Below are 131,688 nucleotides of genomic sequence, written 5' to 3'. Positions count from 1 at the left end.
TTAAATGATTTTAACCATTCGAGTACACCCAACACTCAAACCGACGGGTGCCAGTAGTGTCACAGAACTGTTAATTGCAGGTAACAATAATAATATTTTATATTGTTACCTGTAGTCATTGTAACCTGCGAAATATATTCATATAGGAACTGATATAAAAAAATGTTTGACTTCAAAACAACTTATGTGACATTGATTTAAACCATAAAATAGTTGAACTTCCAAATGTATTGAACAAAAAGACATTCGCTTTTGCATTAGGGAGTGGTGGGTGGGTGGGTGGGTGGAAAACAACTGCACTACTCTTAAGTATATATAGGAGTGAGCAAAATGTCAATTTATGGTCAGTGAAAAATCTGTTCTAGAATAATTCGACAGTGTTTTAAAAGATGATTGTACATAGACGATTTTGGCATATTAAAAGTGAATTGATCATTATTTACACTTCATTTACCTTCTTATTTGTTATTGTGACAGTGCACTGACTCCTTTTTTTGTCATTGCAACATGTTTTGACCTTTCATTCAGTCATGGTGAACTCCATTGACTACATTTCTGTCGAGACAGTTCATTGACTACCTTTCTGTCACGGCAGTGCATTGACCTTCCTTTTCTGTCACGACAATGCATTGCATACCATTCTGTCACGACAGTGCATTCACTACCTTTCTGTCAATACATTACATTGACTACATTATTTTCATGACAGTGCATTGACTACTTTTCTGTCACAACAGTGTATCAACTACCTTTTTGTCACGACAGTGCATTTACTACCTTTCTGTCACGACAGTGCATTGACTACCTTTCTGTCACGACAGTGCTTTGATTACCCTTCTGTCACAACAGTGTATTGACTACCTTTCTGTCACGACAGTGCATTGATTACATTTCTTTCACGACAGTGCATTGCCTACCTTTCTGTCACGACAGTTCGTTGACTACCTTTCTGTTACGACAGTATTTTGATTACCCTTCTGTCACGACATTGTATTAACTACTTTTCTGTGACGAAAGTGCATTGACTACCTTTTTGTTATGACAGTTCTGTCAAGACAGTGCATTGACAACCTATCTGCCATGACAGTGCATTAACACCCTTTCTGTCACGACGATGCATTGACTGTCCATCTGTCACGACAGTGTATTGACTACCTTTCTGTCACGACATTGCATTGACTACCTTTCTGTCACGACTGTGCATTGACTACCTTTCTGTCATGGCAGTGCATTTACTACCTATCTGTCACGGCAGTGCATTAACTTCCTTTCTGTCATTTCGGTACTTGGCTACTTTTTGATATCACAGTGCACTGACCACCTTTCTATCTCTACAGTGCCCCGACTACCTTTCTGTCTGTCAGGACAGTGCATTGACTACCTTTCTGTCACGGCAGTGTATTGACTACCTTTCTTTCATGGCAGTGTATTGACTACATTTCTATAACGACAGTGCATTGATTACCGTTCTGTCACGACAATGCATCGACTTTCACGACAGTGCATTGGCTACCTTTCTGTCACGACAGTTCGTTGACTACCTTTCTGTCACGACAGTATTTTGATTACCTTTCTGTCACGTTATTGCATTGACTACCTTTCTGTCACGACTGTGCATTGACTACCTTTCTGTCATGGCAGTGCATTTACTACCTATCTGTCACGGCAGTGCATTAACTTCCTTTCTGTCATTTCGGTACTTGGCTACTTTTTGATATCACAGTGCACTGACCACCTTTCTGTCTCTACAGTGCCCCGACTACCTTTCTGTCTGTCAGGACAGTGCATTGACTACCTTTCTGTCACGGCAGTGTATTGACTACCTTTCTTTCATGGCAGTGTATTGACTACATTTCTATAACGACAGTGCATTGATTACCGTTCTGTCACGACAATGCATCGACTTTCACGACAGTGCATTGGCTACCTTTCTGTCACGACAGTTCGTTGACTACCTTTCTGTCACGACAGTATTTTGATTACCTTTCTGTCACGTTATTGCATTGACTACCTTTCTGTCACGACTGTGCATTGACTACCTTTCTGTCATGGCAGTGCATTTACTACCTATCTGTCACGGCAGTGCATTAACTTCCTTTCTGTCATTTCGGTACTTGGCTACTTTTTGATATCACAGTGCACTGACCACCTTTCTGTCTCTACAGTGCCCCGACTACCTTTCTGTCTGTCAGGACAGTGCATTGACTACCTTTCTGTCACGGCAGTGTATTGACTACCTTTCTTTCATGGCAGTGTATTGACTACATTTCTATAACGACAGTGCATTGATTACCGTTCTGTCACGACAATGCATCGACTTTCACGACAGTGCATTGGCTACCTTTCTGTCACGACAGTTCGTTGACTACCTTTCTGTCACGACAGTATTTTGATTACCCTTCTGTCACGACATTGTATTAACTACTTTTCTGTGACGAAAGTGCATTGACTACCTTTTTGTTATGACAGTTCTGTCAAGACAGTGCATTGACAACCTATCTGCCATGACAGTGCATTAACACCCTTTCTGTCACGACGATGCATTGACTGTCCATCTGTCACGACAGTGTATTGACTACCTTTCTGTCACGACATTGCATTGACTACCTTTCTGTCACGACTGTGCATTGACTACCTTTCTGTCATGGCAGTGCATTTACTACCTATCTGTCACGGCAGTGCATTAACTTCCTTTCTGTCATTTCGGTACTTGGCTACTTTTTGATATCACAGTGCACTGACCACCTTTCTGTCTCTACAGTGCCCCGACTACCTTTCTGTCTGTCAGGACAGTGCATTGACTACCTTTCTGTCACGGCAGTGTATTGACTACCTTTCTTTCATGGCAGTGTATTGACTACATTTCTATAACGACAGTGCATTGATTACCGTTCTGTCACGACAATGCATCGACTACCTTTCTGTCTGCCACGGTAGTACATTGACTATCTTTCTGTCACGACAGTGCATCGACTACTTTTCTGTCTTTCACGGTTATGTATTGACTATATTTCTGTCACGGCAGTGCATTGATTACCTTTCTGTCATGACAGTGCATTAACAACCTCTCTGTCATGACGATGCGTTGACTTTCTATCTGTCACGACGGTGCATTGACCTTCCTTTCTGTTATGATGACATGCTTTGACCTTCTGTCCTACCATGGCAGTACATTGACTCCCTTTTCTGTCAGTGTGAGTTTGTGACATGTGTTGACCTTTCTTTCGGTCATGGCGATACTGCATTGACCAATTATCTGTCACAACAGTGCTTTGGTTACTTTCTGTCATGGTAAAACGCTTTGACCGTTCTTTCTGTCATGGTAAAAAGTATTGACATTCTTTTCTGTCATGATAAGTGCATTTATCTACCTTTTCTTTTATGACAGTACACCGACTTTCCTTTCTGTTTAAGTGACATTCATTAACTTTCCTTTCTGGCATGGTGTCAATGCATTTACTATTTGTTTTGTCATTGTTACAATGGGACCTTTCTCTCTGTCAGGTAAACATTGTACTAATTTTCCTTTCTGTCATGGCAGTGCATTGACTTCATTTCTGTCATGATGACATGAATTGACCTTCCTTTCTGTCATGGTGACGTGCTTTGACTGTCCTTTCTGTCACGGTGACACACATTTGCTTCATATCTCTTGTGATGGCAGTGCCTCGACTTTTTTCCTGTCATGGTGATATACATAGACCTTCCAGTCTTTCATGGTGACAGTGCATTTATCTACCTTTCTATCATGATAGTACATTGACTTTCCTTTTTGTTTAAGTGACATGGATTGATAATAGTGCATTGACCTTTTATTCTATCATCAAGACATGCATTGACCTTCATTTCTGTCATGGTGAAATGCATTTACCTGTCTTTAGTCATGCTGGTTCACTGAGTCCATAATGTCATGGCGACATGCATTGACAAAAAGGACAATGTATTGACCTTCCCTTCTGTCTTGGTGAAAGTGTTTTGACCTTCCCTTTGTGATGGTGACAGTCTATTGACCTTCCTTTCTGTCATGGTGAAAGGGTTTTGACCTTCCCTTTGTTATGGTGACAGTGTATTGACCTTCCTTTCTGTCATGGTGAAAGTGTTTTGACCTTCCATTTTGTTATGGTGACAGTGTATTGACCTTCCTTTCTGTTATGATGAAAGTGTTTTTGACCTTCCCTTTGTTATGGTGACAGTGTATTGACCTTCCTTTCTGTTATGATGAAAGTGTTTTTGACCTTCCCTTTGTTATGGTGACATTGTATTGACCTTCCTTTCTGTCATGGTGAAAGTGTTTTGAACTTCCCTTTTATTATTGTGACAGTGTATTGACCTTCCTTTCTGTCATGGTGAAAGTGTTTTGACCTTCCCTTTTGTTATGGTGACAGTGTACTGACCTTCCTTTCTGTCATGAAGAAAGTGTTTTGACCTTCTCTTTTTTTATGGTGACAGTGTATTGACCTTCCTTTCTGTCATGGTGAAAGTGTTTTGACCTTCTCTTTTGTTATGGTGACAGTGTATTGACCTTCCTTTCTGTCATGGTGAAAGTGTTTTGACCTTCCCTTTTGTTATGGTGACAATGTATTGACCTTCCTTTCTGTCATGGTGAAAGTGTTTTGACCATCCTTTTTGTTATGGTGACAATGTATTGACCTTCCTCAATGTCATGGTGAAAGTGTTTTGACCTTCCCTTTTGTTATGATGACAGTGTATTGACCTTCCTTTCTGTCATGGTGAAAGTGTTTTGACTTTCCCTTTTGTTATGGTGACAATGTATTCACCTTCCTTTCTGTCATGGTGAAAGTGTTTTGACCTTCCTTTTTGTTATGGTGACAATGTATTGACTTTCCTTTCTGTCATGGTGAAAGTGTTGTGAACTTTCCTTTTATTATTGTGACAGTGTATTGACCCTCCTTTCTGTCATGGTGAAAGTGTTTTGACCTTCCCTTTTGTTATGGTGACAGTGTACTGACCTTCCTTTCTGTCATGAATAAAGTGTTTTGACCTTCTCTTTTTTTATGGTGACAGTGTATTGACTTTGCTTTCTGTCATGGTGAAAGTGTTTTGACCTTCTCTTTTGTTATGGTGACAGTGTATTGACCTTCCTTTCTGTCATGGTGAAAGTGTTTTGACCTTCCCTTTTGTTATGGTGACAATGTATTGACCTTCCTTTCTGTCATGGTGAAAGTGTTTTGACCTTCCTTTTTGTTATGGTGACAATGTATTGACCTTCCTCAATGTCATGGTGAAAGTGTTTTGACCTTCCCTTTTGTTATGATGATAGTGTATTGACCTTCCTTTCTGTCATGGTGAAAGTGTTTTAACCTTCCATTTAGTTATGGTGACAATATATTAACCTTGCTTTCTGTCATGGTGAAAGTGTTTTGACCTTCCCTTTTGTTGTGGTGACAATGTATTGACCTTCCTTTCTGTCATGGTGAAAGTGTTTTGACCTTCATTTTTGTTATGGTGACAATGTATTGACCTTCCTTTCTGTCATGGTGAAAGTGTTTTGGCCTTCCCTTTTGTTATAGTGACAGTGTTTTGACCTTCCTTTCTGTCATGGTGAAAGTGTTTTGACCTTTCCTTTTGTTATGGTGACAGTGTATTGACCTTCCTTTCTGTCATGGTGAAAGTGTATTGACCTCCCTTTTGTTATGGTGACAGTGTAATGACATTCCTTTCTGTCATGGTGAAAGTGTTTTGACCTTCCCTTTTGTTATGATGACAGTGTATTGACCTTGCTTTCTGTCATGGTGAAAGTGTTTTGACCTTCCTTTCTGTCATGGTGACAGTGTTTTGACCTTCCCTTTTGTTATGGTGAAAGTGTATTGACCTTCCCTTTTGTTATGGTGACAGTGTTTTTACCTTCCTTTCTGTCATGGTGAAAGTGTTTTGACCTTCCCTTTTGTTATGGTGACAATGTATTGACCTTCCTTTCTGTCATGGTGAAAGTGTTTTGACCTTCCTTTTTGTTATGGTGACAGTGTATTGACCTTCCTTTATGTCATGGTGAAAGTGTTTTGACCTTCCCTTTTGTTATGATGACAGTGTATTGACCTTCCTTTCTGTCATGGTGAAAGTGTTTTGACCTTCCCTTTAGTTATGGTGACAATATATTAACCTTGCTTTCTGTCATGGTGAAAGTGTTTTGACCTTCCCTTTTGTTGTGGTGACAATGTATTGACCTTCCTTTCTGTCATGGTGAAAGTGTTTTGAACTTCCCTTTTATTATTGTGACAGTGTATTGACCTTCCTTTCTGTCATGGTGAAAGTATTTTGACCTTCCCTTTTGTTATGGTGACAGTGTACTGACCTTCCTTTCTGTCATGAAGAAAGTGTTTTGACCTTTTCTTTTTTTATGGTGACAGTGTATTGACCTTCCTTTCTGTCATGGTGAAAGTGTTTTGACCTTCTCTTTTGTTATGGTGACAATGTATTGACCTTCCTTTCTGTCAGGGTGAAAGTGTTTTGACCTTCTCTTTTTTTATGGTGACAGTGTATTGACCTTCCTTTCTGTCATGGTGAAAGTGTTATGACCTTCTCTTTTGTTATGGTGACAGTGTATTGACCTTCCTTTCTGTCAGGGTGAAAGTGTTTTGACCTTCCCTTTTGTTATGGTGACAATGTATTGACCTTCCTTTCTGTCATGGTGAAAGTGTTTTGACCTTCCTTTTTGTTATGGTGACAATGTATTGACCTTCCTTTATGTCATGGTGAAAGTGTTTTGACCTTCCCTTTTGTTATGATGACAGTGTATTGACCTTTCTTTAAGTCATGGTGAAAGTGTTTTGACCTTCCCTTTAGTTATGGTGACAATATATAAACCTTGCTTTCTGTCATGGTGAAAGTGTTTAAAACTTCCTTTTTGTTATGGTGACAATGTATTGACCTTCCTTTCTGTCATGGTGAAAGTGTTTTGACCTTCATGTTTGTTATGGTGACAATGTATTGACCTTCCTTTCTGTCATGGTGAAAGTGTTTTGGTCTTCCCTTTTGTTATAGTGACAGTGTTTTGACCTTCCTTTCTGTCATGGTGAAAGTGTTTTGACCTTTCCTTTTGTTATGATGACAGTGTATTGACCTTCCTTTCTGTCATGGTGAAAGTGTATTGACCTCCCTTTTGTTATGGTGACAGTGTATTGACCTTCCTTTCTGTCATGGTGAAAGTGTTTTGACCTTCCCTTTTGTTATGATGACAGTGTATTGACCTTGCTTTCTGTCATGGTGACAGTGTTTTGACCTTCCTTTCTGTCATGGTGAAAGTGTTTTGACCTTCCCTTTTGTTATGGTGAAAGTGTATTGACCTTCCTTTCTGTCATGGTGAAAGTGTATTGACCTTCCTTTCTGTCATGGTGAAAGTGTTTTGACCTTCCCTTTTGTTATGGTGAAAGTGTTTTGACCTTCCTTTCTGTCAAGGTGAAAGTGTTTTGACCTTCCCTTTTGTTATGGTGACAGTGTATTGACCTTCCTTTCTGTCATGGTGAAAGTGTATTGACCTTCCTTTCTGTCATGGTGAAAGTGTATTGACCTTCCCTTTTGTTATGGTGACAGTGTATTGACCTTCCTTTCTGTCATGGTGAAAGTGTATTGACCTCCCTTTTGTTCTGGTGACAGTGTATTGACCTTCCTTTCTGTCATGGTGAAAGTGTTTTGACCTTCCCTTTTGTTATGGTGACAGTGTATTGACCTTCCTTTCTGTCATGGTGAAAGTGTATTGACCTTCCTTTCTGTCATGGTGAAAAAGTATTGACCTTCCCTTTTGTTATGGTGACAGTGTATTGACCTTCCTTTCTGTCATGGTGAAAGTGTATTGACCTCCCTTTTGTTATGGTGACAGTGTATTGACCTTCCTTTCTGTCATGGTGAAAGTGTTTTGAAATTCCCTTTTGTTATGATGACAGTGTTTTGACCTTGCTTTCTGTCATGGTGAAAGTGTTTTGACCTTCCTTTCTGTCATGGTGAAAGTGTTTTGACCTTCCCTTTTGTTATGATGACAGTGTATTGACCTTCCTTTCTGTCATGGTGAAAGTGTTTTGACCTTCCCTTTTGTTATGGTGACAGTGTACTGACCTTCCTTTCTGTCATGGTGAAAGTGTTTTGACCTTCCCTTTTGTTATGGTGACAATATATCAACCTTGCTTTCTGTCATGGTGAAAGTGTTTTTACCTTCCCTTTTGTTATGGTGACAATGTATTAACCTTGCTTTCTGTCATGGTGAAAGTGTTTTGACCTTCCCTTTTGTTATGGTGACAATGTATTAAGCTTCCTTTCTGTCATGGTGAAAGTGTTTTGACCTTCCATTTTGTTATGGTGACAGTGTATTGACCTTCAAGTAGCTGACCTTTTCAGAATGGTAACCTTCAATTATTCTCTTTCCTAATTGTGACATTGCATTGACCTTCCTTTCTGTCAGGGTGAAAGTGTTTTGACCTTCCCTTTTGTTATGGTGACAGTGTATTGACCTTCCTTTCTGTCATGGTGAAAGTGTATTGACCTCCCTTTTGTTATGGTGACAGTGTATTGACCTTCCTTTCTGTCATGGTGAAAGTGTTTTGACCTTCCCTTTTGTTATGATGACAGTGTATTGACCTTGCTTTCTGTCATGGTGAAAGTGTTTTGACCTTCCCTTTTGTTATGGTGAAAGTGTTTTGACCTTCCTTTCTGTCAAGGTGAAAGTGTTTTGACCTTCCCTTTTGTTATGGTGACAGTGTATTGACCTTCCTTTCTGTCATGGAGAAAGTGTATTGACCTTCCTTTCTGTCATGGTGAAAGTGTATTGACCTTCCCTTTTGTTATGGTGACAGTGTATTGACCTTCCTTTCTGTCATGGTGAAAGTGTATTGACCTCCCTTTTGTTCTGGTGACAGTGTATTGACCTTCCTTTCTGTCATGGTGAAAGTGTTTTGACCTTCCCTTTTGTTATGATGACAGTGTATTGACCTTGCTTTCTGTCATGGTGAAAGTGTATTGACCTTCCCTTTTGTTATGGTGACAGTGTATTGACCTTCCTTTCTGTCATGGTGAAAGTGTATTGACCTCCCTTTTGTTATGGTGACAGTGTATTGACCTTCCTTTCTGTCATGGTGAAAGTGTTTTGAAATTCCCTTTTGTTATGATGACAGTGTTTTGACCTTGCTTTCTGTCATGGTGAAAGTGTTTTGACCTTCCTTTCTGTCATGGTGAAAGTGTTTTGACCTTCCCTTTTGTTATGATGACAGTGTATTGACCTTCCCTTTTGTTATGATGACAGTGTATTGACCTTCCTTTCTGTCATGGTGAAAGTGTTTTGACCTTCATTTTTGTTATGGTGACAGTGTACTGACCTTCCTTTCTGTCATGGTGAAAGTGTTTTGACCTTCCCTTTTGTTATGGTGACAATATATCAACCTTGCTTTCTGTCATGGTGAAAGTGTTTTTACCTTCCCTTTTGTTATGGTGACAATGTATTAACCTTGCTTTCTGTCATGGTGAAAGTGTTTTGACCTTCCCTTTTGTTATGGTGACAATGTATTAAGCTTCCTTTCTGTCATGGTGAAAGTGTTTTGACCTTCCATTTTGTTATGGTGACAGTGTATTGATCTTCAAGTAGCTGACCTTTTCAGAATGGTAACCCCCAATTATTCTCTTTCCTAATTGTGACATTGCATTGACCTTCCTTTCTGTCAGGGTGAAAGTGTTTTGACCTTCCCTTTTGTTATGGTGACAATGTATTGACCTTCCTTTCTGTCATGGTGAAAGTGTTTTGACCTTCCTTTTTGTTATGGTGACAATGTATTGACCTTCCTTTATGTCATGGTGAAAGTGTTTTGACCTTCCCTTTTGTTATGATGACAGTGTATTGACCTTTCTTTAAGTCATGGTGAAAGTGTTTTGACCTTCCCTTTAGTCATGGTGACAATATATTAACCTTGCTTTCTGTCATGGTGAAAGTGTTTTGACCTTCCCTTTTGTTATGGTGACAATGTATTGACCTTCCTTTCTGTCATGGTGAAAGTGTTTTGACCTTCCCTTTTGTTATGGTGACAATATATCAACCTTGCTTTCTGTCATGGTGAAAGTGTTTTTACCTTCCCTTTTGTTATGGTGACAATGTATTAACCTTGCTTTCTGTCATGGTGAAAGTGTTTTGACCTTCCCTTTTGTTATGGTGACAATGTATTAAGCTTCCTTTCTGTCATGGTGAAAGTGTTTTGACCTTCCATTTTGTTATGGTGACAGTGTATTGACCTTCAAGTAGCTGACCTTTTCAGAATGGTAACCTTCAATTATTCTCTTTCCTAATTGTGACATTGCATTGACCTTCCTTTCTGTCAGGGTGAAAGTGTTTTGACCTTCCCTTTTGTTATGGTGACAGTGTATTGACCTTCCTTTCTGTCATGGTGAAAGTGTATTGACCTCCCTTTTGTTATGGTGACAGTGTATTGACCTTCCTTTCTGTCATGGTGAAAGTGTTTTGACCTTCCCTTTTGTTATGATGACAGTGTATTGACCTTGCTTTCTGTCATGGTGAAAGTGTTTTGACCTTCCCTTTTGTTATGGTGAAAGTGTTTTGACCTTCCTTTCTGTCAAGGTGAAAGTGTTTTGACCTTCCCTTTTGTTATGGTGACAGTGTATTGACCTTCCTTTCTGTCATGGAGAAAGTGTATTGACCTTCCTTTCTGTCATGGTGAAAGTGTATTGACCTTCCCTTTTGTTATGGTGACAGTGTATTGACCTTCCTTTCTGTCATGGTGAAAGTGTATTGACCTCCCTTTTGTTCTGGTGACAGTGTATTGACCTTCCTTTCTGTCATGGTGAAAGTGTTTTGACCTTCCCTTTTGTTATGGTGACAGTGTATTGACCTTGCTTTCTGTCATGGTGAAAGTGTATTGACCTTCCCTTTTGTTATGGTGACAGTGTATTGACCTTCCTTTCTGTCATGGTGAAAGTGTATTGACCTCCCTTTTGTTATGGTGACAGTGTATTGACCTTCCTTTCTGTCATGGTGAAAGTGTTTTGAAATTCCCTTTTGTTATGATGACAGTGTTTTGACCTTGCTTTCTGTCATGGTGAAAGTGTTTTGACCTTCCTTTCTGTCATGGTGAAAGTGTTTTGACCTTCCCTTTTGTTATGATGACAGTGTATTGACCTTCCCTTTTGTTATGATGACAGTGTATTGACCTTCCTTTCTGTCATGGTGAAAGTGTTTTGACCTTCATTTTTGTTATGGTGACAGTGTACTGACCTTCCTTTCTGTCATGGTGAAAGTGTTTTGACCTTCCCTTTTGTTATGGTGACAATATATCAACCTTGCTTTCTGTCATGGTGAAAGTGTTTTTACCTTCCCTTTTGTTATGGTGACAATGTATTAACCTTGCTTTCTGTCATGGTGAAAGTGTTTTGACCTTCCCTTTTGTTATGGTGACAATGTATTAAGCTTCCTTTCTGTCATGGTGAAAGTGTTTTGACCTTCCATTTTGTTATGGTGACAGTGTATTGATCTTCAAGTAGCTGACCTTTTCAGAATGGTAACCCCCAATTATTCTCTTTCCTAATTGTGACATTGCATTGACCTTCCTTTCTGTCAGGGTGAAAGTGTTTTGACCTTCCCTTTTGTTATGGTGACAATGTATTGACCTTCCTTTCTGTCATGGTGAAAGTGTTTTGACCTTCCTTTTTGTTATGGTGACAATGTATTGACCTTCCTTTATGTCATGGTGAAAGTGTTTTGACCTTCCCTTTTGTTATGATGACAGTGTATTGACCTTTCTTTAAGTCATGGTGAAAGTGTTTTGACCTTCCCTTTAGTCATGGTGACAATATATTAACCTTGCTTTCTGTCATGGTGAAAGTGTTTTGACCTTCCCTTTTGTTATGGTGACAATGTATTGACCTTCCTTTCTGTCATGGTGAAAGTGTTTTGACCTTCATGTTTGTTATGGTGACAATGTATTGACCTTCCTTTCTGTCATGGTGAAAGTGTTTTGGTCTTCCCTTTTGTTATAGTGACAGTGTTTTGACCTTCCTTTCTGTCATGGTGAAAGTGTTTTGACCATTCCTTTTGTTATGGCGACAGTGTATTGACCTTCCTTTCTGTCATGGTGAAAGTGTATTGACCTCCCTTTTGTTATGGTGACAGTGTATTGACCTTCCTTTCTGTCATGGTGAAAGTGTTTTGACCTTCCCTTTTGTTATGATGACAGTGTATTGACCTTGCTTTCTGTCATGGTGAAAGTGTTTTGACCTTCCTTTCTGTCATGGTGAAAGTGTTTTGACCTTCCCTTTTGTTATGGTGAAAGTGTATTGACCTTCCTTTCTGTCATGGTGAAAGTGTATTGACCTTCCTTTCTGTCATGGTGAAAGTGTTTTGACCTTCCCTTTTGTTATGGTGACAATGTATTAACCTTGCTTTCTGTCATGGTGAAAGTGTTTTGACCTTCCCTTTTGTTATGGTGACAATGTATTAAGCTTCCTTTCTGTCATGGTGAAAGTGTTTTGACCTTCCATTTTGTTATGGTGACAGTGTATTGACCTTCAAGTAGCTGACCTTTTCAGAATGGTAACCCCCAATTATTCTCTTTCCTAATTGTGACATTGCATTGATCAATCTGAATGTTGAGGTGATTTGTGTATTGATAGAACCTGTGTGTGCATACCCTTTAATGAGTCTTATACAAACATGTTAATCATGTTTCAGTCTAGGATAAATTTTAAGGACTTTTAAAGATTTTTTTTCATCAGAGTTCTGTGTAATTCTATGCAAAGAAACCACCATTGCTCTGACCAGAACTTTTAACATTGTATTCCATCCACCAAAATATAACTTTAACATGGATTTTGTAAATTTCCAAATATCACTAACATCCATACAGTGATATGATTGGTTCTAACTATGTCAGTCACTTTTACAATGTTTTTTTTTAATTGGACTGTTCAGAAATTTAGAGCATAGAAATGAAAATTATCTGCAACAAATAACAAAATACCAGTTGTGAAAACATAATTTATTGTAAGAGTTTTATGCTTTTTCAAAGATATCACAGATGAAATAAAACAAAATACCACATTACATCTTACAGTTGGATTTCTGTTTTCTAAATAATACATCACTACTTAATGTGATTATGCAATAATTGCATTCATAAGTACTTATGTCTAATTCTATTTGTTCTTCTTTATAGAAAAATAAATTTCTCTAAAACTTATCTTTTCATATGATCATTACTACTTTGTGGTCATCAAAAATACATGGAATGTGAAATTTAAAGACAACATCTGGTTAACACACAATGTAAAAATAAACTTTGGACGGTTAGGTATTCTTTGTAAAATACAAATATAAATAAATAAAAACAATAATAAATATGTGTTGTATATTTGTTTCAGTTTTATATGGTTAAATCAGCATTGGACGGAATGTCTAAATCAGCATTGGACGGAATGTCTAAATCATAAACGGGTGTATAAAAATATTTACATATGATATATTCATTTTGGAAACAATAAAAAGATAACTAGATTAGAGCAAGGTTCTGTCAAGTTATCACAGTCCTGATTAAAAAGTGTGATCTTATGACAAAAACTTCACTGCAACACTGAGAGAAAAAAATCTATAAAATAAAGGCCAGAACACTTTAAACTGACAAATATCATGTATTGTGGTCTCAAAAAATAAAATTACTTTGTCTTGAAGAAGTCCATCTCACAGCATATCCAACAAATTAAGTAATTTAATAAATATATAAACAATTTTTCAATAAAAACTTCAAAATAAATAAAACAAATTTATGATAATTTTTCATTCTGACGAGAGATAACTGGTTTAAATTCATATGCATAGCTCATCACAGTTAGTCAATAAAAATATTGTATGAAATAAATTCCTCAAGAGCACTAAGATAATTAATCGTCCAGTTGACAAAGTAATGCCAATCCACGTTTTATCCAGTGTTCTATAGGTCTATCTGTAGGTAGTAGCATTGCCAACACAAAGTTTGTTGAATGGCCAGTGGTTGACAAAACTCCTTTTCGTTCACTAGTTTTGTAGACTGGGATTTCATAACGCTTGTCTGATCTATCAATATCAGCTTTCTTAGCAGGTCTGGCCCATACAGCTGGGAGTGGATCGAATAAAATCTTAGGTAGCTGTTCTGTCAAATTTCCCCTGCAAAATAAACAATCAGCAGTTAATTAAATTATTTCTTATGCTTCAGGAGACATTGGTAGCATGATGCTTAACATAGTATGCCCTATTGTGACAATTTTCTTAATTAATTGTGTTACAATTAAAGAGCATTTAGTAAGCAAGCACACATTCCACGCACCTCCATATAAAAGGAAACACATTATAGTGACTTGCTTTTGTAGCTTTTTCTGATAACTTTTAGGAATGATTCTTTTCAGGTATGGTTTTGGACAGAAATGCTGTCTAAATATATATATATATATATATTATTGGTAACTATGACCTTGACCTTTAAACTTTTAACTATGTAATGAAAAGGGATGTTCCTCTGGTTGTAAATAACCACTCATTCAATTAAGGTTGTGATTTGTTAAGAAGTATTTGATCAAGCATCCAGAAACCACTTTCCTGTACACATTTAGATCTATTTTTAGTAACTGTGACCTTCATCTTAGATATAGTTACTTAAAATCCAATAGTCTTCTTGTTTATATGTGGCCATATATCCATGTATGGTTGAAAACCAATTAAAATATTTGATGACTAACAAATGTATGGGTATAAACAATAAACCCCAATAACTTTATGTCTAGCGGTGCAAGATAAGATTCTCATTGAAGGCATTTACAATTCAATGTGAATCTTAACTACATCTTTTTTTGTTAACCATGAACAATTTTGTTTAAATCAAATATCACTTATCTAATCCTTTAAATGACATTGGTTAAGATATGCAAACTAATGTATCACAAATGAGAGATATAATATGATAAAAAAAAAAGATACCAATTTACTTTGTTCAAGGAAACTGTGTCATCTGACATTAGCACTTTATTTGAATGTACAAATTTCATGATTTTTTTCTTCTCATAGCTTTGTACTTACTTGTGCTTGTCCCAGCGTCCACCATCTAAGAATAGACCATAGACATAGCAACCGTCCTCTGGGTGTTCATTCATAATGTCAACCTTTAATACCTGAAAATAAAAAGTACAAATGTTATAATATCCTTTTATTGAATATTGAAAGCAAACTTTTTTCAAATGGTGGAGAAAATTTGAATACCAGTTAAAGTCTTCATTTAATTCATCCCTGGTCATACCTGTCAACCTGTGATGATGAAAATGCAGGTCATGACCTGCATTGAAGAATCAAATCTCAGGTCATAACGCGTACGAACTTTTTTAAGCAGAATTTCAGTATTAATGGTACATTTTCTTAAAATGTTAATCAAAGATACCAAAACATCACTGCATGTTCACTTGGTTAAAGCACTTTAAATTCTATTCATTATTATTTTATTGCACTTTTAAAGATTTTTTTTATAAATTTGAGTAACACAGTCTTATGTTATTTGCTAAACTATCTATAGTGGTGAAAAGAGCAAAGTGAACGTATTAAAGAAATTATCTACTATTCAAATGTAATTTTAAAAGGTTTGACACTACTGGCTATGTAGCTTTTAAACATACCATACTTCATTTATAAGGAAATTAGATTTTGATAAAAATATAGTATTACAGTTAAAGGGAGTATAAATGTAAAATATAATTTTCAACTATTTTTTAAAAATTGTATAAAGGTATAAATATAATGATAAGTTATTTTGCAATATGTATTTGAATTTTATATTTTTAACTTAATTTGACAGTTTACATAGCTAGATGAACTTTCTGTTCATTGAAGAATTACGAATTTGCCGGTATTTCAATTGAATATTACTTATCAAATCAATCTCAAGGCTAAGAAATACGGGTGAAATCGGCATTTTCGGAATTCCCGGGTTATTTCAATGACCCGGCGGGTGATCCGGGTGATCCCTCAGAATTGTGAAAATCTCGGGTCACACCCGCAGAATACGGGTCAGTTGACAGCTATGCCTGGTTTTATTGTAAATAAATATTGTAAATTCAAAGAATATATCAATTTTTATTGATATGAAATATACTATAAACTAACCTCAAAATCGTAACCTAATGTATCAATAGGTATTGTGTACTTCCTGGCAAAATTCTGCATGACACCAGTCAAGAATGCTTGTGTAAAGAAAAATCCAGATATCCAGAATGATGTTGGCTTTCCTTCATCATACCATTTCTGTTTACAAAAAAATATAATAATTAGTATATATAATAATCATATTAACTGCTGGAATATATTGGTAGTAATTCATTATGTTTGTTGTCAGGTAATAGAGGAAAACACATTTGTACATGTCAAAAAGTAATTAATTTCAAATTTGACTTTGCTTTTTGAAGTCCCCAGTTCTGACAAAAGAGTCGGGAATCACAGAGTATTTTGCAATATATGTCAGGGGAAATATGCAGTTGAATCTATGACATTTCAACAGTGTGACTGGAGAATTGCAATAATTCTATTTCAATAGTAGCAAGTATAGGTCCTCAATACTATAGATTTCTCCCAAAAGCAGATATTGAAGAAAAAAATATGAAAAAAAAGATTTTAGATTCAGACATCTTTAATTAGAAGTGCAAATTTGAAAAATCAAATCATCAAATATTTTAAACTATCAAAAAAATACCTTTTTAGGTTATAGTCATTGATTTTAGAGAAAAATCATTGATAAGAGTTAGCTGGGTTGTTTTATCTTTACATGTGAACATATTTGTGTCCCTATAATTTACCTGTAAAAATTTAAGTCTTTCTAAGAAGTCATTGATGTAACTTCCAAGTGGTTTAAGTGATGGGTATGACCTCTTGGCCCACATAGCAGGTAACTGACCAATCATCAAACTGCCAGCTAATTTTTCTAAATCTGTTGACATGACCACAAGACCTTTGATGGCTTTCTGTATGTTTACAAGACTACTTCTGATGATGGACAGCAAACTGTAAGTACAAATAAATTCAAATATTATATGGCTGTATTCAAGTGGCAACAACATTTTGTAAATAGGATAACCTACTAAAAAGTGTTTCTAACGACATTTGTCTAGTTAAAATAATCAACTGTGTAACTATGTTGTGCTTTGCTTCTGCCATATTTGTTTAAAAGTTAAATCAGGCTTTTAATTTTCTATTTGGATTTGTATTATATTTTGTGAAGTGATGGTCTTTATTGTTATCTGTAAGGTATAGGTATTGCTAAATTAAAAAGGCTCTATGGTGACCTATACTATTTACATCCTTGTTCATTAGAACATTAGTGGAAAAATTAACAAAACTTTAGTGGTTACACCTTTGATTCTAATCTCAGGACTATCAGTCAAACATACTACACATAAGCACATAAGAATTGTTTTTGCATTGTAGAGCTTTACCATATTGTCTATATTGGTATACTTACGTATTAAATCTCTCCATTTCTTGTACCAACACTGTATTCATACTCTCACTGTACAACACAGGGTACTTTTTAGTGGCTGTCTCAATATCAAAATTTTTAGGAAGCTGAAAATATACACAAATCTGTCAATAAAGTCTGAATCAAATGCAACATACAAAAACCTACACAAAAAAGGTTCATGTTTTAAATACGATCTTTATCCACTTTGACTTAGATATAACCTATCCTTGAATGTAACACACATGAACAAACATTCAACTATTACTTAAACATAATTCTTTATTATGATCATTATATAACATCTAAAAAGGGAAAACACAAACCTTAGCAAGGATATCCCCAGCTATAGTATACAGTGAATCATCAGCCTGACCTCCACCTCCTGATCCTTGACCTTCTGTCAGCAAGACAGATGAAAATAATAATTTGGTGTCCTGCATGTCCTTTGATATATCCACATTTTCATGCATTCCAAATATTTCTGGGTTCTGATTTGTGGGCAAATTCTGCAAATAACAAAAAAGGTAAATTTAAATAACAGAACAGAATTGAAGGTTTCTCTCAGAGCTTGTGTACAAGTTTTTAAAGGACACAACATCTTTTTTATTTGAAACATTTTTCTTTGAACTAGCTACTGTCACTGAAAATCTTTTAGAATAAAAGATTAAGAAATATAATTAAGAACTTATATATCCAAGTGACTGATATTGTATAAAACATAACATCCTTCAGTAGCAAACATACTTCAGCTTTTATATCTTGGCATAATAACATGTATTGATATGGAATATTCATTCAGGGAGAAAATTTAACACCCTTATTACACTGAATATGATATTTACTTTCCCTTTCAATAAGCTCTAAAACTTACCCTAATAAATTCAATATAATCTTCATATGACATCTTAGGTGGAGAATAGTAGTTTCCACTTGGAGAGAACTTGTACCGAGCTTCATTTATCATGGTAGGAGTGTAGTAATCCTGAAGTATAGCTCTGAGACATCGTCTGTCCCAGTCATCAGTGACACGACCACCGTAGTTACACTCTCCTGTCATGTAGGTGATAGCATCAAATGGTACCTCTTCATACTCATTAATGAACATCTGGAATAGAACAAATAATAACAGAATTTAGTTTGTGCACTTTATTAAAATACAGATATTTGTAATGTACATGACATTATAGTTTTAATACTTTCAATTTAAAAGATAATTATAACAGAACATTCAGTATACAGTGGACTGTGTTCATAGGACACAGATGATGTCCCTAGTTGCATATCATATTGAGTTATAAAGGGGCATAACTGACGAACAATAAAAGTGATCCTAACCAAGTTTGTACTTGATTTGAGTTTTGTGGTAATATGTATTATGCATAAGTTTCATAATATATGGTTCAGGGAAAGTTAAATGACGGAAATGAAAAATTCAGCAATTTTGCCATTTGTAAACGGGCATAACTCTGCAATGGTTAAAGTGACACTACCAAAATTTCAATCTGTGGTAATAAGCATCGTGTGTTAGTTTCATAACATTAGGTTGAAGCAAACTAAAGTTAGAGAACGGAAACAAAAAACTCATCAATTTACCCATTTGGTAAAGGGGCATAATTCTAGCATTGTGTTTTGTGGTAATAAACGTTGTGTATAAGTTTCATAACATTTGGTGGAGGCAAACTTAAGAGAGAGAACAGAAACCCAACTTCAGGACAAAGGTTCAAATGAACAAGGGTTAAAGTTAATTCCTCCTCCATTATGACCGGGGCATAAAAATTAAATTATACATAGAGTGATAAATCAGCTTGTTAAATCTCTTGAAAAAACATTGTCAACTTGGCATCATACAGAGAAATAGTGTTAAAATCCTACCTGTAACTGTCTGATGGAGATTCTAAGATCAGATTCATTGAATCCATAAGCAATATTCCATCCCAGAGGACCAAATTTACGTCTCTCTTGTATAATGGCATGGAAGAAACATAAGCCATACAACAACTTTTCAAAATTCTGAAAAAAAACCAATATTATCAAATATAATTAAAGACAACATGTAAAAAAAGCTAAAACAGATATTTTTTATATTTCATATAACTGTTAACTTGTGTAGGGCATGTCATGTAAGTGTTGAGAAGGTAAGAAAATTAACTTATAATTGATTAAAATACACAAAGAAAGATCAACAGTCTACAAAATATATACTAACTTGTTCTTTTCCTGGACATCCTGCATAGAATTCAGCATCACTGATTGGATCATTAAGGTATGACTGTAACAGGTTCTGTCTCAAACCAGTCGGTGGTTCATTGGTCATCTTTACTCCATTCTGTAATACTGTTACAGGGAACTGCAAATGTAAAAGTATATTAATTAGATATACATTTTCCAAAAATTTAATGAATATATGTGCTTCATACAGTTCAATTTACAAAGGCAGCTGTACTGCAGTTTAAATGACATGTAAGATCTCAGACATATTTTCTTATACCCAAAATTCAAACCAGTCTTTGGATTTTTTTCTGACTACATGTATTATCACTTTAGTCTACTGTCCCTTCAAAAGCATGTTTATGCTATGTGTCATTTAATCTGAAACATTAAATAATTCACCTTATCTGATGGATAACTGGTAAGCCACAGTCTGAATTCTGAGTGTGTATTTTCTGGTGTAAGTTCTTCACATAACTTCTCCAGTGGTGTCATCCATGACACAGCCAAGTGACAGTTCTGTAACATTACCCAGCTACCTTCTTCTCTGGCCTTTGTTATCATTCTACTGGCAATTGGTCCCTATGTAAGAACAGAAGTCATTAGTATATAATAGTTTTCACTGAAAATGCTTGATTTAAAATTTGCTGTAAATAGGAATTATCAATGAAAGCTGAGAAGAAAATTCAATATATCTTATTCAATCACACTTGATCATTTAATAAACTCAAAATTCTGTTGCCTAGCATTCTGTTAAAAAGGGTAATAACAAATGTAGTTGTCCTACCTGTCCCTGACCCAGAGATATAGAGTTGAATTTATTTCCTCCAAATCCTTTGTCTTCTGCAAACTTCAGCAATGCCATGGTTGGATCAGCTCCAGGTGATAGGACAAAAATCAATGGAGCACAGCAGTTGGAGTCAGCATAACTCTTGGCTAAATCAAATGGTGGAGGTTCAACAAACTTCTTACCAAGCTTCTCCATCACAAAGTTTGTTATAGCTGGAATGATCTAAAAAATAAACCACACATTGTTAGAGACGTTCACAATAATGTACAAGTGAAAAGTGGCAAGTACAAAAGAACATCATAAATACATGTAGAGATTGTACATTGGAGAATCAATATAGATTTCAATATACCTTCATTGGCATTGCACCATTAGTAGAATGAATTTGTCATTTAGATATCGTTCTAACATATGTATTTTATCATTTACTTGATGATCCTCGATGCATGAAAAGTGCCCCTGCACATGTATTTCCATCTTTAATATTGCCTTACATAATAATTGATGTCTTCTCTTTAAAATATTTTTCTAGTACTTTCCATGTTTTGTCAAATTCAAATAAAACATATACTTTGGATTCATTTATTTTCATGGGTTTTGTGGGTACCGATTTTTCGTGGTTTGAGGTAAACTTGCATGTTCATGGATATTTAATTTCATGTTTTTGGCAAAGTTTGCATACATTCCTTTAGAAAAATTGCAATTCGTTGAACATTAAAATTTGTATCCAATGAATATTATTGAATCCACAGTTCTCCTACATCTTCTGTTCAGAGCAATGAAAAATAAAAATATGGATACAGGTTAGTTGTGTTTAAATAAAAAAAATCATTGTAGAGTTAGAAGACAGGGAATCCCTAAAAAAGAATCTATTTTTCATTATTATGGTCATGTTTCATTTTCTGACATCAATAATTGCTTAATTGGAGAAATTTGAAGAGTTGTATCTTACTTTATCTGGCCGAATAGATCTAAGTATCAACATTCTTTGGAATTCATTTAATTCTGTTTGGAAAGGAGCAGGTAACTCTTCATTGTGTGGTTCTCTGTAGTTGTAATATTTATTCCAAGAATCCAAATTCTTCATAAAATGTTCTCTGTAAAAATAACATTTAATAAACGTTAAATTCTTTTTAACAATGTCTAATGTTTTTGTGTTTGTGAAAGAAGAGAGCACCAAAACCATCAAATAATCAAGGAATGTGTAGTATTATAATTCACAATTTATCTTTCTTTGAAAAGGTATTAAAGTGTTGTCTACAATAAAACATTTCTGAGATAACATGATCAAATGAAATTTAACACAAATTGGATTATGAGAGTCAATCTTAATATAAAACTTTTTTGTGTAAATTAGGTCATAAAAGTTTATGTCTGATAGCAGACAAGTCAAATAATTAAATCCAATAGTTGATAAAAAAAAAAGTTCAACATCAGCAAATTTGTATATAGTCATTAGTTTTAATAAAGTAACACTAAATAGAACTGTCAAATGCTTAATATAAAATACAAATTCTCCAGATCTAGAACGAGTAGGTGCAATAAAGGCATTGTTTCATCGGAAATTGTTTTTAAGTCTTAAAATATTTATCTTTATTGGTAATTCGTATATTTTCCCTTTGATCTTACTGCCTAATATTTTCGAGTATCAACGTACTGGCTGTATCACTGAAAATATTAAGCAATACATTGCGTGACGTCATAATTACCGATAAACAGAATAATAGGTAGTTTGGATTTTGATACTGACTATATCATGTGGATATCTTAACTTGCCCTAACGACTCGTCTAGATATTCCACATGATATAGTCAGTATCAAAACCTCAACTACCTATTATTCTATATGTATGTCTGTATCATATGTCATGATAATAAAATAATAAAAGATAAAAAACCCAGATACATGAGAGTCATCAGATCATTAACTTTTGATGCTGCAGAAAAAACAACCAAGAAGTCTTTGTAAAAAGAAATATTTGATTCATGACTGAGCACCATGCAGAAGTGGTAAATTTACATTTCATAGAATTTTAAGTTCACTCATAAAGTTTGCAAAACATTGGTCCGAATTAAAAGTTACATGAAAAATTTGAAATTCAAAAAGTTTAAAAATGAATAACTCTATCTGAAAACAAAACAAGCAATGAATAACAATGACAAACAGATACATACCCATTTCTAAAAAGTGTACGTTTTATCTATTACATATGTATTGATTGGTTACATAATTATAAACAAGTGCATTTGTATAGACATAAATCAAGCCCTTCAGATTTTCAGGTTTTCATTCAATATAAGAACTAAATTTTGGCAATTTTCAGTCCTTTTTCTCAACATGTATGATCTGAGCAAGCTGTAGGGTATGTATAAGCAGAGAGAATTGGTATTAGAAACAACAAACATATTATTCTTCAAAACAGGGGCGTTTCCAGGATATTTGAAAGAGAATAAAATCTTTGCGGAGCAAGGCGGAAAAAATTTTGGACCTTTTTTGGGCCAAAAAACATAAACTAATTGTGAAATTATATGCACTATTGTAACAGTTCCTGACTTGGATCATGTACATTTTATAGTTAAAGTTTCAGGGCTTGTCATTCTTTTTTATCATGTGTGAAATTCAGAACCAAAATGTTTATGTAATTGATAAAATGTGCCAGCCATAATTTTGAAATCATCATCATAATAATAGCTTACTGTTGAAAGTATGGAATATCATGGTGACAAAAAGTTGAGGACCAAATCTAGATATATCTTGGCTCAACATGGGGAGGATTATAAATTAAATCTTTAAGATCTTAATCAATTTTTATATTCACTTTTTTCTATTTTATCACAGGGTTCTAGTTTTCAAAATTATCTATTCATCCGTGATTTGCACTTTTAATTTTTCATGTAGAATTTTTTCAAAAGCCACATTCAGAATATTTCAGTTTATATTTTACATTTTGTTATTGTCTGTAACTAAGTGTTAAGCAAAAGAAACAAGCATTTAGAAAATCTTGTTAAATTTTACCTTAATTTTTTATATTTTTTAAGTTCAGCAAGACGACACAATTCATCCCAGCTCTTGTCCGTCAGCCATGTTGGTGCAGGGTTAGCAAGTTTGTTCTCCAGACCAACACCTCCAGTCAGGAAAAACATATACTCATCATGATCTAGTTCATTCTTGGATCTACAAAGACAAAACGTTTGTGAGTCAATGTTGTTGTCGTGTCATAGTACAGTGAAACCTGTTTAAACCGACCCTCTTCAGGACTTCATATTTTGTTCGGTTTTGGCTGATGTTTGGTTTTATCAGGTTAAAAACACATAAAATTTAATATGATGGTGCTTAAGAACATGTTTGGTTTATACAGTTTTTCGGTTTATAAATGCAGGATTCGGTTTAGTCAGGTTTCACTGTATATATCAATACATCAGAAGATAGTTGTATGTATCTCAGATTAGATGATTTGAATTAAAATCTTTATCAATTAACCGGTTTTACCTCTTCGATAAAAATGCAGTTACTTTTGATATAAGGCATTATCAAAATTCATCTTCCATTAAAATACAAAATGATTGATTCACTGCAAGGAAGACTGTTTACAAATTAATTTCCATTTAAAGTTATCAATAATTCAAACCAGAAAATTGGAAGACTTTTCAAAAGTTAAATTCTATTTCAATTATTTATATTTTTTAATTAGAAAGCATAGACATCAAATTTAATAGTTTACTCACACAATAGAAATAAAACATGCCACATACATATTACAGTAAACACACAAAATTGTAGACATAAATAATGTGCAAAAATAGACAACAAACAAATTCAGTGATAGCATTTTTAGAAAGACTGGATAACAATTGGGTAGAAACAAAAAAAAGATTTTTGAGGATATATTCAAAACAATTGTTCTATACGTTGGATATGAATGGCATTATGCATTGGTTGACTTCTATGTTTAATGTTTCTCAATATAAATTGGGAATTCTAATATGACGTCCTTATTAGGCTTTGTAAACAAAGCCGTGTTCTAATGAGCATAAAATATGTTTGACACATGCGCACGAACTTACTGATTATATTAGCTTTATTTCCATCGTTATCCTTTTAAATATATACATTTAAGCAGCTAACATAAACTTTTATCATATATTTTTATGAACCAACATATATTTACTCTGCTCGTAGTTTTCAAACTTATCAAATATGAACTGCAATGCACAGACTCCTTGAGGAGGAAACGGGAACAGCCAAACATTTTACGGTAATTTCACACGCTTCAACCTATAAAAATACTGTATTTGTCCTTTTAGAATCGTAATAATTCCTTCATGTCATGCTCTATGCTCATTTTAACATGGTTAGGCATTATATTTGACCACATTTTACACCTCGCTAACGCTCAGTGTAAAATATCGACAAATATAATGCCTACCCATGTTAAAATGAGCATAGAGCATAACATGAAGGAATTATTTCTTAAATATGAATTTTTTACTTGGATTAATTTTATTATCACTAAGTTTTGCAAGTGATAACACAAAATGGATTTTTTTAATTTAAATTACAGTAATAGGAAATCTTGGAGGGAAATTGATAAGTAAGAATTAAACAAGTTTCACTATTTGTAAATGTTCCCTTGGTTCGGATCAGTGTTTTGTCAACATTTTCTCCTCTAAAACTATCCTGACTTTTAAATCAACATTTTGAATATACAAAGGAATATGAAACATCATTCATATTCATAAATTATCATAAGGATTTAAGCCGAATTAAATTTTTGTATACTTAGCACTGAGAACTGGATAGTCATAATATATGCATTTTTTCAGCTTACCTATAACCTATCCCAAAAAAAGAAAAGTGAAGATTGGGAAAACTATAAATAATATAGAAAAGCTTTTTCGCAAGCACAGGCAAAATCATATGAAAATAAGATTCATGCAAAAAAGCTTAATTAATACAAACCAACAGGGTTAAATAATTAAAGGGTTCATACTGGTTAATTTTGTAAAACAAACCAACAGGGTTAAATAATGGGTTTATACTGGTTATAGTCAAACCATTAACTAAATCAATTGTTATAATAAACACACACCAGGAGAACATAACTCCAAATGAATAAAAATCACACATTACGATCTGAGCAGACCAGCATTTACTTACGACATTATATTAGTATTGAGAATAAAAGAAAATAGAAGTTTGTCTTTCTCAAAGAGTGACCGACAAACATTACAGTATAAACTGTACGTAAAGTGGTCAGAAAGATATCGCAAACGTCTCTCCAGGATCTTGGATTTGTTGCTGAAAATGAAGAATCACAACAAGATATAGAAAATATCTATTAATTACAAGAGTTGTCTACCCTATACAACATACACACTGCTGCAGAATATTCTACCCTAAACAACATACACATGCAATAGTTAGTGCTAGAAGTAGTTTTATCACTAGACCTCTTAGGGTGACAAGCCTGTCACAGCTAAAACATCTGTCAAAGCCATAACAAATATTATTTCAATTGTTTGAACGAAAAGTTCATTATTCCAAAAATAATAGACAAATGTTTTAGCTGTAACAAACACCAAATCCTCCTGATTATATAAGAGAACTGTAGTGCTATAAAATGTGTCATCAATGGAAGGAATACTTCAGTTCAATCATATTATAAAGAGTAAATATTCTGTCTTGTTTTCTGAAGATTCTTTTTTAAATCTTAAAATTAAAGTATAAAAAAGTAAATCTTTTCATGAAAACTGAAAAATTTTCTTCCATTTATGACCATTACAACTATTTCTGGTGTAGATATTTACTGACAATATATATACGTTCTACCAAGTGGCTCTGAGTATATTTCTACTCATTCATACTCACAACAAAAGGTTTGCACAGAGCAAGAATGAAAACACCAGCTTATGGTTAGCGAATAATGAACGACATATGTTATCGTATAACTGATACTGGAAGTGGTCATTCAAGTAACGTAAACGTCGCTCCAATATCTTGGATTTATTGCTGTAAACAAAACCAAGCTTTTTGCTGAATTAATGCTCATAATAGATAATTTGTTAAACGCATATTTGTTCCAATTAACTCTGACATCTGTTTTTTAAGATAATTTGTGAAATACATAAAGACAGACATAAGGAATGGAATAGGATGATTGTGTATATGTTTTGATTGATAAATAATTACAACAGCAAATGAAAGTCAGTGGTTCCTTATAAAAAAAATTCGTAAGGGTTCCGCGGAACCCAGTGTCTCGCCTACTTTTGCTGTTAATCACAGGCTCAACAAAAATGAGGAAAAAAATAAATAAAATTATTCCTGTTGATACTATCTTTTGATCGTAAAAAGCTTCTGTCCAGGTTTGGTAAAAATCCAAGATAATTTATGAATCTAAGAAATGTTTTAAAACTTTAACTGCAGACTGTATGTAATGTTAACTGGAAGAAAAACTAAGTCCATTTATAAGTAAAATACAGATACACAGGTACAAAATTTTAACAAAATTTCCTTCTCGATACTAGCTTTTGATCATAAAAAAGCTTCTGTCCAAGTTTGGTACAATTCCAAAATGGTATAGGAAAGAAGAAAGTTATTAAAAAAATTCAAACTTTAACTACAAAGTGCATGTGTTGTTTCCTGGCAGAAAATCTAAGTCCATTTAAAAGTAAAATACTGAAAAAATTGAAATTTATTTTTAAAAAATTTACTTCTGGATACTATCTTATGATCATAAACAAGCTTCTGTCCAAGTTTGGTAGAAATCAAGTATAGTTTAAGAAAGTTATTAAAATTTCAAAAACTTTAACCACAGAGTGAATGTAATGTTTCCCGTCAGAAAAACTAAGTCCATTTATAAGTAAAATACGGAAAAAATGGAAATTTATTTAAAAAAAATTTACTTCTTGATACTATCTTATGATCATAAACAAGCTTCTGTCCAAGTTTGGTACAAACCCAGGATAGTTTACGAAAGTAATTCAAATTTTAAAAACTTTAACCACAGAGTGAATGTAATGTTTCCAGGCAGAAAAACTAAGTCCATTTATAAGTAAAATACTGAAAAAATGGAATTTTATTTTTACAAAATTCACTTCTGGATACTATCTTATGATCATAAACAAGCTTCTGTCCAAGTTTGGTAGAAATCAAGTATAGTTTAAGAAAGTTATTAAAATTTTAAAAACTTTAACCACAGAGTGAATATTTGTGGACGCCACCGACGACGACGCCGACGGAAAGTAGGATCGCTATGTCTCGCTTTTTCGACTAAAGTCGAAGGCTCGACAAAAAAATGAATATAATTATGCTCCTTGTGTCTACTGGACTGACTATTTTTTGTTTGTTTTCATTCCCGATTTGATAGCACAAACATACATCCTAACAAATATACTGAAATATAAGCATATATATGTAAAAACACATATCTTCTGGGATTCCATCTTGAATATTGGATGAGCACCAAAAATTACACTCATTCTGATCATTTTTCATGTATTATACAGAACCACTTACAAGAACCTGGTTTGGAAGTATTTTTCTAAGTGTCTTGTGTAAAACATTTTTTCCCGACAATTGATATATTAGCTTACAGTTAAACAACATAATTACAAATATAATATTATCAGGAAACATCTTTATTGACTTTCTCCCTTTAGTATTTTAAAATAAAATGAGGAACCATTGAAATCTATAATGCTCATTTTGCATGAATAAAAACATAGTTACAATGTGATAACAAATTTGCATGGAACATATTCCTCAATGGTTGTATATGTTTTTGTTGCATTAGTATTGATTATTTGAAAAGAAATGCCATCATAACGCAATTTTATGATTAATGTGATATGTATGAGAATGGTGTATATTTCAATATATTTTTTTTAATAAAACCCCTAATAATCATCAACCCATATAAAGGAAAATTAAATATTGAAATCTTTAATGCAGCCTGATGCAGCCCAAACCCTAACTGGTGATGAAATGTGATTTCCTAGCAAAAATCGTAGATGAATGAATAATGTACAGAACTGATATAAAAGGCTTCCATTTGGAAAATCAATTATAAAGTTACAGCCCAGTAAGTTTTCATTTATTTCAGGATTTGATCTTATTTAAATTAAAAGTAATATAGTCTTACCTGTCATGAATAGACATAACATAAAGGTTGACAAACCAAGTCAATGAATACTGGTACATAGGGTCAATATTAGGTAAATCAGCAATTGAGAAAAACAGAATAGACGAATGTTTAGCAATTGGACGATATCCCATTCTAGAGGCATCAATTTTCTGTTCAGTTTCCTCTGCAATCTGAAATAATAAAACACAATTTGCGCTATTGTTGACCATTTACATATAAATACTGTAATGAAACTGGTAATCAACCAAGATGTCAAATTAAGTATCAGAAGTCTGAAATACTGTATCAAGCAGTTTTGAAGAATAAAATCATGTAATGATTTGAAAGACAAAATAAATCTAAAATATAATACTTGAAAATCTGAACAAAATGCAAAACCTCTGTGGCTCAGACACTAAAACTCAGAATGTGACCCTGTCAAATACAAACAATTTTGGTCCATATATCGCAGACCGTTGAACCTTTGCATTCAATAGTAAAAACAATTTTACATGGTCCGAGAGCAAAAATGATAACAAATATTTCTAAATGTTCACCATTAATTATCCAGATAATTTCTGCATTTAGACCTCCACCCCAACCTTTTACTCATATTATAAAAAAACTGGCTGATAACTATACCTTCTGTTTCTTAGAGATTTCATCAGAAAGTATCTTAGATGAGTCCAAAATCTGAATAGCTGTTTCATCTTCCAGAATGTTTCCTTCAGAAGCTGATAGAGTATGTAGAATTTTATCTTCAATTTCCTTTAGTTGTTTTTTGTTAGCAGCACTCTGAACAATCAATGCTTGTCTCTCTTCCTCTAATTCTGGCCTGTAATGCAATGTATCAATAATTAGACAAACAGTAAAGATAAAAACAAACTTCTGTTCACTGACAATTACTTAAAAAATAATCATTAATGTAACAACCAAAAATGTGTTTAGAAAAAACACCTGTGAAGAAATTTTGGTAGTCACAATATTTTTTAAATAGAAAAACTCAATAAATAATAATAAAAACAAAATGGTTCCTACCTTTCTTTAGCGACCACTATTCCCAGGAGCTGATCTTCCAAACCTTCAGGTGTGATCATAAAGTTAAGTAACGAGACCTTGACAGCTACCTCAGGTAGATAATGAGGATTTCTCAGTTTAGTTGTGATGTAGAAACGGAAATCTTTACTGTATTCAATTACATTCTCTCCAAGTTTGATCATATCAACACCAGCTGAAATATTAAGTATATTCTTAGTAACTCATAATACATTCATACTCATTCTATCTTTATGATAAGTATTTGAACTCAAAATTCTTTCTCAATGTCAGGTTGCTGCTTTTTGTATGTTTTTTAATTCATTTTTAAATCTGATATGAAAGTCAGATCTTTGTAGTCTGTCAAACCAACCTGTAACTTGTCTTGTGCATATAGCAAGTAGCCAATTAGAGCTTAGTATATTGTATTGATACTTGTCTATCATAAAAAATCTTTAAATGACTTTTTTGTTCTGCTTGTGTTGTTGGGTTGCTGTATAACTTTTACCCTAGATCTCCCTTCATCCAAATAAAATCATATAACTTTTAAGCCTTCAGTTTAAGAAGTGAAAAGTAACACATGAATAGGCTACAACATACCAATAATGGCTGACAGTGATTAGATGTGCTCACCTTGTTTGTAAATCTGTTTCAGCAAGAGAGGTTCCAGAGAGGGATCTAATTCTTCAGCAACATTTTCCAGAAGAGCAGGATTACCAAAGGTGATACAATTCTCTAGTGTTCTCATGTAATCTGCATCTGTCAGTTTGATGACTGAAAGTTTGAAATCTTTCTCCATATTCTTCACCCATTTGTTGGCTTGACCCTGGGGATCAATCATAAGAGGCCTGGAAAAGACCACACATATAAGTCAGGATACCAATATCATGCTTAGTAAATACAAAATTTTCGAAGCATACCTTGTAAGAAACATCTGTTTTTCATCTCACATTTGTATAATTTTGATTCTTAAACCAATTTCTAAAGGGAAAATTTTTTGTGTGCACATAAATTCTATCCATTTCCCCCCCCCCCTCCCATTGAGCTCCAATAAATTTTGATTTTAACCCAGTGATATCCATTTGTATGAAAGCATCAAAATGTTTAATCATAAATCCACAGAACCAAGTTGAATTGAAATTGAAGCAATGCAAAAGACTAAGAAAATTAACTAAAATACAGCATTAGTAACAACACTTTTGAAAATCTTCTGAAATAAATCAATGTTTACCATCTTCTGGAGTTAGCTACAATGACACCATTGTCAATGGAGAAACTGTCTCGTGGTAGTCCAAAGATATTCCAGGCCTGTATTTTAATTGGCTCTCCTAAAGTCTTACTTAAAGAGAATTCCTGGGAGCATGGAATCTTCTTTTCCTGTAAAGTAGTAAACATAATTACAATTTTATCAATTCTAAAGAACTTAAAATTAACAAACGTGTTCAGAGATGAACTGATTGGTAAAAAAGTTGATAAAACTTAACTTTAAAGAATGATTTTCAGGAAATAATCGAATACAAGATATACTATACTATTTTTCAATGATAACAATAATAATTAAAATAAAAACAAGAATGTGTCCACAGTACACGGATGCCCCACTCGCACTATCATTTTCTATGTTTAGTGGACAGTGAAATTGGAATAAATTCTCTAATTTGGCATTAAAATTAGAATGATTTAATCAAAGGGAACATGTATACTAAGTTTCAAGTTGATTGGACTTCTACTTTATCAAAAACTACATTGACCAAAAACTTCAACCTGAAATTTGCACTATCATTTTCTATGTTCAGTGAACTGTAAAATTGGGGTCAAAACTCTAATTTGGCATTAAAATTAGAAAGATCATATCATAGGGCGCATGTATACTAAGTTTCAAGTTGATTGGACTTCAACTTCATCAAAAACTACCTTGACCAAAAACTTTAACCTGAAGCAGGACAGACGGACGAACGAACGGACGCACAGACCAGAAAACATAATGCCCCTCTACTATCATAGGTGGGGCATAAAAAATATGTATCAGTATAGTGCTTATGTCCTGGATTTTTTCAGTATAAGTATGATTCCATTCTATTATTGGTTATTTTAAGCTGCACAAAAAGCAGCATAAAAATTTATAATCTCATCTTATGATATGAGTATAAATATAAAGTCTGCATTAACAAACTAACAGTTCATGCTACAATTTATTTCTAAAAAGGGGGAGGGGGACAAAATGGTGTTCTAAGAGGTATAATCACTTTCCTAAAAGCAAATGACTTGTGACAAAATTCACAACAAAAAACTCTTTTTGAGCTACCTATCAACTATTGCTCAAATTATTATTTTATATAACAACAACAAAATGAAACTGAAAGAATGAATACCGAAAAATATAAAAATGTATTAATTAAAAAGAATTTCAACATTTTATGGTGTGAGTCTTATATCTACAGGTTTCATTAAGAGCAAGAATTGAACATCGCTCGATACAAACTTCAAGTTTTCTAATTACAATACAAAAATAACAATAGGCATAATCATAATAATCCTTTACCTAAAAAAGTCATAGGCTGGGTGTGAAGATGAAGACAGATCAGAATAAGGGGAATGTTTTCAAGAAATAAAAATATAACACTTTAAACACTATTGCTTTGCAATATAAAAATTTCATATCAAAATCATGTAGGCTAATTAATATTTTACCAAAATTAAGACTCACACCAGCTATGGGACAACTAAAATATTCATGAAATATTAAAAAAAACTAAAGTTCTGAGTCAATACAACACTAATTAATTGATACATACCCTTTCCTATGAAGAATATGAATAAATACAATTACATCACATTATAATTTAAAAATGTTTAAATTTTTTTTAGACCTAAAATAAAATGTCATGAAAATCCTCCTTCATCAGACGAGTAATTTTATAGTTTCATTTTGGAAAATTGTATAATCAGTTACAGAATATTGAATGTAGGTTGGTCATAAGTAAAAACAAACTGTTCACATGGAGAATATGGATACCCCATTCTATTATTAAAAAAAAATCCCCTATGTTAAACATAAAGAACTAATCCTCAAAAAATTTACAAAATATTAGCAAAACAATCCAAACATTAGTTAATTCATCAATAAGTATAAATATTATAAAAAAAGAAATTTAAAATCCAAATTTGTTACAAATAAAACCTACTGTGCAGACTTTGACCCATTCTTTAGTGCATTCGTCTCTGAAAGCCATGGTGAAAGGACCAAGATAGGCAATAACTCCTGCAGCTATCAACACATCACCAACTAAATTGTCAAAAATATTCTGTAAGTTTGTGGCAGCAACAGTCCACCTATCTTTCTCTCCTCCTAATCCACCAATAAGCTTTTCAGCTCTTTTTAGTTTCTTGGCACAAAGATCCACCTGAAATTCCAATCTTTCTTTCTTCTCTGTCATTTCTTGGAAAGTAGCACGTAAATCTGCAAGACGTTTTTCAACAGCTGCAAGCTCAGCACGTTTGGCATTCAGTAGTGTCATTGTACTATTAAGTTCTTCTTCTGCTTCTTTTAGTTTTTCTTTCTTTGGTGCCACAACTTTAGCCACTCTATCATATATTTCCATGGCTAAGACCCATTTACACAGACCCTCAGCAGCAGATGAGGCATTAGCTACTTTGGCGGGATCAAAATCTGGGTTTGTTATGAATTCCTTACGAATCTGCTTCATACAATGTACCTGTAGACAAAAGTTATATCATATCAGTAATTTTAATCAACAATTGAAAATATTTTCAAATCAGACAGAATCTAAAATAAGAAAACAATCACTGACAGTTTCTTAAAACTTTCTTGAAAATTTAAACTGCTTCAAGATTCTGACCTATTATCTTCCATATTCTTACAGATAAAGATACAAATTACTATGATATATTCATTTTATAAGCTATTCCAAGATCACAAACTTGTAAAAAACAAGAATATGTCCATGGTACATGGATAGGGCTCACACTATCATTTTCTATGTTCAGTGGACCGTGAAATTGGGAAAACTCTAATTTGCCATTAAAATTAGAAAGATCATATCATAGGGACTAAGTTTCAAGTAGATTGGACTTCAACTTCATCAAAAATTACCTTGACCAAAAACTTTAACCTGAAGCCGGACAGACAAAGAACCCACAAACCAAAAAACATAATGCCCATAAATGGGGCATAAATATGTGTATCAAGAAGTTAATAAACAACTGCTGCAAATTTCTGACCCTGCAGTTTTCCACATTCTAAACAAATATTTATATCAGTTATATGATCAATTTCAAGACCTATGTGACATTACTTACTGGAATATTATCTCTATCATAGGCTTTGAGATTGTTCAAGAAACTCATGTCTCCCAGAACTTTCTTTGAGGGTCCCCAGTAATCAAGGATCTTTTGTCCTGGTTTATCTGGGTCATTGACTTTATCTGGTTTGATGTCCTTCATGACACACACAGCAGACATGACAAGTTTGACACCAGAAGGTGGATTCTTCATGGACTTCACAATAACAATATCAGCAGGCTATTGGCAAAGAAAACATAATTAGCACATGTCATATTGTATTCATAGGACAAAGTACCATTTTCCACAAATTTTTTGAAAATGTTCATGGAATACACCTTAATTTCTTACACAGAGTTCATGCAACAGTTAAAGAAGACTATATTTTACCTAAAAATTGATATCAGATGAATTTTGAGTTAATATAATTGAAAAGCATCATGCTTTTACAAAAAATGTTTTTTTTCTTTACCGGTAAACATACTTTTCAATGATTTTTTTTTATATGCAAATAAAAATAGGTGATACAATAATGGACACTGTGATAAGTTAAGATACTTGAAATTAAATTTTCCAAACCATGCATTTTCTGATTTCAAAAGAAGCACCATAATGACACAAAAGATTTATAGCGAACCCTATTGAACCTTTCTATAGATTCACCTGCAAGTTACCTGTCCATTTAAACTTTTGGCAGTTCTATTGTCCCATCTAACAAATACAACAGGTATTGTAAACTGTATAGTTTATTCACCAGGACCTTTAAATTTCTTCTAAGAGAAATATATCACTCATTGATTAATCTACCTCAGTAGAAAATTTATCTGCTAAATTGATAGAAATTACATGTTTCACATAAAAAAAAAATGCCTGTGATTTCATGTTTATTAAACATTTATAATATTTTTTTCAATATTTTCAAAATAAATAATAACTTAATCATAAACAGTTTGTTTTTAAAATAAAAAGTATTGTTCGTATGAAAATTTGCATTTTTTAGTTTTTTGTTTAGTAATAGATTACTTTTAAGAAGGCCTTAATATGTAAACATCAACATTTTTAGGTTTTTTTTATCAATTTTTTTTTGGAAATAGGAATAATGTTAATTTTTTTTAGGAATCAACTTTTATTAATGTTTGAATCAGTGTTTACATTCAACAGATTGAAAATATAATACATTCAAACTCATATACAGTTTTTTTATAAATAGTAAACATGTTATTTCCATCTAATTTAGCAGATAAATTTTTTACTCAGGTAAATTAATCAATGAGTGATATATTTCTCTTAGAAGAAATTTAAAGGTCCTGGTGAATAAACTATACAGTTTACAATACCTGTTGTATTTGTTAGATGGGACAATAGAACTGCCAAAAGTTTAAATGGACAGGTAACTTGCAGGTGAGTCTATAGAAAGGTTCAATAGGGTTCACTATAATACCTTTAAGGTATCCAGTGCAGCAAGAGCAGCCTCTAGAGCAGGAATAGCCTCTGCAAGTTCTGCCTCACATTCATCTTTCAGAGCCTGAGCCTCTGCAGCCTGTACATTAGCTACAGCTTCATCAGCTTTGACTATTTTACTTGTAGCCTCTACTTCACCGGACTCCTTCTCTATAATGACCATCATCTTAGAGTTTTCCTCTGCTGAGATGACCAGCTGTGGCTGGAGTTCTTCCAGTTCTTTTTGCATGTCTGCCACCTAGTAATGACCAAACAAAAATAGTATCAGAACAGCTGTTAATTAAAAAATTTGGGTCCTCCCAAAAAGGGGGGTCGTTTTGACAATAATCTGATACCAGAGTCAAACTTAAGAACAATAACTAATGATTAATTAAGTATGTATGATATCAAAATACAGCTTCGGGAATAGATAAAAATATTTTAAAAAATCTCCATCTCAAACAAACAAAATTTCATGTGAAAGATTTTCTATTTGCAAAAAAAAAATTACCTGTGAAGCAGCAAAGGCCAATTTCTCTAGACCAACCACATATCTACGTTTGGCTTTAGATATCTCATCCTGTTTACTTTGTAGTAAGTTTTTGAATGAGTTGATCAACTCTAAGTACGATGTTGGTGTAACATAATTATGTCTGCCTAACTGATTTAAGAACTTTGTTGACAGATTAATGGTGCTCTGATGGAAGTGCTTGACAATCATGACAGATTCTTTCCTGTCATGGTCAGAAAGTTCTGTATTCTCCAAGAATTTATTGGCTACTCTCTCTAATGCATCATCTGGCCAAGTCTGTTGAAAGATAAGCATAGAAAAATGGCATCAATATGGATATGCATGAAGTAATGTGAATTATTGAATAACATAGACAACTTATACTTCAGATATTTAAAATGATACAGATCTATCGTATTTTTAACATTACTGAAACAAAAAAAAGTGGCATGTTTTTTACATTTTAGGGCTGCAGGACTAAAGAAAATATCCTAGGATATAAGAAGCTTTGTAAAAACTGACCGTTACTTAGAGCCTAAGATATTGTATAGAAACTTGACTATTGTTAAAGACCATCATTGTTTAGGTTGCTATCTCATTGACATATACAATATATCTCCTCTTATTTACATTTACCTCGATCTATCATTTACACAGCAGTTAGGGACTGGAAGTTTGTTATGGATATTTCCAATGAAACTATCAGTAATATTACAGAATAACAGAATTGACTTACCTGGAACCAATCAATAGTACAGCAGTTAATCAAAGATGGAAACTGCCTTAGTCTGTTACGGAAAGCATCTCCTATCGGACTGAAGGCTATGATAATATGTAAATTCTCTCTGATACGATTGACAAAGAAGGCAAATAATGCCAGTGGACTGAAGTCGGCCATCTTGTCTCCAGCTTGTGCTACTGGTCTAACAGTCTGGAAGAAATTAAATTACACATTCATAAATACAGCTGTTTTGACCTCTTGAACATTATTTAATAAAACAAGTTTTCTTTAAAATGACAAAAAACAAATTATTTGTGAAAATATTCTAATTAGAAAGTGTGGCTTACCTCCATAATTTCTGCCTTCTCATCAGCAGGGAACAGATTAGGGACCTCTCCTGTGTTTAATAAGTTATCAATGTCCTCCAGGAATGATTCCTCTTTAATTTGGGTGTCTGTGACTAAGAATACAGTTGTCTTTCCACTTGCTCCACATCCTTTCAGTACTGACTGTAAAATACATTTATTGTCATGTTTACTCAATTGTACAGAATAATGAGAATAAATTATTTTTTTAAAGTGTCACATATTGATTAACATCTGAACAATATACAGTAAAACATATACAATATTTAAAATAATCAACACCCAGCCAAACAAATTGACTTATGAGACATTAGAGGTATACAATCTACAGTTCAGCTTATTCATACAAAAATTGTAATTAATCTGTTAATTTAAAAGTGAATACATGTCATATATATAAATGTTTCTTGGTTTTATGTTATTAGAACAATAAAATGTTGATGTCATATCATTGTGTTTTCAAACATTTCTTCAAAACTTGTTAACTTCAAAGTGATTAAGAGTTTGAAATTTATTTCAGATATCTATATATTGTTGAAATCTGCATGTTGACCTTTAGATGTCATTATGTTGACCGTTGTTTTTATTATTTAGTTGCTGTAACATTGATGTGTACTCAACAGTTAAAACAATAATTGTCTAAACGCGGGCAATTTAAAACTCTATGGCAGTTGTCAATTTTTGAAGGTCATATGGTGAACTCTAGATGTGTATTTCAGTAACATTCTGATGTTGTGTTTATGTCCAACTGATTTTAACCAACAGCTACTTTATTATTCTTACCTTAATATCCTCTCTCCATTCTACTTTTCCATAGTTCTTTGAGATTTCTGGTTGGAAGAGATCATATCCTGCCATGGCTGTTGCTAATCTAGTTAAGGATTGACGACCACTTCCTCCTACGCCTACTAACAAGGCATTACCTCCTGGGATTCTCAGAACACGACAGATACGAGACAAATGTTCTAACACATATCTGAAATGGATCATTTCTACTTTGAAATTCAGGAAAATGTATAAAAATTATTTTGATATGAATTACTCAATTTTAAACATTTAAAACACATAGTTTTTTTGTTAAAATATTTCAAAACTATATCTTTATTTTTCTAATAAGATCATAGTTACATATTAAATTTTGGCATCTACCTTTCTGCAATAAAAAAAATATATTTTGAAATCTTTAACAACATCTTATTTCTGAATGAATGACCAATTCTTTATACTGTACAACAATTTCAAACTTTATGAACATAACATTATATGGTGCTGACCTGAAGATGACAAGATTCATTCTATTTTTATGTGTATTATTGTACTCTTCTAAACATTGCTCTACAATGGTGTACATAGAGTCAACAGATTTCACTTCATCATAAACTCTCTCCTCAGCCTCGGCATCAGGGTTCATGTAATCACCAAACATTAAACTTCTTAAATCATCTTCTTTAACCTGTAGAAAACAAATAGTCTTGCTACATTTTGGTATCAAACAAGACTTTTTTTATCCTCAGCTTCAACTATCCTCAAATTACCGGTAATATAAATATAAATGTACTAAGCTGAGATAATTTATTCCATTGATATACAAGTAAAGGGAAGTATCTTTATATCCTTTGAATTCACTGCTTATCTGAAATTTCTTATATATTGACAATCCAGTGATTTATGTCAAATGCCTGGTTCACAGAACTTCTACTTTATATCTACTGTAAACCAACTTATTTCCTCGGATACTTTATTTCGCATTTTACCTTTTTCTAGACCACTTCGCGGCTATATAATTTCACGATTTTCTAATTCACTTGAAGGTACGGTCCAAGTTTAACAAATTTGCGATTTACATTTGCGTTATTTATCTTCTTGCCAAAGTCACGAAAATAAATCACTCGCGAAAATAAGTTGGTTTACAGTATACTATTTTTAATCTATACTTAGACTGATGTGATAATGCATGCAAACAAAGTAAATCATCATTTGTGATTAAAGTAAGAGGTATGCTAATTAGGTAATCCCTGGGATATTAATTAAACTAAAGTGGGTGGAACTGTATCTGATATAGATATACAAAGATGTGGTATGAGTACCAATAAAAATTCCCCATCCAAGTGACAATATATAAAAGTAAACCATTATAGGTCAAAGTAAGATCTTCAACACAGACCTTGGCTCAGACCGAACAGCAATATTAAATTCATACATTTACTCCACTTTTTAACAACTTTAAATCAATTTTATCTAAGCAAATATAAAAGTTTGAATATATTTGAATAATTAGATACAGTTCCACATGTTCTAGTTCAGGAATAATTTCCTAGAAATCCCAATGATCGCTGATTTACCTACATGTACCTCTACCTTTAAATATATACTCTTCAATAAATAAAAAATAAAAATAACTGTAACAAATAATTTGCAATTTAAATATGTGACAAAACAAAATGAAATTATATAAAAACAAATACATCAAAAGATTAAAGAGTGCACAAGTGAAATGTCTCATCTACCTTACTGAATTACTACACAAACTCAACTTTATCAATGAACATATATATGAGGTCCAGTTATGATGATAATGTCATCATTACTCATTACTCTATTCCATACACAAAATAAAGTTGACCTTTGCTTATAATATCTGAGAAACCAACCTTATAAAAAAAACCTTAACATTGACCAATGAACCATGAAAATAGGTCAAGTTAAGATGAACCCTACCAGACAAATATGTACACTTTTATTTGTTCTATTCACAAAATATAGTTTACCAACTTCTTATAGCATCTGAAAAACAGACTCAACACTTATCATGGTAAGATGAACAGACATGTATACAGCCCAAATAATCTTGATACTAAATAAGTTGTCTTATTACTTATAATAACTGAAATTTCATGTGATATGGAGTTTATCATGCATTCATTGAACTAAGAAAATGAGATAAAAAAAAATCATAAATATGTCAGACGGAAACTTCACTTCAAATGGTATCATTTTAAGAATGAAATCTACAGGTTTTGATAAAATAAGTTATTCCAGAACTCTGTTGAAGTAGGATTAACATCCCTATGTCAAGCATTCTGCAGTAATCATTGCAGGTGAAACAAAATCATCAGGCATTGAACTCTCACCTCTGTATCAGAACGCTGTTAACAAATAATATACTAACTAGATAAAACACAAGAATCTAGCTAACTACTTAATTTGAATTTCATATCTACAAATAATACTGTTAATATACCCTGGTTTATTTGTAAGTTAAGCAAGAACTTATTTCAGTTTTAAAACTTCCAGAAATTTAATATATAGTTATAAATACTTGACTAATTCAAGAATTGTATATCGTACACTTGCATCATCTTACTAGAATTCAAAACATATAGAAAGAAAAGCCAAACATTTATTTTCAGAATCTAGAACAGCTATTAGCAGAGTGAAAGAGAATAGAGTTTATGACAAAAAATGTCAATGCTTTTTTATATGTCTCTGACAAAAAGTTAACATGACAAAGACTTGAAAATTATTACATTAGATTGTAAATCTTAAGAAATATATCAAATCATAGATCGAAAGATTACTGACACTTAATAACAATACTTTCAATAGGTCAGTTTCATTACAATAAAGTTCAAGAAAGAAAAGATTTTTTAAAAAGTTCTTGAACAAAGTAAACACACTCCTAGACAACATGATCTAGCAAGAAATATCTATATTTCACACATTTAAATTGATACCTTTGATGGAGGTCCCTGTTACAGATAAATAAATACTACATTATAACAACATAAAAAGTCAATATCAGTGATCTTGCCATTTGATTAAGGACTTTCCGTTTGGAATTTTCCTCAGAATTCGGTAGTTATATTATTTTACTTTTTATTTATTTAAATAATATATCTCAAGAAAAACCTAAAAAAAAACCACCTTATATTTAAATGTTTGTTTGATGTCCAGGATTATTATTAATCCAGAATAAGGCAAATTCTAATATGTTACCATTAGGGGCTGTAATATGACAGTCTCTATCCAAAAAGGGCTCCAATGGCTTTTCATACTTTAAAGGTTAGCTGTTTGAAACTAATTTCGAAATGCAGGCATGTTCATTTAACCTTTCAGACAATTTACTTCAATGTTCTCCAGATTTTAATAGCACTTTTACAGCCATTTTCAAACTTAATCTGAGAAAAACTACTTCTAAGGGGTTTCTGTTTTAGTTGTATTATTAATCCTGACAATGAAGACATTTATCAGAAAATGTACCTTTCCTTCTCCGCTGCCACCACCGGCCAGATGTTCAAATAAACTGTCAAAACTCTCTTTAAAGTAGTCCTTCACAGCATTCTGTGTGGTTCTATAAGATAAAATACATTCTTAATCAATAACACTCATTTTGTAGATTCTCCATAAAAATTTACCACTTTTCATAGGTGAATAACTTTCAACTAGACAACAGTATCTGAATAAATGAAAGTCGAGTATGAAACTAAATAATCAACTTTTCATTAAAACATTAACATCAATTCATATATTGTTTAGAATGGTTCAATTGTTCTAAAGATTCGTAAAAAGTATTTCATATATAGTCCAATGTAAAACAACTTTTAAAGGCCTATATGATACATGTTGGGGATTATCATCATTACAAATCAATATGTCTCAGTAAGTGTAAAAGAATGAATAGGCCTTAAATTTAAACCAAAAAAACAACCAACCATAACATGACTTACTTGAATAACCATGATCTGTCTGCATCATCTGTGAGCCGATCGTAGAATACTCTCATCACTTCATGGACCCATAATCTGTAATAAGTCATTTTTTCATGCAATTTTTTTCTTCTGATCTTTATAGAGGATACCATAATTTTTCGATATTTTTTTTTATTATTAACCAAAAGAAAAGCTAAATCTTGAAAGGGATAGTTTTCCAGAACAGTGACTTTGTCTTTACAATAAACAGCAAATGCAAACGTTTTTTTTTTTTTTACATATTTGACTTTGAGTAAACAATTATTAACACCTTGAATGTTACTAAAGCTAAAAGAAACATATACAGCAGTTTATCTAATTCTTGTAATTTGTTATTTAGCAAAAACATCAATGATAACTGTAGTGTATGTCTATGGGTTTTAATGCTTTTATCTATATTGTGTGCCTATAGGCAGTTGTTATCTACCTCATCATCACACGTTTGTTTTCCACCTCATTCTTCTTGATCAGACACACTCCAAGGATGACTCTGGAGAAATCTCGTAAATTAAACACGTAATGTGATTTAGCTGGTGTTGGTAACAGGTTGGCAATAGCTTGTTTATACATGTCATTTGTGGCACTAACAATCATGTTACCAAGGGCCAGGAAATCTCCTGAAAACTCAGCACCCTAAAAAAACATATAAACAATCATAATTTATTAGGTTCACAAATCTCCTGAAAACTCAATACACAGAACATATATTAATATTAAATAGTTTGTAGGACCAGAAAACCCTCTGATAAATACAAATTTACAATCATGATTCCAAGAGCCAAGACAATCTAGGCGACAATCTAGGCTGTACCTTGACCAATAATGGTTTACTTTTATAAATTGTTATTTGGATGGAGAGTTGTCTCATTGGCACTCATACCACATCTTCCTATATCTAGATAAGCAAGTTTGCTGTTTAAATTGCAAACAGCTGCTGAGCTAATTATTTTAGGCAATATGCCTTTTTCATACAAGTTTTTTTTTATCTTTAGTATACTTACTCTCATGTAGGTAGATATCATTATGGAGAATATTTTGATCATAGTGTCTTCACTGAAGGAGTTTATTCCAATCATGTTAAAATGTCTCATAAATCTGAGAGTCACATCATTTCTACCTCCTCCTGGGGGTCCCATGGCACAAATCAACTGGACATCTTGTAGTAGAAGTTTAGACGTTTCCTTCAAGTCATACCTTTAAGCAAACAAAGCATTTTAAAATCAATATAATCAATTCTTATGAATATGGAACCAAAGGTACATTGTGTCTGCCATATTTACTTCTAATGCTATCCCCAAAAAGTTTATATGAGCATAAATGATGAAGAGTTTACTGTGTTTTTATCTGATCTCATTGAAAAGGATTTGAACAAACATGATGCATTATCTACATGTTGTAACTGAATACTGTCATCACAAACATTTCTATGAATTTTACAGTCTAAAGTAAAATGTTCAGTTCTTGGTTAAGTGTTGATTAGTCTTTAATTTGCTGTGTATTGTTTTAAAGATCTGTTTGTTTTTTTGTTTTATCTTGAAGTACATGGAATTTCTGTTTTCTTTTGACTTATGGGTTAGGATAGGCTCTGTGGTATTTTCTGCCTCTTTTAAAAAAAATTCACCATAGGCAATACCACCTTTTTTTCTGGGATTCCAATAATGCATCTGGTCTATTGCCATAACAGGATATTTAAACATTTTCTTAAATAGTTCCACATTCTCTGTTATAAAGTACAACAAAAATCTGTCACTCACCAATAACCATGATCCTGGAACTGTCTCAGAAGTTCAATAGGAGGTTGGGCACCATATACTTCTTTAGCTGGCATGTTCAAATCATCAACAAAAATAACAGCCTTTTTACCCATCTGTGGTCCAAACACACCTTTCCTACGTTTGTCTAATCTTGACATTATAATGTTCTAAAAAAAGAAAATTTCATTGAAGTTATTGATGCTTAGGAAAACAGATACAGTTTTTCCCACTTATAAGATAAATTGGGACATGAAATTCCCCAAAAGACTCAGATAAAAATAAAAAGGGGTTGATTTACCTAATTTTCTTAAGAATTATACATCATTGCAATTTTGTGGAAATCTTTTAAGCAGTTTTTAAGATGTTTTGGATTAACAAACTGATATAGAATACCATACCAATCTAATGGTCATTCTTCAAGAGTAAATTTCAATCTTTTGTCGCACAAAATTGGTGGTTGTCACTTGTTCTAGATATTCAATTTACATTAACATAAATTATTACATAATCTTTTTTTATGTCCTTGTAACTTGTGGTCATTATTTAGGGAATAGTTAAAGGTGATTTCTGTATGTTAGGACATCTTGTTTTTAGTAAAATTTGGTCAATAGAATAAAATGGTCTGCAACTTATTGATTTTATTTGTATAATGTAACCCTAAAGTTTTATCAAACCATACCTAAACATTTTAAATAGGACAGTTTTTATTTACCTGTGTTTGATTAGCACTGGTCTGTGCTGAGAAGTTGACAAAAGCTGGAAGATATTTATCCTTAGAAAGACCATTCATCAGTTTGTCTTGTACATACACTGACTTGCCTGTACCAGTTGGTCCAACAAACAGAATAGGTCTAAAATATAAATAACATAATTTTATAACAGATGACCAAATTTGGTATAAAATACTTCTGTGGCTCTGCATGGATACACAAAAGCAATTTATGTACCTTGCAAGTTTGGGAACTGCCTTAACTGCTAGAAAGTTGCATTGGATGTGAGATTTTAGAATTTCATAAAATATATCATTAAACAACAATTGTGTCTATCAAAGCTGATTCCTTTTATCAATATCATGTCCTTCTTAGTTAATCATAATATCATCCTTAAGGGGGCTCGCGGGTGTAAATCATTTTTTTTTATTTAATATAGGATTTCGCTAATTTTTTCTATAAATGAACTTTATCTTATACCTAATAGAAAAATGAAATAAAAAAATAGGGTCACCATTCATTTACGCTCACAATCTGCCTTCGAAAGAAGCATGCATTTTTGTTAATGTCCATTTTTTCTGTTGAACTAATAGGAGAAATAGCGGTATTATCGAAATAAAAAAAGAACTAAATTACAGAAATCGCTTAAATTTTAAAATCATTTAGTTTATGTACAGCTGATTCGAAAACAATAATAAAAAATATAGGTCACCGATGAGTTAAAAAAGATATTTCAATTTTCATGCCAAAAATGGCATTTTTGCACCAAAGGGAGATAATTTGGAGCTTTTCCAATGCTATCTACATTTTAAAAGTCACCTGGGGCCAACCAGTATTGATTTTTTTGGAATGATTTTGTACCATATGACAAAGTAACAACTACTTAAGGTAATTAATAAACTTTGTAAAGAAAAATAAATGTTTGATTTTTTTCTAAAATTTCAATACCCGCGAGCCTCCTCAAATCACTTAAAATCTTATTCTGATAAATAAAAGAAATATGAATAAAAAAAAATTTTTGTCAACAGATGGGGCATAATTGGTTTCAACCATACTTCTCTGACATCACATAAATCAACAAGACTTATTCATATATCTTATAATAGTAATTAAAGGATAACAAACCCCAGAATGTCAGAAGATTGAAATGAAACATTTACATACCTAGAATGCTCAATACACAGCTCCATTAAGAATGAATATCTGGCTGTATCCATGGTTGGTACCAACATTTCTCTGATTTTTTTGGCCTTTATTTCAAGATTTTTTATCAAATCATTCCAGTGTTTCCAAGCTCCACGATTTTTAAACTACAAATATAATGAGGTCATTTTTACTACAATAAATTCTATACAAAAATTCCTGACATGGAATGAAACTATTTTTGTAACTCTATTTCAGTATGTGCTATTTTTGAAAAACACAAAACTTAAAGGATGAAAAAAATAACAAAAAACCTTAAAGTAACAGGAGCTTGAATTGTGAGCTTTTACCCGTCTGAATTAATTAAATGCCTAAAAGACTGAGAACATCAGTGTTTTATTAACTTACTTCATAAAATATTTCATAAACATGCATATTATCAGGAATGGGTACATCCAACTTAGCTCCTACAGCCTTAGGCATGGGGAATTCTTCCTGCTTTCCAGAAATCAGCTCTTTGAAGAAAACATCAAACTTGTTGCGTCCATCAGCATCCACACATGCACCAATACTCCAAGGTATGGAAAACAATATGGCTGACTATAAAAAAAATAATAAATACCATATTGCTGCTCTGTTACTAGATTTATAAAAATCAGAATTAAGGTGTTGAGTATGGAGGTATGTAAGATAGCCAGATAAAAATTAAAACCAATCTTTTTTTGTGTGACATGTGTATGACATTTAACTTTCTTCTCTTGTAGAAATTTTTAAGTTTAGAAAATCCAATTTTAAAACTGATATATAATTTCTATTAGTAATAAAACCGAATTTTAACATTCTTTGAGACATGTCTTAACCTTTAATGCAATTGGTGGATAGCAACACTAACAGTCAAGTCACTGTAACTAATGTATATATGTATATATAAAAGGATCATTATCTATGAACTATGATAAGAATTGTAAAAAGCATTATTTGTCTTGTTTTCATATGCATAAATTTAATTTCATTCAGTAAAAACTTCAAATCTAATGAAGATTCATTTTGTTACTGTTCTTATTTTGTATAAAGTACCTTGCCACGTCCACTTTATTTTTGTCCATCTGATGAGTAAAGCCTTTTTCAACTGATTTTTATAGTTCGTTCTTATGTTGTACTGTTATACCACTGTCCCAGGTTAGGGGGAGGGTTGGGATCCCGCTTACATGTTTAACCCCGCCACATTATTTATGTATGTGCCTGTCCCAAGTCAGGAGCCTGTAAATTCAGTGGTTGTCGTTTGTTTCTGTGTTCCATATTTGTTTTTCTTTCATTTTTTTTACATAAATAAGGCAGTTAGTTTCTCGTTTGAATTGTTTTACATTGTCTTATCGGGGCCTTTTATAGCTGACTATGCAGTATGGGCTTTGCTCATTGTTGAAGGCCGTATGGTGACCTATAATTGTTAATGTCTGTGTCATTTTGGTCTTTTGTGGATAGTTGTCTCATTGGCCATCATACCACATCTTCTTTTTCATATTAAATTCAATCTTTCTAACGTAAACACAAACAACAAAAACATACTGACAACACAATGATTAAATGTTTATTCATCCTATTGTTACTTACCACAGCATAAACTTTGAGGTTTTTGTTGTCATGGGCATCTTCAGCATTTACATGCTCATGCATAAGCATGTCAAACAAGTACATTAATGACCTCACTTGGTTGGCATAACGACCAGCGACATATTCCTTAAAAATGAAATTCTCACAATAAACATAATTGATGGTTTTATTAATTTTGGTTCTAAATGCTCTTTAACTTCATACTTTATTTGTCCTTTTTAACTTTTTTGGATTCAAGCATCACTGATGAGTCTTTTGTAGACGAAATGCCCGTCTGGCGTATAGACAAAATTTAGTCCTGGTATCTATGATGAGTTTATTTTTACCATGATTTCTTTTTCATTTATTCATTTATAGACTGCTGGACTTATATAAAAAAAAAATTGTATTTCATGAAAAATAACAATATGACAAAATTTAAAAAAAATGTAAACGAAAAATATATAGTGCTCACTTGGAATATAATGGTTTTCTGATCATCAAAGCCCATTATCGCACCACAGTAAATTATCACATTGTGATTGGTTTAACGCCGTCACGTGGTGACCCCCTATGAGACCGTAGGGGGTTAGTAAGTTTCATAGGGGGTTCGTGACGCGGTAATGGTGACGTCATATATTAATGTTGTTATGTTTCGTTGATTATTTTACAACAAAACGCAGCAGAAAAAGACTGGCGTGCGATAAATTCGTTATACGGTTAACTATTGACCCCTTACGGATCCAAAGAGGGTGAATAAAATCCATAGGGGACTCGGCCTCCGGCCTCACCCCCTATGGATTTTACTAACCCTCTATGGATCCGTAGCAAACCATATAACTTATAAAAGTATGATAGTAAAGGGTTATTGCATGAATATTGTCCAGAGTAGAATTTTATATTGCACAAGCTTGCGAGTGCAATATATGTTCTTCGAGGGACAATATTCCCCAATATTCATGCAATAACCCTTTTATTGTATAGCAATATAATATTTGAAAGTAAAAATTGGTTTAAATTAAGACTGTCGTTGATGACGTCATGAATTTTGAAGATTTATTGCACTAGTGCAATGTTGGAATTATTGCATGCTAATGTTTGGTTACTTTCTATGGGAAATATTATATTGCTATGCAATAATAAAAATTATTTTTGAAAATATCTGCATAATATTAAAAAAATGACAATACTCATTTCAAATATCTGCATTTTCCTCCACTTTAATGTTATCAAAATGTTCCTTTGATTAAACGATAGCTATCATTAAATATTTTCTTTTTCCCATATCAAAATGAAATAAATAAAACTTTCTTCAACTTGAAAAACAACAAATTGTATGGTTTCTTTCTGGGGGTTGGTGGTGTGAGAAGGTGAGGAGGAGCAATAATTAAATACATATGGAATATTCAAAGCATTATCAACATAACACTTGTGTAATTTATTTTTCAGGGATAAAATACTAAGATACCAAAAAAATCTATGCATTTATTTTTTTGGGGACAATTATGGCAGCAATATACACTTCGAATGAGTAAAACTTTTGAAGCTACATTTTTTAAGTGGTTCAAAAAGTGTGTGAAAATAAATTTATAATATCAAGCAACATTTACAGCTCATGGTTAAAAATTAAAAAAAAATCTACAGCAATAAATCAACTGTATTTTGTTCTGATTCAACCATATATAAATTCATCTGTCAGTGTCATGTCCAATTCTAAATCAATAAAGAGAATTATTTTTCATTTTCAAAAGGTCAAAACAATACTTTATATGGACCTTGTTGTTCAAAGCAGACTTTAATGACCAATTCTAAAGGCTGACATTTAGATTTGAGGAAATAAAACATTCTTGAACAAAGGAATGTTTTACAATTTTTTAAAAAGTGAAAACTACAAATTGGCTTATTCAGATGTTTTTTTTAAATTTCATGTCATTCATCTCCATTTTGATCTCAAGGTCATTAAAAAGAAATTGTGAAGTCATGCATGTAAACTATGTTTCATTGGAATTAGAACATTGATTTGTTTACAAAACTAAAGAAGTGTGCCATATTCGAATGCAAATGAATTTGATCTTTGTTTCTTCTCGTGTAAAAACTGAATGAGGAATAAAACATTTGAGGAATATGCAGTGTTATCAACGTGGACGATCCTGTGAAATATCTTTAATACTTACTTCCTTTTAAGGGTTATTTGTTCAAAGTACATTGCTCATTATATCATACAGAAAGATTTGTAAATTGTTTAGCAGTAGATTCTACAATTCTACAATTGATCTGATTTTACATATGACATACACATAATGTATTTTGATGAAGATTCTTAGTCAAACCATTTTCCTCACTGACATTTAAAATTAATCATACCCAAAATGGATAGCAAATATTGATTGCTAACCCAAGTGTGTAATTTTCTTACATTTTGGGGGTGTTTAACTGTTCTATCTTTCATTAACAGTAAATTCCAAGATTTATCCTCATAATTTTTTGTCACAGTAATCTTTCATTGTAGCTATTAAAATGGTATTAACACTCAATAAGCTTGATGTAAGAGGTTATAATTTTCTGAGCAATTTTGAACATACCTTGGTGTTCTTTCTGATAAATTCTAAACATGGATCTACCAGCCATTCAAATGTGGCTTCCACCACATCAAGTGCTTCCTTGGCAAGGACTTCTGGGAAGACATTCAGCCATGACTTAAAGAATGGTCTCCAACCAAGGGAGGAGGGTTCCAAGTATATCATACCACACCTACTGACTGTGGCTGGCTGGAAGAAGAAGAAGAAATCTTATTTCAACATAGGTTAAGTATGTCGTCAATAAAAGGATTTCTGTGACGATGGAAAATAAGCTAGGTAATAATGCTGGAAAAGATATATTTGTAAAGATTTCAAATAAAATAACCAGTAAAACGCTGTTAATCTTTTCCTGTATATAATTTAAATTTAGGAATTATTTAAAAAACAACTTTATGACGGTTCCCTTTTTTTGTATAATAAGTTCTGTTTACTTTATCAGATTTTTTTATACATATTTAATGAATGGCTATCATTTATTTTGATTTTATTGAACCATAAAACTAATTTTTGACTCTTCACATTGAATAATCCGCGAAGCGGATTATGTAAAATGTGAAGAGTCAAAAATTAGTTTTATGGTTCAATAAAATCAAAATAAATTATTGCCATTCATTATAAATAAATTTCTATCAAAAATAAGGTTCAAAGACCTTTTATATTATTTATATCAACCTAATAACAACGTACACACATGTTGGCGTATGAATACTCAACGTCAGAGTGGGCGTGTCGCCATCAAAATTGACAACATTGAAAATAAAACTAATAATTTTAACCAATCAGAAGACAGTAAAAACACCAAATTTATTTATATTGTATAAAAAGAGATTATGTATTCTTACTGAAGCTTGTGAGAGATCCATTGTCTCAAAGATTAAACTCATAGGTGGTGACAACTGTATAATTTCTCCACTCATCAAACAAAGCTTCTTGTTATCATCTAATACTGTGTTCATGTTCTCAATCCACAGGGCATCAATAGGTCCATCAAATATTACCCATTTACGATCAGGTGTGTCATTGGAAGCAAACTCTCTGAATGTATTGGCAACAACACCATCGGTCCATTCATGAGAAACTGGGTCAAACATACCAAACAGTTGTCCCATAGTAATCGATTTAGGATTGATAATTTTGTACATGACCCTTTCAAAGTCCTCATGGCCTTGTTCATTTAGTAAGGTCATTCCCTCACACAATGTCTTTAAGGTCACTGTTTTCCCACCAAAAGGTTCTCCAACCAACATAAAACTGAAAAGCAAAAACTTGAGTATTTCAAATGTTAATCAAAAGCTTTGGTATAAACTTTATGAAGGTTTAATAAAATCTTCATAGCAGCTAATTATTGGAAGTAAATTTTGGTTTTTCATGAAAAAAAAAAACAATAAAAAAATTATCTTTTACATTTAAATATTAAGATTGCAACGTTGTTTTTCTCAGTTTTATAAGATCCTTTAAACTGCATAGAAAGATATGATCATACTTTTATTAGTAATCAATCAATAAATAGTAGAAGATCAAGAAATCAAACTTCAGAGACTTTCAATAGAAATGTAAAACAGAGAAAATTAAAAACTTAATACACCTTACTCACAAACCAATGCTAATCATATTCACAATTAACAAAGAAACATATAGTAACTTCTCCTTTGGATGTAATTATAGGTGTGATTTTTTGGTGGATAACATGTAGGTTTTATGAATGAACATCAACTTCATATCAAATCAAAAGTAACCTATAGTTATTAATTTCTGTGTCGTTTGTTCTTTTGTGGAAAGTTGTCTCATTGGCAATCATATCACATTTTCTTTTTTATATTCATTACTTTTTAATTCATAATACTCCAATCTTTATGATACAGTAAATAAATTTTGTCTACCTGAACATGAAAAATTTCATTATATCTATAAAAACCTACCCGTGTCTCACGATCATCATTTCATATGTCTGGATTATCTTTTCTCGGAAGAAATCAACAAACTGTAGGTTATTTTTAGCACAGATTGTTTCCATGGCTTCCAAGAAGACTTTGTAGTCTGCTTCAGGAAGGGTAACTCCAGGGAACAAGTCAGATGTGATACCGTTGAACAGAGGAATGTCATGTGACAAGAACTTGGGAAGATTGACATCAATGATGGATCTTAATAACTGAAAATAGAATAACAAAAAGAGCATTATTTATGTCTTTGAAGACTAATAATTTTCTATTCCTATGCTGTGATTTCATTATCTATTTTTAACATACAGGTATGATGCAAACAGGAAGTAAATTAGATACAGATAGAAAAAATGTATAAAAAATGTAAAAACAAGTAAAACTGACTTACTGCTGACTGATAGTGTAAAAATATATAAGTGTTCGGTAAACAGAAATTTGTTGAACGATGAATCTGAAAAGGCATCACATGGTATAGCTGACTTACATAAACCCTAAAACCAAATTTCAGAAATCCTTATGATGTAGTTCCTGACAAAGATGTGACAAAAAGTATTCATGGGAAGGATGGGCAAACAGACATACAGAGGTCAAACAGTATATGCCCACTTTTTTTTTAAAGCAGGGATATTACACTTTTTTTTTTAAAGCATGAGTATAACTAACAGTATGAAGACTTGCAACACATTTCAAGAAGATCTGATTTGTATTTGTTGAGAAATGGTTGTAACAGATGAGCAGACGGCAGTAAATCAGTATACCCCTCCTATGTGAATGCTTAGTACATCTTGCATTAATCCTAAAAATCTAATTTTATTTCAGTGCTGCACATATGCTTTAACATCAACACTTCAAATGCATGTCAAGAACTTATCTTCAAGAAAAAGACCTAATGTTATTAAAGAACTAACTTCCATTTTGAATATTTGCTCTCCTTGAGCACCTTATATTTTGCTCTTTATTTTTCTACTTCAATTATTCATCAGATCATACAAAATAGTAGTAAATTTAAAATAAGAATTTATTCACCAGAATATCTTCATCCTCATCTGGAAATTTCAGTTTCAAGTTTCCAGCGGCAGATAATACAGCCTTGACAGCCCTCATTCCATAATCGTAGTGAAACTGGGATGACAACTGTTCTGAACAAAGTCTGTATACAGTCACAATCTTCACAGACAATGGTCTGGCATTCTGGAAACCAAATGAGTACAGGGAGATTTCAGCAATCATGGCGTAGTCTGGTACCATCATAGCTACTGTACGGAAGAGAACCTTTAGATTGTCAGGGAGTTCAGATCTTCCAGCATAACCCGGGTTCATTGTAATACAGACATAACAGTTAGGATTAAGATCCAATTCTGTTCCTTCAAAGTTAAATGAGGTCGCATGGCCCTGAACTGCCCTGATAATACATAAAATCTGAAAAATATAACAATGTTTAAATTCATTCACTAAATTTATAAGTAATCAAAACTAATAGGTTGTCAGTATAATTTCATTTTTTACTCGGACAAATAACATTAACGACTTGACTGTGGCTCTTGTAGTTTCTGACCAGCTGAACAGTTTGATTTAATGAATTATATACAATTGTGTAAGAATTTTGAATGAACTGCAATAGGTGGAGAGAATCACAGTCAAGTCACAGTGAGACCCTTCAAGGTTAAATATCTCATAGTTGAATTCTAATATTTTCATATATTTGTTTAGGTAAGCTGTAAAAGATTGAAAATCAAACACATGATTGATTGTCTCTTTGTAAAAATGTTTTACCTGCTGTGCAATGACAGACAATACTTCTAAATCTATTCTGTTGAATTCATCAAAGCATGCCCAGGCTCCAGCTGAAGCCAATCCTTTAAAGAACTGAAAAGAGAAAGAAAATAATAAGTCAAGATACTTTTCCCATGGTCTTATATAAACATAAGATGAACATTCATCAGGTAATATTTCATTCATATTCAAAGTAGATTGATGACCATTGGTCTGATTATCTTTCAATATCAAAGTGTCTTTAAAACAAGTGTGTCAAGATGAATTTAAAATCAAACACTTAATTGACAGTGATAGTGTCTTATGACTTACTTTTCCCATAGCCAAGTAATCCAGACCATCAGAACAGTTAAACACAACACACTGTACAGCTAGAGCTTTGGCCAGATCTTTGACCGTTTCTGTTTTACCGGTTCCAGCAGGACCTTCAGGGGCCCCATTCAAGTTCAGATGAAAAGCTCCAATCAGTGTACGATAGCATCTGTCAGTCAGTGGTGTTATAACCAATCTAGCTGTGTTTCCAAGATACTCATAGGCATACTTGACAGTGGCGTTTGTCATTCTGACTCTCATGTTTTCATCCTCCCAGTAGTATCTCAGTTGGGCTAGCCAGTTGAAATCATTCTCAGATGACACACCTATAACACAACATAATAATAAGTCTTTTTTAAAGCATTACTGCATACAATTTCATCACCATTCAAGTTGTTTTAGAACAGTTTTTTAAAACTGTATAACGAAATTCATTATGTTAAAATTATTAACAAAAAAGCTATAGATTTCATTTCAACAATTTTTTTTTAATTTTTTTTATAAAATGTATGGAATAAACAGACAAATAATGTTTCATTGCAGTAATTTCATTGACTTTATTTCTAAAATGAGCCAAATTTGCTAGTTTTTGGTTCTAACTTCTATTGCAATTCTTAAGCATAAAAACGTTTTTAAAGACACATACCTTTTTCTGCCATATCCAAGACGCAGTCACGAGCATGTACATCTAGTACCACTAAAGCTCCAAGAGAAGTCCTAATTTGTTTTGACAGTTTTCCTCTCACCAGAATAACAATTTCCTGGAGTTGTGCCTGTAATTTGTCCCAATAATCTCTGAGTCCCTGTGGTCCAATTCTGATGGCTTCATGGACCTCCCTGGTCCAATACGCCTGTGATACACACAATACAACTTGTCCTGGCCATTCTCTCACCCAATCAATACGTGGATCAATTGCATAAGCCTATAAAGTCATAATTATAACAAATTTAATTATTATATTTCAGCAGTAGAATAATGTTGAATATAAGGATTTCTTAAATAAATAAACTCTGCATTTCACTAAGTAAAAAAACAACAAACTCTGTCTCAATGAGACTATACCAGATTATCATTCTTAAGTTATTATACAATGTGAGACAACGAATACACACTCTAACCTAGTTTGTATAAATCATTCATGTTACAACATTATCTTTTAAAACAAATAACTGTCCTGTTCAGTTTTGCACAAGTTGCATAAGTTTACAAAAACTCTGACAAGACAGTGGGTGACATAGTTGCACAATTTCCAAAATTGATTTGGTACATATATCGGTAACGTGTACATTGATGTTCTTTTATACTCACTCTTGGTTTCTCCTTCTTTGCTTGCTTTTTTTATATATATTTTGAGAGTAAATATACAACTTCTATACATGGAATTCTTCAGCAGAAACAAATAGGTGTTGCAAAGGTTTATGAAACACTAACTACATTTCATTGCTAATAAAACTTTAAAGTAAAAAACACTTTTGAACAAATTTTGATTTTGTTAAAAAAACCTGACTGAATTTTCTTTAAAATTGAATATTTTTCAATCCAAACAACTTATTCAATGAATATTTACCTCCATTGCTTTAGCACAGACATCTTTGATGGACATCAACATAACATCCTGTACTTGTAACAGCCACTTCTCCACAGCTCCTCTAGCGTCTGAAGTCGATATCACCTGTGAGAATGTAATTTTCTCTCCTTCACTGGAGAACATAGCATGAATGTCAAGTTTAGCATCAAATTCAAGTTTGGCAATACCTTCAAAACATTTCTTCAAATGTGGTTGTACTCTCATTGGGTCTTTTGTCTCAGACAAAATTTCCAACATTTCATCATTGGAAAGGAAGAAGAATCGAGGGAAATATAAACGTTTCTTCTCAAGGTAGGCATTCAATCCTTTCATGATTTTGTCTAGAAGTCCATTACTGTCCTGTAGTTTTTCCAGTAATCCTTGTAAGCTTGTGGCTGCTAAAACCTAAAACAAAAAGTCAAACATTATATATCAGTGGAATATGGATGTCCCTCCCTACGATAAACTTTTTAAAGCCTACTAATTTGACCTAAATTCAAATGTCAATCAACTTAATATATAGGTCATGATGATCGCAATATTCTAGAACTGTCTTTAAAGCACAATATCAATAACATGACGTGTATGCAATAAAAAACCATTAATGCTTCAAGTAACTTTAAAACTTATGCATACAAAAGATACATAGCTTCTGATAAAAGGAAGACTTAATCGCAGTAAGCCTATACTTTGTTGATTGAAATAACATCAAACCTTAGGATCTCTAGTGGTATGTTTCATCACATCTTTCCAGTTTCTATCCACAACCAAAAACAATCTGCCTTCCTCAGGCATCTGTTGCATGATATCTTCTGAGGAGAAGATAGGTTCCAAATATAGCCACTGTGCTTGTACTTTTAACCATTCATCTATTGTATCCTGGATTCTGAGGAGACGCTCCTCCCATTCCTACAAAATATGTATGGATCCATGTCATTTTGAGCATATTGTAAGCTGTATTTTCTCATCTTGAGTGTAGGTTTGTTTTCAGATGTTTTTTCACATAGAAGGAATACTGCAGGATAGTGAAATCTATGCATTGAAATATATGCATATTTTGATCCCAGCCAAATTTATTTACACATTAAAAAAATTATGGGATACTGTACAATACAACTTGAAGCTGCTTCACTCATGCACACTCATGACATGGTACCATAAATACTAGTACATTAATTCTTATTTCTTATGCATTAATTTGCAATCAACATTACTATTGGACAACATTACATATTTTAAGAAGTAAATTCAGTTTGACTGTCTGAAACGAATGAAAGATGTAAATTCAAATTGACTGTCTGAAATGAAAAAAGTAAATTCAGTTTGACTGTCTAAAATGAAAGAAGAAAATTCAGTTTGACTGTCTGAAACGAAAAAAAGATTATATCTCCAATCCAAGACTTTATCCATGTTTTCTTCAGTAAAAAAATAAAATAAGCTGACATCCTATCCAAAATATCCTTTTAGTCAAAGTTTTATTTGCTTTCTGAAGCATGTCTTCTGTTTATGGTTGACATCAGCCTGAAAACGTTTCAAAAAACGAGAAACAATGTTAGTGGTATTTTTGAAGTGCTTAACTCGAAATATGTAAAAGATATGTTTATGATTAAACCTACCCTGATTTCTTTATCAAAAGGTTTAATGAATGGTGAACCTCTCATGGTCTGTGTTTTGACGATCTGATCGTCCAGTGTGGTCTGTATATCATCAACAGCTGACAGAATATTAACACCAGAGTCTCGGTATGGTGACAGATTGAAGGTGATGTTTTCCCAGTCTTCCTTCATCTTAATCATAGCCTTCTCCAGAGAGAATTCCTGTAACAAATTATTACAGGTAATTTTTGAACTAAAATCAAAGTTAACTAAAGTTTTCTGTGCAGCCTGGCTTTAGGTTTATGCTTTTATAATATACTAGATAATGTAGTGTGAGTCAGAGCAAGAACTGCTCTATGTTTGCTCTTTGGTTGGGTTGTTGTCTCTTCGACACATTCCTAATTTCCATTTTCAATTTTATTTACCAGTATATATTGAAAACATGTTATGCAATATTGCCATCATTCATATAGACTGGTATGTCAGAAGATTTTGTTTGGTATAAAACATTGCATCAGTTTATCTATGGATTGATATTTATGACCAGGAACAAAAATACTATAAAATTTATTCCTTTTATCTAAAAATAGATATATTGAAGGTGATGTTCTCTCAGTCTCCCTTCAAAGTGGGCAAAACACACCTTATTCTGTACATATTTTACATGCTAAAATTGGATAAAAAGGACATTAAAATAAACATATGTACATGATTTCTTAAAATCAAGTCCCAGAAAGTAATAATATTATTAACTGACAATACCTTTGAAGCACCAGCGCTGATTCCTTCAAACTGCTCCATGTGTGGTCCAAGTTCTAACTTGAGGACTTTTCTGAGTGTTGAACCTGAATCTGGTGTCATATCAAAGCCAGCAATGCTTGACATACCCGTCCAATGACGTTCCCTCATACCTTTGTTACACATTATTGCAATCACTGGCACATTATCCTATAATAGAACAGAACTCATTAAAACTATTTTACTTTTTATCAACAGACGGTTTATCTTTGAAAGTACTAAGAAGAATATCTACAACACTGACAAACCAAATCATAAGTGCTTTCTTTTTATCTACAGTGGTTCAAATTAAAGAAGAACCTGGAGTTTTTTTAACATTCAAACAACTTTTAACTGACATAAATATAACTTAGTTAGACACAAAACAAAATCTGATCATACTTTTTTAATATTTAGCCTCTTCTATTTGATTCATTTATTCATACAAGTTTAATCATAAGTGTTTCTCTTTTTTTCATATAGATTAGAGCATTGGTTTTCCCATTTGAATGGTTTTACACTAGTAATTTTGGGGTCCCTTTAAAGCTTGCTGTTTGGTGTGAGCCAAGGCTCTGTGTTGACGACAGTACTTTGACCTATAATGGTTTATTTTAACAAATGGTGACTTGGATGGAGAGTTGTCTCATTGGCACTCATACCATATCTTCCTATATCTAATTAATAAAAAAACAAGAATGTGTCCATAGTACACAGATGCCCAACTCACACTATCATTTTCTATGTTTAGTGGACCTTGAAATAGGGTTAAAAACTCTAATTTGGCATTAAAATTAGAAAGATCATATCATGGGGAACATGTATACTAAGGTTCAAGTTGATTGGACTTCAACTTCATCAAAAACTACCTTGACCAAAAACTCTAACCAAAACTTTAACCTGAAACTTGCACTATCATTTTCTGTGTTCAATAAACCGTGAAATTGGGGTCAAAACTCTAATTGGCCATCAAATTTAGAAAGATCATTTCATAGGGAACTTGTGTACTAAGTTTCAAGTTGATTGGGCTTCAACTTCATCAAAAACTACCTTGACCGAAAACTTAAACCTGAAACGGGACAAACGGACAAACAGACAGACAAACAGACCAGAAATCATAATGCCCCTCTACTATCGTAGGTGGAGAATAAAAATGAAAATTGGACTTAAAAAGGTGGGTTTCATGGTCCAAGGACACAGTCATCGTGCTTTGGTTTTTGTTGTCTACGAATATAGTCCCTAGTGTAAACAGTGTATAACTTGCATGTTTTATTTGATACACTTTCCCAATTTATTTCTTGATATTAAATGCATGAAATATTAAGTAGGGGGATGTAATCACATGTTAAAAAAATTTGGGTGCTGAATCTTTATGTTAAGTTGTGATTTGGTCCAGTTCAAAAAGGTAAATTTTTTATCACGTCTGAAGCTGTCAAACTGAATTTTACACACCCTTAACACAGAAGCTGGTAAAAGTTTCTATAATTTTGATATTATTTGTCTCACTGGTAGTACACTACACTGTAAAAATCTTTCTGAGAAAGAACAGGTGTGATTTTTTTTAATTTGAATTTATTGTCTAAAAGAAATGCACTACGAAATAACTGTTCTCGGGCCACATTGTTCCAAAGTCTAAACCCTGTTATGTTTTTTTTACCATAATATCCACTGTGGAAAATGATCTACCTTGAAATCTTTAGTTTGATCCATAACATTGTTACAGATATTAAAACCCTCTGGTATCTTCAGTTTTACATCCTGGTCCTCAGGATTCACTTCCCCATCATTATCTTCTGCTAGTCGTCTCTTCTTCTTTTTATCCCTGTTGACTTCATCAATTTCCATCTGCATTTTCTTCACTTTCTGGTTAAATACTTTCTGGATTTTGTAAATTTCTCTAGAAAATTCATCAACCTCTCCATCTACTTGTTCAGCATCAAGGTCCAAAAATGCTCCATCCATCCATCTAAGCAATGGAAAGAAAATATGTACTATTAAAGTAAAAGTAGTTTTTATCTTTTTTTGTAAATTTATCCAATATCATATGAAAGTGTTAAGGAACATGAATTATTTGAAGAGATTAAATTATATACCTTCTTTTTTTGTCCTCAAAGTTTGATTTCACATATAAATTAATCTTTTGTAGTTTTTTGTGTTCCCCATCCTTGATATTTCAAATTATTAGACAAATATTTATAAATAAATTAAAACTACTGAAATGAAGTTCATCACATAATACTTTTATTGCCTAATATTGTTTTGATCTCGGTCTGCGTTACTGCTTTAACTTTAATGTTAACATGTACAAGAAACAACATTGCTGTTTTGTTTTTTGTACTCATGGTCTGCTATTAAACTTTATCGGTAATTCATATATTTTCCCTTTGATCTTACTGCCTAATATTTTCGAGTATCAATATACTGGCTGTATCACTGAAAATATTAGGCAATACATTGCGTGACGTCATAATTACCGATAAACAGAATAATAGGTAGTTTTGTTTTTGATATTGACTATATCATGAATGTGGAATATCTCAACTCGCCCTAACGGGCTTGTCTAGATATTCCACATGATAGTCAGTATCAAAAACTCAACTACCTATTATTCTATATGTATTGAATAACTTGATATTTTGTGACTTTGGATAATAAATTTAAAAAAATCAAACTTTCTATTTAAATGCATCTGATGACCAAGAAAGTTTAATTTCCCTAGAAAGCAACTATAAAATCTACTCACTTTTTCTCAGCTTTCTGCCATCTAAGAACAACATTAAACAACCTCTGGAATGGATCAACAGCAACTGTGATGTCATTTACATCTGGATAGGTAGAGATGGGATATTTGTAAAGGGCCTCTTCCTGTTTAAATAAAAAATAATAGAACTTAGAATGTCATAATAACAAATAAGAACATGTTTTAGAGCATCCATTAACCTGAATGTTTGATACATTTTGGTATCATCTCTCATCTTCAGGTAAAAACATTGCTGTTTATTTGCTTGTCTCACTTTGTGTCTGTATGGTTTATTGCTATGATTTATTTTGTACCACTAATCATACACATGTTTAATGGTGAAGTCTCAGTTCATTAGGGAGAAAATAGATGCAGCATGTCTTTCTGTGAAAAGGTGACAAGTCATTTTTTTTTTAAACCAATAGTATAGTTACTAGTTAAATAATTTTTCTCATTCTTTCCTTCATACCTTATTAATCCATGTAATCTGTTCTTGAACATCTTGTAATCTTTTCTGTACAACTCTGACATCACCAACATACTGTTGCATCATGTCCATTTCTCCATAATCATTGAACTCGTCTACTCTGGCACGTAATTTCTCCAGTTCTAATATAACCTTCTCTCTCTTTTCTAGGAGTTGCTTCTCACCACCTTGTTTAGATTTCTCTACCAGCTAGAACACAAATCAAATATAAATAAACTGATTTCTCTACCAGCTAGAACACAAATCAAATATAAATAAACTCATTATCAGGCATTTATAAACATTGTAATTGACCTCTTGAAAAGTAGAAATAACAGAAAGTATTTTAGATTCTAAAATGGCAAATTCAAGTTAAATACCAATAAACATAGAAATTTTTCATTATTTCAGGTACAATTTTTTTCACTGTATAGTATAACATATGTCCTGAATGTAGGCTAAGAGACTTAAGGTCGTTATCTTATGGAATTGTTTCCCGTAATTTCGTGCACACCATTGTTAATGTAAGGTAACGTTATTGTTATGTATCTATTTTATCTTACAATCATAAAGCATCTCAACTAGTAAGTTGTTATTTTCTTCCACAACAAAGTGAATAACCCTCAAGATAACATATATTCTATCATCAGTGTAGAATTGTTTTTTAAGCTTTTTTTTTTTAAAAGAACACAATGAAAACAGTAATAAAAATAGTGTACTGTGATAATCTTAACTTTCACAGTATACTTGTCTGATATTCTTACATCATCATTGGCATCAAACACTGGATTTATTCTCTGTGGCCATGTCAGTGTTTCACAGTTCAGTTCAATGTCTTCTGGTGGGAACATAAACACATCAATCAAATATTTCAATCTATTTTTGGATTCCGCTATCCTATCGTTGAGTTTGACCATACCCATATTTCTAGAATTTGTAATGAAGGTCATCATTTCCATCAGATCTTCACTGGTTTCTGGTGTTTTCAAAGCTCTGTCTCGAATAACTTTGAACTCATTGCAGACCCTGCATTCAAAGAAAATATTTATCAAAAACAAGTCTATTCACATATTTTTTTTAAATAAGAGGGAATCCAACAAAAAGAAATTGAAGAAAAAAATGAAAAGGGAATCAGAAATATTTTACATTTAGTATAATTTTCAGATCTCTCGGATTATCATGTTTACTCTATAAGAAATCCCCCCTCTTTTATAAAAAAAAACCATTTCAAGAAATAAAATTGAAAAATTGGTTGCAGTTGACTGAGGCTTACATAACATGTTGCAAACTGGCAAATTATCAAACATTATTTTCATTACTACTGTTGAGAATATAATGCAAACGTTAACGTTATGTTTCCCGTATTTACATCTTATGTTTATGACATTACTTTGTACCTTTGTATGGGCGCCTTCGATATAGATTTTGAGCATAAAAGTAACACAAAGCAAAGTATCGAGTTTTAGTCGTTTATTACAATACAACTACAGTATTGGAAGCTGAACACTTACGCTTGATTTTCAGTTCTGTGATCATTGGACACCTTTCTGAGGAGCTCATTAGCTAATTCTCTAGATGCTTCAGCCAATCCTCTCTTCAAATCTTCACAGTCAAGACGAATCATGTCAAAATGTTCAATACTAGGCAAACCCATAATTTCAGAGGCTAAATTTCTGTATTTGTCAATTTGCTGTAAAAGAGAGAAGTATTTCGTATACAAACATAGGTGTACAATATATGTGATAATCACATGGTATAAAATTATTGTCTCCTGGAATCAAGCTTCAAAAGTCAGCAGATATGTATATTTAAATTACTGTTTATATCATAGTCCAAAATTCAAAAAGGAACAAATTTTAAATTTGAGGATAAAAAAATCCAATAATTTATTTTCTTTCCTCAAAGTTTCACCCAAATCCATTCAATGGCTTAAGATAAATTTCAAATGCAACGGACAGACAGTCAAAATTTACACAAACTATTACTATAAAATGTCATTTTAACTAGGAACAGATAAAACAAACTATTTCAGGAGATGAAGAGTCTCATTAAATTATAGAACAAGGACTATGAACTTACTATTTGGTATTCAGCAAATGAATGTTCTTCCTTTACATATTCTCTGATCTCGGCCAAAGCCTCTCCATTCACAATATAATCATATCTCTTTACTGTAAGAAAGAAAAAAAAAAATTACCTATTGGATAAAAAGAAACTATCAAATCAAGACACTGTTAGTTATATATTAAAAAACTTTTCACTAATAATTTATTTAACAACACTAATTACCAAGAAAAAGGTTAAAAAAAAATGTGCTTTCTGCTCTTTGGTCAGGTTGTTATCTCTTTGACACATTTCCTGTTCCTGTACTCAATTCTATTATTAGATATCATAATATTTTAATCATTATTTACCAAATGATTCTAGATGATCTTCTGGATCCTTGAAGTATCTCTTTACAGCTTCCTTTAGTCTATCAGTAGATTTCTTCAGAATATGATCAGCAACAGAGATCTCCATCATGTTGATAGCACTAGCTCCAGACAGCCATTGTTGAATGTTAGGTAACTGTTGCATAGATTTACAGATCTGTTCTACAACATATAGCACTGTCTCCTCTAGATCCTCCTTCAATGGATAAAACTGCATCTTCTCATCATCAAAAGTCAGCTCCATCTTCAGGATAGGTAGGTATCTATGGTCAGCTTCATCAAATAAATCTACATAGGTGTTGATTGATCGGACTATCAGGTCCTTCAGCTGTAATGATACAATGACAATGAAGAAATACAAGAAAAAATAGAATTAGGTGATCTAATGATCATAGATACTGCAGCCAGCAGAATAAATAATGAGCAGTATATGGTTGCTGTAAAGATAAAACTTGACCAGTTTATTTGTGCCCAAGAAATTGTGTTTAAATTAAAAAAAAATTATTCAGTTATCAATCAAATGGCAACCAAAAATCCATTAAAATCCCACTGGACCTAAATTGTATGTCAAAATTGAAGAAAAAAAATATTGTGTAAAGTGCTACTTAAGATATCATCAGGAAACGAAACAACAAAGCAAATACAAAATGCATGATCTTTTTTGATGCAAAATGGAATGACTAATTCACTTGAAGAAAAGACAAGGAGGTTAAAATACAATTCCCTACACAACTTGACAGAGCTTACAAGGGGTATAATATATGTAATGCATTTCACGTGATAATGCTGAATCTATAAATAGCATTTGTATGTCATATCTGTGTTAACAATGATTTTTTTCCCATTATTACTGTCACATACCTGATTTGTGATAAGTGTAGTTACACTGTTATAGAAAGAATCTATTTTATCTGGTTTTAATCCTGCTATACATGTTTTGTCTGTGAAAATTTGGATAATATCCTGCCACCAGCTACAAAGAAAACACAATACATCTGATAAATATTGAGCAAAAAATACAGCATAAATAGTACCATCTAAAACTTTTCATCTGTTTACTAAAATGACATTGTCTCTCTTGGTCTATAATATAACTTACTTTAAAAAAAAATATGATGTAGTGAACAAATCAGGGCGTTTGAATTATTAAAAAATTAAATGAAGACCTGCTAAAAATATATTCAAGTGCAATTATAACAAATAATTAAGATTTCTGTATGATATTCTAAGTTATGTTGAAGCTTGTTCAAGCCCACAACACATTAATGTGTCTGTTGAAGGGCATAAACCCTTTTAGTCACTTTGTACCATCTGTAACCCCTGATTCCCATACTTGAAAGAAGACTTTCTCCTAAGATCTGTTTCTAGTGTGAAGGTCACAATATTGGACTTTAGTTTGTTTGACTGCTGCTCACTAAAGTTGCTTTTAACTCAAGTTCTACATGGCTCTTTTGACCAAAATTTACTAATGATTGTTCATTGACTTAAGGTATACACAGAGTATAATCATTGGTTATTTGCATAGGGCAGCAATATGACTATAGCAAATCTGTGGTTAACATGTACATATACAAACCTATTCATCAATTTTTCTTCTGTCTTTTCTATTTCTAATGTAACATTATTTCTGAAGGATTCAAATTCTATTGGTCCTTGTCCTCTACAATTACATAAAACAATATGACAATTGATATAACATTTATATTTACAATTTTGTTATTTTTTTGCAGCTGAAACCTTTTGCAGATGATTGTACTATAATTTGCTATCAAATAATAATTTTGCCTTGGTTAATATTTTGACAGACTGGTTAAGAACAAAAATTGAAGTAATATCTGTTGGGGTTTACCTAAACTGAGAACAGTCAGCAAGGAGCATATTTCCCAGTGTTGTCTGGCACATGTTGTTATTTACCTGAACAGAGAACAGTCAGCAAGGAGCATTTTTTCCAGTGTTGTCTGGCACATGTTGTTATTTACCTGAACTGAGAACAGTCAGCAAGGAGCATATTTCCACGTGTTGTCTGACACATGTTGTTATTTACCTGAACTGAGAACAGTCAGCAAGGAGCATATTTCCCACTGTTGTCTGGCACATGTTGTTATTTACCTGAACTGAGAACAGTCAGCAAGGAGCATATTTCCCAGTGTTGTCTGACACATGTTATAGTTTACCTGAACTGAGAACAGTCAGCAATGAGCATTTCCCAGTGTTGTCTGGCACATGTTGTTATATACCTAAACTGAGAACAGTCAGCAAGGAGCATATTTTCCAGTGTTGTCTGGCACATGTTGTTATTAACCTGAACTGAGAACAGTCAGCAAGGAGCATTTCCCAGTGTTGTCTGGCACATGTTATAGTTTACCTGAACTGATAACAGTCAGCAATGAGCATTTCCCAGTGTTGTCTGGCACATGTTGTTATTTACCTGAACTGAGAACAGTCAGCAATGAGCATTTCCCAGTGTTGTCTGGCACATGTTGTTATTTACATGAACTGAGAACAGTCAGCAAGGATCATATTTCCCAGTGTTGTCTGGCACATGTTGTTATTCACCTGAACTGATAACAGTCAGCAATGAGCATATTTCCCAGTGTTGTCTGGCACATGTTGTTATTTACCTGAACTGAGAACAGTCAGCAAGGAGCATATTTCCCACTGTTGTCTGGCACATGTTGTTATTTACCTGAACTGAGAACAGTCAGCAAGGAGCATATTTCCAAGTGTTGTCTGGCACATGTTGTTATTTACATGAACTGAGAACAGTCAGCAAGGAGCATATTTCCCACTGTTGTCTGGCACATGTTGTTATTTACCTGAACTGAGAACAGTCAGCAAGGAGCATATTTCCCAGTGTTGTCTGACACATGTTATAGTTTACCTGAACTGAGAACAGTCAGCAATGAGCATTTCCCAGTGTTGTCTGGCACATGTTGTTATTTACCTGAACTGAGAACAGTCAGCAATGAGCATTTCCAAGTGTTGTCTGGCACATGTTGTTATTTACATGAACTGAGAACAGTCAGCAATGAGCATTTCCCAGTCATGTCTGGCACATGTTGTTATTTACCTGAACTGAGAACAGCCAGAAAGGAGCATATTTCCCAGTGTTGTCTGACACATGTTATAGTTTACCTGAACTGAGAACAGTCAGCAAGGAGCATATTTTCCAGTGTTGTCTGGCACATGTTGTTATTTACCTGAACTGAGAACAGTCAGCAAGGAGCATATTTCCCACTGTTGTCTGGCACATGTTGTTATTTACCTGAACTGAGAACAGTCAGCAAGGAGCATATTTCCCACTGTTGTCTGGCACATGTTGTTATTTACCTGAACTGAGAACAGTCAGCAAGGAGCATATTTCCCACTGTTGTCTGGCACATGTTGTTATTTACCTGAACTGAGAACAGTTAGCCAGGAGCATATTTCCCACTGTTGTCTGGCACATGTTGTTATTCACCTGAACTGATAACAGTCAGCAAGGAGCATATTTCCCAGTGTTGTCTGACACATGTTATAGTTTACCTGAACTGAGAACAGTCAGCAAGGAGCATATTTTCCAGTGGTGTCTGGCACATGTTGTTATTTACCTGAACTGAGAACAGTCAGCAAGGAGCATATTTCCCAGTGTTGTCTGGCACATGTTGAGGACTTTCATCATAGCAGGGTGTAAAATGTGAAGATTTTCTCTGATGACTTCTCTGGCTTCCACAAAGTCACCATGCCATGGTCTAGAGTAGTCTAATCCCCTGCAAAATAAATAAAGAAAGTAATGCAGAAAAGATAATCCACACATTCCAACCCTTAACAAGTAGATGTTTTTCCCCACCAGTTTCTCTTCATTTCTATTTGTCTTTGTTTCTATTGTAAGAATATTATTACATACATCCAGTATTAAGCTAGAGTTCTCTGTACCACACTTTTCCTCAGCTGTTACACAGCAAACATGCACATATGAATTATATCTTGTGAGAGCTTGCAATAATAAAACAAACATTGCATGTATTGTCACCTGTTGTACGAAAACAGCATGCGTCTTGGAAGTGTAATTTATTTGAAAAGCTGAGGAAAAATTGGGTATAAACTCATTTGTTTAAAAAAGTTCAAATAATTGAAATAAAACTTTCAAAATCTGTTTCTTAAAAACTTAAAAAAAATACTTTTCATTCTTTATAGAAAAAAAACAAGGATGTTGTTGATTTGGTTTGTCTAGACATGAGTAAACAACATATGATTCACATTAAATGCTGCACATTTCACTAAATTAGTACCTTGAATAATGATTAAGTTAAACATAAGCAAAATGTATTGAATATATAAAAATGTCAAGCATACATTTATAACATCTAGAAAATGACAATGATATATAAAAAAAAAAAAAGAAAAGTAAAAGGCTTGAATATATACTCAAAAGACCTACATATTGACCCTCAGGCCGTTGGGAGGCTGACATTTTTTGAGTGAACATGGTCCTTATCAACCAAAGGAAGTCATTATGTTGCCCTAATCTTGAGACTCAGGCATATTTCTGCGGGTTTGGAATCTCTTTTGAACCTTAACTGTCCTTTTATGGGACTCACATAGTATTGGTTTATAAATTTGATTTTCTTCAATACCAAATAATTTAAGATCAAAAGATTCAAAAATACTTCAGAAAATAAACATGTTGCTTTCTACAACATATTTGCATAGTATATGCTTTCTGAAGAGAACCAGATAGGATTTACTTTCACAACAATAAAAATAGCTGGGAAGAACTTGAAACAAATACTTACATGAAACTATATCTATAACATATGTATATATGTAATTCAAAATAATGGCAATAAAAAATAAAGGATATAACCTGTATCCCAACAGACAGCAAATTGGAACATTTTTCATAAGCATGCAACAGATTGATTCGTTTACGGAAATAAAAAATCAATTTTATGATTCAATAATATTTGAGTAAAAAGAAATTATTATAAGAAAAGTTTATTGTAAACATTAAAAGGTTATGTGATTATATCAGTCAATCAGATTAGATGAATGAAATGTTATGGATATCTTCTATGAAATCTAAAAAGATGTGTATGTTTAAGAATGATCATAACTAGCTGAGATTTGACTATATGCTACTAAGTCTACCTATATTTATTTTTTACCTCTACAACTATACAAGGTGAACTATGACATTTGATCTCTAATCCTATACTTACTCTGGTTCTGCTGGGGGTGGTCCTGCTACATCACCATCAAGTCCTTTTACCTCTGGTTTCACTAATACATGTTGAACTGAAAATAAATTCAATAATCAAATACAAGATGCTTGATGGTTTTTTTTTACTTTGAAATCGAAGTGATCATTTTTAACCTTAAAAAGTGTGCAGAAACTTTCACTTTTGTTTTTCAAAGTCATTGTATGTAATATATATATATGATTATGATGATTAAAAAGTTTAAGTCCTGTGATTAGAAACAGTTACTACGAAGTCACCATTAACAAAAAAAACCCAGCACAATGAGCATTATTATTGTTTAGAAAGTTATCTCCCCTAAAACTGTATTAAGTCCTAGTAAAATTGATACTTAATCCTGACCAAGACAAATGGATCATACAGAATTGGAGCATACCAAAACACCATGTTCCCAGCTTGTTGCATAAAAATAAAGGTTTACCCATGGATTTTTTCATGCTTCCAGTGTAATCTTGTTTAATTTCCTCAAACAATTCACTGATAACTTCTTTCAGAGGAACAGTCATTTGTAACTTCTCTGGAATCATGGTCAATATATGTTCTGACCATTCTTTCTGCATAGGTGTAATAGGACCACTTTCCACACATTTCTTCAGGTACTGGTAATTCAGCTGTAGTAAATTATGCAAAAAGTATGAGTATCAATGTATTTCATTTTGTACAGCTTTTACATGGTACACTTTCAAGGGGAACCAAAAAAACATTACTTATTCTGGAAACATTGCTTTGTATCATTTGGATTTTCTGAAGGTCCTGCAACTCACAAAAAGCTATGTGATGACTTGTTTCTTTTTTTGGTAAGAAATAGGTTGTTTTATCAATGATTTTCATTTTACTGGAACTGCATTGTCTGTGCAATCAAAGGATGTGTATTCAGTCATTTAAAATGATAAATCTTGTGATAGATGACTGCATTTTTTTTTCTAAAAAGGATAAGATTTAGAACTCTTATATATAAATAGCAAAAACTTCAAACATTATTTATTCAACTAATACATATAATGTATTCCTAGCAGAATTATTATGAATAGACTATTATAACTATGAAAAGCATTCCATTGTGCTGATCTATGGATTAAATTCATGATTCTTTTCAGTAAGGTAGGTTTTTTTTACTGAAAAATAAATATCTTTTTTAATACAAACAATTGCAGTGTCTATTTCTTAAGTTTTTGAAAAAGAATGAAATGTATTTTTGTACATAAATATTGGTAATGTGTATTTCAGAAGAAAAAAATTGACATTTTTTTTGACACATCTTATGTGATTTTTCTGTAAATAAACAGTAAGACCATGTAAAATAAAAAATAATTCTTTTCAAACACATGTGCCAAAGTTTAGTTTTAAAATGTCTTTTATGAAAATAAAAATCTGTTAATATTTGGAAAACTTCCAAGTGTAGGTTCAATATAAAATCTTTAAAAAATGTTTAATCAAAATAATCAATAGTTTGTTGTAGTCTATTAAACTTCAATGTAGATAGACATTCTGCTTGAAAACAGAGGTCAATTGTGTTAGCCAAAACAGCTGATCATTAAAGAAATTCTTAAAGTAAATAATGATAATGTTTGGAAATGTATCAAATCATGGGGAAAATTGATAAAAAAAATAAAAATTGTTTTACACCTGAGGTAAATGTAATTCAATCCCATAATAAACTTCCAACTTACAAAATTGACTGTTATGAAAAAGTCAAGAAAGAGTTTAATACATTTTGTATATGAATAAAGTTTGATTGGGAGTATAATGTATATGTCAATGGGACAGTATATCCAGTATCCCAATTACCAGAAAATCAAAATACATCTAAAGGTTCACATACAGTTATCAACAAGAAATAGGTCTCTGAAATGTTTGCATCTCCTTCCATGTCGTATTCAGGACTGGATTTTCATATTTACTTTCTGTATTAAATTTTATAATGTTTCTAATGTAAAAAAAAATCTTATTTTAAATTTTTGTTTGTATATACTTGCATAAAGTTGTATCATTGCATGTAAAATTTGTGATTCATATTTAAATGAATACACAATAAACCTCAAACTCATATTATACTGTTCTATAATCACTTTGTACTAGCTATAGTCTTGTTTTGGACATATTAAAATCACAACACATTTGAGGTATTACAGAAAGAAGCAGGTATGTTAGACTAAAAGACTATAAGACTAAGGGTTAAGTATAAAGACATGTTTCATTATTTATATATCTTATATAACTTGTTCAGTAGGTATGGTCAGCCTGTATTTCTATACAGTAAAAGTTAATAACAAAAGGGTATGCAACACCATACAAGTTTATAAATATTTGAGTTTCTTTAATTTAAAAAAAAAGTCTACATATAAACAAAAACTTGTTTAAGGATTTTATCAATAATTTAATGGATAAACCATGGAGAATCATGGTGCAACTTTATTTATTTTTTACTTTTCTCAAGTAATTTATATTTGTATGGATGAATCTAAGCTGTTTATGTCCAAAGATTTATTATTTTCTTTTGTTCACATTTTGGGTCTGGTGCCTTTCAAACATGAAATGATAAAACAGCTTTTGTTATATTTTCTTTAATTGATATTGATTTGTCTGGAAACAAACATTTCTGGTCAAAAAGTGTGTAAATTACTTTGGGTTTAATTACAAATTAATATTAATATTTTTCATAAGTCAACAATGGATGATACAACAATTCAAATTGAGATAGAGATCTAAAATGTAAATAACTTAACCCTCCTGCTGCCGGAGGAACACATGTGTCCACACTGACTGTGCCGGAGGGACACATATGTCCATGTTTTAATTTATGCAAGCTTCTAATCATTGCTGTACCTCTCTCAAATAAAAGACCAAAACCTAAACGGTATAATATTTTTCTACAATGGCTCCCAAATGTAACGGTAATTTAGGCATGATGTCATATATCTAATGACGTTATTGTTTGGCATGTGACATCACAAACGTCAAGCAGTCCTATGACTGGCACATAAGATGCTACCTTGAAAAACAACTGGCAGCAAGAGGGTTAAAAGTCACCTAAGAATATGCTAGGACTTCCAAAGATCACTAATAGCTAATTTTTTAAACTAAGAACATGCAAAATTTATGTAGAAATATGATTTTTATTGGGACATTTGAAACATGTCTTTGAAGAGCTGAAACTGAAACTTTTCTAAATATGGCTAAATACACACAAGTGGGCTTCATAGACAGATTTGTAATTTCACCTCAGGAATTAAAGGGAACCATGGAATTACATATTTTATACTTTTGATTCTTGTCGTATTCAATTGTCTTATTCAATGAAAAAAAAAATGGAATTAAAATAATAATGTCAAATAGGTTCAGAAAATTAAAAATCCAGTCAGTAGAATATCTGAGGTGTTCGGTAGTATCATACTGACATTCTTAGATATTAGCCAATTTAGAAAAGTTTCCTAAGACACACAGGATCTATTAGTAAGCTACCACCATCCTATACATACCCTGATTCTACGATCCTTTCCCATCATCTAATGTAAACATAATACAATATACAGTGTGCATCTACTACTAATATACCCTAATACTGAGGTGCAGACTAATATACCCTAATACTGAAGTGCAGGGTGTTACAATGTGCAATGTTCTATTACATCTTACATACATACCCTAATTTTACGATCATTGCTCATCATCTAGTGAATACAGCATGCATTGTTACAATGGCGACATTAATGTGTTTTCATCCTTGTGCATGTGGTTGAACTAAACTTGTTCCAAGTTGTGTAAAATGTAAAACTAATACAACATTGATTCCCTCCGAACAATAATCAATTAGAAGTCATAATTTGTTCAGATTTACCAGGAAATTTAAAGGATACAGTATATGGGAATACGAAATATTCAGTCTCAACATATAAAAGATTCCAAACAGAGATCTGAGTAAAACTAGAGAGCTTCATTTGCTCCCATTTATGAACATATTAACATTTCAGAAACATTGTAGAGGGTCAATTAAGACATCTACATGTACAATTCTATTTCATAGACATCAGTTACTTCAAATTTTCTCATCCAGGTCATGATTAGATCAACCTATATTTACAGTTTTGTGATAAAAAAAAAATTGTTTAAATTTCATAGTAAAATTTATGGGCCAAATAAATAGTATTGGATGATTGCATATATTTCCATATTGTTTAACCATTTCTTATAAACTTAAAAACATGCAGTCTCATCATGACAACAGATAACTAAAAACAAAGCTAGCATATAAAGCTTGTACCTCTGGGGGATAGTCTGGACTCGGTGGTTTATCTGGGGCAATGCTGTTTAATTCTTGGGTCTCTTCATAATCCTGCATGGACTTTTCAGTTCTATAAAATAAATATAAAACAAATTCAGTTAATTTTTTCTAATCTTTGTTTTCATTTGGAATCAGCAGTCACTTGATCATTTACTTTTTTTGATATCATTGTTTGTACTTTTGTATCATGAAAATTATTGATGTTGTAATATTTATGCCCATTTGGGGCCCATAATTGGAAATAAAATACATCTTCTTTACTGACTCTATGATGAGACCATTTGTTTTTCTATTTTGAAGTTTAAAACTTAAAGTATGACACAATGTATGACTGCATATATATTAAAACAATAGAATGAACTCGGAGTGATATATTAATCTACAAATAAATAGCACTTCTATTCAAATTAAAAATCCAGATATGATATATTCAGTCAAACAAAATTAAAAAATATGGTACATGTACATCTACATGACAAATATAATATACATGTAAAGTCTTTACTCTTGAACATCTAACAAACATATTTAGAATTTTAAATGTTTAAAGATTATAATCATGATAATTTAAGATAAATTTGTGACAAACTTACAAAATATTCATCAGCATGGCTTGTTTGGCATTTGCCAATCTGTAAGTCATCAGTTTACTGTTTGCATAGGGATCATCACCTCTCTTCTGTGGCTTACTGATTGGGGGAAGTCTTGGATATCCATTAGGTCCAATACTTCCAAGTTTAGTCCTCTGAGGTCCATTAGAATTGCCATTAGGTAATCCATTAACACCGTTGGACGCTCCATTTGTGGAGGCTTTTCCACTCATAGATGTCATCTGTATAAATATAACAATTCCTTGAATATTGGTAAATATCATATGATAATAATATTATTGCTTTCAGGGTTGGCAAAGTATTAACCGCCCCGGGAATTCCCGGGTGGGAAAACCCGGGTTTTCCCGGGATGGGCAATACTCCCAGAAATACATGTAGGTAATAGTGGGCAATACTGGGCTATATGATTTTCTATGCTTATTTTAACACTAAATAGTAAAGACTTGGTACAGTTTCATAGTATAACAGCTAAATATATACTTTTTATACAGATAACCATTGACAGTCATTTCTAGAAGATTGAAATATCAATTTAATTCTCTTCTCTATTAATTCTATATGTAGGCAGAACAGAAGATTTGTTCATTTAAAGATACCTTTTTAATTACCAAACATTATTTTAATAATCCAAACTTTGAAACATGCATTTTATTACAGTGTTTAAGTGACTTGTAAAATTTATTTGTTATACATTCATATTGCTAAATAAACACCCTAAGGGGTCATGCCAATAAAACTTATAGAATTATAAGGGCTGATTATTGTTACATAAACAAATCTGTGTTCTAATCTGAATAATTAAAAATTAATTAGTGACATTATTTAAATGTAATTTTTCTTACAATTAAGTAATTGTTATTTATTAAATTAAGAGTTATATTTATTTGAAATAAAAAAATGTTTTGCTTTATATTTAGTTTGCCAATCTAGACAAATGCTAGACAAACAAAATAGGGTATAAATATCTTATTAAATGTATTACATTCGTGTTTATCACTGAATCCTCTTTAAGATTCAGACAAGTATTTTATATTACCCAGTATTGCCCAGTATTACCCACTAAAACCCAGTAAAACCCGGGTTTTCCCAGTATTTCCCACTGGGCTGGGCAATACTCATAAAACCCGGGTTTTTGCCAACCCTGATTGCTTTGTGTCAAATCTGAATACAATTTTATTGTAACCTAGTCCTACAAGAACCATTACATGCATGTGTAAATTTGCCCTCAGTGAAGATGAATCAGTTTTCACTACATTCTGGTGTACATTCATGACTTTCAAAATAAATAGGAAAATTATATTCCCAGCTTAGAAGGTTTTATTCATTAATCTGGGTTTTGACAAGCTATTCAGGCAGTCAAAATGTAAATCTGTGAATAGTATAAAAACCAAAACTAAAAAGTTGGTTTAATTTATATAAGCTTCAAGAGAATCTAGCCTCAGGATAAAGGATTCTTCTGACTATCCAATAGAAGTTAAGTTCAACATATTCTAAATTCATACATTTTCCCTAACTAAAAAATTAGATGATCCAAAATTGAGGTATGAATTTGTGTCTATACACATTAACTGCATGAAGTATATATAAAAGTCTGGCTGTCAGCATACACCTATTTAAAAATCTGCACCAGTTGATCCTCAAGAATCTGCGCCCCTTTTGACGTCTTACAAAAATTACTTTTGCATTGAGGCGTCAGAGATTTTAAAGTGACATCAAATTTTTAGCAGAACCTTTGCGATGAAAAGTAATTGCGGACAAATAGCGATAAGGTGTATTTTGACTTTATAGGAAATCGTCACAGCAAAAATATAACGATTCTGGTTCGCCCTAGTTTCTGTTCACCCTAGGCTAATACCTGTTTGATCCTAGTCCGTTCGCCCTGATTTTATTTTTTTAGTATAGTGTTGCGCTGTGTGTATATAATTGAATGTGTTGACTTTAGTCTACAATTTCGCCGAATATTTACAATGTTTCATGTTTTAAACTTGTCTAAAGCTAGCTGCTATACTAGGTTAGCAGTTTCAGTACATTTCAGGACTACAAGATGTTGTGACTTCAAGGTATTCAGGACTTTTAAAGTTTGTATCTGTATGTAATTACGTTACTAGGAAATATAAGTTTCTGTGAATTTCAGCACTACATTGTATTTTTTAATGTAAAACAACTGAAGACTAAATTATTTATATGTAATAATTGAATATGTTTTATTTTTCATATTTCAAACTGAATTTTACCCATCCAAGCTGACTATTTTATTTGAGGAAAATGTTATTCTCATTATTAATCCATCAAAGACAATTTATATAACAATCAGTGATATCAAAGGTTTCAAATGACACCTAATCAGCAATCAAAATTCAATCAACAGTAATTAAAAGTAATTATAAACTTAAATGTAACAATGCAGCCAAGAATTTTATTTAATTAATAAAAATTTGGCAAATATTCTGAATTAAACTTTTAATAGATAATGTGACGGTACCCAAATTGCACCTATTTTGACAGTTTTTTCACCTACGTTTTTTATGATCAAGATACCCTTATGATGTACATCAATTTTAATATATATAATATAATTATATTTCGTTCATTGATGTAACATATATACATATCATAAATAATAAAGGGCGAACAAACTCAGTGCGAACGAACCAAGGGCGAACATGTAATCAGGGCGATTGTTCCTGATACCAAATATAACATAGCCAAGCTTTCCTAGACAACATATACATGTAATTATTTGAACTACAGCTTTATATAATTTATAATTTCTAACTATTCTAAATAAAATTGAGAATGGAAATAGGGAATGTGTCAAAGAGACAACAACCCGACCAAATAAAAACTACAGCAGAAGGTCACCAACAGGTCTTCAATGTAGCGAGAAATTCCCGCACCTGGAGGTGTCCTTCAGCTGGCCCCTAAACAAATATATACTAGTCCAGTGATAATGAATGCATGTATTCAAGGCCGTAACTAGGCATCTTATTTTAGTGAGGCAAGATAATGGAGCCTGGCGAAGCGAGGCGAAATTTTTTTTTGGAGGGTATGAAATGAATGGTGCAAAATCCTGCATTTTAGGCATTTTTAGAGAGTTTGATAATGTTTTAAATTTGGACACCTTTTATATAAATTTTCATATTCTAAGACTTTTACTAACACCAAAATTTTAACAACTTTATTTAAATTTATATGTAAGATAATCATCCAAATATCACTGATTTTAGTTTGATGACAGAACATAAAACAAACATCGATTCAGTACAGTTTGCCAATTTTTTCTATTGCTGGTTCAGTCAAATCGTTTAAGAATCATAATGTGGTCTGCTGATATCCTTATCGCGAGCGATGAACATGGAGCATGGCAAGACCGCACAATCTCTCGCCACTCATGCATGCTCTTTTCCAAGTTGTCAGTCGTTTCAGGGCAGTCTGTGTTTTTAAAGGTAGCACATTATTATCAACACAATGATCAATATCTTCTTCAAATTCCTTCTCCATCAGCAATTCGGTAGCAGCATCGGTAGTAACAGTTTTGTTTGCAAAAGGGAATTAAGATTTCCCGTAAGCACCATCATACAGTCGCAGTTACAAACTATTAAACTCGTTGTTTTTATGCTGACAAAGAGTAGACAAACTAGGGATAGAATGAGATAAGATACAGGTATATGATTCTATATATAGAGTAAGTATATTTGATATGGATACAGGGGAAATTGGAATGGAGTTTTTGGCGTTTACAGGTAGGTCCGTAATTTCCAATTATTTCTGGAAATAGTTGGTGATATTTTAGTTCTAGAATCTATAAATTTAGGGGTTACGGGTTGGGGTGTCCGATTCCGAAACCCCGAATATAAAGAAACGAAATTCCGAAGTCCAGAATAAGTAAAGACAAAATCTTGTGTTAATAGTTTTACCATTCCTCAATAATATCAAATTGGAATATGGGATATTCTTTCAATTTTTAAGGTTAAAGAAAAATGGATAAAAACTAATCCATGCATGTTTCATATTATTTATATTTCATTTATCTGTAAAGAGAAAGATTAAAGTTCGTGAAATGAATTCGCAGACAGGACTGCCCCCTTGCGATGCCCAGTACTTGATTTGTCAGTCTACTTGTCATTTTTGGATTGTACTAATGAATTTATATGCAATGCTCAGACTATGTTCACCAAAAAAACTAGTTTACTAGAACTATTCCTTCTTTACCTTCAGTGTCGCTTTTCCTTTTTCTGCACGAGCCTGTTTTTAACTAGAGATCCATGATGATTATCGTTACTAGGTTAATGTAATTGAGAAACATCACACGTTTAGATGATGAGTTATATCCAGGAAGAATAGTTTAAAAGGAATGATAAGATATAGAAATCAAATTTGAGACAGAACAACAAATGACTATTATATTTATATATATATGCATAAAAAAAATAATCAGTGTGGAAATTTTAGTGAGGCAATTGCCTCACTTGCCTCAAGGGTAGTTACGGCCTTGGTATTATGCAAATTATCACATTATATATAACAATAATTCATATTTACTTTCTTACTGTTGTAAAATGTAATCACAAATTGTCTTCTTTCGCTGTTGGCAGGTGCTTGCCCCAACTGTTACATTTAAATTCCCCCTGCATAACATGCACAAGTGGTTGTTAGTTTTTTAATGCAATAAACATGGACCTTACATTGTGTATAAAACGATTCGAGACAATGCTTCAGACGGCACAATGCCATAAACGAATGTCAATGCCAAATCCAACAAATGATTACAAAACCAATACAAATGGCAAATGCATTGACCATATTCACACTTTTCTCGGGTTTTTCAACATTGTAATACTTACCGTTGGCTTAAAACTTTAAATAAACACACCTTAAGTTTGATTAGTAATTCCTTTCGTGATTACATTGTCATAACTTTGACCAAAAAATAAAAAAGTTCAAAAAAAGTTCCAATATTCGCACTGCCTGTGTTGTTATGGCGCAAGCCACCCCGATGATTTTTATTACGACTATTTTGATTGGTTGCCGGTTAACGTTGAACCAATTAGATACGGCTTTACAAAACCAACTCGGCTTCCATTTGGTTACCTAGACGTCATGAAAACAACCTTTAATGGCGGCATTCTGTACATGAAAGTTTAGGTAGATTTTTTTTATTTACATATTTACAAGGATATATATACATTTATTAATGGGGATTTCACTTTTCCATAAAAATTAGATGATCAGTTAAGCTGCACAGTCAGTATACATTTTGTCTATCAGAAGAATTTAAATAAGTAAGAGCTAGAAAACCAACAGGCAACACTGGCAACAGCCTTATCCTGAACAGGTTCAGTACCACACACACTACAGTAGGTAATGATTATCAGGTTGCCTGCATGTTGATTATATATAGAATAACCATACATTGTCTCGAAATATCAATGTTATTTGTACAAGGCTTAGAAACAGGTAAAAAGCGAGGCTGTGCCGAGCATTTCTACCTGTTTCGAGCCGAGTACAAATAACAAATTGATATTTCGAGACAATGTATGGTTATTCTTTATATACTGCAACTCTAAAAATGTTCTGAATGAAGTATTTTGGGTAAAAAATGTCATTTCTTAATTTGAAGCGGACAACATTAAATTTCCGCGAACCTGTATGTTTTATTGACGTCATAAATAAAACTCTACTGAAACCCATTGTCAACGTCATAAACAAGGTGATATATGATCATGGACTGTATATGACATATGAATATACAGTCAATGCAATTTGACTACTCAAATAGCACAGCTGCAGTATATATATAAAAATCAGCTACCAGTCACAATATGAATCTTTTTGTTGAGTGAGAGCATCGAACGAGATCAAATACCCTTCATATTGTGTTGAGCAGCCAATATTTTACAATATCAATATGCAGATAACCTGATAAACGATTTATCAGGCTGTATTTGCGTTTTTTTTAAAACTATTTTCTTTAGCCTCAACAGCAACCAGATAGATGTTTACTTAATGTTTGGGTCAAACTTATCAACATTGGTCAACATCAAAGTTATTAAGGCCGGGTCATAGTTATTGACTTCACAAAGCCTGGATACAGAATACACCTTATCGCTATTTGTCCGCCATTACTGGATATCATACAGGTTCCCTCAAAATAATGCAATCACAAAACAAAATATCTGACGCTACAATGGAAAGTGATTGTTGTATGCGTCAAAAGTTCAGGGTGGCATCGTCGTTTTGTCAATCCATTGTCTAAAGGCTAATATATGCATCCTTTACAATGTTGTCATTTAATTTTGTGATTAATTTTACATTAACAATGTGCTAGATTGGAGAGTCAAGTCTATGATGTTTTTGTTGATGTTATTAAAAAATAAACAATCCAATAATATACTTTACAAAGAGTACTGTGGTCGATTTATTGGCCATGGTTGTTTTCAGTTTAATACACTAGTTATGTGGAATTTAAAAAAATATTCATTGAAATATTAACATTTCCCCCAATTGAACGTAAACGTTGCATAGAATATAGCTTGAATGATGTGTTATAGTCACACTTTTTTCATCAACAATGTATACTATTAAAATAACCAGGTCCAATCTGTTAGCCAGCACCATGCAAAAACAACAAATAAAACAATTCAATTTTAAATATAACTAATAGAGGACAACAGTGTTGATTAAAAATAAGACCATTCCAGGAACTTTTGTCTTCCTCAAAATTAATATTACCAATAATTACAAGTTCATAGTTGAATTTGATACTGCTTGCAGCTTCAAAATGTAACATGTAGTTTCCAGTTATTAAAGATGTAAATTTATTTTTGTTTCAAATTACAGAAAATGGCAGATCAGGAGGGAAGTGCTCCCACAGACCAAGTTCAGGAAGAAAAGACTGAAGAAACTGTACAACAGGAAGTTCCAACAGGGGATGCCGTGAAAACAGAAGAACCAGTGGCAGAACAAACTGAACCAGTAACACAGACTACCACTGAAGGACCACAAAAAGAAGGTGGGTTACAGCAATAATACATGATTTTCATATAAGTAATGGTGTTATACCATAACCAACCATAGCGGTGCCCTTCTATTTTGGGCTAACACTGTTTAAAATATCAAAGATACATATCAAAATATTTTTTTAATCTACATTCAATTAATTGATATGTTACCATCATTATTTGCAAATTCACATATTGTTATTCAGAAGAAAAGAAGGAAGAACCAACAGAACAAAAACAGGAGGAACAAACTCAAGAGGAAATAGTAAAACAGGAGGAACAAACAGAAGAGAAAAAAGAAGAACCTGCTGTGGGACAAACTGAAGAAAAAGCAGAAGATGGAGGACAAAAACAAGATGATGAAAAAGTTGAGGAACAGACAGAGGCAAAAACTGAGGGACAAACAGAAGAAAAAGTAGAGGAAAAAACAGAGGAACAGACTGAGGCAAAACCTGATGCACCAGAAAAGGACAAAACCAAAGAAAGTACAGATATACCAGCCCCTCCAGGCACACCTCAACCCACACAACAAAGTATGGGTACAGAGACAGAACCAACAAAAGATGACCATGAAGTAGATCCTCATGCCACATCTCCTAGAACCAATTTAGAAGCTACTGCAACAGGTAAGAACTTAATGTTTACCAAAGATTCTTGAATCTAGTAATTCATTCCCCAAACCTTTACCTTCTTAAGCCAGAAAAGCCATGATACATTGGTATGTAGATTGGTATTAAAAAAAAGAACCAGACAATAGTTGAATTAAAAAACTAAACAAACAAAACAAAAGTAGATTTTAATAATGTATTCCATCGATACTTATATCAATTAGCAACTTTCAACTTGAACTTGTGTAATGGATTCAGTTATAAAAATCTGAGATTAAATGTATTATATTCAGAAATACATGTAAGCTACCCATTGAATGAGATCAAAGATTTGATCTACATGCATATGTACTATAGTAATATAGTTTAATTTGAAAATCTCAGTATTTGTGACTAGTTTTTATAATTCAAATAATTTGTGCAATATTGATAGTTTTATATTATGTAAACTCACAAACACATATTTTTTTCAGTGAAAATTGTCTTGATGCCAAGTGGTCAGGTGGTTACACTAGCCTGTACATTAGGACAATCATTAAGAGAACTGAAAGATCACTTTGCTTCAGAACTTAAAATGCAATTCAACATGATCTACTTGATGTTTGATGGTAAGAAATAGATAAAAAAAATAGAGAAGACATTCAAAGTTTTTGTCTTCAAATAAAATTATGTCACTGATAATTTATTGTAAATTAAGAATGAGATGTGAAAATTGTTGTAACTTCTGTTTTGTGCAAATCCTGGCATGTTATTGTAAAATATTTCATGAAATTTTGAGGCAAATATTCATCATTGCCATTGGGATGTAATTTGATATAAAAAAATGCACAAATTTGTAACAAAGCTGAAAAGTCAAAGCACAAAAATAAACTATAAATTGTGTTGGAAAAACAAGTTTGTTTTGCAATTTTTAAGAACTCATAAGTTTATGTTCATTTCTTTGAAACAATATTTTATTCTTATTTTAGGGAAACAAGCAAATGATAGTTTGACACTAGCTGATTTAGGAGTAGGACCTAATGGTACTATTCAGTTAGAGCTCCAGTCCACAGATCCAGTTAATACACCAATAAAAACATATCGTCCTAAACAAGAATATCATATGCCTGATGTCATCACTGTTAGAATTCAAGGCAGTGAAGGTATTTTAGATTAGAGTTTACTTAAAATTGAAGAAAAACAATTTGATATAGAAAATTAGAAGTACTTGTTACACAAGTAGTACAGTACCATTGGTTTTATTGTTAATGCCATAATGTTATTATATCTGGTTCTAAGATAAATTGTAGTTGGGAATATTGCTATTTGTCTCAATTTATAGATGATGATAAATAAAAATTATGTTTGGATTGCAATAAAGGGAGATAATTTGAAATGTTTAATTCTAAAAAATATTAATTTTGAATGTCTATATTATTATGATGTATTCTATTTTATAGTTAAGATTTAGAGTTTTAAATCTATTTTCTTAACAGTTTTACTGAATGTCAGTCACAGATATACATGACTGTCAATTGATGTATATTCACATTAATACGATGGACAATTTGATTGTTTTAATGTCTTGATAAGGTGAAACATACTGTTATATTTCTTCTAATTCTTTGAGTCTTTTATAGACTAAAGACTTTTTGGCATACCAAGTTATATTTGGTGAGTTTATTTTAATACTGATTAATTCTTTTATAATCCCAAATCCATGTATCTTTATTCTATAGATGGTGAGGGAGCCAGAGATGTTGTTGTTGAGATAGAGAGAGCCACTCGTAAGAAGCCATTTATTGGTGGTTACAGACATAAAACAAGTGGTATAGAATTTCATCATGCCTCAGCACAAACAATGAAAAAACAGCCACCCCCATCCACTGTTCCAAAATACTGTAGAGATACACAGACGGTAGAACAGAAACATATAGTACAACAGACCACCAATGATATGTCAACACAGATGTCAAAAATAGGTGTATTTGTGTCAAATGTTCCGGACAAATTGTTGACACCTGGAAGTTACACAACAGCAGACGATCATCATAATATGATACTACAAAAGGTATGATGCATTATTTGAAATACATATTACAAAATTTGATTTTAATCCACACAATCTGCTAAATGAAATCTATTATTGATTGAAATGTAGTTACAAATGCGAGGTGAAGTTTGCAATTGATTTATACCAGTCAAAATTTTCTGTCTAAATAAAATCTACTCACGTTATGTTTGTTGCTCATTGTATTTTAATTTTATTTTCAGATTATACTAATTCAAAAATATTACAGAAGATGGTTAGCAAAGAGATATGTGACAAAATTAAAGGACGACAAAAAAGACAGAGAGGAATTTGAAAAACAAGAAGAAATTAGAAAGAAAAAAGAAAAAGAGGATAGAATTAGAAAAGAATTTGAAAGAAGAATGAATCCCAAGTCAAAAGAAGACTTTGATTTGTTGTATCATGCATTAGAGAGTAAGTTGTTGTCGGAAATTTCATTCATGTATGATTACCAATTCTTCATTGAAACACTGTGACAACAAAGTTTCAATTTTACAAAACAAGTAGTTTTTCTGACTGAATATCTTCACCATTTCTCAACAACACTAAGTGTACTCTACTTAGTTCCTACTACATGTACTAGTATGTGAAATTGTTTGAGATTTTTTTTTAAATTTTGTGTTCAATATTAAATATATTATTTTTTTTCCCTCTTTCAAATGAAAAAAATAAATTCCATTTCTGCATCAAAGGAGTAGGTCCGGTAAGGACTGATTTTGGCCTAAAATTTCAGGTTCATCTGACAAAAGATTTTGACAACTTTTTAAACACTTAAGTTTCTATTTCATTTGAATCAATTAGTTTATGTGAAAGATTTGAACTGATTTAGTCATTAAAAGCGATCCGATTCAAGCTCAAAATCAAATATGAAAAATCAACCAAATATGCTGAAAAATGTCACTTATCGGATGTTTTTTGTCAAAAATGAAAGTGGCGGCATCTGTGTTCATCCTCAAACTTTATATATGTTATGTATTATCATAAAATACAACTTCCATTTCAATATTAAGGATGAACACGAATGTGGCCACTTTCGTTTTACACGAAAACCGTCTAAAATTTAACTAAAATGCTATAATTTTAAAGAATTCAGTAATTTAGCATGACTTTAAGGTGCCAGTACCCGATATATGTTTATTGTATAGTCAAAAATAGCCCATATTTATGTAGCAGAAGCACTCTACTTTTCAATAAATAACTAAAAGTTTACATTTTATCAATTTTGTAAAACTGCTATATTTTTAGGCCAAAAAGGGCTCTTACCGAACCTACTCCTTTGCAATATTCAGTAAAATCTAGATTGATCCGTTGAATTTTCAATCAAAAATTAATTTTGACTTTTTGAAAGAACTTCACAAGTCCACTGAACTTGATTGAAATATCATTCAAATAAATATATTTACCTGACACTTGTCTGCTATTTATAGAATGGCGTGTTGAGGAAATGGAAAGAATAAACCAGACAGCTGATGGTGCTGAACGTAAAGCGGCTCTCTGTATGTTATTAGACCAAGAAACCCAATTAATATCTGCAATTGGTCGACATAAAATAGAGGCTGATACTGAAAATAAAGATAAAAGAATACAGCAATTTCTTAGCAAAGTAAGTTATTATTTATAGTATAACTAATACCCGTATTTAAATATTCAAAATAAGACAACGCGTGACTGAACGACGCATGGATTAAACGAGTGCGCAGCACGAGTTTCATCTATACCGGCGTTCGGTCACAAGTTGTCTTATTTTTTATATTCAAATACGGCGATTAGTTATACTTTTTATTACATTGGCTAAAGGCTTTTTTTTATGAAATTAATGCAGAAAATTTAAGGAACTATATTATTTTCCTACGCATTCACAATTTGTTTTGATCCGACGTTATCGACGTCTTGACAACGCCTATTGTTGTATGACGTCAGAGAGTGAAATAACCACGTTTATTTCACATGTGAAATTATCGGTTTTTATTCAACTGGGAAATCAATGTAATTTATTGCAACCAATGTAATAAATGTGATTATTAACATGTCACTTAGTTACATGCAAATCTAACACAGGAGAGAAAAAGTATGAAAATATTCAGAATATGAATATCAAAGAATTTTATCAGAATTAAAATACAGTACACCTTTAACTTTGGGTTAATGTATAAAAACAAATGGACATAGCAAAGAAATGGCCAGTTGTAAAAAATTATATTAATTATCAATTAAAGTTATTAACATACAGGTTTTTTTTAGATACAATGTTAACTTATTATTAGCTACTTATTATCAAATTATAGGCAGCTGCACCAAAGAAATGGAAGGGATTTGATGGTAAAAGTACAGAAATGGACACACCTTATACGATACGAGCCAAAGAATTACAGGATATATACAACAGTATCAATATGAAATATCTGACACAAGATGAAAGATTAGATGTTTTATTAACTCTCAAACATACTGTCAAGGTAAAATATAGTCTGATTATGTGAAAAAAATGGTTTTCAAATTCATTGTATAACGAAGTGTATAGCTTGTGAAGTAATCCATTATAAATGTGTACAACACAGTTATAATTAGAAGAAGCGAGTGCAGCTATGTATGACTAGTAATTAAAACGGAAATAAGCTCATGTTGTAACATTTTCTTGTATTAAAACTTTTAAAATGATGCCTTTTAGATGGCAATGTTCATATTATAGGCAATTCTCAAGTGTATTCCCATCATTTTTATCATGTCACTAGAGGTCAAATACTTAATATTTTCAATGATAATAGGTGTTATTCACAGAAACAATAATATTTTGGAAATTCACAATACTTGCTGAGCTTTAAAAAAAAAGTGGCAAAAAATCTCAAGTTATGTCCCATTTTTGTAAAAAAAAAAAAAGCAACCACATTTCATCTGAGCACATTAGACCTAAATAACCTATATGAACTTTATAAAAATCCAAGATGTCAAATATAAAATGTTAATCTAATACACCCAAAACTATTTTTCTTGTTGGAAATGACTGATTAGCAGAAAAGTTTTAAACTTTGCTGCAATTTACAATAAAATAATGCTAGTGTAGTGATTTCTTTTTTACTTCAAGAGAATAATATACATATTTTTGCTTTCAGGAACATGACTGTAAGTTAACTCAGGAAATAATAGAATTAATAGACAGAGAAGCAGATTTGTTAATGAGAGGAGTTCGAGAAAACAACTTAGATGGACTGAGGAAAAGAATTTCTACACTCTTCCTCCAATATATCAAAACACCAACCTTCAATCCAGAAGCTGCTAAACTTCTTAAAGTAAGTCTAACAAAAAAATACATATCCCTTTTTTATAGAACTACCAATTTATTTTTCTTTCAATTCTTCAAACAGCTTTTTACTACTATTGAATATTATTATCACCAAAATCAAAACAAAAATTTTAATGAAAAAAATGTAAAAAGTTAAGATATTGATTAAGTACTGAGCATCTTTAAAATGAGAATTTTTAATGCTTTCAGGTTCCACAAGATCCATCAGTGCTACGAAAGAACATTTACTTCTGTCCAAGTTGTAACCAGTATCTGCCCTCCACTGACTTTGCCTTGTCATCCAATTCCCGAACTGTTGGTAAATGTAGGAGATGTACCAAGATTGACAATGATGCTAGAACTAGACAAGACTTCAGTACATTCCAACATATGCTCAAATCTCTACGTAAATCTGAAGAAGGCTTCAAAGATGGTTCAAAGATTGCTTTCTTGCTACAGGTAATAGAAGTTAAATCAGTGTACATTTATTATTATCTCCCCTTAACTGAACAATGTAAGACTGATCATGTCACAAGAAAGATGGGTTAAAACTGGCTGGAAATTACCAAGAAATCCACCTGGCAATTATATAAATGTCAACAGAAAATATGCCCAAAAACAACTGATAAATTAAAAATGAACAAGTGTTTCCACATTGCACATTTAAATGACACATAGTTTACAAGTGTGAACAAAACTTATGTACAGGTAGCTAAACAAGGTCTATGGATGTGAACAAATGTACATCATTTTTTATTGTGCAATTCAATAAAATTGCAACTTGATTCTGATAACTCTAACACTGGAGAACTTTGGTCACAAACATGAATCTACATTTTTTTTTTTTATTGCTCATTTGGACCTCTCTGTGACAGTTATTTTCTTTGTTCTAATTTGGTTGTCAGTGTTTTGCAAAAGGAAGTAGACCTCTAAATGTACAAAAGCAGAAAACCTGTTGAACATTTAGAACACTCGTGATGCTCTTGAAATGGTCTAAGGCAAACCATAAATAGATGTTGATCTATTTTAATGTTTTTTTTGGTTTTACAGGAGCAAGATTTACGTTATTTGGTGGAGAAGATTTGGAGCGGTCAAAGTATACTCAGTGCATGGGAAGATCTGTATGATTTGACATTTGTCCGCTGGGACAAACACCAAGAATGGTCACCATGGAACTGTATCTTACTGACCAAGGATGAAGCTGCATCACATGTTAAACTTGTTGATCTGGAAGAGGTAAACATATTATTAATTCTGTTTATGTTCTAAATCCATAATCATTAATACAAATATTTGGTTTGACTTTTGGAAATATGTTCATATATTTTTGAAAACAAAAATATCTACATGGACCTGATTTTTGCACGATAAGCTTACTTTGGTCATTTAAAAACTTGACTGAATCATAAACTGTCCATTAGAAATTACATCCATGCAGGAATAGTTTTAGGTTAATATGTAAACTTCATTTAGGTATTATTTAATGACCAAAGATTGTCCCTATTCTCATAACTCTGGTTTTCTGTAAATATCATTGCCATGAATATTGTAAGTATGGCCATGACAATCTACATTTAAGGCATTGCATGATATATGTTTTCTTTCAAACACTTTAAATAGGATTGGTTAAAAAGTGTTGTATCAAATTATAAGATTTCAAAATTCGATTTTTGTTGTTTTGTTTTTAACACAATAATTTATCCTTACAGGGTTACGGTCAAGTTTTCATGCAGAAGGTTAAACAGAAACACACACTGGCCAGGAACTACTTCTCCCGACTGCCTGGTATGGCAGAACATGTCAGAGAAAAAGCTAATGAAAAATCAATGATATCAGGTCCTTCAGTAGCAGGCCAACCAGTTCCCGTACAATCAAGGGCTTAAGAACCTGATCCCAATGAAAATAGCCTTGAGAGAACAATGGAGATTTAATGTACGAAATCAGACAAATAACATCACAGAAAAAGTTGTCAAATACTATAGCAACTAGTTTGACCCTTTGTATGAAGAATGTGTCTGTAGGCATGAATGCATTTATTTATAAAATTAACTTGAAATGAACTGTGCTATTTATTAATCTGTGATACTCTTGAGATAATTCTTAAAACGTATGGTGATATTGTAATCACCTGACAATAGTGGAAGTGTAATGCAGAAATATTGTCTCCAGAAGATATTTTAAACGTGATACATTGAGTCAGAATGACTTTTAAAAATAGAAATTTGAAGTATAATAATGAATTCTTATTGTAAATTTTTATCTAAAAGAGATTTTATAATAGATTTTTAACCAAAAGAGAGGGTGGATGAAAATGACTGTGATATTAAGTTTTAGCTGTACAAGTATATACAATTAAATGAATTATGATAAATATATTTACTGTTTTTGTTTGTTCTTGAATAAACTAAAGACGAGAATTAGATGTTGGTTTTCAGGCTGAATCAAAGGCAGTGATTTGGAAAGAAAGGATATTACATTATATGATTATGTGAGCTTTGAAACAAACAAAAAATGGTTTTCAGAAGGGGAATAGTCCTTCTATTGGACTTATCTAGTAACCATTAGTTTTAGAATGGCAATAAGTTGTGCCCTAATATAATATAGGATTCTGGACATATATCCTTAAAGATAGGTGTTATGCATCTGTGACAATTTTTTTGTTGACCCTGTGACTTATAAACTCTCTTATAATAAGTAACAAGATAACTTTAAGTGCACACCTTAAAATGTCTTCATGTCTGTCAGACAGTTTTCACTTGACATGAATCTGTGAACAAGGTTTAGTTTTCATGGTAAAGTCCATATCTCATTCTCAGATATTATAAGCAAAATGTCTACTTTATTTGGTGTAGGGAATGATTGTAAGATACATGTCTCTGGCAGGGTTCATATGAGCTTGACCTCATTTTCATGGTTCATTGATCATGGTTAAGTTTGATTTTAGAATACAATTAAACGACATTAAAGACAACAACACCCATCAATTACCGCATGGTGATTAATTTATTGTGGTCGACACGTGGCGTCTTCAGGACAATATTATACATGAAATCAAACAGTGAAGTACAAATTTGGCGGTTGTGTGGTTCGCCGAACAATAGAGGTTGTTATGACGACGTTATAGATATAAATAGAATGTGAAAGTGAAAGTAAAATAAGAATCTAGTATAGTTAAAAGTGAAAGATAGTCGACAAACTGGTACATCCAGAAAAGTTTTAAGGCATGGCAGGAGCTAGATATATAAAAGTTATACGAAGTCTACGTTTCAGAAAATTAAAAACTCAACTGGATTTTCATGTCCATTTTTTTTTCAGTCTGCAGAAGATAGCAAAATAAACTAACACCCGAGTTTTATTTGATACGGTCCACTCAGTTACACAGTTTAAATCACCTTTTGTTTACAGGTGTCTATTGTCCATCCATTGTCCATTTAAATCAATACTACTCACAACATTGATTAAATGAGAGGAGCTTCTCAATCGTTTTCACTACTTAGTTAATTTTTGCACCTTCTGCAGGAACGAAAAAAACTGGAAGACAAAATCTAGAAAAGTTTATAATTTTCTAAAACATAAAATGCATTTAAAATTTATATATCTAGTTCCTGCCATCCCTTAAAACTGTTGCAGGTGCATAGGTTAGTCTGTACTCGAGTAAAATTTGGGGTGTAAATAAGGCCATATAAGCCAAAAGGTTATGATGAACCTTAATCTTCAGTGATGGACTGCTTCTTCTTTGTATGTTTCTGTGGTTGCTTCTGTTTCCAAATTCCAATTTAAAATACAATGTACAAAAGGTAAACTATTTTTGACACATTTGGTGTGTGGAATGATTGTATGATGTACATGTATTTCCAGTTTGGTTTATCTGACCTTGACCTCATTTTCTTGGATCATGTTAAGTGATAGCTGTTTAAGGACTATCAATAAACAAGAGTGCACACACTGAAATGTCTCGCCTTCTTTACTAATCATTGATATGATGTTTAGAGTCCTAAGTATAAAGCTTTATTAAAAACTGTCACATAAACTTAACATTAACCAAGGCCGTGTTCACATTGACCTAAATTCGGTGTTGTGTTAGTGTAACTCACACGTAAACTAAACACAATTGCGTTCCCATTGATAAAACTCAATGTTTACATGTAGTTTAAATCATGTTTTATCTACACACAGTTGATAGTCAATGTAGGCCTTGTGTAGGTTAAGTGTACACAAAACTAGGCATTTAGGACATTAGTTTTACCGTGTATATATTTAAGGATGAAACTATTTTTGAGTAAAATTGATATTTTTGATAATTATTAGTATAGTTCTTTACAGAAATTGTTGTCTAAATTTTACAGATTATTTTTTGTTAAAAAAATTTAACGTACTGTATTAACCCCTGATTAAGACTCAAAGCAGCATCATTGCCGAACCCATAAGGCAGCAACCAATTGATTTTCGGGGGGGGGGGGCTATTATAGTTGAGTATAAAACATAAAAGCAAGGGGGTGGGGAGGTTAGCTATGGATTTTGTTTTGGAAACAAAACATGTTTCCAGTTTCTTTGCCCTGAAAAAAAAATTTGTTTGTTTCACCCTCAGCTGCCACTATATATAATGCTAAAATTGATTTCGAGTAGTCATCAACATTGGTCCTAAATAAAATCAATAGCCCACGCCCCCTACCTCCGCTCCTCCTCCCCCTTCAACTTATTAATTGAAGTTAATAGTTGCTGCCTAATTCATTTGAAAAGGTCTTCCCGAATCGACTTGACGTACACAGAAATATTCGCCACTGGTCTTTACTCAAACAACGATTCACGCATAAATGAATGACTAAAAAAAGTGTGAGGTAAATGCTATGTTTGTCTTGTATCTCAGATCCGTTAAATAACACTTGAAATAGATAAAAAAAAAAACGTTACCCTATTCCTTTACCAAATACTCCTTGGAGAGGAAATGCCATTTGAAACGAACAGAAAAGATAAAAATGTAGTGATCCCTAATATCTCAATCCATTTTCTCGGCTGCAAGCACGCTGCTGCAGCTAACGTTTTCTAATGTGCAATCGAGACATCTCTAGTAAATTCAAACTTATGCAAATTATAAAAATGGCTTTCATAAAGTACCAACCACTTAACTTAAAAAGGGAAGGGTTATTTTTTTTATCTGAGTTAGATTTTTTTTCGCACGTACGTTTTTATTCCTTTTTTTTCGATGCTGGTGATCAAATACTTTTTTTTCAAGATTTAACACTATAATGTTTGGGGAAACTCTTGATTCAGAATATTTTTTTTATCATCTGTATGACCATTTTTTTTTTTTATCAAATTGGGGATCAGATTATTTCCATCCCCACCCTCTTTTGAAGACAAATTGTTGATCCCTTACCGCTAGAAAAATTGTCCAAAAATTTTGAATTCAGTTCTACGTAATGAACATTTAAATGACATATTGTTTACAAGTGGGAACAAATCTTATGTACAGGTAGCTAAACAAGGTGTATAGATGTGAACAAATGTAATGTGAAACCAGTGTACACTACACTAAACGAATTGTAAACATGTTAACTCTACACGGCGTTTGGTGTGAACACGGCCCAAGATAACTAAACAAAGACCAATGAACCATGAAAATGAGGTCACGGTTAGCTAACCCATGCCAGGCAGACATGTACAGCTAACAATGCTTACATACAACAAATAAAGTAGACCTTTTACTTATAGGTTTAAGAAAAATAGACCAAAACACAAAAACTTAACACTGAGCAATGCGACTGGCATATAGATCATAAAATATTTCCATACACCAAATATAGTTGAGCTATAGCATATAGTATTAGATAAAAAGACTAAAACTCAAAAACTTAACTTTGACCACTCAACCATGAAAATGAGGTCATGGTCAGATGACATCTACCCGCTAGACTTGTACACCTTACCATCATTCCATACACCAAATATAGTTGACCTATTGCATAAAGTATGAGAAAAACAGACCAAAACACAAAAACTTAACACTGAGCAATGCGACTGGCATATAGATCATAAAATATTTCCATACACCAAATATAGTTGAGCTATAGCATATAGTATTAGATAAAAAGACTAAAACTCAAAAACTTAACTTGACCACTCAACCATGAAAATGAGGTCATGGTCAGATGACATCTACCCGCTAGACTTGTACATCTTACCATCATTCCATACACCAAATATAGTTGACCTATTGCATAAAGTATGAGAAAAACAGACAAAAACACAAAAACTTAACTATATAACCACTGAACCTTGAAAATGAGGTCAAGGTCAGATGACACCTGCCAGTTGGACATGTACACCTTACAGTCCTTCCATACACATAATATACTAGCCCTATTGCTTATAGTATCTGAGATATGGAGTTGACCACCAAAACTTAAACGTGTTCACTGATCCATTAAATGAGGTCGAGGTCAAGTGAAAACTGTCTGACGGGCATGAGAACCTTGCAAGCTACGCAAATACAAAATATAGCTATCCTATTACTTATAATAAGAGAGAATTCAACATTACAAAAATTCTGAACTTTTTTTTCAAGTGGTCACTGAACCATGAAAATGAGGCCAAGGACATTGGACATGTGACTGATGGAAACTTCGTAACATGAGGCATCTATATACAAAGTATGAAGCATCCAGGTCTTTCACCTTCTAAAATATAAACCTTTTAATAAGTTAGCTAACACCGCCGCCGGATCACTATCCCTATGTCGAGCTTTCTGCAACAAAAGTTGCAGACTCGACAAAAATGTGATAAATTGACAATAATCTTTAAGATAAAAAAATTGAAAATAGAAATGGGGAATGTTTCATAGACAACAACCAGACCATAGAAAACAGTCAAATACCACCAATGAGTCTTTAACACAGTGAGGAAATGCCACATCTGGAGGCCAATTCACCGGTTCCCCCGAACCAAAAATGTGTTCTAGTTCAGTGAAAATGGGTGTTACAATAAACAGAGAAACAAATGAATGATTTTTTTTTACATAAATAAGGCTGTTAGTTTTCTCGTTTGAATTGTTTTACATGGTCTTATTGTGGCCTTTATTAGCTGACTATGCGGTATGGGGTTTGCTCATTCTTGAAGGCCGTACGGTCACTTTATAGTTGTCAATGTATGTCCTTTTGGTCTTTTGTGGATAGTTGTCTTGTTGGATATCATACCACATCTTCTTTTTTATATTTAATTAAAAAATATACAGAATACTAGAGGCCCAGAGGCTTCTGACTTGCGACAGGCAGACTATTCATCTCATAAAAGAAACAGGCATGGGATAGTCTTCTTAACGTACAAAAAAATAATAACAACAATTTAGAATTGTTTTTTTTTTTAATCGACAAGAATGTAGTAACAACAAAAACTAATGAATGTGATTCTTGATTCAGTCATGTTGACCTTCATATGAAAACATAATCTACACTATTAACACTTTTATACAATGATTACATATATCTATGGACTATTTACAAAGTTGTGATCATTATGGTGTTGGCATACATTATAAACAATGAATATTGCAGTAGTTTTATGAAATTATCAATTCTAGTCTTTGCATTTAAAATTAAAACCTTAGAATTTTTCAGAGAAATTCATTTACAAGATTAAAAGAAAACAGGCACAGTGCGCTTTACAATACAAGAAAATATATATTTCCAATTTAAATTATAAATATACAGCTTTAATAAAGCAAAAACTTGCTTCTTTCAGATATCTTTTGAAGAAAAAAATTAATTTAATACATGTTTTTAGAACTTTAAAATCCAGTTGTGTTCATGTGATTTCACCGTTGTGGTTTGTTTGGACTGTCTGTATCTTCTTGTCTCTCAGGATAAGTGGTCAGATCTAAGGTTAACACATTACTGATAATACAATCTCCAGGCTGAAAACAAAAGTTAAATTTATTATTCATTTTGTGCAAGCTTCCAGACTTCTTAATATCCAAGACATTAAAAAGTGTAACAATATCTACATACATATTCTAGAATCTAGACGTTCTTTAGTTCTTAAATATATTATTGCATAAACTATGCTCCATGTTTGTCGTACTTTGACCTAAAATGGTAATTAAAAATGTTTATATAATTCAAGCTTTCCTTTTCTTTTCTTTTTATTTTCTCTATCTCAAAATAATCAGCAGTTAACCATAGTGACTCTTAGCCTATACTTTTTCATAAATACTTTTGGTAATGGTTTTGAAACATTTCTGTTAATGTTGGCATAAACTTAAATTTGAACATGGAAATCCAAAAAGAATTGAAATGTATTCTTCTGTCAAGAACATAGCTCTTTTTATTATTCCTGCAATAGCAGAACCCAAACAAGCACAATACAACTAAAGTATTTTGTTAGTGGTATAAAAATAAATATTTTCTGGTCAATTTTAAATCATCGAATCAATTACTGTTTTCTATTCCATTCCCCTGTCCAAAAAAACCCAACATCCTTATATACTCAACCTTGAACCTTGAAAAACTATCTCCTAGGGTAACAGATTTCCTGTCTATTCCAGAAAAAAAGAATCCTTCATGTATATAATTCAAATATCAAGGCATTCTGAATACATGTTCCCTAGCAAAAGAGTCCTTGAAATAATTACCACTGAAATCAACTTGATCTTTTCAATTATCTGTATTGTCAAAATGAACATGTATTGCTCATTGTTGAAGGGCGCAAAGTGACCTATAGGTTAATTTCTGTGTCATTTGGTCTCTTGTGGAGAGTTGTCTCATTGGCAATCATACCACATCTTCTTTTTCATATGCTTTTTTATATATTACAAAAACTCATGATTTGTAGATAAGAACAAGTGCCTATGCTTCTAGTATCTTTGTTTAACCCTTCTGTAAAACGAATGGCTTACCTCAGGATAAATTCCTATAAGTGAATCTGCTCTGTTAAAGAATTCTTCCTTCAGAGAAATGACTATACACTGAAAGGAAGCTCTTGATTGTTCTGTGATGTAAGCTGCAACCTGATTTAAAACAATATCATTAATATTAGCAACCCATGATATCAAAATGAATACAAAGTAAAATCACAAAAATACTGAACTCCAAGGAAAATTCAAAACAGAAAGTCCCTAATCAAATGCAATTTCAAATGCAAAATCGATGACAAAACACATCAAACAAATTGACAACAACTTCCATATTCCTGATTTGGTACAGGCATTTTCAAATGTAGAAAATGGTGGATTGAAATTGTTTGTGTGCTCAGCATATCCCCTATTGTAAACCACATAAAACATATGTCACTATAATAAATAATTTGGTATTGGTATTGTAAATCAAAAGGATTGGGAAACAGCAAGTGTGTGACAAATCTGAAATGGTTATACATGTTACAAGTATCACTTTCAAGCTGATAACCAAACATGAGTAGCTTATGAGAAAAGTGTGGACAAACAAACAAGGTGATTGCAATATTGCCTACAATATATAGTTAACAACTGTCATGTTGGGAAACAACTTTTTTTCAAAATTTAGTAATTATAGACAGTTTTGGGCTATTTTCTGATTATTGAAATAAATTGTCAGATCATTTTATGAAATGTATCTACACATTTCTATATAAAAACACTAATTTCTCTTTAATATCATATAGTTTTACATTCATATATCACTCAAATATCAAAACTACTAGGAAAGCAGATCTGTAGATTGTATTACTATCTATGTATTGGAAATTTTTGTTATGACTAGTGTTGTCAACGATTAATCGGTTAACCAGTTAACCGGTCGAACGACCGAATACCGAATACCAAAAACGCTAACCGGTTAACCGGACTTTTTTTTAAAGTTTTGAAAGATTTGATATTAATGTGTATTAAAATCAATAAATAGTTGTTTTATTTGAAATATGTTGTCGTGGTAATTAATTTGACAGATCAATTGTTCAGTATATTGAATGCTTTTGTTAATTCTAAAAGCTTAAAATTAATTAGAGCTCGAGCAGGATCTTAAAGAAACATAATTAGTATACATGTTTTTTTAACAGTAACTCTAAATCAGTGATGTGATTGAAATTTACTAATTACTTCATTATTTCGTTTTTGATCTAATATTGTGTAAACATACATCTAAATGTATAACCTCCGTAGTGCTAGGCTTAGTCTTTTTTTTAAACGAAATGCTTTCTCAAAAATTGTGAAATGCAACCAATGTGAATGTACTCAATGTATACGTGATAGTATGAGTAACATGACTTAAAGAGACAAGCAAACAAAGTAAAGAAACAGGTCGTAGGTTGACCTATAGTTGTTCATTTCTGTGTCATTTTGGTCTCTTGTTGGGAATTGTCTCATTGGTAATCGTACCACATCTTCTTTTATTTAATAATTAATCATTTCTAATTGAGACACTCTACATTATTTTCAGAGACAGCAAGAGAAAATGAAAGAATAATCGGTTTCAGACATATTCATATTCCTCGAGATCAAGAAGTTTTTTTTTACTTTTCAATCTGAAGTTGGTACAATCGTTATATATATAGTTGATACGGTGTATTCGAAAATTAAAAGTCAAATTGCGCCAGAAATCATATCATACACGTAAATTTTTGACTTGGATGAAAGGTTGTCAAATTAAAACCTATACATATCTATGTGTAGGGTACTATTGATAAGGCTTTCAAACACCAACGTAAACTACCAGTTAACCGGTTAATCGGTCGAACGATTATCCGAGTAACCGGTTAGGAAAAAGTGTACGATTTGACAACACTAGTTATGACACACAATCAAAATAATAAATAAACGATAAGATAGTAATAAAGCTTACTTTGCCAATATTTGTGTTATCTAAAGCAGCATCTATCTCATCTAATACAAAGAATGGAGCTGGTTGGAAACTGAAATAGATTGTGTAATACAAAATTTATAACTGTCATACATTGTTTTATTAACATTCATTTCTTATATACAATAATTCATTTGCAATAACAACAACAATAATATCAAATTAGTTGATACTTGATTGATTTTTATATGTCTGGTCATTCCAAATGTCAAATTAAGGAATCTTATATATTTGCTTATGCTGATTTCACCAATAATTAATTCAAATTCACTTCAGCTTTTTTTAAGAATAACACTTGGAAGGATTGGAACTGTGGCATTTTCGTTTTGTTGGTTATATACTTTCATCAAAAAGTGAATCAGAGCTTCTGCTCACTAATGAGACCCTGTCCGCTAAAAGTATAAGGTAAACAGGAAGTTGTTGAGTGATGAATCTGAACACATATCATATGGTACAGCTGACTCATACATGTAAAAACCCTGAAACAAAATATCAGAAATCCTGGTAATGGAGTTCCTGAAAAAGATGAGACGAAAAATATTCATGGGACAGACAGACAAGAGGTAAAACAGTATAACCCAACTGTTCTAAGTGTTGTATAATAATCAAAAGTTATGTAGATAATATTCTGTCAGTGTGCTTTACATCAATTGAGATTTTAATATTTTACCTGTGTATTGAAAATAACAAAGCTAAAGCTGCCACTGTTTTCTCTCCTCCAGACAAATTATCCATAGGTCTAAATCTCTTTCCTGGTGCCACACAATTATAGTTAACTCCATCTAAGTAGGGCTCCTCTGGGTTTTCTGGACCTAGGAAAGCCTGAGCTCCCTGGTTTCTTGATAAAGCCTAAAACATAAAACCAATAAAATACTAATATTCCCATAATTACAATGTTTTTAAATATGTATAAGCTGTCAAATTCATGTTCACTGATAGGATTCAAATACTCATATTTGACTTAAAACATTATAAAATGTATATCCAAATTACAAAAATTACAATGTTAACAATTAACAATGAATGGACTTGATAATATGTATCAAAATTTTGTGAATATTTAAGTCTAGACATTATCTAACTAACCATTCAGATGACCTCCAATGACTGCAGACATTTTATATAAACCAAAATAAATATAAATTGATGTCGACAGCATGCAATTGGATTTTTTCTAGGTCTGTTTGATTTCATATTGTTGGTTTATCATTGTTTTAATCTGTATAAGAATGTTTTTTTGTGTGGATTGGATCAATCAACTTAATTGATAATTCTTGTTACAAATCAATATTAACATTCTTAATTTTTGACAAACTAGTCAAAACATTTTCTAAATTTTATCATCGGTATAAGGACATCATTCGTAAATATAGCTCAACATGCAGACTTCTTATACGTTCCGGTATTTCACACCCAATTTTTTATGGAAATATTCTTTATAAAGCACAGAGGTGTCAGTATTCACCTCAGAAACTAACAAAACCTTTGAATACACTTATTAAGAAGGGATATAATTACGATACGATACTGTTGTCAAGTCATTAAAGATTGCATATTTTGGCGTTAATATTGAGTCACTGAAAAGGTCTTTGCATTGGAACTAAACAAATTTATTCTAAAAACAGTTGTTGGCATGACACAGGTTATGTTCTTCTCATATATGTTATAATGGTATGATACTAAACCCCTTGTTCTTCTCATATATGTTATAATGGTATGATACTAAACCCCTAAGGCCAGGATTTTTTAATTTGTTGGTTTACGGATCCGCCGACCCGAATTTTCCGATTTCGAGAATAAAAATAAAATCGAATTTTCAGGTTTTTTTTTATTCTCACCGACCCTAACAAATGCATTATCCCTGAAAAATAATTAAAATATCCTTTTTTTATGAAATGAAATGCATTAATCACTAACAGAAGTGATGACACTTTCTATTGTGAAAAAATGAAACTTCCAGTTTACGTTTCTAAAAATAGACAAATCAATTATTAATGACCTTGAAATGTAGTTTGTGCAAATAATTTTGCGGAACGAAACCTGTGTTTAAACCAATTACACAATAAGTTCGTTTCCCTTATTTGTCACCAGTCCGTAAGATGCATGTTCTCATAGAAATAGACTTGTCCAAATGTGGAAAGGTGGAAGTTCAAGACATCAAGTTAAAGTACTGAATTTTAACAAAGCATTTGATATTTTCTTGTGTCATGAATATTAAAAAAATATCGCCCATTTGGATAAAAAACGGGAATGCATGACAACAGATTATTTAATCTGATATTCTCGTTTTTCCAGTGGACGAGTCTATTACGTTTTTTCCACGTGTGTTGAAACATTTGTACGACGTTTTTACTTTTTTTTTTCTTCATCAGTTTTCGTGCTTATTATTTTTCACCAAGTTTTGATTAAAAGCTAAGTCAAATAACTGACGTGAATCTGTTTTTCTTGTTTGTGCAATGACGATTTAATTTCGTCTTTGTCCGTGTACCCCCCTTTTTTTAACGGGAAATTACGGGAAATTATTAGACAATGGCATGCAATGTTTACAGCTGAGCAATAATATTTATCAAACTAAAATTCAAGAACGATGACAAAATAGTATGACAAACATATTATTAGAAAGATGAAATATATTTTTATTTTGCATATCAGTTTTCTGTCTTGAAAGATCTTTTTTTTTCTTTTTTTTCCGACCGACCGACCCGACTTTTTCATGTAGAAAATCCGTAAACCAACAAATTAAAAAACCGTGGCCTAACGGGAAGGATTGTGCCTAATGTTCATATGACGAAATCATAATCTTTCAGTCAGTTTAATTGAAGTCTGGAGCTGGCATGTCAGTTAACTGCTAGAAGTTGTTATTTATGTATTATTGTCATTTTGTTTATTTTCTTTGGTTACATCTTCTGACATCAGACTCAGACTTCTCTTGAACTGAATTTTAATGTGCGTATTGTTATGCGTTTACTTTTCTACATTGGTTAGAGGTATAGGGGGAGGGTTGAGATCTCACAAACATGTTTAACCCCGCAGCATTTTTGCGCCTGTCCCAAGTCAGGAGCCTCTGGCCTTTGTTAGTCTAGTATTATCTTAATTTTAGTTTCTTGTGTACAATTTGGAAATTAGTATGGCGTTCATTATGACTCAACTAGTATATATTTGTTTAGGGGCCAGCTGAAGGACGCCTCTGGGTGCAGGAACTTCTCGCTACATTGAAGACCTGTTGGTGACCTTCTGCTGTTGTTTTTTATTTGGTCGGGTTGTTGTCTCTTTGACACATTCCCGATTTCCATTCTCAATTTTATTCACCTTTTGAACAAATTACAATCAGAAGATATATTAAGGCTTTATAAAAATTACATTGTACCTTGTCTTTAAATAATGGAAACTCAATAGGTCATGCTGATACCTATTATCATTTTAAAAAGCTATTAAGTATGTTACAGCAACTTACCTTGTAAATTTCATCTATTCTTGTGGCTACATGTTCAAAACATGACATAAATCTGTCATATCTCTCTTTCCGTACTTTTTCAAATGCTTGCTTTGCTTTCTTGGCTCTTTTCCTGGCATTTTCAAATTCATCAGAGGTCTCTTGAAATCTTTCTCTTACACCATCCAATCTTAAATCAACAAAAATATATAATCAACTAAGAGTCATCGTAAAAAAAAATCTAGACCATTCCACAGGGGATGAAATTAGCACTGGTCCGGTGGTCCGAGACCAGTAGAATTCACGTCAGACCAGTAGATTTTGTTAGCTGGTTGTCCGATGGACCAGTAGAAATTGTTGATAAAAATCACTGATTGCAACACAATCTAAGTTTATTAACAAACAAACAAGAATGTGTCCATAGTACACGGATGCCCCACTAGCACTATATTTTCTGTGTTCCGTGGACCGTAAAAATTGGGGTCAGAACTTTAAATTGGAATTAAAATTAGAAAAATCATGTCATAGGGAACATGTGTACTAAGTCTCAAGTTGATGTAACTTTAACTTCATCAAAAACTACCTTGACCAAAAACTTTAACCTGAACTTCGCACTATCATTTTCTATGTTCAGTGGACCACGTAATTGGGGTCAAAACTATAATTTGGCATTAAAATTAGAAAGATCATATCATGGGGAACATGTGTACTAAGTTTCAAATTGATTGGACTTCAACTTCATCAAAAACTACCTCGACCAAAAACTTTAACATAAAGCGGGACGAACGGACGCACAGACGAACGAATGGAGGCACAGACCAGAAAACATAATGCCCCTCTACTATCGTAGGTGGGGCATAAAAATACCTGCGAAACAAATTTCACTGTACAGGGTATGTTATTATTCATATTAGTGTTTGTGGAATGAATGCCATTATTTAGGACCAGTAGATTTGGTGCCGGACCAGTAGATTTACGGTTCACTGGTCCAGCTGGTCATAACACAAAAAAGCTTAAATTCGACTTCTGCCATTCCATAATGCAGGAATGCAACATCAACATGCTTTATCTATCTAATTAATTTAATCAGATCATATACAGTTAAATAACTTGTTACAGTTGCTTCATATAGACAAGAACCAAAATTTAATCTACCTAGGAATTATTTCTGTTTGCAAAAGATTTTGAATCAAAAGTGGGTCTTTCCATTTCATAGTAAAAATATAACCTACTTTTCCATGGCTTTCATGTTAGGAGCATTAATTCTCTGTAAAGTTGACGTCATGTCTGTCACATTCTTTGTTAACTGTGTCATTGTCTTCTTGATTTCTTCAGCACTATCCAACTGCAATAGTTCATATTAAATCACATTAACTATAAGACCACTTGTAAAAGAATATTTGAGATACAGTAAAGAATAATAGGCATATGTTCATTTAAAAAACATAATTTTGGAATCTTTTTTTACTTAGATAGATCATTATTGTTGCAATCTCTTTATAACACTAGTAAATGAATATGGCTGTTCTTTGTAACATTTTCATTACTGTGTCCGTCCTTTGTGACTTTCTACTACCAATGTTTTAGAGAAATCATTTGATTGAGTATTTGGAATTTGATGTTTCTTTGTACATAACAAACACTGGAAAATTTGTGTTTCCTTGGATTTTGATGATTGATAACTTCATATAATAAGCATGATTATATTATCCTCAAATTTTTATTCTCTTCAAAACCTTACATCCTTCAAATCATCATCGACTGAACTATAATCAATAGTAATCTGTGCTTCTTTAGCATATATTGTTTTAGCTCCTTGACTGCTCATACTGTCAGCTGGTGTACTTTCTGATGGGGGATCAACAGCACTAGATGGTTCATCCTCTCTGCTGATATCATCCATTGTACCCTTTGACAGAGGTAACTTTATATCATCAATCTGAAATATAAACCATTGACCTTGCGAAATTTAAATACTGTACAAACTACTGTTGAGTACAACCAATTTAAATACTGTACAAACTAATGTTGAGTACAACCTTCATCACTTTGGTTTGTTGTTGCTTCAACTTAAATATAACCTGTTTAAATGAAGGCATGCTAAATACATTTATTCATGTTGCTTTAAAACTTAACATTTCAACAATAGTCAATCACTTCTCCTTGTGGGTTAATGAAATTCCCTACCTTCCCTTGAAAGACATTTCTAAATGGAAAAGCCCTGGCGAAGATCATTTTCTGCAATTTATTCCTCAAATTCACTAAATAAATAATGACCTATTGAGGAACTATTTGTAGCACACATCATATGTAGATTACACACCTTACAAGCTTTTAAAAGACTATGTCTTTCTGCTCGTTTCTGTTCTAACTTGGTTTCTACTGAAGAGATCTGTTTCTGTGCAGCTGATACCTCTTTCTGTTGAGATGACAGTCGTTTCTTTATTTCATTTACTTCTGATTCAAAATCATCAACTTGTGACTTAAGAGTAAGTTTCTGTGACTTGAATCTTTCTTGATTACTCATTTCTTCTTCTATAATCTACAATATCAAGCAATATAGTGTACTCTAACTACAACTAAAAAAATATGTGCCAGCAATATAATGTACTTTAACTAGAGCTTCATAACATATATGAAAGCAATAAAGTGTACACCAACAAGAGTTACAAAACATACTCAATTTTGGTTTTAAAACTCAAGTTCAAAACAATGGAAATATAATACATGCAACTTTAATTCATGCATATAGAATGATAAACTATAAATCAAAATGTAATTGAAAGTTTTCTTAGATATACTTTAGTTCACTTTATACAATCTTCTTGGGTTAAAGTCATATGCAACGAGTGAGTGGTGAAAAATAATGTTTGTCCAATTCTTGAACCAATGCATGTATACATCATAAACTTAGTCCTCTGTGCACGATTTATCTTTATTTTCACAAATATATCCTATAATCGTCAATTTATTCTCTCTCTGTTTGTTATGATTTAACAAATATGGCTGCTCATTAAATGCCATGTTTTGAAGCCGAGTTTTGCCGATTGTCACCTTATAGTAAACAAATCACAAAAAGCATGGATATTGAGCAAGTGTTAAACATGTATAATCAGATATTTGTTTATTTCAATGACAGATCCATGCTTATTGTAGTCACCGGATTTTTACGAGGAGGGGTCACTATGCATACGGAAAATATGTCAGCGAATTGCTTCCTGGAAGCAAGCAATAAACATTAAGTAAACTTCCTTCTAAATGTGGACAAATTAAAGAATTTTCCTCAGAAAAAAGTATATGTACATAAGTTGTATAATGGAAACTATCCATTTAGTTATAAAAAACATATGCAAATTTTTTTTTAATTTGAGGTTTCTTATGACTTTAAATTCAAGAATTTCCAAATGAACTTTTTGTTTAAATACAAAAAGTAATAATGGAAACACAATCTGTACACTGTATGCTTACTTTATATAAGATAGTGCTTTTATTTTGTAAACTTTTATGGATAAAACAATACAAACCTTCATGTGTCGTGATTCATCATTTTTTACTTTATCTAATTCTTTTTCATCATTTTGTACAGCCTTTTCCCATTTTTTTACATTCACTGAAAAATTCATATTATAATCAATATCTCAACTGGAACATTCCTAGTGCATAATCAATTCTTTGAGGGAAACAATCAGCTATATACCGTTATAATAAATTTATTCGTAAGATTATATGCATTAAACAAATATACACAACATAGTATCATCAATGGCCAAACAACGGCTGAGAATATACAATACAGTCAACAATAACAGATCTTTTCAGTTTTAAAGATTTCCCTAAATTATTCAATTCTTTTACATTATGGACAGACAATACTTATTAAAGTTTCACACTGGATGGTCTTCTAGAATTATAAGTTTAAATATACATTTTTTAAGTTGCATATTTTTCACAAACAAAAATAAAATGATAACTCTTCTTCAATGATATGTTTGTCACACATGTAACATAAAGGCATATTTTCATCAATGTTGTAAAATCTATTATCTATCCTAAGAAGGCCTTAATTGTGTATTAGTAATATTGATGGGAAAATGTATTAAAAGTTTAAACACCACATAAATATGTTTTTTTCTGTGGGCAGGAGTTTGCAGCAAATACAATTCAGTTACAAATGAAAATAAAATTAAGGAGGGGGTAGTACAAAAAAAAATATTCTAAGCCCCCTCCCCTTATTTTTTTTTTTGAATAGCCCTTAGAAGATTCCCACTTTGAGCTTGCTTTCAGTGACCATAAGCCTTCTTAAATGAATAGCATCTAGTTTTTCTTTTATTTGTATCATCATATTTTTGATACATTTGTAAGTTGAAAAAATTATGTAAAAATAATACCTATTGTATCTCTTGATCTTTCAAATTCTATTTGATTTTGAAGTCTAAACTTCTGGTTTTCAAATTCCAGTCTTTTCTTTGCCCTTTCTTGCTGTATCTGTAATTCTCTTTCTTCGTATTGTCTAATATGTAAAAAAATATTCATATAAAATTGAAATAAACTGATTTTGCAGGTCTCAATTGATAAAAATTTCACAAGCATGCAGATACTGTTTATATTGAGGATGAAGTCATCATAATGAATTGAAACAGCATTGTAAGAATAAGTGTTTCTTATGTTAAGGCGTAATTCTAAAAGTCACAAACTGGTACTAGTCCCTGAATTGAGGATTTGTGAAAACTAGGTATAGTTCTAATTAGTTTTTAAGTGAAAAACAGTTTATTCTCCATGCCCCTTGATGTATCAATATCTCTAATGCACTAAATGTATTCAATAACAGAAACAGGGATGTGTCCGTGGTACATGTATGCCCCATTCACACAATCAGTGAACCTTTAAATTGGTGTAAAAACTACCTTCACCAACGAACGAACATTATGCCTGACCCAAAAGAACTAATGATTGAAACTCTTACATTTTCATTAATACATGTTATACATAGAGAAGTTTTACTACCACTCACCGTATGTTTTCAACTCCAATTTGAGAACAAAACTCAGAAAATACTTCATCTTCCACTCTGTTCATTTTATCTTTTATAATTTTCATGGCATCCCCTCGTTCTTTCATTTTTCTTTCCAGTTCTGCCATTCTTGGCTGAAATATATAAACACAGAATATAAACATTGTAATAAACCACTTGACAGGTTCAAAATGACCATTAAATGAAGATGACCTTGAATTTGATGTAACTTTTAGGACAGGTTTGACTTTATATTTATGTTTACTATGATAGTTTTATTTAATAGATTTCTATGTCTGTTAAAGTATAACCAGATGCTCCTCAGGGCGCAGCTATATACGACCGCAGAGGTTGAACCCTGAACGGTTGGGGCAAGTATGGACACAACATTCAAGCTGGATACAGCTCTAAATTTGGATTGTGATTAAATAGTTGACACAGCATAGGTTTCTGACACAGAATGAATGTGGTCTAATGAACTTAAAATTTTTGTTTTGCCTTTGAGCAATTCACTTTGCTGTTGAATATTAATCTTCTCAAAAATATGTTTGAAGGAATTTCTTATTATTTATGAAATTCAAATGAGAAAAATTGATATAATAATTTTAGATCCTGATTTGGACCAACTTGAAAACTGGGCCCATAATAAAAAATCCAAGTACATGTTTGGATTCAGCATATCAAAGAACCCCAAGAATTCAATTTTTGTCAAAATCAAACTAAGTTTAATTTTGGATCCGTTGGACTTTAATGTAGACCAATTTGAAAACAGGACAAAATTTAGAATCTACATACACAGTTAAATTTGGCATATCAAAGAACCCCATTTATTCAATTTTTGATGAAATCAAACAAAGTTTGATTTTGGACCCTAATTTGGACCAACTTGAAAACTGGGCCAATAATAAAAAATCTAAGTACATTTTTAGATTCAGCATATCAAAGAACCCCAAGGATTCAATTTTTGTCAAAATCAAACTAAGTTTAATTTTGGACCCTTTGGACCTTAATGTAGACCAATTTGAAAACGAGACCAAAAATTAAGAATCTCCAAACACAGTTAGATTCGGCATATCAAAGAACCCCAATTATTCAATTTTTGATGAAATCAAACAAAGTTTAATTTTCGGTACTTTTGGGCCCCTTATTCCTAAACTGTTAGGACCAAAGCTCCCAAAATCAATACCAACCTTCCTTTTATGGTCATAAACCTTGTGCTTAAATTTCATAGATTTCTATTTACTTATACTAAAGTTTATGGTGCGAAAACCAAAAAAAATGCTTATTTGGACCCCTTTTTGGCCCCTAATTCCTAAAATGTTGGGATCAAAACTCCCAAAATCAATAACCAATCTTCCTTTTGAGGTCATACACCTTCTGATTGAATTTCAAAGATTTCCATTCACTTATACTAAATGGGGCAAAAAAGTTGATTCAACTACTATTCTATACGAGAAAGATAAATCCAATTGATTTCTATTTACTTAAAAACCAAGAAAAATGCTTATTTGGACCTCTTTTTAGCCCCTAATTCCTAAACTGTTAAAACCAAAACTGCCAAAATCAATCCCAACCTTCCTTTCGAGGTTATAAACCTTGTGTCAAAATTTCATAGATTTCTATTTACTTAAACTAAAGTTACTGTGCGAAAAAAAAATATGCTTATTTGGGCCCTTTTTGGCCCCTAATTCCTAAAATGTAAGGATCAAAACTCCCAAAATCAATCCCAACCTTCCTTTTGTGGTCATAAACCTTGTGTTAAAATTTCATAGATTTCTATTCACTTTTACTAAAGTTAGAGTGCGAAAACTAAAAGTATTTGGACGACGACAACGCCAACGTGATAGCAATATACGACGAACATTTTTCAAATTTTGCGGACGTATAAAAAATGTTCATGTTTTCCTTCTAGTTTTCTTTACACAAATAAATTTAAAGTTATCCATAATTATGAGTAAAAACTTCCACCCATGCAAGTGCTACACTGAATATGCAGTGCATTGTGACTTTTATTTGAACATGTTATAGACATCACTGTGACTTTGAGATAAATAACAGCAACAAAGTGCAGTTGCTTTTCTAAAGTTCATATGTTATATTCTTTTTCATTTTGTGTTTTTGTCAACTTACAGCAAACTGTTTTAACATTTCATTATACTGGCCTACATCTCTTTCTATAGATGATACATTCTTGTTCATCTGAAGAAAAACAAAAATCATTATAATAAATAAACACAGATATATGTCTTGCCTTATTGTAATTTTGATAATCTAAAGCAAATATTAACTTGAAAAGCAATACATAATCACGCAAGCTATGTAAAAACGTTCAAAGTTCAAAGACTATATGAGGGGAAAAACTACTATATGGAAACAAAATCAAAGGTCGTACAGTTAACATTTAATTCTTACAGTATCCAATAATCATCGTTTTGTCAGAGTCTGTAGTTTTGAAATTATTTATTTAAAATATACTGGTATTTTTTCAAAGTTAAGTTTTAGAAAATAATATTTTCACAGTATTACGGTCATAAGCCAAACAGTATTTGTACTGATGAATATATAATTAGTGCTTAGGTCATCATTTCGTTTTCAAATGTTTTCTTCATAAGCTTTTGTCTAAAACTTCTTAAACAAATTTAACAGTTTCATTTCTGAATGAACTATATATATAGATTATATTGTAATTGAATTTCTTGTTGCAAAAATATCTTCCTGGTTTTTGTGAATGTATAATAATCATATTTTTTTCAGTCAAAGTGGCCAGTAACATTTAAATTGTGTGAGACAAACTAAAACCACCAAGGGTCTATGAAACTAATTTACAAAATATTTATCTTAACAGATATAACACACATACCGTATTATCTCTGTCAGTAATTGAGTATTTAAGACGTGTTTCTAAGCCTTTAATCTGAGATCTGTATGTGCTAAGTTCTGATTCTTTCCTCTTCATTTTCAAGTGTTCTTTTAATTCATCAGTTATTTTTTCTTTTCTTATTTTTAGCTGCCCCAACTGTTTCTCGTCCCATCTTCTTGCCTTTGCCTTCAAATCACTGCAATGGACAATAATCTTATTGCATTTATCTTTTAAAAATAAAGTAGTTTGATTACAAACATCAATTTTTTGTCTATCTTTAACAATGATTTAATACAAATAGTTACTGAACTAATTGAGAACAGTTAACAAATAACCTTTTGTGATAATTTTTGTTTAAATATCCCTGCCTATCAGTGGCTTGTTCATCTAGATTTCTACTATCCAATATTTCGCCCTTCTGAAATATAACATCTATTTGTTCTTATATTACAGTATGTCTGTAGATATTGAAGTGATTTTTGTACAACAGTGTATAATGTTCCAGTTCTCATTTACTTCATGATGACATACTTTCATAGTTGTCAGCAAATATACCGCATCTTCTTTATTATATTTCACAAATAACAGCAGCATAGTTTTTTTCTGTTTTTGGTACATGGAGCAATTTAATGGAATCAAAGAGTGTGGAAACCATTCACAGAAGTTAAGATAAATTTCTATAGTTAAAACAAATGATAAGACCTACCTAGCACCTCCTGAGATTACACCAGATTTCTGGAATAAGGTACCATCTAAAGCAACAGTCTGAAAAATAGGTTGGGATAAATATTTCATAAGTCATGTGCAAATCAGATAAATAGAAATACCGCCATTGTTTTTACAGGAAGTGTTTCCATGGAATTCAATTTCATAAAATTTGCATAAAGCGTGGGAAACCTTACCACATCAATGAAAAGAACATTTCAGGAAACTGTGTAAGTGACAAATGTCATATGTAAACAAATGATCCTCATAAAAACGAAGATGGTCGAATTACAATGGAAAAGATTCTGGAAAATGTGAAGGTAAGGATTATTACAGTGAGATTACTTAAAAGGTAGGTCAGTAGTGGTTTTTCTTTTTGCCGATTCATGAATGGAATGTGAAAAACTATATCATGAGTGATTACGATTGATAGTTTAGATTATTTTTACCGATAACCGCTACGAATTTCAGCTGATTGCGACTATAGTGAGGGAAAGTTGTAACTTAAACTGAATCATTTTCATTCAAATACTGGGTATAAATTAAATGAAGTTTACATTTCATTTAAATGAATTAAAATAGACTCATTGACACTCATTCAACATCTTGTATCAATAAATTAATAAAAATAGACAATAAAGAAATGTGCCTTTCTTAAAGACTTTTTTTTCGCTCATAGCAATGCTTTAAAAGGGAGTTTTATTATTTGTGTGAGAAAAATATAAATGCCAGTATAATGCCTATTATTGATATTGGTATGATAAAAAAAAATCAAATCTGGAGAAATTCTGAATATTACTGAGCAGGATAATTTCTTTAAATACTCAAATATGTGTATATTATTGGGTTGAAATATATTCCTACAAGTCATAACTATTTTTTTATTTTGTAGTAATTTTCTCCTTATACATTATTTTGCTATACATACCTTGTGCCTCTCATGAGTACCAAATGCCACATGTCTAGCATCTTCCACTGTTTCACATACTAAAGCATTACCACAGGCAAACAATAAAGCTTTCTTAATAGAGGGGGGATTGTATCTTATAACATCTACCACTAACTTCACATTCTTTGGTTCACGAATTTCCCTACAAAAGTGTTCAGCTTTAAATTTTCAGTTCATAATACAATTCATACAAGGACTTTCATACAAATATCTCAATTATAATTTTGTATTCACTTGTTCTTAGTCTTGTTCTAAATGAAGTGCACATGATTGACATCACAATGAAAATGCAATGTCTTTTTGGAGAAGGCTGGAGATCAAAATAGACATTTTTTTTTTTTATGTTGCTTGCAAGGGATGAATTAAAATCAATCTAAAAGTAAGTCTACACTAACCTCTTCATTTTTAATCAAGAAATAGTTTGTTTTCTAAAAAGCTTTTTAATTTATTAATTAAGTTATTAATTTTCAGATAAGAATTGAAATAATTTCATCATGCCCTACTTAAAACTTGGTAGGCATTATATTTGACAAAATTTCTACAACTCGGTATCAAGATATCAACAAATGTAATGCCTGCCAATGTGGAAACAAGTAAACATACAAAATTTAGTCTGTGTTTATGAATACAAAATATTGAAGTTCTAAGGTGTAAATAACATCTTTATCAAAGTGTAACATTCATTTTAGCTCTGAGCACAAAAATCATGCTCGAAACATGAAATCCAGCAATTTGATAGGTTGATTTTCAAGTCCGAGTACAAAAATCATGCTCGAAAGTTTTGACCGTGAGGCCTGAACTCCCTGAAGCAACAACCTTCAATAATATGTTTGTTTATTTACCTCAGTTTTTCATTAACAGATCGAACATCAAGATAGTCAAGAGGCAAGAATGTCTCTGGATCAATCCTTTGTTCTTTCATGTATTGAATACAATCTTTAGCTGTCTTCTCTGTATCACATACAATGGCATCCATGTATTTACCCAAAACTTTAGTGATAGCAATCTGGTACCTTTTATGACTGGGTTCACACTGGTCTATCAGTCTACCATGCTGTTTAAAATATTAAATTTTAGATAATCAGCTATTCTGTTATACATTGTGTTTACAAAAGATAATCTCAGTGACAAATGGAATTTCAGAACTAGTTCAGAGATATCCGAGATGATGTATGGTATTAATTTGACATAATAAATGCTTTAAAAATTTTTTAATTGAATTTGAATGGCACATCTATTTTGAACTAGACACATGTTTTTGGTGACTGGTACTGAATTATACTGGTCTTTTAACACAAATACAAAAGTATTAAAGTCCAATTATTTTTTCTGAAATTTAATCATAGACCTAACCCACAATATAACTTACAACTCCACTAAATAGACCTTTCAAATTATCTAATAGTTCTTTTTTCTTCATAGCTCTAGCACTTTCATGTTTGTCAACTTTAGCCTCCCCTAATTGATCCATGATAGATTCTAGATCAACATTAATCTCAGATATTCTTGAGTTAGCCTGTTCTACTTGAGCAGTAAGTTCTTCTTCAATCTTTTTTTGTTCAGCAACTGTCTGATTACTTGTTCTGAAAGAAACAAATTATAAAAGTCTTTCTTTAATAGATTTCTACTTAAGATATGTGAACTGTTACTTGAGATGACTAACATTTAGGACCTTCAAGAAACAAGAGGCTCTCAAGAGCCTGAATCGCTCACCTGAATTTTTTTGGTTTAATCTCTCATCAATGATTATTTTGGCTTTTCAATTTATTTAAATGTTCTTTGAATGGTCCTATTCTCTTCAAAAGCCAAAAAAAAAAAATTCTCCTTTGTTCTATTTTAGCCATAGGAGCTATGTTTCTTGACATACAAGGAAATGAAATATAAAATTTATACTAGATACTCTGAAACTCATTTAGCCTAAGTTTGGCTGAAATTGATACAGCAGTTTCAAAGGAGAAGATTTTTTAAAGTAAGTCAACATGATGAACAAATTGTGAAAAAAAGTCTTTAAAGGGCAATAACTCCTTAAGAGGTCAATTGACAATTTTGGTCAAACAATGGTTTGTTTGATTCATCTGAAAATTTCAGGGCTGATAGATCTTGACCTAATGAACATTTTTACCCCTTGTCAGATTTGCTCTAAATGCTTTCGGTTCTGAGATATAAGCCAAGAACTGCATTTGACCCCTATGTTCTATTTTAAGTAACGGCGGCCATGTTTTTTGACGGATCAAAAATCGAAGCACACACTTTGTGCAGGATAATCTAAGGAACAATCGTGCTAAGTTTCATTCAAATCCATTCAGTAGTTTCAGAGGAGAAGATGTTTGAAAAATTGTTAACGACTACAGACGACGACGCCAGGTGATGAGAAAGGCTCACATGGCCTTTTAGGCCAGGTGAGCTAAAAAGAAAACTAGAGGCTCTCAAGAGCCTGTGTCGCTCACCTTGGTTTATGTGCATATTAAACAATGGACACAGATAAATTCATAACAAAATTGTGTTTTGATGATGGTGATGTGTTTGTAGATCTTACTTTACTGAACATTCTTGTTGCTACAATTATCTCTATCAATAATGAACTTAGCCCAGTAATAACAGTGGAATATATTTTCAAATTGACTATAAAGGGCAATAACTCCTAGAGGGGTCAACTGACCATAGCGGTCGTGTTGACCTATTTGTAAATCTTATTTTGCTGAACATTATTACTGTTTACTGTTTATCTCTATCTATAATATTATTCAAGATAATAACCAAAAACAGAAAAATTTCTTTAAAACTACCAATTCAGGGGCAGCAACCCAACAACAGGTTGTTCCATTCATCTGAAATTTTCAGAGCAGATAGATCTAAACCTGATTAACAATTTAACTCTGTGCCAGAATTGCTCTAAATGCTTTTGTTTTTGAGTTATTAGCCAAAAACTACATTTTACCCCTATGTTCTATTTTTAGCCATGGCAGCCATCTTGGTTGGTTGACTGGGTCACTGGACACAATTTTTAATAAGATACCCTAATGATGATTGTGGCTAAGTTTGGTTTAATTTGGCCCAGTAGTTTCAGAGGAGAAGATTTTTGTAAACGTTAACAACGACGGACGACGACAGACGCCGGAAGCAAAGTGATGGGAAAAGCTAACTTGGCCCTTGGGGCCAGGTGAGCTAAAAAGGGTTCGTTATAGGCTCATATAAGGACACAACTTGGAGTGTGCGAGCTCATGCATTCAATCCTCCCCACTAAATTCACATCAACATCTTATAAAAGATTTTATTTTTTATATTTAATGCTTGAATAAGTATTCTTCATATTATTCTTGCATGTTTTCAGTTTTATGAAATACATGTCATATATCTCTCTGATTTCAAAACTATAATAATAAATATTCCTGCATCTTTCTCATTCTTTCTTCATTTTAGTTCATGTTTTATTTTTCTCTCAAGTTGTCCACATCAGACTTTGTTTTCCAATTATATTCTTATATGAACGTTTACCTTATGTATTCATTCAGTTTTTCAACTCTTTTTCTATTTTCTTCCATTTCACTTTCTTTCTGTTTGATTTTAGCCCCCATTTCATTTTTCTTCCTCATTTCATTATCATATCTGTCCTGGTCAGATTTTTGTTCACGACTGATAGTGTCCATTTCCTGCATATATCTAGCTGCCCTCTTTCCAGCCTCTTCCTTCAATCTATGATATTCTTGTACCTGTCCAATAAAGACAGAGTTTCACATTGCCAATATGAAAGAATATTTTGAAATAAATTGTACTGATAACATATCTTAAGACAAATTGTTGCAACACATAACTTGTAATATTTAAAGAGTTGATACATTTCTAGTAAGATTAACTTAAGGTGGTTCCAAACACCTCGACTGAATTTAATTGGCTGGTTTAATTTTCATAAAATTTGGACTAAAAAATTTACTGTGACCCTTTGACAAAAGTATAAAAATTTCAAAAACACTTTAAGGGAAAAGTTTATTGGATATATAGCATTTTGACAAACACTTATTTTGGTCATTGCTAAGCTAAATATTTTTAGAATGTGATTAAAATGTTCAACCAATTTTTATAGAGTTATCTCCCTGTAGTGTTATGTTCCACATTTAAAAATATGCTTACTTATAAAAAGGCCTTGTAACTTGATATCTTATTATACAAACAACACTATTTTCTCAGAAGATTAGGTTGTTGATGTGGTCTGATGTATGTTTCCATTATTTTTTTGAAATTCTCAATAAGATTTGAATGTCCTTTTGTTAAAACTGTATATATATAGTTGCTTGTTTAATTAAAGAACCTTAGTGAGCAGGCTCACATACCCCACGTCCCCACATTGTCATTGGAGAAATTGAATAAGTGTAAGAAAAAAAAATTGTACAAGAAAAATTAATTTCCTGCCAATATGCACGTCTAAATAGTATGTCCTTTTTGTTTACAAAATTTCATGAAAATCTGTTGTGTGGTTTCAGAGGAGTTGAGATGACAAACTGTTGCAGAATTACATTGAAGCAAATAAGTTCAAAGGGGCGTAACTCCTAAGAAAAAAATTGAATCGCAATTTCCCGTCGATATGCACAACTACATAGTATGTCCTTATTATCTGGAAAGGTTTCCTGAAATTCTGTTGTGTGGTTTGAAAGGAGTTGCGATGACAAACTGTTGCAGTAGTACATTGAAGCAAATAAGTTCAAAGGGGCATAACTCCTAGAAAAAAATTTGAATCACAATTTCCTGTCGATATGCACAACTGCATAGTTTGTCCTTATTATCTGAAAAGGTTTCGTGAAATTCTGTTGTGTGGTTTGAGAGGAGTTGCGATGACAAACTGTTGCAGAAGTACATTGAAGCAAATAAGTTCAAAGGGGCGTAACTCCTAGAAAAAAATTTGAATCGCAATTTCCCGTCAATATGCACAACTTCATAGTATGTCCTTGTTATCTGAAAAGGTTTCGTGAAATTCTGATGTGTGGTTTGAGAGGAGTTGCAATAACAAACTGTTGCAATAGTACATTAAAGTAAATAAGTTCAAAGGGGCGTAACTCTTAGAAAAAAAATTGAATCGCAATTTCCCATCGATATGCACAACTACATAGTATGACCTTATTATCTGAAAAGGTTTTGTGAAATTCTGTTGTGTGGTTTGAGAGGAGTTGCGATGACAAGAAATAGGACTGACGGACGGACGGACTGACGGACAGACTGACGGACGGACTGACGGACAGACAGACGGACGGGTCAAAAACATTATACCCTCCGCAACTCATTGCGTGGGGTATAATTATCATTCCATAGTGTGTTTTTGTATGCAGAAGACCTAGTAATGACAAGACATACAGAAAATGATTACCAGATGATCAAAACGTTTTATCATACCTGAGACTCTTCTAGATTTAAATCCCTTCCTTGTGACTGAGACTCTTCTTCTATTCTTTCTTCAAACTCCTGCCTCTTTTTGTCAACTTCTTCCAATTCTTTTTCCAATTCTCTTATCTGTATGCATTTAATAAACCAGTTAAGCATCAGCAATATAGATTTTTATGGAAGAAGTCATATGAAAATAAAATGTTTATAAAATGTAAGGTCTTCATGCTTATGTTCATTCTTTCATTAGCAACCATTAAAAAAAGTATACAAAACAATATTTTTCATCTTCTGACATCAGACTCAGACTTCTCTTGAACTGAATTTTAATGTGCGTATTGTTATGCGTTTACTTTTCTACATTGGTTAGAGGTATAGGGGGAGGATTGAGATCTCACAAACATGTTTAACCCCGCCGTATTTTTGCGCCTGTCCCAAGTCAGGAGCCTCTGGCCTTTGTTAGTCTTGTATTATTTTAATTTTAGTTTCTTGTGTACAATTTGGAAATTAGTATGGCGTTCATTATCACTGAACTAGTATATATTTGTTTAGGGGCCAGCTGAAGGAAGCCTCCGGGTGAGGGAATTTTTCGCTACATTGAAGACCAATGGGTGACCTTCTGCTGTTGTTTTTTCATTTTGTCGGGTTGTTGTCTCTTTGACACAATCCCCATTTCCATTCTCAATTTTAAGAATTAAATAAATATAACTGACCTCCATTTCATGATTATCATGAGTTTTCTTTGCTTGTTTCAGGGATTTTCTGAAAAACAAAATCTTAGTCATTAACAATTAACCTTTGATTACAGAAATAAAGCTACCTTCATATCTATATTTGTTGTAATATAGCAAGTCAAATGGTCGGAAAACAATATATAGTTATCAATAATCTTTGAAAGTGACAAAATTGGTTAACATGGAATAGTAAAAATTTGGAATCACTTATTACTGTAAAGGCATATTCAATAATTATTGAATGCATTTATCATTGTTATTGCTGAAAAAAGGGCAAAAATTCAAGTTTAATTATTTCAGAAAATGTTGCATATAAATAATGATTAAATAAAAATGTGAGTTATTATTTTTTGTTTAACCTACACAATTTGCAATTTTCTCAACAATAAAGACATTTATAAAACTTCTGAAATACTGGTATGTGGTTTCTCTAATGTTATGATCAACTGTTCTTCTAAATCACCTGATAAACTGAGGACCACATGTTTTTACATGATGTTTTTGTTATGAGGATTTGAGTGACAGTTATTAATAAAGGTAGCATATGAAATATATGAACATGATTGTCATAAATATCAATAACGAATATATGAACTGTAAACATACTTGTCTGCTTCAACTTTTTTTATCATGTGGGAAGTCTTTTCTTTTGCCTTTATGTATAGAGGACGTTTCTTATTCAGCTCAACTTCCTACAATATAAAGGTGTTCACAGATAACAAAGTTATATTCAACGAATAAATTAATAATATGTACTGAGAAAGAAAGAGACATAAAATGCTCTGATTATCACAATCAAACTTTAAAATTTGATAATAAATATAAAAATTTGCACTTAAAAGAACTCCCACAAATTTTTCAGTGTGAATTTCAATTTCGTACCCATATCTCTATTTTTCACAAGATTACATTGAGTTTTGCCAATAATACATTACTTTGACAGAAAAACTACCTATACTTACTGATTCTCTTATAGACTGTTCCACTTTGGTCAGATCTCTACTCATTCTGCCTTGTTCCTTCTTTTTCTCCTTAATTTCATCATCTATTTTATCTCTTCTCCTTGTTTCCTTTTCTAACAAAGTATTTTTCCTGTTAATTTCATCAGCCAACTCATCGATGTCTCTTTCATTGTAAAATAATTTAAACAACTGAAGTTCCAACTGCTTATCATCCTGAAATACAAAATTTAAACATCAATAACTATAAAACGTAGAAATAGGTCAGTTGAACAATTAAGAAATAAATGTCTCTGAAAGTTTACATGGCCTTAAACATTTTACTTACAATAGCTTAAATAAGATGGACAAGTAATCACAGTTTCCAATGCCAGCAGAAAAATTCTTTAACTGTAAAGTCTAGTCAAAAACATACTTGACAGGTTTAAAATGACCAAAGAAATGTTTAAATTAAAAGTGAATGTGTCATGCGGTACTTAGTTATCATTGCAAAACTAAGAGTAAAACCTTATTGTCAATGCAGGGGCATTACTCTCCAACAGCATAGGCAAAAACAGTGAAAATCTACTTTACCTGTATTCTAATGGTTCATGCTGTATATTAAAATTCTTAAACAAATTTGTCTCAGGTACTTTATCAGTCATAATCCATTTATAATATTTTAAGGTAACTAAGGGGAATAACTCATGAAGATTTATTTCCAAATTATCTACCTTAAACTAACCTTATTTCTATGCTCTATGACATCGTGTTCAAATTCTGTAAACCAAACTTTTCAAATGGTTACAAAATTGCACAACTCTTGAAATTTTTGTCAAAACTATCAAAATATAAACATATTGGTATTTTTAATGTTACTGTATGCATATATAATTTAAATCTTCTAAAATCATGTTAAATCACGATTTTTTTTAAAGAGTACAGAATTAAAGTTTTTAAGGCTTTCTTATTCTAGTACATTTTTTGTAATAAAAACACTTTCTCCAAACTAACCATTTGTTCTTGTAATTTTTGGAATCTTTCCGCTTCATCTTTTTCCATTTTAGCTTCTTTCCTTTCAGCAGCGATACCCTTCTTTTTATGGTAAGTAAACTGAGTATCCTCTTCAGCTTTTAACATTTCTGCCTTTGCCTTATCATACTCTTCTTTTAGCTCACCAGACCTGGTAATAACAAAAGATTTAAATAAAGATACCCAAGGGAACATGATTGGAATGATAAATCATTTGATTTGTACACAAAGTTGGACATTATGCATGTTATGCATCAATTATATTTCTAGACTCTTTATCTGGTTTTTTTCTTCAAATAAGCATAGATTAAAACTTCCAATTACTCACATAATATAGTATGCATAATTCATATTAAAATCTGCCTTTTATAAATCCTTTTTTAAATTTATACATCTTGAGATAAATCTTTTGAGGATAATTTTACAAGTCATTCAGACTGGTTTGGGTGGTAAATTAGGGTTTAACCCTGATATTGCATATGACATTGTTAAATAACGTTATACAGCTTTTGTCTGTAAAATATGTGTTAAATGTTACCTGCTTATTTCTTCAAACATCTGTGTTCTTTCTTTAGCATTCTTCATAGCAATACTTTCAACTGTACCTTGGAACACTAAGAAGTTCTTGGATTTCACTATCACTCCTATCTTCTCAAGTTGTGTATTATATTCAGTGGCAGATACTGTCTGTAACAGAAAGGATAAAAAAAAAATTAAATATTTTTTCAATTAAAGAAATTGAGTGATTTTTTTTTTTTTATTATTTAAAGGATGCATTTCAGAATGTGTAAAAAGATGAATTTAATCCCTCCACATTGTAAATATATATACAGTACATTCCGGTTATTTGCATAGCCTATTTGTCAGACGAAATTATGCAATTAAGCGGAGTATGCTTATATCCGAAATGCCAAATTACGGAGTCAAATAACATCGATAGTGCAGATCAGCAAAGAAGAAAGATGAACGTCCACAGTCCACTTACAACATATTAAATGCTTATTTATTCTAATAAAAGTTATTTGTCTACTGTCATACATTTTATTTCATTGTGTATTCTTTCAATAAAGTTTATAAACACATTTTGTTTTAGTTTATTTATGTACCGACTTTTCCTTTACCTGAGATACGAAAATAAAATTGTTCTAAAAATAGATTTGTTTCTATGACCCGGATGTACAAATTAAATTGTTACGCTTTGTTTAAAATAAACTGTTTAACGATACTACACAGTTTATTATCATTGTAAACAATAATTGTGCAATGAACTGCCTTTGATATTCAGTATTTACCGATTATACAGTGATGTAAGTTAACGCTGTTACATATGCAAAGGTGATGAGGCCCTGCACGGGTTATTTGCTGGACACGAGTGTTGAAAGTGAGAAAATATAATAATCAGAAGTTAATTTTCTTTTAAAAAAATATTAAAAAGGAAAGATTGATGTATAAAATTCTTCAACCATATATAAATGCCCTGTAATATTTAACATAAATGTAGATCACCCAAGATGAATTACGAACTTACACATTGGATAATGATCGATAATTAGCAGGCGTTAATGTTTTAAAAATTCACCCAAAATATAATCTATGAACAATGTTTGAAATCCAATCAATAATTAACACCTTTTGAGATAGAAGATTATAGAATGGTTGTGTTTTTACAACAATCAGCTGATTGACATTTTTATGACCTCGAGGCTTAAAATAGAATATGGGAAACTTTACCTGTGTACACATCAAGGCCTTTTCTATAATCATATAAACACGAAAGATACTGTTTTAAAACTTTATTTGAATAACACACAAGTAAATGTGAAATAATAATGAAAATAATGATGCATTCAAGAAAAATATACTTACCAAATTGCCGTTTCCGGTCAAAAATCTCGTCAGTTTTAACTGAGCATATCTAGCCGGCGATTATTTTCTATGCAATAAACCGAAATGCCACTTGTAAGGCTATGCATATAACCGGACAATTTAACATTAGGTGAATGGGAAAAGGTTTTGTGCAGGAGAAAAGTATGCAATTAACCGAATTATGCTATTAAGCGGTATGCAATTAAGTTGAATCGACTGTATATATCATTCCTAACTTAGTCAGGATTCTTTATTTCAGTAGTTCTCTATATTGCTGTTAACCATAGTCCAACTGTAAATTCAGAAATTATTGCAATTTTGTAATTGAAGACTAAAAATCGATTTTAATTTTTGCAATTTTCAGAAAAATCCTGTTTGATTCATATAGAAAATAACAAAATGGGAGTTTTAATTACTGTGATTTTTAGCAAAAATAAAAACATTACAATAATTTATGAATTGACAGTATTTGTTTCTGGCTTATTATTTTGTACAGTTTGTTTTGGCATTGTGCTCACTGTTCTAGGTTGGTGAGGGTGGGTGCCTGTTCCAAGACAGGAGCCTGTTTTTCAGTGGATTTTTTTTCCAGAAACTGATTTGTTGTTTTGTACATAAATCTGATTGTTAGTTTTCTATTTGGATAATTTATTCTGTCATTTTGTGGCCTTTATAGCTTGTTTGAGGTAAGGTTTTGCATATTGTTGAAGGCTGTATGGTTACCTATAGTTACTTACTTCTATAACATGTAATCTCTGGTTCAAATGAGTTCAACATACAACATATAATTATTAGTATGGCAACAAAAATCTATTAGGTGCATAATTCATCTGTTTCCTTTGGATTTGTTGTGCTATTTTCTTAGACAATGTTTATTATACAATAACTTGTAACTGGGGATTATGCTTGGCTTCAACAGCAACATTTTTTTTTTTATTTCAGCTGGCAAAAAATTTTTGACTACAGCTTCACTTTTTACTTGCACTCTTTCTTTACCTTTCCATTAATTTTATGATCTGATGAAGAACCATGAATGACTCTTGTGAAGTGAGTGTCTTCATCTGTTTCTTCATTAACATAGACAGCTGTTACTGTGGCTTTGTTAGCAGCAGGTTGACCAATTGGTGCTCCATGAATCAGATCCTATATAAATTAAACAAAATTTGTAACAGACCAGAGCATCTAATTGCAAGGGAGCACATGTCAATAAATTAAAATAACAATTGGACTAAAAACAATCATTTAACAACTTCATAACAGAAGGTGAGCAATCTCAAAACGCTTTACAAACTTTATGTGAAGTCCCATTTATCTAGATTAAAACCCATTTTTTCTAAATTTGGCAGAAGAAATGACTTAGTTCTTACATTCATCATGATCAAAAGTCAGGAAAACATTTATCAAACAATTAAAATTAGCAGCTGCTCAACCTTTTTGTAAAGTTTTGGGGTTGTGATCATGATTGAAAACTGTAAGAGGAAAATATTACAAAATTCAAGTTCCACTTTTCCTGCCGTTCAATTAAATTTACTGTACTTCGTTCTCTAAACCTGTAAAATTGAGAATGGAAATAGGGAAATGTGTCAAAGAGACAACAACCCAACCGTAGAGCAGGCAACAGCTGAAGGCTGACAATGGGTCTTCAATGTACTCATGTAAAAGTTTTTTAAAATAAAAAGCATTTTAATTGTGATGTATTTGAGACTCACACTTAATCTTTTTACACGCAAGTTTGATGTTTTTTCTCCAAGGACAAAACTTATGGCATCCATCAAGTTAGATTTCCCTAAAAAGAAATTTTAATATACATTTTATATACATTTTATTAAGTTAAAATTTCAGATATCTGAAGGACGTGCATATCACGCAGATGTCAGTTATGTCATGAAGATGTACAAATTTTAAAAAAAAAGTTAATATTACAGCTACAAAAAAATGATTACATGTTAAATACTTGTATGTTTGTTTACTTTTGTTTTGTTTTAAGAATTGGGAAAATGTTCACAATTAGTGTCAACATACATGTATCTAATTAGTTTGCATTATCAATGTGAATAGTGTTCACAAATCTGTCTAATTAATGAGTCTATCTTTAAGGTACATAAATGTGTGTCAATTCCTGATGTCATCATATATTTTAATAGTAGCAGTAGTAAGACTTTACAATCAGAGGTTCTATTTTTTTGCATACAGGAACAGGTAATAAATGGTATTGCATTTAAAAAATATTCAATTGATGTTATTCACATGCAGTAACTTTTCAAGGTAAAATTAGTTATTTGTGCAAAAAAGTCATTTTTACCATGTCAGCCTTTTAAAAAGCTTGTTATTATGAGTTTAAAAGAATCTTCATTCCACATGGCCCGAGCTCAGTGATATTAAATCAATAATAAGAATTTACCATTTGAATCAACTTAATTGAATATACATGTGTGATAGTCGTGTTTTACAGGGGTTCCATAAATAGTCTGTATCTGAAACAATTCTGAAGAATGGGCCATTGGGCTAATTTAACAAACTAATTGGCAAGTTAACATGATGCAGCCACATGTTGTGTGTTTGAATCTGATATAGTTTATTTTATTTTTGTTTTGTTTCTGTATTATTTTTTGGTGTGTTAAGAAGTCTTATTAGTACATTCTCTAAATACATGTATATATTTCCTCTTATACATGTACAATGTACATGTCAACAAGGTTAAAATGATAACATTTCAGGTGAATGTGAATTCAATATTTTTAATATTAAAAAAAGATTAGAAAATATTTGTTTAGAAGGTCTTTTTGTATAACGAGTTTTTGAAAACTTAGTTTCAATAATTTTTCAAATTTTGCTTTAGTGTTTTGCTGTAAAATAATAGTTTTTTTATTTATTGTTTTAAAATAAAGTAAAGATCTTTTAACAATGTCAAAAGGTTTTCTTTAGCAATATATAATAGCCATATAATGACATAACGAATATTGTCATTTTCATCAAACGTAAGTTTATCATGTTCATTCTTAAAGAGACGGTTACTTAGTTCCTGCATTTTTTGCTTAGATTTATAATGTCACAAACAATGTTTAAGTTTTTACAATAATCATCATTATCACAGTAATAACCAGTAATATGAATGACCAAATAACACTTGAAATTTTAATATTAACACATGTAGGTGTTTGAAAGTAACTAATATGTGCTTATATCAAAACATTCAGTATAAACAGTTGTATTCCGTCATCTGTGGTACTGCAGTAATAAACTTTCGGATCGATCCGGCCCCACATCAATCCGGCCCATATGTAAAGTCGATCTGGACCCAATAAAAAATATATTTATAAGGAATACAAATAAAGATATATATTAATTGTTATTCATAAATGTTTATGATTTTTATTATCATGTGAGAAAAGGTGTACTGAAATTTTTTTAAAAAAGGCCTTTGAAAAATATTTTGGTTAAACAAGACATTATGATGAGTTAAATTTTAACGGTTCCATTGGACTGTAAATATTTATTTAGCTTAACGGTGTGTGAGAAGTAAAAAATAAATAAAATGGCCATGACATTCAAATTTAACATGGAAAATATCTTCACATTTTAAAATATGTTGGAGCTGCTATACAAGCACACACAATAACACTCAGTTTCGTATAGATTTAAAATCGTTCTTTTACTGCTAGTACCCCAATACTTCACTTACCTGTCATCCACCATCGACATTTTTTGCAAATTCCGTTTATACTGGTTCAAATTTGTCACAAATTCTCCATATAGTGAATATAGTTTATTAACATTTTATTATGGGGCCGGATTGACTTGGGCCGAAGCGAATTTGGGCTAGATTGACTTAGGGTCGGATTGACTTGGGGCCGGAACGACCGGATACCCAGTAATAACTGATCATTGTGATTGTTCAATGATTCTGAATCAAACAATTGTTTGTGTTAATTGTAAAGCTATAAACAATTCACGGGTATAGAAAACCGTCTTATCATCCAGATGTATTTCAAGTGGCCTAGATGGTGGCCCATTCAGCAGCATAAATTCCAAAAGTGATTACCTCCCCTGTGATTGGCATAAAAATAATGCCAACCAAATACATTCTGTGCTTTATTTGAATGACTGAAATATAATGCTTTTATCAACTAAGACACTTGATTTTGTATATGTTTTCGTATGCTACCTTTCTTTATCAATGAAGTATAATTTACCTGAACCATTTGGACCAATTACAGCAGTAAATTTGTTGAAGGGTCCAATCTTTTGTTTACCACGATATGATTTGAAGTTTTCCACCTCGATGTATTTTAAGTGACCTGGCATTTTGAACTAGGAGTGATATGTGTTGTTAGTTGTGAGGTGGGTGGTTGGAAGAGATCACGATTTCAACTTTTAAGTTAAAAGAAAATGTAAATATTTTGGTTTACATTATGAATGCAAATTTTTAGCGCCAACAGACGTCGCTTCCCATTGTTCTCGTTTTAGCCGAGATTAGTGCGAGACTAATCGGCGGTTAAAAACTCCTCAGAAGTAATTTGTCAAAAATGTCATTGTAATTAAAAAAGATAAAATATATCATCACATATTAATTGGTTATAGCATATTGACATATTTATATGCATATTGCTTTTGTAAATGATCAGTCATGTTTTCATATGTTTTGTAGATTCGCAGTCAACTTCCGGATAACAACCGTGTAAACTTAGCAACGAGATAATCAGTGAAGCTGTCGGATTTCTTCCAGTGTTTATCTTTAACTTGTTTTCAAAATGTACAAACTCGATCTTCCAGTAGATTACAAGGAAGCGGCTGCAATTGAGCGCCGTCGGTTGATGGAAGATCAAAGAAAGTCAAGAATCTTTAATTCTAAATGCAGAACTATTGGGGTAAGAATATCCTCATTATTAATGCATTATGATTATGCAAAAGTTAAGGTTTACTTTCACACATCTACGTTGTATCACGATTGTACCAATTTGTTGGCCTCTATCCATTTTCAGTTCTTTAACCATGTCCACTGAAAAAGTATATAACAAAACTCGAAAGCTGTATCCCTGAATCTGTGTCTGTTCGCCCTGATTCATCATGTTCATGTTCACCCTTGTATTTGTTTGACCTGATACCTGTTCATGTGTAATATGAGGCAGGCATAACCTGTGAAAGGGGACGAAGTCTGTATGAATAGTTTTTATTGTAACTTCAAAATGTTTCAAGATACGGAAATACTGTAACGTTTCTGGTTTTGGTTCTGTTGGAAGGGACTTTACATGTGACGTTATATTTTAAGTTATATAAATTATGTCATGTGCAATGTTAGCAAAGAAATGCGATCATCATCATCAGGTAACGTTTATCGTTTATTCATATCAAAGACAAAGAATTATTAAAAATGAAATTGGTATTGTGTTCCTTGAGTTCCTATATCTTACTAGACTACTCATGTCTTTAGTCTTTAGTATATGTATCATTGATAAGGAGACCAGAAGAAGGAAGTAGATGTGTGCATTCTGTGCAAGAGAGCGGGAGTGGATCGTAACCCTTGGCTAGTGAAGATGGCGGGAATTAAAAAAAGCACCAAAAAAAGTTAATGATTTTGAGTTTATTAGTACATGCATCTTAAAATGTTCAGTCTTAATCTGCATCTAGGGTAAACATTATCTTTATGAGGCATTTTCTACCTGTTTATTTTGGGAAGGTTATTAGTTTTACAAGTTTGCAGAAAATATATGTTCATTTATATGAATTGTGCAACTAGCTGAAGAGTTTGCTACACATAATTTATACAAATACATGTAGCTAAAATATCAATCATGAGGCTAACACGATGAACCATGAAGATTAAAAGATTGACTTTTAAATTCATTTTGCTCTGTGACAGCAAGAACTCATTATTCACTGACATCATTCATACCATGTACATGTACACAATGTAACGTTTAACTCCTTCATTTAAAAACAATTTGGTCTAAGAGAGCTTTTCTGCAATTGTTTAATTTCTGAAGGACAGAATCACCTACAATGTATATTGACTCAAGAACAAATAAAATTGAACATTAATAAACTGTTACATTAGTAAATGTATAATAGTCGCTATTGACATATTGTTACTCAAATGTTTTAATTTTAGGTAGACTTACAAGCTATTGAACAGCAAGTTAGAGACAAAAAGGAACAGGAGGATTATGAAAGGAAACGAAGTGAAGCCTTCGGTAATTTTTCTTTTAAAGATATTCTTATTGTTAAAAAATTACTAACAAATGTATGAGATAAGCAACATCAGCATGTTTTAAGGATGCTTAAGAATCATTTAGAACGTGAAGAATATTCTTTAAATGATTACACATTACAAGTAAAAAATGGTATATAGGGTTATAGTTTTACATGCAGATGTTTTATTTCACACAATTGATACATGGATCAGAAAAGTAAAGTACTTTTTTAATATTAAGAATATTGAATTCACATTCAAAATGATATCATTTTAACCTTGTTGACATATACATGTATTAAAGGAAATATATACATGTATCTAGAGAATGCAATAAGAAGACTCAAAAACACATTAAAGAATCAAAAGATATCTTGCAGTCAACATATTTTCTTCAAAAAATATACAAGTGTCTTGATCATATGCCATAAATTGGCTCTCATCATGCCAAGCTCTTAATAAGTTAATGTTATGCATGACATATGGATGAGATATGGAAAGAACTACATTTAGTAGAGATGGCTAAATTTCTTAGTTCTTTCAAGGTATTGCTATAAACACATTTAAAGACAACAATATTTTAGAGGTTCTCCTCGTGGTAAACATTCACCATTATATGGAAGAGCCAAACAAAGTAGAATAACAGATGTTAGAATATTTGGATTCTCTTTAAATGCTGTAATTTTTATTTTTAGCTGCTGATGCTGTTAGAAATGACAAAATTTCTCAGATGTTAGAGAAAAGACAGGAGCAAGATGTTAGAGCATTAAATCAGGCATTAAATGATTTCCGATCTTTACACCAACAGCCAGATGGTCGTAGAGAGTTTGATTTATATGACCCTGATTATTTGAAGAAAGACAAACCTGGACGTGTCAGTGATGATGATCCAAGATGTGGTATTTCAAGTATTCAAAAATTTGAAGGTAAAGACTGCTTTTTACATTCAATATTTTTACTGTAAAGTTTAAGGTAACAATTAAGTTTAGTTGGAAGTCTCTAGAATAGTTCAGCATATTCACATTCTTTCTCATTGATCTTATTGTGTTTAAAAAAAAAAGGACAGTAATCATAATTAAATGCTTTCAACTGTAACATATATTTCTACATGTTTAGCCTTTTCTTGATACAGGTGAAGATCTTAATAATAAGGCAAGAACAAAATTCCAACAAGAACAATTGAGAGAATGGTCAACACAACAAGCCAATGAAAAAGATCAAGCTAGACGTAATCAAGATGAGGCAGATCGTTTATATCAACTGAAAATGAGGGAATTAGATCAACGAGGAATGGAACTTGAAAAAGCTGAAGATGATTGTAAACGGGCAATAAATATGGCAACCACAGATTACAACAATGCACTAGTAAGTAGTATATGATGAATTGGTTCTTGGTACTGACAAAGAAACAAATATTTTATCATTTATATATTTTTTATAGGTTTTTAGTTTTTGATCATTTAGCTTTAATTTTAAAGAGAAATAAGTATTATCTATGAGTAAATGTTATTGTGGGGTTCAGTAAACATCTATTTGCAGTACCAACTTTTTACTTGTTTTCATTGTTACATATACTTATCATAAAAATTAAATAGTGGTAGAAGTTATCTCCCCTGAACTGTATGTATTTGTCCTAGTATTTCTGGATAGATTCATTAAAAAAAATATTTTTAAATATCATGAAAAATATTAATTAATATATATTAAATTTTATAGGCAAGAGAAAGAAATGAACGTGAGAGACTAAAGAAACAGCAAGAATTTGATGATAACATGACAGAAATTGCCAATCACATATTTGGTGATACTTTAACAGAGAACCCTGCTGTTGCTCAAAGTGCCTTTGGTCCTCATCGTGTCATCCCAGACAGATGGAAGGGAATGAGTCCACAACAATTAGAGGCTATACGAAAGGAACAAGAAAAACAAAGGCTAGAGAAACAGGTTGGTGATAAATTGTCCCTTTCCTCCAATCAAATTCAAGCTATATCCTTTTGCATTCAAATTCCAAAGATGATCAATATTTTTAAAGCATTTATAGCAGTATGTGTGTTTTTTCACATATAAGGAATATAGAAACTCAGGCACATATGTTTTGAAGTGTGATAGATAGGAGCAGTAGCCCTTTATTTAAGATAACCTTAGACATTTAAACTGATACATTTATAATAAACAACATTAATTAGCAAGAACATGTTATTCAAAAAAGAATTCATGATGAAAATCAATAAACTCCCAAAATCTATAACTTAACCATTAGCTATTATATACTTTTATGCTGACCTGGACATATACAAGGCTTCCAAATAAATACATATTTTCGCTTTAAATTAAAGTTTTAGAAAATTAAAAGACTCTGTCTGATTTAAAAAAAAAAGTCTTATTATATTTGAAACAGCCTCTATATTTAGATGCTGCAAAAATCAATCACTAATCAGTCAATAAATTAAAAAAAAATGATTCTTGTAACAAACTAGCTATTACTAGACGTTAAGTCAATACAGGGTGTCAGTTAAAAACATTTTTTTTGCTTTCATATTTTTAAGCTTTTTATTGCATAAATACATACTATAGTAGATATTATTTTCAAGAATAGATTATAACTTCCGATAGATTACATGCATGTTCTCAACAGGTCTAATATGAAAAAATAATCTTTGAATTGAATACTCTTGCAAACAAATGATTCATCAGATTGATAGTGAAAATTTAGTATTTTAATATTGGTAATTTTAACTCAAATTTTCTTTTTGTTTATAGCGAAGAGACCAGGAAGGTGAACTAAGAGAAATTGAACATGCTAGACAAGCTAATGCCAATGCCAGAGCTGGTATGTTGTTAGAGAGAGAAATGGACAGGAAACACAAAGACATCAACAGAGAAATGGCCGATGAAAATAGACGTTTAGGTCTTGAACAGGAATCACACAAACAGTATTTGGAGAAAGAAGTGTACACCAACCCACCAACGGCCTCTTATTTCATGCAGTTCAACACAAGCACACGATAATCTGGACATAACTTAATTATTTGTTTTTAAATTTACTTATTCATATGTGTTTTATGACAGAAAAAAAAGAAATAAACTGTCCTCAATTAAGACAAGCCATTTACATATGTCAGTAGAAATCGGACAGTTGACTTGGCTAGTCTGATGTATAATTTTATATTAATGAATGTGACGAGTGAAAGGAATCTGTATGACTGTGAATCTCAAATGATGGCTTTTACACTTCTGTAATAGTCTAAATAATAATGGGTGGATTTTAATATATTTATGAATTACATGATGTAGCAGTGTTCCATTTTTAGCTCACCTGGCCCGAAGAGCCAAGTGAGCTTTTCTCATCACTTGGCGTCCGTCGTCGTCCTGCGTTAACTTTTACAAAAATCTTCTCCTCTGAAACTACTAGGCCAAATTTAACCAAACTTGGCCACAATCATCATTGGGGTATCTAGTTTAAAAATTGTGTCCGGTGACCCCGCCAACTAACCAAGATGGCCGCCATGGCTATAAATAGAACATAGGGGTAAAATGCAGTTTTTGGCTTATAACTCAAAAACCAAAGCATTTAGGGCAAATCTGACATGGGGTAATATTGTTAATCAGGTAAAGATCTATCTGCCCTGAAATTTTCAGATGAATCTGACATTCCGTTGTTAGGTTGCTGCCCCTGAATTGGTAATTTTAAGGAAATTTTGTTGTTTTTGGTTATTATCTTGAATATTATTTTAGATAGAGATAAACTGTAAAAAGCAATAATGTTCAGCAAAGTAAGATCTACAAATAAGTCAACATGACCAAAATGATCAGTTGACCACTTTAGGAGTTATTGCCCTTTATAGTCAATTTTTAACCATTTTTCGTAAATCTTAGTAATCTTTTAGAAAAATCTTCTCCTCTGAAACTGCTGGGCCAAATTATTTGAAACTTGGCCACAATCATCATTGGGGTATCTAGTTTAAAAATTGTGTCCGGTGACCCCGCCAACTAACCAAGATGGCCGCCACGGCTAAAAATAGAACATAGGGGTAAAATGCAGTTTTTGGCTTATAACTCAAAAACCATATAATTTAGAGACAATCTGACATGAAGTAAAATTGTTAATCAGGTCAAGATCTATCTGCCCTGAAATTTTCAGATGAATTGGACAACCTGTTTTTGGGTTGCAGCCCCTGAATTGGTAATTTTAAGGAAATTTTGCTGTTTTTGGTTATTATATTGAATATTATTATAGATATAGGTAAACTGTAAACAGTAATAATGTTCAGCAAAGTAAGATCTACAAATAAGTCAACTTGAACGAAATGGTCAATTGACCCCTGTAGGAGTTATTGACCTTTGTAGTCAATTTTCAATCTGCTTCCTTTGTTTAATATTCACATAGACCAAGGTGAGCGACACAGGCTCTTTAGAGCCTCTAGTTATGTCTCTACCCGTTTATTCTGCTCTAATGAAGACAGAGAAAAGGTGAATGACACATAATATAGATTTTGAAAAAGAAAATATGATAATGATAAAAATTGTGCTATTTTCAGAAAAGCTCTAGAATTATACTTTGCATGAAATTATCTATTGCCTTTTTCCAGCAAAAGCAGTGTGATTTATTTTCTTGTTGTTTTAAGTGCTTGCTAATGTTACTCATAGTTGCAGTTTGAAAAAATAGTCATGTAAATGATTGTTAAACATTTAGCATATTAATTTCATAAGTCGAAATAAATCCCATATTGTTTGATATCAAGTTTTAGGGTCACATATATCATTTTTTGTTATGTACATATGTATAGAATAAATTGTACATTCCATTGTAACTGTGATATAGTCTGAACTATTTATAAAGAAGTAAAACAGAAAAGTTATTTAATCTTGTTTCTTAAAGCCAAAAACTGATCTATGAATTTATTCTATACTCTATTATATCTATTACTATAGTAGCTTTAATGCATCAGCTTTCTGCATTGTACATTATGCATAGTTTTATAAATTGAACTCTTTGTTTGGAATCAAATAATGTAACTATTTATAACAGGTTTGACCTCCTCAAACAAATTTTAGACCATTGTATTTACGAAGGTTTGTCAGAATAAAGATATATATATATATGTTTCACAGACCCAGAGGTATATAAGACAGCTTTTACCATAAAAATAAGCTTGACTTAACATAAGTTGTGTGCAACAACTACCAGTTCTATCTCATCATTAGATTTCATTAATTTCAAAATATGTTATTATCGAAGTATTCCCAAAAATTTACTGCCTGCAAAAAATTGGTCATTGATCTGATTTAAAAAATAAATATTGGTACAAATTATTTTTTTGGGGGGTGAGGGTGTCAATCCAAGGTTTCAGGGCATTATTGTAGGTGTTTGTTATGCAACGATTTTTGCTTTAATATTTTCTGAAATCATTGAAGTCTTTTAGCAGTTTTTGCTGGTCTTTGCCAAAAGTCTTTTGTCATGGAAAACAAGACAAAGGGAATGCTTTTCCAGCAATGATGATGATGTTGTCGTTAACAATTATCAGTTTGCCAGGAACTACTTGTAATAGATCATAAATAATTTATATAAAGCTGCATCCCTGTCAGTACATTTCAGTTTAACAACTATTTGGGAGG

General features: G+C 32.1%; 4 protein-coding genes across 12 annotated transcripts; 2 read left to right on the top strand and 2 right to left on the bottom strand.

Moving 5' to 3' along the window:
* Window positions 1-12,968: 12,968 nt before the first annotated feature.
* On the bottom strand, window positions 12,969-78,221 carry LOC134688602 (dynein axonemal heavy chain 12-like). Of its 9 annotated transcripts, none has more exons than XM_063549442.1 (64): window positions 78,096-78,221; window positions 73,205-73,443; window positions 72,591-72,681; window positions 71,809-71,835; window positions 68,751-68,940; window positions 68,291-68,366; window positions 66,680-66,838; window positions 64,666-64,749; window positions 63,951-64,062; window positions 63,072-63,417; window positions 62,737-62,828; window positions 62,169-62,347; window positions 61,422-61,683; window positions 60,661-60,867; window positions 60,195-60,316; window positions 59,138-59,417; window positions 57,440-57,625; window positions 56,699-56,899; window positions 55,797-55,991; window positions 55,083-55,487; window positions 54,161-54,437; window positions 53,515-53,840; window positions 53,203-53,295; window positions 52,456-52,848; window positions 51,409-51,638; window positions 50,332-50,740; window positions 49,493-49,678; window positions 46,932-47,057; window positions 45,729-45,920; window positions 45,342-45,487; window positions 44,180-44,318; window positions 43,468-43,634; window positions 42,715-42,907; window positions 42,141-42,346; window positions 41,693-41,767; window positions 41,226-41,316; window positions 40,097-40,111; window positions 38,240-38,418; window positions 37,749-37,941; window positions 36,948-37,109; window positions 36,616-36,810; window positions 35,880-36,176; window positions 35,370-35,627; window positions 33,947-34,168; window positions 32,812-33,342; window positions 30,858-31,003; window positions 30,260-30,474; window positions 29,630-29,822; window positions 29,234-29,426; window positions 28,610-28,782; window positions 25,627-25,767; window positions 23,485-23,643; window positions 21,422-21,566; window positions 20,467-20,691; window positions 20,082-20,261; window positions 19,678-19,818; window positions 19,344-19,481; window positions 18,343-18,576; window positions 17,795-17,977; window positions 17,472-17,575; window positions 16,810-17,014; window positions 16,124-16,261; window positions 15,050-15,141; window positions 12,969-14,143 (listed from the first exon to the last, which is right to left on the bottom strand). In XM_063549442.1, exons 2-64 carry the CDS (start codon window positions 73,441-73,443, stop codon window positions 13,882-13,884), a joined length of 12,021 nt encoding a protein of 4,006 aa, XP_063405512.1. In that variant the 5' UTR covers window positions 78,096-78,221; the 3' UTR covers window positions 12,969-13,881. The 9 variants fall into 9 exon arrangements, with proteins under 9 accessions (XP_063405512.1, XP_063405511.1, XP_063405510.1 ...); XM_063549441.1 differs by lacking the exon at window positions 71,809-71,835 and adding an exon at window positions 71,974-72,000 and having other exon boundaries at window positions 78,067-78,214; XM_063549440.1 differs by lacking the exon at window positions 40,097-40,111 and adding an exon at window positions 40,700-40,714 and having other exon boundaries at window positions 78,067-78,214.
* Window positions 78,222-78,559: 338 nt separating this feature from the next.
* Window positions 78,560-88,536, top strand: LOC134688692 (IQ and ubiquitin-like domain-containing protein). Its single transcript, XM_063549448.1, has 13 exons — window positions 78,560-78,579; window positions 80,063-80,234; window positions 80,430-80,849; window positions 81,305-81,439; window positions 81,800-81,973; window positions 82,550-82,881; window positions 83,085-83,295; window positions 84,309-84,484; window positions 85,167-85,337; window positions 85,992-86,168; window positions 86,372-86,620; window positions 87,212-87,397; window positions 87,871-88,536. Exons 2-13 carry the CDS (start codon window positions 80,066-80,068, stop codon window positions 88,042-88,044), a joined length of 2,574 nt encoding a protein of 857 aa, XP_063405518.1. The 5' UTR covers window positions 78,560-78,579; window positions 80,063-80,065; the 3' UTR covers window positions 88,045-88,536.
* A 4,971-nt stretch (window positions 88,537-93,507) lies between these two features.
* On the bottom strand, window positions 93,508-124,370 carry LOC134688592 (structural maintenance of chromosomes protein 1A-like). Its single transcript, XM_063549404.1, has 27 exons — window positions 124,076-124,370; window positions 121,592-121,668; window positions 120,879-121,025; window positions 118,558-118,706; window positions 118,002-118,170; window positions 117,012-117,224; window positions 116,656-116,741; window positions 116,029-116,077; window positions 115,328-115,444; window positions 113,441-113,655; window positions 111,315-111,528; window positions 110,788-110,999; window positions 109,925-110,087; window positions 108,998-109,056; window positions 108,292-108,487; window positions 107,562-107,630; window positions 105,432-105,565; window positions 104,809-104,930; window positions 103,945-104,030; window positions 102,744-102,962; window positions 102,162-102,359; window positions 101,653-101,765; window positions 100,442-100,610; window positions 97,658-97,836; window positions 96,970-97,039; window positions 95,052-95,162; window positions 93,508-94,070 (listed from the first exon to the last, which is right to left on the bottom strand). Exons 1-27 carry the CDS (start codon window positions 124,185-124,187, stop codon window positions 93,972-93,974), a joined length of 3,747 nt encoding a protein of 1,248 aa, XP_063405474.1. The 5' UTR covers window positions 124,188-124,370; the 3' UTR covers window positions 93,508-93,971.
* A 160-nt stretch (window positions 124,371-124,530) lies between these two features.
* Window positions 124,531-130,931, top strand: LOC134688598 (RIB43A-like with coiled-coils protein 2). The gene is made up of 6 exons (XM_063549418.1): window positions 124,531-124,750; window positions 125,992-126,073; window positions 126,768-126,998; window positions 127,205-127,437; window positions 127,789-128,016; window positions 128,833-130,931. The coding sequence occupies exons 1-6, from the start codon at window positions 124,634-124,636 to the stop codon at window positions 129,079-129,081; spliced, it is 1,140 nt and encodes a 379-aa protein (XP_063405488.1). The 5' UTR covers window positions 124,531-124,633; the 3' UTR covers window positions 129,082-130,931.
* Window positions 130,932-131,688: the final 757 nt, after the last annotated feature.

The sequence above is a fragment of the Mytilus trossulus genome, chromosome 1, assembly GCF_036588685.1.
Source record: "Mytilus trossulus isolate FHL-02 chromosome 1, PNRI_Mtr1.1.1.hap1, whole genome shotgun sequence".
Lineage (NCBI taxonomy): Eukaryota > Metazoa > Mollusca > Bivalvia > Mytilida > Mytilidae > Mytilus > Mytilus trossulus.
Note: the sequence above shows the minus strand (reverse complement) of the source record. Positions and strands in the feature narration are given on the sequence as shown.

Coding starts and splice junctions, on each gene's coding strand:
- LOC134688602 (XM_063549442.1), bottom strand. CDS start 73,443: ATGACATCTATGAGTGGAAAAGCCTCCACAAATGGAGCGTCCAACGGT. Junction 41,768..42,140: donor AACAAACGTGTGATGATGAG/GTAGATAACAAC, acceptor GACTTATTACAG/ATTATGGGTCCATGAAGTGA. Junction 15,142..16,123: donor CATTAGGTTACGATTTTGAG/GTTAGTTTATAG, acceptor TTTTATTTTCAG/GTATTAAAGGTTGACATTAT.
- LOC134688692 (XM_063549448.1), top strand. CDS start 80,066: ATGGCAGATCAGGAGGGAAGTGCTCCCACAGACCAAGTTCAGGAAGAA. Junction 86,621..87,211: donor AGATTGCTTTCTTGCTACAG/GTAATAGAAGTT, acceptor TTGGTTTTACAG/GAGCAAGATTTACGTTATTT. Junction 87,398..87,870: donor AACTTGTTGATCTGGAAGAG/GTAAACATATTA, acceptor TTATCCTTACAG/GGTTACGGTCAAGTTTTCAT.
- LOC134688592 (XM_063549404.1), bottom strand. CDS start 124,187: ATGCCAGGTCACTTAAAATACATCGAGGTGGAAAACTTCAAATCATAT. Junction 104,031..104,808: donor AAGATCAAGAGATACAATAG/GTATTATTTTTA, acceptor TGAATTTTTCAG/TGAATGTAAAAAAATGGGAA. Junction 97,837..100,441: donor GAATAGATGAAATTTACAAG/GTAAGTTGCTGT, acceptor TTTATGTTTTAG/GCTTTATCAAGAAACCAGGG.
- LOC134688598 (XM_063549418.1), top strand. CDS start 124,634: ATGTACAAACTCGATCTTCCAGTAGATTACAAGGAAGCGGCTGCAATT. Junction 126,074..126,767: donor GAAACGAAGTGAAGCCTTCG/GTAATTTTTCTT, acceptor TTTTATTTTTAG/CTGCTGATGCTGTTAGAAAT. Junction 127,438..127,788: donor CAGATTACAACAATGCACTA/GTAAGTAGTATA, acceptor TAAATTTTATAG/GCAAGAGAAAGAAATGAACG.